The sequence below is a fragment of the Gopherus flavomarginatus genome, chromosome 1 (genome assembly GCF_025201925.1).
Source record: "Gopherus flavomarginatus isolate rGopFla2 chromosome 1, rGopFla2.mat.asm, whole genome shotgun sequence".
Taxonomy (NCBI): Eukaryota; Metazoa; Chordata; order Testudines; family Testudinidae; genus Gopherus; species Gopherus flavomarginatus.
Window position 1 is genome coordinate 5,851,535 of NC_066617.1, and position 139,812 is coordinate 5,991,346.

The following is a 139,812-nucleotide window of genomic DNA, read 5'->3' on the forward strand; positions in this document are numbered from 1 at the left end:
CTGTAATTGGCAAGCCATTCACAGTCTTTGTTTAATCCTGAGCTGATGGTGTCAAGTTTGCAGATGAACTGAAGCTCAGCAGTTTCTCTTTGAAGTCTGCTTTTACAGATCCAGACTAACACGGCTACCCTCTGATACTTGCTAATAGCTGTTAGCACAGAGAGCCCACCCCTTCAGCCAATGAATTCTGTTAAGCAAGAGGAATCAGGGTTTCATCCTTCAGGAGAAAAGAGAGAACTTCCTTTTGCAAAGGGAAGCCACAGGGTAACCCTAGAAGGCCCAAACCTCAATGGTATTGAGCCAAAGGTCTGGCATGACAAACATGACGGTAGATGGACACTTGCAATGGATTTGTTGTTATTGCTAATGGTGCTTTTTGTAACGAATGTGTTGCTAATACCAAGACGTATAAAAATGTACAATGTGCCTAATCGTTTGGAAAATCCCTTGAACATGTTAAGGGGAATACATGAGGACACTATGTGAAAAGGCCCTGTAATACTAATGTTGCACTGTTAGTGACTGCAAACAGTATTAGAACTTTCCACAGGAGAAAGGACATTCCAGACCTGATGTGCTGTATAAAAAGGGAGACTGAGGCACACTACCACATTGCTTTATGGCGAAATGCCAAGATTCCTGTACTATGGACAACATTAATATCTACATTGACTTGATGGTTAGTGGGTTCCAAACATTCGCCAGAGCTGGTATGGATAAAGTAGCTGTTTTCTTTAGCTCTTGACAAGATCACATGAAACATACAGGAACCAGGCTGCAAGAGCAGATCCAATCCACTATTGTTCTAAGTTTTACCTTGAGTTTGTAAAGAGATTCAATCATGTTATTGAACATGACTTTGATAAACCATTTCTGTTATACACCAATCCTTGCTGTTGTGAGACAGACCCAAGGGTGGGAAGCTTTTGGGATGCAGCCAGTGATGTCTGTGTTATCCCTTCCTGCATCAATTTTGCGTTGGGGGTGTGACTGTGGGGGAGTCTCCTCTCTGAGCAGACTGGCTCCAGGGCAGGAAGCTCCCACGGCTTCACCTTCCTGGGTCTGACCTTGGTGCATCCAGCCTCCTCTGCCCCTTCGCGCGCTTCCCCCAGCGAGTCTGCCCGGGCACGGTCCTGGGGCAGCCAGAGGGTCCTGCCTCCCAATTCCGCAGTCAGACGTGACTCTCAGCCCAGCTGGGAAAACAGGTTTAATAGAGAGGAACATGGTCTAACAGAGCTTGTAGGTACAGAGAACAGAACCCCACAGCTGGGTCCATTCTGAGGGGCACTGAGCCAGACCCCCACATCTGCCCTCACTTCCATCCCCAGCCAGCTCCAAACTGACTCCCCCTCCAGCCCCTCCTCCTTTACTTTGTCCCTTTCCCGGGCCAGGATGTCACCTGATTCCTTTGTCCTTCAGCACCTTCAGCTATCGCCTTGCAAGAGGGGAGGGCTCCGGCCAGTAATTGCCAGGAGACAGAGTGTCGGCCATTTATGTGCACTGACCCTTTGCTCTGCAACAATTACACTCCCTTATTCCACCACCTAGAGACTTAAGAAATGCTTGGAGAAACTGAGGCACCCACACGGTATTCAGAGGAAATATTACGAAGAGTCCCACTTCGTCACAAAGGGTCACGTCTAGGTCACCAACTGGGAGTGGGCTAGGCCCGAGGCCATGGCGGAGGTCACGGGTGTCCTGGGGGCTGCGGGAGGGAGGGTGGCCGGACCCGGGGCCAAGGCAGAGGGCACGGGGGTCCCGGGAGCACGGGCTTCGGGGGCTCAGAGGCTGCCGTAGACCACCCGGGGACAGGCCTCGGGCAGGATGCAGTGGGCCTCGTGCTCTACCCGCCCAGCAGGGCACTGGCACCCAGGCATGCAGGGTGTGAAGCAGTGTGACTCGATGGCCCCCAGTGGCGCGTCCTTGTTGTAACATGTCTTGGGGCAGGGAGGGCCGCACTCGTCGAACACGTAGCCCCGGTCCTGAGGGCAGCCGACGGCTGTGGGGAGATGGGTGGAGGGGTCAGTGCAGGGCTCGGGGGTGGGGAGGCAGACCTGGGACCCGCCTCCCCCCTCACCCCAGGCTCAGCCCCAAGGGTGAGAAGCCAGAACTCTCCCCACAGCCATGAGGCCAGCCTGAATTTCCTCAGGGGATGGGGCTGTGCTCACCACCTGCCCCTTTCTGCACCCCCCCCACCCTAAGCCAGCCCAGGGCCTGCCCCCCCTCAGGGGCTCCCCTCGCTCTGAGCCAGCCCCGGGCCTGCCCCCCCCAAGGGGCTCCTCCCGCTCTGAGCCAGCCCAGGGCCTGCCCCCCCAGGGGCTTCCCCTGCCCTGAACCAGCCCAGGGCATGTCCGCCCAAGGGGCTCCCCCCGCTCTGAGCCAGCTTGGGTCCTGCCCCCCGACTGGTGGGGGTCAGTGCTGGGCCGGGGCTGCAAGGGAAGCGCTGCTCTCCCCCTCACCGCAGAGCGTGGCCGAGCGCCAGCGCAGAGCCAGCCCGGCCCGGCGGCACAGGGCGGTGTAGGCCTCCAGCACGTCGCACAGGCACTGGTCGGCACCGGCCCCACAGGCACACAGGTCGTAGACGCAGGCGGCGAAGAAGGGCTCCGGGGGCACCAGGGGGTGGCAGGGCTCGAATGCCCCCGACTTCAGCACCTTACAGCGGGCGTTGGCCTCCTTTCGGGCGCGGTAGCCGGCCTCCTTGCAGGGATCCACATCTTGCCCGTCGGCACACGGCCTGCCCGTGCCGTTCCCGCTCTGAACCTGCCCAAGGGACGCCGTCAGCATGGGGGGGGCATCGCCCCCACCATCCACCCAGCCTGGGCATGGCAGCCGCCTGGGTCTCTGGGGGCTGCAGGGAGGGAGAGCAGGGGCTGGGGGGGCCAGTGCTCCATGGTGGCACTAGGGGGTGCAGTCCTGCAGGGAGTGGGGAGCTCAACAGGGGGTGCTCTCCCCTGGCAGTCAGTGCTGACTCCAATGCCCCTATGTGGCACTAGGGGGCGCGGTTCTGCAGGGAGTGGGGGGCTCAGCAGGGGGTGCTCTCCCCTGGCCGTGCTGACTCCAATGCCCTGGTGTGGCACTAGGGGGCGCTGCAGGGAGCAGGGTAAGCGGGGCTGTTAACCCGTGTCCTGACTGCCTCCTCCCCATGGGTGTCTCCCTTCTGCCTCAACTCCACCCCCCCCCCCAGTCAGGGGTCACAGCCCTCATTCCAGGGCACCTGGGGGTCATGACAGGAACGGTCCCCAATGCGGTGCCCGCTGGGGCGTCCAAGTGCGCCCGTGTACTGTCCGGCGGGCGAGCATCTGCTGAAATGCTGCCAACAAGCAGTGTCACTCAGAGGCGTCGCCGTTGAAATGCCGCTGATTTTCGATGGCATTTCAGCGGATGCTCATCCGCCGGCCATGGTCCTTGGTGGCTCGTCATCCAGCACCCGCCAGACGAAAAAGGTTGGGGACCACTGCCCCAGAGGGATGCTAAGAGCTTCCTCTGCCAGTTCAGTCCTGGGTGGCAATGTGGGGGTAAAGGGAGCTGGTCTGTGGGGTGATGGGGTGAAGGGAGCCAGGCCGGGGGGGCGCGTTGGGGGGGAAAGAGCTGGGCTGTGGGACGATGGGGGGTTAGGGAGCTGGGCTGGGGAGTGTTATGGGGGAAGGGAGCCAGGCTGGGGGGGGCGGGCAATGCAGGGTTAGGGAGCTGGGCTGGGGGCTGATGGGGGAAGGGAGCCAGGCTGGGGGCTGATGGGGGGAAGGGAGCCAGGCTGGGGGAGAATGACAGCGGGGAAGGGAGCCAGGCTGGGGGGGTTATTGGGGGAAGGGAGCCAGGCTGGGGGGGTTATGAGGGAAAGGGAGTCAGGCTGGGGGAGGTTATGGGAGGAAGGGAGCCTGGCCCCCGCTCACCCTCCAGCTGTTGCCGAAGGCGGCCTCGGCACGGGCCAGCTGCCCCGAGCGCAGGCGGGCGTCGTCCTGTGGGTGGCCGTTGAAGTTGCCGCACAGGCCGCACATGTGCCCCTTGTAAGTGCCAGGTACACTGACCTCCAGTTGTGAGTGCCCGCTCCACAGCACCTGGGCGAGAGGGGAGATGGGCAGCACCCCGCAATGCAGGGCACAGAGCCCAGCCAGGTGCTGGTCACATGCCGCTCTGCCTGCCAGGCCCAGGGCTGAATCGGGCACCGCCAGGAGGGGTCTGCAATGTCTGCGTGGCAGCACCCTCCCACTGGCACAGCCTGGATTCGGGGCCCGACGACATCACCCCAGCGGGCAGCAGGAGGCAGAGGACCCCCACGCCCAGCTGTTACCTTCACCCCGATGTTGGTGTTGAGCAGGACGGTGTTGGTTTGGCGCTCGACGTAGAGGTGGGGCTCCTTGAGGAAGGGCAGTGTCACCACCTGGCCGTCCACCTGGGAGGGGAGGGCCGGGGCTCAGTGGGCACCACAAGACACCGGGGTCCCACCTGTGCAGACTGGCTCCCTCCTGCCTCCAGGTGACCTCCCATAACCGCACCAGGGCCCTGCTCCGCGTGGGCTCCAGACGACCTCCCCGTAACCGACTCAGGGCCCCACCCTGCCAGGCACAGGCTCCAGGCAACCTCCCCATAACCGCACCAGGGCCCTGCCCAGCACGGGCTCCGGGAAACCTCCGTGTAACTGAATCAGGGTCCCACCCCGCCAGGCACAGGCTCTAGGCAACCTCCTCATAACCGCACCAGGGCCCTGCCCAGCACGGGCTCCAGGTGACCTCCTTGTAACCAAATCAGGGCCCTGCCCCGCCCAGCACAGGCTCCGGGAAGCCTCCGTGTAACCGAATCAGGGCCCCGCCCAGCACAGGCTCTGGGCGACCTCCCCATAACTGCACCAGGGCCCTGCCCCACCCAGCACAGGCTCCAGGCGACCTCCCCATAACTGCACCAGGGCCCCGCCCAGCACGGGCTCCAGGCAACCTCCTCATAACCGAATCAGGGCCCTGGCCAGCACAGGCTCCAGGAAACCTCTGTGTAACCGAATCAGGGCCCTGTCCCACTCAGCACGGGCTCCAGGCGACCTCCCTGTAACCGAATCAGGGCCCCGCCCCACCCAGCACGGGCTCCAGGCGACCTCCCCATAACCAAACCAGGGCCCTGCCCCGCCCAGCACAGGAGCCGGGTGACCTCCCTGTAACCACACCAGGGCCCCGCTGCACCCAGCATGGGCTCTGGGCAATTCCCTGTAACCGAACCAGAGCCCCAAGCTGCCCTGCCCAGCGTGGGCTTCAGCCTCGGCTCCACCCCGGGCGGTGGTGGGCAGAGGATCGGGGTGCAGTGGGTGTCCGGCCGGCAGCGTTGCCCGCCTCACCCTGACCAGCCAGTCCTGCAGCAGCTGCACCACGGCATCTCCGACTTGCACTGTCACCTCCTTGGTCCAGGCCACGCCCGGGCGCCCCCTGTCGTCATTGGTCACGTGGATGCTGTGGGCAGGAGACGGGCCCAGGGTCAGCAGACCGGGCTGCGAGTGGGGGGGCTTTCCTCGGTGGGCTAGGGTCAGAGCGGGGAACAGAATCCAGGAGTCCAGGCTCCAAAACTCCAACCACTAGGCCTCACTCCCCTCCCAGAGCCGGGGAGAGAACCCAGGGGTCCTGGCTCCCAGCCCCCTGCTCTAACCCCTCCCCTCCCAGAGCCAGGGAGACAACCCAGGAGTCCTGGCTCCCAGCCTTCTGCTCTAATCACTAGGCCCCACTCCCCTCCCAGAGCTGGGGATAGAACCCAGGAGTCCTGGCCCCTGCCCCCCAGCTCTCACCACTAGGCCCCACTTCTCTCCCCCCTGGCGCCTGTCCCTGGGGCTGTTGCCCATGTCAGCCACGCCCCTCTCACCTGAAGTCCCCTGCCTGGCAGTCCTGGGCCAGGACGTAGGTGCAGGTGCCCTGGAAGTGCAGCAGTCGCCCGTCGAAGGTGTGGTAGTGTGGGTCGCCGAAGACTAGGCAGGTGGCGGGGCGGGGCAGGCAGTGAGGGCAGCACATGCCTGGCGTTAGTGCGGGTGTCTCATCCTGGGCACACAGGGGCTGTTACGGGGCTGCGGGTGCCAGCCTCTGCCCCCTCCTGTCCCTGTAATGCCCACGGCTGGCTGCCCCTCTCCCATCCTCTTCCCGACCCCGTCACGCCTGCAGCTGGCTTCCACCCTGGATTCCCCCCTCCCTCCAGCATGGCTATGGGACCCCCCCCCCGGGGTAATGGGGTGGCACAATGACCCCGGCAATGGGACACCACTCCCACCACAATGGCCAAGGCCAGTCCTCTCTGGGGCCTCCGACGTGCCCCCCATGGGCTGGAGGGGAAGGCCAGCCAAGGAGCTCGACCAGCGGGGAAAGGGAGGGCAGGGTCTAGCCGGGCCCCTGCCCGAGCGCCCCACTCACCGCGGCGCAGGCGGCTGGGGGGCAGCGCTGGCTCCGGCAGTGCACCTCCCCGGAGACGCAGGTACAGGTGGTGCAGGTGTCCACCTGCCAGTGCTCGCTGGCCTGGTACCGCTGGCCCTGGTAGGAGCAGGAGCCGTCCGGGTCTGGGGGCAGAGGATGGGATTCCCCAAGTCCAGAAGACAGTGGCCTGGGGGCAGTGCTGGGTCCTGACAAGGTGGCAGGACTGGCACGGCGCAGGCAGGGGCACCAGGTCTGGCCCGCCCAGCGAGGGGCCGGTTTGCCGCCTGATAGTGTGAATGCAGAAGGCAGCATGGCTGGTGATTCGAGCAGAGCACATCCCAGTACTGGCCCCTTCCCTGCTCTAGGCCTCAGTCTCCCCATCCGGGGTGTAGGGTGGACACTGGTCAGCCTCATCGCAGAGGCTGTGAAGTTAACTCCGCTCAGACTGGCACCAACGCAGCTGAATGCGCCGTCTGTGCACAGCCCCTCAAACCTCTTCCGTGCTGCCCTCTGGGATCTGCCAAGGGGCTGGCACTGAAGTGGGCACCTCCCACCCCTAGGGAGCCTGGCATTGTGGAGTCACTGGTCTGGCACCCCTCCTCTCCTGGGACGTGGGCCCTGCACCTGGCCAGACCACCAGGAGCAGCTCCTACCTTGGCACTCGTAGCAGCAGGAGCCGGGCATCCGCACCCTCCGCAGGCCACCCTGGCACTCCACAGGCTCACACTCTGCGATGTGGCACTCCACGTGGCCCCGCTGCATGGCAGAGACACCAGAGAGGAGGGGGCACCCGGGCCCTTGGGCACAGCCCCTGGCAGTGCTCTGCCCCTCTCCCCCCCGGCCAAGCACCCCCACGGCGCAGAGGACACGGTAGCCAGTCTGCAGAGGGCACGCCTGCTGCAGGGGGGCTGCTCCATCCTTTCCACACGGAGAACCCTGCCCTCTGCCCCCCAAACACACCCCTTGGCCTCAAAGGCACACAGGCGGGCACGCCCCCTCCCAGTTCAGTACCGCGCACCCACTGGCCAGGAGGGGGCAGCCCAAGCAAGGTGCCACATGGCCTGTCTGGGGATCTCTGCCACAGAGCCAGGACTCCTGGGTTCCCCTCCCTGCCTGGCGCCTGGGGAATCGCTGGCTGGAGGAAGAGGGGTAGGGACACAGACACACCAGGCTGCGGGCAAGAAGGGAGTCCCCAGGGCACAGATGCATCAGGTGGGGGGGACGGGATGTCCCAGGGCACAGGTGCACTGGGATGGGGTGGGGGCTGCCCCTGCTGGGCCATGCCAGGGCTTACATTACAGATGCAGCTGACGCAGTCATCCTCGCTGTCTGTCCAGCTCTCACCATCCGACACCCGGCGCCCTCTAGTCTCTATCACGCATTCTGCAAGGGGGGGGGTGTCAGCCACTGCCCCCAGACCCATGGGAACGGGCACTGGGAACTGCGTGGGCAGAAAGCTGTCCTGTGATCAGCTGTACCAATGATAGAACAGGACGGTTCCCGGGGGGGCCACATGATGGGAAGGGGGGGATTCTCACACAGTCAGTCCTGTGCTGACTGGTACACAGCCATCACTAGGCTTCAGAGTTATCAGCCCTGGGATGGGCGGGGCTCAGAGCTAGTGCTGTGCTGTCTGTCCGCAGGGACGGGTGCCTGGACAGACAGACATGGGGGAAGCTAACCCAAGGTCACTGCTTGGGGTCCCCCTCGCCCGCTTGGCCTCTGCTGTCCCAGAAGGGGCAGCTGTCCTATGGCCAGCTCCAAGCACCTCAGCCACAGGGCTCCGTGCCTAGCTGAGAAGGGGGGGAGCTGCTGCCTGGAAGGCAGGGATCCCCAGATCCCAGCCCCTCGCTTCTTGGTGCCATGCTGTTCCCCCTCCCCTCCACAATGAAATGTGCGCTGAGGTGCCCATCGGTGAGGCCTCTGGGCACGAGTGGGCACTGGTCATACATCACCGTCGCAGACGGGGCAGCAGGCGCCCTGGGGGGTAAACTGCTCAGTGAGGGGGCAGCTGAGCTGTGGGCAGCCCTGGCGCACACACACCCAGGTGAGATCCTGCAATGAGAAAAGCATTCAGCCATGACACATGTGCCAGCCTGGGACGGGGCCGCGGCATGGGCACACACACCCGAGACGGGGCCCTGGCACCCCCTGCACACACACCCCGGGGGCGGCTGTGCATACGGAGGCCAGCGCCGAGAGCTGAGCACCCCGACACCATGCTCTCTCGGCCAGGCCTCCTGCGAATGGGGTGAGAGGGGAGGGGTGCGGCAGGGGAGCCATGGGGCAGATGGGCCGCACACAGCGTGCTTCCTATGGCTCCGAGGGTCACCGGAGGGAGGGCTGGAGCCTTCAAACTGCGGGGGGCCCCTGAAAATCAAGGGCCATGAACCCCCACTTCCCCCTGCTGGGCTCTGGCCCCATCTCACGACACGTGGGGTTGGGCCCGGTCACTCTTTGGATGGGAGACCTCCAAGGAAAGCTCAGGGTGCTGCAGGGAGCAAGGCAGGTGGCTCTGCAGGGGGCGCTCTCCCCTGGCAGTCAGTGCCGGTCCCAATGCCCTAGTGAAGCACTAGGGGGCGCTGTGCTGCAGGGAGCAGGGCAGGGGGCTCAGCAGGGGGCGCTCTCCCCTGGCAGTCAGTGCCGGTCCCCATGCCCTAGTGAAGCACTAGGGGGCGTTGTGCTGCAGGGGGCAGGGCAGGGGATTAAGCAGGGGGCGCTCTCCCCTGGCAGTCAGTGCTGGTCCCCATGCCCTAGTGAAGCACTAGGGGGCGCTGTGCTGCAGGGGGCAGGGCAGGGGACTCAGCAGGGGGCGCTCTCCCCTAGCAGTCAGTGCCGGTCCCAATGCCCTACTGAAGCACTAGGGAGCCGCTGCCAGGTGGAGGGACAGACCAACCCCAGGCCACGTACCTTGCACTGGCAGGTGTAACAGGGGTCGTCAGCCGCCTGGAGCTCGTTCCCGACCAGCTCGGCTGTGCAGTTACTCAAGGCCTCTGCAAGGCACAAAGGCAGCGGGGTGAGGGACCGGGCGAGGGGCCGGGGCACAAAAGCCAGCCCCACCCTGCCCTGCCCTGCTGGAAGGAGCTAGGGCCAAACACCCGTGTGACAGGAAACAGCCCAGCCCCAGCCTCATCCAGCAGGGGGTGCTGGGGGGAGGGGCGCTAGCAGTGAGGGGAGCTCGTGGCAACTCCAGCCCCAGTCTGGCCCAGCAGGGGGTGCTGGGGGGAGTGAGCTGGGGGCACTGGCTGTGGGAGAAGTTCCTGGGACTCCAGCCTGTCCTTGCCCAGCAGGGGGCACTGTGGGGCGTGTGGGGTAGGCACGGGGCGTTCCAGAGCAATGCCTGCCCTGTGCCATGCCCTAGCACGTGCCCACAGGATACTCACGGGCACAGGTGGGGCAGCAGTGGTGCGGCCCAGGCGGCTGGATCTGGCTCCTGGGGCAGCCCACCAGGCTGGGGCACTGTCTGCGGTAGCAGCGCACGTGCGGCCCCCTGGCTGCCAGCAGCTGGAACGAAAGGCAGAGGCCGGGCTGGTTACCGCCCCCTCACAGCACAGACCCTGCCAGTCCCGTTGGAATGACCCCCTCCCTGATGAGTCTCCCAAAAGACTCCCGACGGGAGAGCAGACCCCCAAAGCTGCAGCACCCCCAGGGTGAGTGTACAGTGCGGGAGGCTTGGGGGAACGGTGTTTGCTCCCTGTTCCCTTACCTCACAGGTGCAGATCTCGCAGGGGTCCAGCGATGGCTGGAAGCTCTCCCCAGGGCTGTATGGCCGGCCCTCGAACATGCAGTCTGGGGAGAAAACCCACTCAGGGCAGTCCCCATTCCTCTCCCAGGGCTGGGGGCAGAAGCCAGGAGTCCTGGCTCCCAACCCTGCCCCACTAACCACTAAACCCCACTCCTCTCTCAGAGTCGGGGGCAGAAGCCAGGAGTCCTGGCTCCCCACCCTGCCCCACTAACCACTAAACCCCACTCCCCTCCCAGAGCCGAGGACAGAACCCAGGAGTCTGGGCTCCCCGATCAGCCACTAGTCAAAGAAACAGTAGATGTAGAATCACTGTTGATAATGCCTGTGGCTGATGCAAAGCCTGGGGGCAGGGAAGTTAATATTGCTGAGGAGGGGCCACCGGCCGTGAGGACGTCCCTGGGGCCTAACGAGTGCACAGCCAGACGCCCATCAGAGCTCCGACCCCTGGGGCCTGTCTGGGTCAGACAGTCCCGTCCAGCCTTTGACTCTACGACTTCACGGCTCCAGCCCCCGTGCTCTCTTCTGCAGCAGCTGTCCACCTCTGAGCCCCTGTGCCCCCTCCCCTCCCTGCCCCTGTGTGGGCCTGAAAGAGCCGCGCCCGCCCTCGCACCTGCACACAGTGGGCAGCATTCCCCGGGCACCTCGACGGGGCGGAGGCAGGAGCTGAGGCAGCGGATCTGGGCGCAGGTGGCGATGCCGTGGATGCACAGGCAGGACACGCAAGGAGAGGAGAACCAGCTGGTGCCATTGGCATGCTCCTGCCCATCGTACATGCAGCCTGCGGGCACCGGGAGAGCAGCGGGTCAGACTCACACCAATGTCAAGCCTGTGCCCTCTGCACGGTCCATCACACAGGAGCATCAGGTCGATACGGACCAATGGGCACCCATTGCTCCACACCAGAGCCTGCAGCGGTCTGTCCGGGCAGGCACTATTGGCCCAATATGGACCAACAGAAGTCGCCGACCACCCATGCTAACGAGTCATTATTGACCGATACAGACCACTTGTTTCAGGTGGAGTTATGTAGATGAACCTGCTCTCTTAAAGGGATAGGCCCGATGCCACCTTGGGGACATTGGACGGGCAGCGGCCAGGACATGTGATACCTTTGCAGTGGGGGCAGCAGTCCCTGGGCTCTATCACCTGGTGGGTGCACGTCAGCAGGGGGCACGGGGCCATCACACAGAGTACGTCCCCACCCTGAGGGGGAAAAGGCAAAGCCGTCAGCATGGGGGGAGCCCCTGGCCTGGGATACGCCCCCTCCAACCGGAGCACGAACCAGGGCTGGAGATCTGGGCTGTGGAATGGGTAGATGGGGCTCTTGCCCCAGGTGCGGGTGCCGATGACCAGGGTTGAAGGTCGAACGCCCTTTGACTGGACCATGTCTTCGCTGACCAGCAGCGTTTGGGCGGAACATTTGCACCAAATCCCCAGTGGCAGCAACCTAGTGAAAAATATCCAGTGAACCCAGCCCAGCTGCAGGCCTGTCGCCGGGCCTGGGACAGCGCCGCTTTGGGGGCTTGGACAAACAACTGCAAAATGTGGCAAAACAATCAAAACCTGGGACCCCCATGCCCAGGCGGGGCCAGTACAGCCAGGTCCAACCTGCTGTGATGAAGTGGGACTGTTCTTAATGTTTCTCTGAATACTGTGTGGGTGCCTCAGTTTCCCCTATGCCTTTCTTAAGTCTCCAGCTTGCATAAACTGCCGACACTCTGTCTCCTGGCAACAAATGGCCGGGGCCCTTGCCCCTGCAAGGGGATGGCTAAAGGTGAACAAAGATCAGGTGACCTCCTGGCCCAGGAGAGACAAAGGCCAGAGAGGAGGGGCTGGAGGCGGTTTCAGCTGGGATCTTGCTGGGGACAGGAAGTGAGGGCAGAAAGGGTGGTCTGGCTCGCTGGGCCCCAGAATGGACCCGGCTGAGGGGTCCTGTTCGCTGTACCTACAAGCTCTGTTTTGGCCCGCGCTCCTGTCATCGAATAAACCTCTGTGTTACTGGCTGGCTGAGAGTCACGTCTGACTGTGAAGTGGGGGTGCAGGACCCTCTGGCTGCCCCAGGACCCCACCTGGGTGGACTTGCTGTGGGAAGCGCACAGAGGGGCACATGTTGACTGCTCCAAGGCCAGACCCAGGAGGGCGAAGCCGGGTGAGCTCCTGCCTGGCTTTGTGGGGAGCAGTTCCAGAGCATCGCCCGGGGACCCCGTGACACCTGCCTCTCCACGCACAGAGAGGAGGGGCACCAGGGCGCTGTAACCCACACACGCCCAGGCGGGGTCAGTACCCCCGGGGCACAGCAAAGGGGCCAGAGGGAAGAACTAGCCGGTGCTCATGGACATTGCACACACAGTCCCTGCCCCAGCGCCCCAGGAACCAGGTGGCCCCAGCCCACGTGGTGTTAGTGCCTGGCTCCCTGGTGCCCTGGCCCGGCTGGCTGGCCTTACCTCGTGGCTCTCGCTGCCCTCCCAGTCTGTGCCCCAGATGGGCGTGGCACTGGGGGGTCTGGCTGACGCCCGCCCTGACCTGGGCAATGAATGCCCAGCACTGAGCCAGCCAGGCACCAATGCCCCAAGCCAGCCTGCTGAGCTGGGTTCAGTTTTGGCCTGGGGGGGGTGACTGCCCCACTGCTCACTGTGGCACTGAGCCCCAGGGTGCCTGGCCTGGTCCTGCCAGGGAGTGAGCTCCCACCGCAGCCCGGGGAGATGTGCGGGGCCCGGACAGACGGGGGCTGGGGCTCTAGGGCCCCTTACCACACAGGAGCACAGCTGGCAGGGGTCCGTCTGGGACGGCCAGTGCGAGCCCTCAGGATACTCCCGCCCCCCGTGCCGGCACACTGAGACAGAGAGGGGAGTCAGTGCCCACCTGGCCTGCCGCCCCCGCCAGATGTGCTGAACTGAGCCACTGCAGGGGTTTGCCCATCCCCCCGGCGCTCCCCCAGCCCCCTGGCTCTCCCCCAACCTCCCGGCTGGGCCCTGCCTCTCCTCCCCCCAACCCTCTGCCCCTGGTCCCCCACCCCCAGCTCTCCCCCATCCCCCGGGCTATGCATTGCCAGCAGCGCTCCCTAGTGGAGGCAGCTCAGCTGGCACCTCTGTGGCTTCTGCTGCCCCTGAACCCGCCCAGCCGCCCACAGCAGCAGCTAGAAGGCAGGAGGAGGCAGCACCGTGTGCGGGGCCCCCTGAGAGGCAGTGGGCTCCTCACCTGGACACTCAGGGCAGCAGTGGCCCGGGTGCTGGACGGGGCTGGCGCAGGCGGCCTGGGGACACAGGATGGGGGTGCAGAGCACGTTGCCATGCAAGCAGCGGCAGCGCTGGCAGGGGTCCGAGGGTGGGGTGATGGCCTGGCGGCTGGCGAGCTCCTGGCCCTCGAAGAGGCAGCGGTCGCAGTCGGGGCAGCAGGAGGGGGCGGCAGGCGGCACGGGGTGGGTGCATTGCTGCAGGCAGGGCTCGCGCTGGCACGTCACTGCTTCGTCCTACGGGCACATGGGGCTGTTAGGCTGCGGGATGGGGCTTGCAAGGGAAGGTTGTAGAACTGATAAATGAAATTGTTTTTAATTGTTCACTTTATTAATATAACTTCTGTTCACCATTCACTGTAACTTCTGTTCACTGTTTGCCATATTGTAATTCAAACCCCATTTTAAAACAAACATTCATCCCATTTTGTAAAAGCTTCCTCCAACCTTCATTTTTGCAAACCCTGCTGTAATCTTATTAGTTTAGTTTAGATGTGTGAATGAGGCATTTATGGATGATGGAATCAACCTCCAGCCCCAGCCTGTCCTGATGAGATAAAGTTCAAAAACCAACGGCTGAAGACCTAGACAACACCCCTAAACAAAGGAAGAAGCATCCACCCTAAAAAGAAAAGGACAAAAGAACAACAGAAGGAAGATCAAAGCTAGGTCCAAGCCTGAAAGTCAGGCCTGCAATTGATGGGTGATCAGTTCAAACTCGGAGGCAGCCTGACACAGCAAGACCTATAGACTTTGAATCCAAACTAAAAGCCTGTGCATCTGAAGAAGTGAGCTGTAGCTCACAAAGCTCATGCTGAAATAAATTTGTTAGTCTCTACGGTGCCACAAGTACTCCTGTTCTTTTTATAAAACAGAAGGGTGAGATGAGAGACTCTGGGTAACATTCTGCTGCCAACATGGAAGGACATCGGCGCAGGCCCAGCAGAGACCCAGCTTGTCCTTGTGTCCGGCTTTCCTGGCCAGTTACCGCCACAAGCTACGAACCAAAGCTGCAAAATCAAGCCATGAACCTAAGCTATGTCCAGGACTGGTAAATATGCAGCAGCTGCAGAACATCCAATGGGTGTGTGTGTGTGTGTGTGTGTAGGTATTAGGTATAATGTGTGTGTAGAAGAATTAAGATATTAGTTATTGGTCATAAATCAGATTATCATAATAAATGTGGCATCTTTGTCTTGCCCCCTGAAAAGATCCTGTGTAGTTTTGTCTGTACAACAAGGTGGGGGAGGGGTACCTGAGACAGCAGAGGGTGTCTGAGAAGAACAGGGCTGGAGTGGGGGGGGGGGGGGGGTCTGGGAGGAGCTGGGCAGTGATCGGGGGAGGGATTGGGTCGATCTGGGTGGAGCACCAGTTGGGTGGGGGTCCGAGCAGGGGCAAGGAGGTGGAGGGAGGGAATCAGGTGAGGTTTGGAGAGGGATCCGGGCAGAGCAGGGGGAATCTGGGGGAATCCAGGAGGGGATCAGAAAGGGCAGATCTGGCTAGAGTGGGGCAGGGATCAGGGGGTGGACCCAGCAGAAGTCGAGGGATCAGGGTTGGGGGGGATCGAGGTGAGGGTCGGATGGGGGGGATCCAGGCAGAGTGGGACGGGAGTCGGAGGGGAGAACTGAGCAGGGGTCGGAGGGATCCGAGTGTATCAGGACAGGGGTCGGAGGGGAGAACTGAGCGGAGGTCAAGGGGATCCGGGTGTATAGGGACAGGGGTTGGAGGGAAGAACTGAGCGGGGCTCAGGGGGATCCAGGTGTATCAGGGCAGGTGTCGGAGGGGAGAACTGAGCGGGGGTCAGGGGGATCCGGGTGTATCAGGACAGGGGTCGGAGGGGAGAACTGAGCAGGGGTCAGGGGGATCCGGGTGTATAGGGACAGGGGTCGGAGGGGAGAACTGAGCAGGGGTCAGGGGGATCCGGGTGTATCAGGACAGGGGTCGGAGGGGAGAACTGAGCAGGGGTCAGGGGGATCCGGGTGTATAGGGACAGGGGTCGGAGGGAAGACATGAGCGGGGGTCAGGGGGATCCAGGTGTATCAGGGCAGGTGTCGGAGGGGAGAACTGAGTGGGGGTCAGGGGGATCCGGGTGTATCAGGACAGGGGTCAGAGGGGAGAACTGAGCAGGGGTCAGGGGGATCCAGGGCATCAGGGCAGGGGTCGGAGGGGAGAACTGAGCGGGGATCAGGGGGGATCCAGGTATCAGGGCAGGGGTCGGAGGGGGAACTGGGTGGAGGCTGGGGGGCGTGGGGTGGAGCAGGTGGGCACTGTGGGCGGATCACTCACCAGGCAGGTGCAGGTGGAGCAGGGGTCCCCCCCCGGGGGGCGGAAGGTGGTCCCGCTCTCGTAGAGGTGGCCCTGGTAGCGGCAGGCGCCGGAGCACTGGGGGCAGCACTGGTCGGGCAGGGTGACAGGGTTCCGGCAGGGGGCGGAGGAGCATGGCCCGGGCACACACGTCACACTGCCATCCTGCGGGACAAGAGCCGCCGGCATCACGTCTGGCTGGGTTTCCGGCCTGGCATGCAAGGGACTGAAAGCCCCCCCTCCCGCCCCCCCCGAGCCAGCAGCCCATCCCTGGGGCCTCAAGCCCCCATGGTGCCCACAGGCAGGGCAGGGCCAGGCCAGTGCTGGGAAACCCGTGCAGAGGGGCACCTCTCCTGGCACTCAGTGTTGGCTCCAGGGTGGCACTAGTGGGCACTGTGCTGTTGGAGAAACTGCCTTAGCTGAGTCCAAGGCCCTGCCTGTATGTGGCTATTACCGGCCCACCGTCTTGGCCCAGGCCCCAGGGTGACTCTAGCACCCCCAGCAGAGGTGGTTGGTGCCAGGACTGCGACCCCCATCCCCAGCAGCGGGTGGCGTTGTTTGCTGCTTGGCCCCTCCCCAGCGCTGGCTGCATTCTGGGGGTGGACACGGGGCACTCACCAGGCAGGAACAGAGGCGGCAGGCGTCATGGGGGTCGGGGAAGCGCTCTCCGTTGCTGCACGCTCGCCCGTGGAAGCTGCAGCCGTCACACACGGGGCAGTCGCAGGGGCCCACGGCTGGGTGGGGGCACGTCACCCCAGGGCAGGGCAGGGGCCCGCAGGACACCTCTCCCCGCTGCAAGAGGGCAGGGCATGGCAGTGAGGGGGGCAGGTCCCCTGCCATGCTGAGCCCCCCCAGTGCCCCCGCTCCCCTCGGGCTCCATCCCCCTGGCACAACCCCAGCCCTGTGCCAGGCTCCCTCTGCCCCCAGGGCCTGCCACGTACCAGGCAGCGACATCGCTCGCAGCGCCCGCCGGGGGCCGGGAAGGTCTCTCCATCGGCGAGGTCCTGGCCCTGGAAGTGGCAGCCTGGCACCGCAGGGGAGGAAAGACATTGGGGGAGAACCAGCCCCCCACACTGTGACCCCCACATCCCACGTCCCCTTCACACACCCGCCAATCCCAAGCCCCCCCAGCCCTTGGGAGATCTGGCCCTGATCCTGCACCCCGCCCCAGGCCCAGCACCTTCCCGCCGTAGAGCCAGCAACACCCCCAGACCCGGCCTGTGCCTGCCCTCGCCTCAGGCTCCGCTCGGCGGGGGGGGGGGGCAGGGGGCTGGTGTCACCTCAGGCTCCGCTCGGGGGGGGCAGGGGGCTGGTGTCACCTGAGGCTCCGCTTGGGGGGGGGCAGGGGGCCGGGGTCACCTCAGGCTCCGCTCGGGGGGGGGCAGGGGGCCGGGGGCCGGTGTCACCTCAGGCTCCACGCGGGGGGGGGGGGGCAGGGGGCCGGGGTCACCTCAGGCTCCGCTCGGGGGGGGGCAGGGGGCCGGGGTCACCTCAGGCTCCACGCGGGGGGGGGCAGGGGGCCGGTGTCGCCTCAGGCTCCACTCGCGGGGGGGGGCAGGGGGCCGGTGTCGCCTCAGGCTCCACTCGCGGGGGGGGCAGGGGGCCGGTGTCGCCTCAGGCTCCGTTCGGGGGGGGCAGGGGGCTGGTGTCACCTCAGGCTCCGCTCGGGGGGGGCAGGGGGCCGGTGTCACCTCAGGCTCCGTTCGGGGGGGGGGCAGGGGGCCGGTGTCGCTTCAGGCTCCGCCTGGGGAGGGAGGGGGGAGGCCGGCCGGGCATTGCGACGCCCAGGCCGGAGATTGAGGCCCAGAACCTGCCCAGGGTCAAGCAAGGCATCGGCAGCAGGGCAGGAGTAAAACCCGCCTCCTCCACCCCACACGAGCCCTAACCACTGGGCCACCCTCCCCTGCCCTCCCCGGCTCCTGCCACGTCACTGGGAATGGCCGAACCAGCTCTGCCCAGTACCGGCCCAGGCCTGCCTGTGGTGCCCGTGAGGAACGGAAACGCTGGAGCCATCGATTGGCTCCACCCTGCCCCATGGCTCTGCCCAGGGCTGGTCAGGCAGGAGGGGCACCAAAGGGGCTGGGGAGGAGCAGAGCTGGGTTGGCTGGTAGGGGGCTGCGAGTCGGGAGTGAGGGGCACCAGTGGGGCTGGGAGGGGGCAGAGCTCGGACAGCAGGGGGCTGCAGGTTGAGATTGAGGAGTACCAGGGGAGCCCAGGGCTGGCTAGCATGGGGCTGAGGGTCAGGAGTGAGGGGCACCAGTACGACTGGGGGGCACTGGCCGTACCCCATCACTTAAACAAGGACTGAGGTTCCCCAGTCATGCCCGGTGCTGGTGGAGAGTGGCCTTGCCATGTGCTGCCCACCCTCCCCCGAGCCCCACTCACCCTGGCACACAGGGCAGCACTGGCCGGGGGGACTGGTGGGGTGGCGACAGCCTGGCGGGTCGCAGGACGTCTTGGTGCAGGTGACGAAGCCATGGAGGCAGGTGCAGTGGCTGCAGGCATCCTGGGGGTCTGGGAACTCCTGGCCATCAAGGTAACCCTTGCCCAGGTACTCGCAGCCTGTGGGGGGCCGGACAGAGTGAGCCCGATGCCAGGCGCTGCTGGGGGGTGAGAGCCCAAGACACTCTCCAGGGACTGACCCACCCCCCAGCCCTGGCACCCCAGCTGGTGGAGCCCAGCTCCCCCCCCCAGGCTAGCCCAGCCTGGCCTCCGCCCACACCCCACGCTCAACCCACCTTCGCAGACCTGGCAGCACGGCCCCCGGGCAGGGAAGGGGCACTGGAGCAGCGGGCAGGCCCTGGGCTGGCAGGAGATGCTGCCCTCCCAGCAGGTGCACACATGGCATGGCTCCGTGGGGTCCGGGAACTGCTCCCCATTGGGCAGCTCCTTCCCCTGGTACAGGCAGCCTAGGGGCAGAGTGGGTGATGGCACCGGGCACGAGAGCAGGGCAGGAGCAGAGACGTGGGGCAGGGGCTGTGGGGAGGTGTTCCTGTTGTAGGAGGCAGCTGTCCTGCTGCAGGGTGGAGCAGAGCATGGGGCTGTAGGGAGCTTGGGGGGGCCCAACAGGAGACTCGGGGGGGTACCATCACAGGAGCGGCAGCAGTCCTGCCACAGGGGGTGGGTGCAGAGGGCCGAGGCTGGGGGCCCCCACAGGGGGACTTGGGGAGCCCAGCTGGGAGTTCAGGGGGCCCAGTGGGGGGCTCAGGAGGCCCAGCAGGGGACTCAGGGGGTACTGTCACAGGAGTGGCAGCAGTCCCGCTGCAGGGGGTGTCAGCAGGGGATCCAGGGGGCCAGGGAAGCTCAGCAGGGGCTCAGCGGGACCAGGGGGCCCGTGGGGGGCCCAGCAGGGCGGGGGTCAGGGGGGTACCATCACAGGAACGGCAACAGTCCTGCTGCAGGGGGTGGGTGCAGAGAACGGGGGCGCAAGGCTGGCGCTGGCAGGTGATGGTCCCGTTGGCACAGATGCAGTGGCGGCAGGAGTCCGAGGGGTCGTAGAATTGCTGTGTGTGCTGGTAGGAGACGCCCGCATAAAGGCAGCCAGACGGGGGCTCTGGGAGGAGAAAGGGGCGGTTGGGGGTGGGTGCTGGGGATAGAGCTCCCGACACCCACAGGTGCAGCCCAGTGCAGGAGGGAAGGGAACTCCCAAGTCTCAGTCCAATCAATGACCCAGGGCTGAGACAGCAGGAGGCTGCGAACTGGGAGTGAGGAGCATGGGGGAGTGACATTATTAATAAGGAAAGCTCAGTGATTTGTGCATTGGCCTTGATACCAGACACCTCTGTGTTCTTGGGGAACCAGGGTGCAGTATCCAGTCTGACTCATGAAAGACACCCTCCCCCTAAACAGCCTCTGCTTAAACCAAAACCCATCAGAGGAAAAAACTTTGCAGAGAGCAGTGAAGGGCGTTAGGAGACACACCTAGACCCCTCCTGACAAGAGTGACAAGATTAAGACATCCCCATTAGCATACAGAATGGAGAGCAGAGACGACTCCCCTAGCCTCATCTGCATGAAAGATGGGACAGGAAGACATCTCAATTTGCATACAGAATGGAGAACCAAGAACCACACTGAATTCTGGGACCAGAAAAAGCACGGAAGCACTGCATCATGGGAATCTCTGCTCCAGATACTAATGAACCTATGTGTGCACAGACCCAGCTCAGCAATTATCAGACCAATTCTAGTAATGAATCCTTAATTGATATCCATATAGTGAAGCCGCCTAGTTGCATTGTGAGCTCCCTGGAAGAAAACATCACCCATAGCCAAGAGTGATCAGCTCCTTTTGTCTAGCCTAAAGAAAACCCTCAGCCTTACCTATAAACAAATCTATTGTTCTCCCCTGAACAATTGTACTTTCTCTACAAAAATCCCTACTCACCCTCCAGTTAGTGTTCTGATGCTTAGATCCAAACTAGGCATCAGTTCCACTGGAACTCCATTTTCTCCAGGCTGATCATGCTGGGGACTCTGCCTGTCTCCAGCCCTCAGGACCCTCAGTTACCACCATCACCTGGGACCCTGTCACGGAGTGTGGGGAGTCCAGTCCTGCACCCCTCTTCCTGGGACCCACAGTGACTCTTAGCCAGCCAGTAAAACAGAAGGTTTATTGGACAACAGGAACACAGGTTACAGCAGAGCTTGCAGGCACAGTCAGGACCCCTCCATTGAGTCCTTCTGGGCTTTCAGGGTGCTTGGATCCTAGCTAGGATACCCTGAATTCTGCCCACACAGCCCCAAGCCCAAACTCAAACTGCTTCCCTCCTGCCACTCCCTTCCTTTGTCCCCCTTCCCGGGCAAAGGTGTTGACCTTTCCCCTCCCTTACCTAGCTCAGGTTACAGGCCCTGGCATCGTCCATCCCCTAAAGTCCTCTCCTGCTCTCCCATTCCCCACACAGACAGCCCCTACTCCATCACATCTCGCCCCCCTTCGAGACTGAACTGAGCGAGGTCACTCTGCCCAATGACCTGGGGAAGTTCAGGGCCCCCTCTTCGGGACAACACATCCTCTATCAGGTTGGCACTTCCCTTCACATGGACCACGTCCATGTCATAGTCCTGCAGGAGCAGGCTCCACCTCAGGAGCTTGGCATTGGCTCCTTTCATCTGGTGCAGCCAGGTCAGGGGAGAGTGGTCGGTGTACACGGTGAAGTGTCGCCCAAAGAGATATGGCTCCAGTTTCTTAAGGGCCCACACCATGGCCAGGAATTCCTTCTTGATAGCCGCGTAGTTTTGCTCCCGGCGTAGCAGCTTCTTACTCAGGTACCTGATGGGGTGTCTCTCCCCCTTTTCATTCTCCTGCATTAACACCGCCCTCAGTCTCGTGTCTGAGGCATCGGTGAACACCATAAAGGGTTTGTCAAAATCTGAGTTTGTCAGAACTGGGCCACTAACCAGAGCCTCCTTCAGCGCCCGGAGAGCCTCCTGGCACTGCTCAGTCCAGATCACCTTGTCTGGCTTCCCCTTTTTGCACAGTTCGGTGATGGGGCCGGCTATGGCACTAAAGTGGGGCACGAACCTTCGATAGTACCCCGCCATCCCAATAAAGGCCTGGACCTGCTTTTTGGTTTGGGGAGCAGGCCAGTCTCTCATCACCTCCACCTTGGCTGGTTCCGGCTTCAGGCAGCCACTCCCCACCCGATGGCCCAGGTAAGATACTTCAGCCATCCCCACCTTGCACTTCTCAGCCTTTACGGTTAACCCAGCCTTTCGGAGTCAGTCCAGGACTTGTTTAACCTGGGACACGTGGTCCTCCCAGGTCCGGCTGAAGACGCAGATGTCGTCAATATACGCCACGGCAAAACTCTCCATCCCCCTCAGTAGCTGATCCACCAGGCGCTGGAAGGTGGCCGGCGCTCCCTTGAGGCCGAAGGGCAGGGTCAGAAACTCGTAGAGCCCCAGAGGGGTGATAAAGGCCGATTTCAGCCTGGCATCTGCGTCCAGCGGCACTTGCCAGTAGCCTTTGGTAAGATCCATAGTGGTGAGGTACCGAGCACCTCCCAGCTTGTCTAGCAGCTCGTTAGGCCTGGGCATGGGGTAGACATCAGATACGGTAATGGCATTCAGCTTTCGATAGTCCACACAGAACCGGATTGACCCATCCTTCTTGGGGACCAGCACCACAGTTGAGGCCCAAGGGCTGGAAGACGGCTGGATCACCCCCAAAGCCAGCATGTCCCTGACCTCTCTTTCAAGATCCTGGGCAGTTTTACCAGTGACCCGAAAAGGGGAGCATCTTATAGGGGGTGTGTCCCGGTCTCCACCCGGTGGACAGTCAAATTAGTGCATCCAGGCTGGCTGGAAAACAGCTGTCGGTACAGATGCAGCACCCCCCTGATCTCAGCGTGCTGGCCCGGGGTCAGCTGATCAGAGAGGGGAATCACCTCCAGGGGGGAACCAGCTTTTGTCCCAGGGAATAGATCCACTAAAGGGTCATCTCCCTGCCCCTCCCAATGTCCACACACGGCCAACACCACATTCCCCCTGTCATAGTATGGTTTCATCATGTTCACATGGTACACCCGACGGTGATGTGCCCGGTTTGACAGCTCCACCACACAGTTTACCTCATTCAGTTGCTTGATAACCTTGAAGGGCCCTTCCCAGGCTGCCTGGAGTTTGTTTCTCCTCACGGGGATGAGAACCATCACCTGATCCCTGGTGGTGAAGGCACGGGCCCGTGCCGTGCGGTCATACCAGACCTTCTGCCTCCTCTGGGCTCGGGCCAGATTCTCCCTGGCCAGGCCCATGAGCTCGGCCAGTCTTTCCCGGAAGGTCAGGACATACTCCACCACCGACTCTCCATCGGGAGTGGCCTTCCCCTTCCATTCATCCCTCATCAGGTCTAAGGGCCCTCTTACCTGCCTTCCACACAACAGTTCGAAAGGTGAAAACCCAGTAGATTCCTGGGGCACCTCCCTGTACGCGAACAGCAAGTAAGGTAAGTACTTGACCCAATCCTGGGGGTGCTGGTTCATAAATGTTTTTAGCATCATCTTCAGCGTCCCGTTGAACCTTTCCACCAGCCCGTTGGATTGGGGGTGATACGCTGAGGCCCAGTTGTGCTGGACCCCACATTTCTGCCATAAGGACCGGAGCAGGGCCGACATGAAGTTGGACCCCTGATCCGTTAAGACCTCCTTGGGAAACCCCACTCGGCTGAAAATTGTTAGCAGCGCATCTGCCACTGTGTCTGCTTCGATAGACGACAAGGCCACCGCCTCAGGGTAGCGAGTGGCAAAATCCACCACCACCAGGATGTATTTCTTCCCTGACCGGGTCGTCTTGCTGAGGGGTCCCACTATGTCCATGGCCACCTTCTGGAAAGGTTCTTCTATGATGGGTAAAGGCCTCAAAGCCGCTTTCCCCTTCTCCCGGGCCTTCCCCACCCTCTAGCAGGGGTCACAGGATTGGCAGTACTGTCGGACATGGGTAAAGACCCCAGGCCAGTAAAAGTTCTGTAGCAGCCTCTGCCTGATGCGCCGGATTCCCTGGTGCCCTGCGAGAGGGATGTCATGGGCCAGGTACAACAGCTTGTGACGAAACTTCTGGGGAACCACCAGCTGCCTCCTGATCCCCCATGACTCTACTTCCCCTGGGGGAGCCCATTCTCCCACAGGAACCTCTCCTTGCAACCTCTCCTCATGGTCTAAGGTCAGCCCGGTCCCTGGGCTTCCACAAGGAGGGATCTTTCTGCAACTCGGCCTGGAACTCAGCAGCTGGGACAGGGATGGGGACCGCCTCTCTCTTGCTGGCTGGGTTTGAAGCCGCAGCCTCTGTGAACCATGCCCCTGGGTGTTCCCCGCCCCCGGGTTAGGGTCCTGCACCTCGGGTCGAGTACCTTCCCCGTTGTCGGGGTGCAGTGCCCTTTGCCGACTCTGACTACGAGTCACGACCAGGGCACTCTGGGTGTTACTAGGCCAGTCCTCGAGGTCCCCTCCCATTAACACATCCATGGGCAAATATGGGTGTACCCCCACATCGTTGGGGCCCTCCTTGGCCACCCACTTCAGGTGTACCCTCGCCACGGGCACCTTGAATGGGGTCCCGCCCATGCCCATCAGGGTCAGGTAGGTGTCGGGCACCATCCGATCTGAGGCCACCACCTCGGGCCGGGTCAGCGTCACCTCTGCGCCCGTGTCCCAGTACCCAGTGACCTTCCTCCCATCTATCTCCAGGGAAACAATGCACTCTTTCCGGAGGGGCAGCCCCGCGCCCAAACGGTAAACCAAAAACCCGGAGCCTGGAGCATCCAGCCCCCCAGAGGAGCTGACCTGGGGACCTCCTCCCTCCTTCACAGGTGGTATGTTGCCAGCCCCCCTTTTCTGGGAATGTAGCCCCTCCTCCGATTGCGTTTTTACCCAGTCCACCCTCTGCGGCTTGGGTCTGCTTGGTCTGTCCCTGAGCTTGGGGCACTGGGCCCGTATGTGGCCTCGTTGGCCACAGTGATAGCAGCCCATGTCTCGTGGGTCCCCTTGAGTGGGTCGGAGGGACCTGACGCTGGATGTTCCCCTTTTGGGGGGGGTCTCCATTGGCCCCCTTTGGGAGGTCCCATGATGACTCTCTCTCTGCGTTGAGGCAGGCCTGCTCCTTCGAGACTCCTCCCTGCCATCCCCTGCCCGACTGTCCACAAATTGGTCGGCCAGCTGGCCTGCGTGCTATGGGTTCTCCGGCTTCTGGTCCATCAACCACAGCCTCAGGTCGGACGGGCACTGCTCGTACAGGTGCTCCAGTATGAATAGGTCAAGCAGGTCCTCTTTAGTTTGGGCCCCAGCTGTCCACTTGCGGGCATACCCCTGCGCCCGGTTGACCAGTTGTAGGTATGTGACCTCACGGGTTTTACGCTGGCTCTGGAACTTTTTCTGGTACATCTCAGGAGTCAGCCCAAACTTGCGGAGTTCATAGTCCCCTGCCTCCGCCCCTTTCATTTTCCAGCCGCATCCGCTCCACGGATGCCGAGCTTCGCTGCCAGGATCCCCTGCTGGCCAGGGGGGTCACGGTGCCCTCGGTATTCACTGGGCTCCTCCCCGCCCTTCCCCTAGGCCTAGGAAGGTGGGGGGTCTTGGGAAGCCCTTGTCCGCCGGCTGACCACTCCCAGTGGGGACAGACACTGGTGCCTGCGCTGCATCTGCCCGGCTGCTTCCCTCAGAGACAGGGCTCCGTTCATTCATGCGGTCTCCCTGCTCCAGCTGGGCAATCAGCTGGTCCTTGTGAGCCTCCCCGAGCGCAGCCCCCTCTGCTTGCACAGCTCCAGCAGGTCGCACTTGCGCCGGTTGACATACATCTTCCTGCTGGCCACTTACAGGTCGGGGTGCTCGCCGCTCCCCACGGTTTCCAGGGGGACCCCTAGTGCACCAGCCCTTCTTGAGGTCACCACCTCTCTGCCAGGGTCGAGCTGCAGACTCCTCCGCCCCTGGGACCGCTCGCTGCAATCCCCCGGGGGACCCTGTTACTGCAAAGTCCTTCTCACTGGGCACACACGCCCAGGGGTTAACCACCCCTTCGTTTTACTGCTCCCCAGTCACTTACTGCAGGAAGCGCCGTCCACGGGGTGCAGTATCTCCCGCCGCTGCCACCAGTTGTCACGGAGTGTGGGGGAGTCCGGCCCTGCACCCCTCTTCCTGGGACCCACAGTGACTCTCAGCCAGCCAATAAAACAGAAGGTTTATTGGACAAGAGGAACACAGGTTACAGCAGAGCTTGCAGGCACAGTCAGGACCCCTCCATCGAGTCCTGCTGGGCTTTCAGGGTGCTTGGATCCTAGCTAGGATACCCTGAATTCCGCCCACACAGCCCCAAGCCCAAACTCAAACTGCTTCCCTCCTGCCACTCCCTCCCTTTGTCCCCTTCCCGGGCAAAGGTGTTGACCTTTCCCCTCCCTTGCCTAGCTCAGGTTACAGCTCCGGTATCGTCCATCCCCCCAAGTCCTCCCCTGCTCTCCCATTCCCCACACAGACAGCCCCTACTGCATCACAGACCCCCGACCAGTTCAAGCCTCATGGAGTGGGTGACACTCCTCTCCCCCCTTTGTTTTCCTTTCTACTCTAGGTATTAACCTTAATAATGTAGGTTATGTTGGTCTAGGTTCCTTGTGTAGTTATCACCAGTATTCAATAAATAACTTGCATGGTTAAGCTGGTCGCTTCTCTCTCTCTAGCTGAACCTTACCCTTTTGTGTTTTTAGCTTCCCCCATTCACTCTGCAGCAACGCTTCTTTTACCTAAGCTAAAGATCCCTGCAGAGCCCAGACTACTGTGGGGTTTGCTCATCAAGCAGTTTACTGCCAGTACAATTGTGTTGTGAGAGTGAGGATAGGGATGTGCTGAGTCTGGGACACAAGGGTAACAGCTTGAAAGTGCTGCTTGACCCAGTCCATGGAGCCCAGGGGCATATAAGGAGAGTCAGCGTGAAAGTGCTGCTTCCTCCAGCCCAGTGAGTCCAGGGACATACAAGGGATCAGCTTGACAGTGCTGATTGACCAGGTCTGCTCAGACTTGCTCTGTTGATGAATGGGTGGGTGGGTGTGTTCATTCGGCTCTGGGGCTGGAAAAACCCAGCCCTGGGGAACCTAGGTCCTGCAGGATCGCTCCGTTGGGAGGGGACTTGCAGAAGGGAGAAGTAGAGCTCCATATGAAAACACACGTGACACAAGCAGTACATTGATGGAATTACAGAATCCCCTTCCCCAGAAAAGTGACCCAAATTAATGGGCATTCCCCAAAGCAATGGGCAAATCTGGTACCAGCCTGCTAAACCCAAGGCTGTGAGTTCAATCCTTGAGGGGCCATTTAGGGATCTGGGGTAAAAATCTGTCTGACAATTGGTCCTGCTTTGAGCAGGGGGTTGGACTAGATACCTGCTGAGGGCCCTTCCAGCCCTGAGGTTCTAGGATTCTAATATGACCTGTGACCATATAGATCATTGTTGCAACCAAGGTCCTGTAGTGGCACCAAATCTCATATGAAGGGGGTCAAATAAGGTGCCTAAGACAAGCTTATGGTTGGCTGGTTCTGACTGTGCTATCTGGGGGCAGGTATCATTTTTGTATTTAGAGTTAGGAATATTGGCTCTATCCTGTCTGTATTTCAAACTTGTGCCATGCTTCTGGGAGACACCGCAGACAGTTTGGCCTCAGCACTGCCTAGCCTGCTTGGTGGCCCATTAAGGACCATCAGCTACACAATTGCCCCACTGAGAGAAGGCAGATACGCCTTGTCACTCAGCAAGGCAGGCAGGACCCTGCCTATGGACAGAACTAAGGTTTTTTCTTGCCACGTGCTGGATGAATGTCTAGGGAACAAAGAAAGAGAGGCCACATGACAAGAGACCATAAAAAAACGCTGCAGCGCCTCCATTTTGTCTTCAATCCTGTTTCTTACCTCTGGAGGGAATTTGCTACAAACTGAAGCTCTGAACAAAGGACTGACTGACACATCCCAGCGGGGGATGTTCTCCAGAGACTTGATCTGAACCTGCAGTTTACTCCATCACTGCTATAAGCCTGAACCAAGAACTTTGCTGTTACTGGATGGAATTGATTCCATTTAACCAATTCTAGCTCTCATCTCTATCTTTTTCCTTTTATGAATAAACCTTTAGATTTTAGATTCTAAAGGATTGGCAACAGCATGACTTGTGGGTAAGATCTGACTTGTATATTGACGTGGGTGTGGGGCTTGGTCCTTTGGGATCGAGAGAACCATTTTCTTTTACTGGGGTGTTGGTTTCCATAACCATTCGTCCCCATAACGAGCGGCCCTGGTGGTGATACTGGGAAACTGGAGTGTCTGAGGGAATTGCTGGTGTGACTTGTGGTTAGCCATTGGGGTGAGACCAAAGTCCTTTCTGGCCGGCTGGTTTGGTTTGCCTGGGTGTGCAGAGAAACCCCAGCCGGGGGCTGTGACTGCCCTGCTCTGAGCAATTTGTCCTGAATTGACACTCTCAGTTGCATCCCACCAGAGGCAGCGTCGTTACATGGGAGACTGGGTCGGACACCAGGGGTGGGGGCCAGGGCTGAGGTAGCAGGGTGTGATGCAGTAGGGACTGTCTGTGTGGGGAGTGGGAGAGCAGGGGAGGACTTTAGGGGATGGACGATGCCAGGGCCTGTAACCTGAGCTAGGTAAGGGAGGGGAAAGGTCAACACCCTTGCCCGGGAAGGGGACAAAGGGAGGGAGTGGCAGGAGGGAAGCAGTTTGAGTTTGGGCTTGGGGCTGTGTGGGCGGAATTCAGGGTATCCTAGCTAGGATCCAAGCACCCTGAAAGCCCAGCAGGACTCGATGGAGGGGTCCTGACTGTGCCTGCAAGCTCTGCTGTAACCTGTGTTCCTCTTGTCCAATAAACCTTCTGTTTTACTGGCTGGCTAAGAGTCACTGTGGGTCCCAGGAAGAGGGGTGCAGGGCCGGACTCCCCCACACTCCGTGACAACTGGTGGCAGCGGCGGGAGATACTGCACCCCGTGGACGGCGCTTCCTGCAGTAAGTGACTGGGGAGCAGTAAAACGAAGGGGTGGTTAACCCCTGGGCGTGTGTGCCCAGTGAGAAGGACTTTGCAGTAACAGGGTCCCCCGGGGGATTGCAGCGAGCGGTCCCAGGGGCGGAGGAGTCTGCAGCTCGACCCTGGCAGAGAGGTGGTGACCTCAAGAAGGGCTGGTGCACTAGGGGTCCCCCTGGAAACCGTGGGGAGCGGCGAGCACCCTGCCCTGTGAGTGGCCAGCAGGAAGATGTATGCCAAGCGGCACAAGTGTGACCTGCTGGAGCTGTGCAAGCAGAGGGGGCTGCGCCCGGGGAGGCTCACAAGGACCAGCTGATTGCCCAGCTGGAGCAGGGAGACCACATGAATGAACGGAGCCCTGTCTCTGAGGGAAGCAGCCGGGCAGATGCAGCGCAGGCACCAGTGTCTGTCCCCGCTGGGAGTGGTCAGCCGGCGGACGAGGGCTTCCCGAGACCCCCCCTTCCTAGGCCTAGGGGAAGGGCAGGGAGGAGCCCAGTGTATACCGAGGGCACCGTGACACCCTCGGCCAGCAGGGGATCCTCCCGGCAACACTCGGCATCCGTGGAGCGGATGCAGCTGGAATATGAAAGGGAGCTGAGACGGGAGGAGCTCAAGTTAAAGAGGCGAGAGCTGGAGGAGAAGGCGAAACAGCGTAAACATGAGGAGAACCAGCGCCAGCGTGAGTGGGAGGAGAAGGAGAAACAGCGTAAACATGAGCTGGACCTGGCCCGGCTGAGGAGCAGTGAGGCTCCGGCTGCGGTGAGTGAGGGGGGACCCAAGCCTACAAAGAGCTTTGATAAGCACTTGCTGTCCCGGCGTAAGGAGCGGGAGGACATAGATACCTTCCTGACGGCCTTTGAGAATGCCTGCGAGCTGCACAGGGTTGACCCTGCAGACAGGATCGCAGTTCTCACCCCCTTACTGGATTCCACAGCCGTGGAGGTGTACAGCCGACTGAAAGGGGCGGAGGCAGGGGACTACGAACTGTTCAAACAGGCCCTGCTCCACGAGTTTGGGCTGACTCCTGAGATGTACCGGAAAAAGTTCCAGAGCCAGCGTAAAACCCGTGAGGTCACATACCTACAACTGGTCAACCGGGCGCAGGGGTATGCCCGCAAGTGGACAGCTGGGGCCCAAACTAAAGAGGACCTGCTTGACCTATTCAAACTGGAGCACCTGTACGAGCAGTGCCCGTCCGACTTGAGGCTGTGGTTGATGGACCAGAAGCCAGAGAACCCACAGCACGCAGGCCAGCTGGCCGACCAATTTGTGGACAGTCGGGCAGGGGATGGCAAGGAGGAGTCTCGAAGGAGCAGGCCTGCCTCAACGCAGAGAGAGAGTCATCATGGGACCTCCCAAAGGGGGCCTATGGAGAACCCCCCCAAAAGGGGAACATCCAGCGTCAGGTCCCTCCGACCCACTCAAGGGGACCCACGAGATATGGGCTGCTATCGCTGTGGCCAACGAGGTCACATACGGGCCCAGTGCCCCAAGCTCAGGGACAGACCAAGCAGACCCAAGCCGCAGAGGGTGGACTGGGTAAAAGTCCAATCAGAGGAGGGGCTACATTCCCAGGAAAGGGGGGCTGGCAACATACCACCTGTGGATTCTCCAGGCTCCGGGTTTTTGGTTTACTGGGTGGGTGCGGGGCTGCCCCTCCGGAAAGAGTGCATTGTTTCCCTGGAGGTAGATGGGAGGAAGGTCACTGGGTACTGGGACACGGGCGCAGAGGTGACGCTGGCCCGGCCCGAGGTGGTGGCCTCAGATCGGATGGTGCCCGACACCTACCTGACCCTGATGGGCGTGGGCGGGACCCCATTCAAGGTGCCCGTGGCAAGGGTACACCTGAAATGGGGGGCCAAGGAGGGCCCCAAGGATGTGGGGGTACACCAATATTTGCCCATGGACATGTTAATGGGAGGGGACCTCGAGGACTGGCCTAGTAACACCCAGAGTGCCCTGGTCATGACTCGTAGTCAGAGTCGGCAAAGGGCACTGCACCCAGACAACGGGGAAGGTACTCGACCCGAGGTGCAGGACCCTAACCCAGGGAGCGGGAAACGCCCAGGGGCACGGTTCAGAGAGGCTGCAGCCTCAGACCCAGCCAGCAAGAGAGAGCCGGTCCCCATCCCTGTCCCAGCTGCTGAGTTCCAGGCTAAGTTGCAGAAAAATCCCTCCTTGCGGAAGCACAGGGACCGGGCTGACCTTAGTGCGGTACACACCATGAGGAGAGGTTGCAAGGAGAGGTTCCTGTGGGAGAAGGGGTTCCTGTACCGAGAATGGGCTCCCCCAGGGGAAGTAGAGTCATGGGGGATCAGGAGGCAGCTGGTGGTTCCCCAGAAGTTTCGTCACAAGCTGTTGTACCTGGCCCATGACATCCCTCTCGCAGGGCACCAGGGAATCCGGCGCACCAGGCAGAGGCTGCTACAGAACTTTTACTGGCCTGGGGTCTTTACCCATATCCGACAGTACTGCCAATCCTGTGACCCCTGCCAGAGGGTGGGGAAGGCCAGGGACAAGGGGAAAGCGGCTTTGAGGCCTTTACCCATCATAGAAGAACCTTTCCAGAAGGTGGCCAGGGACATAGTGGGACCCCTCAACAAGACGACCCGGTCAGGGAAGAAATACATCCTGGTGGTGGTGGATTTTGCCACTCGCTACCCCGAGGCAGTGACCTTGTCCTCTATTGAAGAAGACACAGTGGCAGATGCACTGCTGACAATTTTCAGACGGGTGGGGTTCCCCAAGGAGGTCTTAACGGACCAGGGGTCCAACTTGATGTCGGCCCTGCTACGGTCCTTATGGCAGAAATGTGGGGTCCAGCACAAATGGGCCTCAGCGTATCACCCACAGTCCAACGGGCTGGTGGAAAGGTTCAACGGGACGCTGACGATGATGCTAAAAACATTTATGAACCAGCACCCGCAGGATTGGGACAAGTACTTACCTCACCTGCTGTTCGTGTACAGGGAGGTACCCCAGGAATCTACCGGGTTTTCACCTTTCGAACTGCTGTATGGAAGGTGGGTAAGGGGGCCCCTATGCTTGATGAGGGACGAATGGGAGGGGAAGGCCGCTCCCGAGGGAGAGTCAGTGGTGGAGTATGCCCTGACCTTCCGGGAAAGATTGGCCGAGCTCATGGGCCTGGCCAGGGAGAATCTGGCCCGAGCCCACAGGAGGCAGAAGGTCTGGTATGACCGCACGGCACGGGCCCGTGCCTTCGCCACCGGGGATCAGGTGATGGTTCTCATCCCCGTGAGGAGAAACAAACTCCAGGTAGCCTGGGAAGGGCCCTTCAAGGTTATCAAGCAACTGAATGAGGTAAACTATGTGGTGGAGCTGTCAAACCGGGCACATCACCGTCGGGTGTACCATGTGAACATGATGAAACCATACTATGACAGGGGGAATGTGGTGTTGGCTGTGTGTGGACATTGGGAGGGGCAGGGAGATGACCCCTTAGTAGCTCTATTCCCTGGGACAAAAGCTGGTTCCCCCCTGGAGGCGATTCCCCTCTCTGATCAACTGACCCCGGGCCAGCACACTGAGATCAGGGGGGTGCTGCATCTATACCGACAGCTGTTTTCCAACCAGCCTGGACGCACTAATTTGACTGTCCACCGGGTGGAGACCGGGTCACATCCCCCTCCAAGATGCTCCCCTTTTCGGGTCACTGGGAAAACCGGCCAGGACCTAGAAAGAGAGGTCAGGGACATGCTGGCTTTGGGGGTGATCCAGCCGTCTTCCAGCCCTTGGGCCTCAACTGTGGTGCTGGTCCCCAAGAAGGATGGGTCAATCCGGTTCTGTGTGGACTATCGAAAGCTCAGTGCCATCACCGTATCAGATGCCTACCCCGTGCCCAGGCCGAACGAGCTCCTAGACAAGCTAGGAGGTGCTCGGTACCTCACCACTATGGATCTTACCAAAGGCTACTGGCAAGTGCCGCTGGACGCAGATGCCAGGCTGAAATCGGCCTTTATCACCCCTCTGGGGCTCTATGAGTTTCTGACCCTGCCCTTCGGCCTCAAGGGAGCGCCGGCCACCATCCAGTGCCTGGTGGATCAGCTACTGAGGGGGATGGAGAGTTTTGCCGTGGCGTATATTGACGACATCTGTGTCTTCAGACGGACCTGGGAGGACCACATGTCCCAGGTTAAACAAGTCCTGGACCGACTCCGAAAGGTTGGGTTAACAGTGAAGGCTGAGAAGTGCAAGGTGGGGATGGCTGAAGTATCTTACCTGGGCCATCGGGAGCGGCTGCCTGAAGCCGGAACCAGCCAAGGTGGAGGTGATGAGAGACTGGCCTGCTCCCCAAACCAAAAAGCAGGTCCAGGCCTTTATTGAGATGGCAGGGTACTATCGAAGGTTCGTGCCCCACTTTAGTGCCATAGCCGGCCCCATCACTGAACTGTGCAAAAAGGGGAAGCCAGACAAGGTGATCTGGACTGAGCAGTGCCGGGAGGCTTTCCGGGCGCTGAAGGAGGCTCTGGTTAGTGGCCCAGTTCTGGCAATCCCAGATTTTGACAAGCCCTTTATGGTGTTCACTGATGCCTCAGACACGGGACTGGGGGCAGTGTTAATGCAGGAGGATGAAAAGGGGGAGAGACACCCCATCGGGAACCTGAGTAAGAAGCTGCTACCCCAGGAACAAAGCTACGCGGCCATCGAGAAGGAATGCCTGGCCATGGTGTGGGCCCTTAAGAAGCTAGAGCCATATCTCTTTGGGCGACACTTCACCGTGTACGCCGACCACTCTCCCCTGACCTGGCTGCACCAGATGAAAGGAGCCAACGCCAAGCTCCTGAGGTGGAGCCTGCTCCTGCAGGACTATGACATGGACGTGGTCCATGTGAAGGGAAGTGCCAACCTGACAGCGGATGCGTTGTCCCGGAGTGGGGGCCCTGAACTTCCCCAGGTCACTGGGCAGAGTGACCCCGCTCAGTTCAGTCTCGAAGGGGGGAGAGATGTGATGCAGTAGGGACTGTCTGTGTGGGGAGTGGGAGAGCAGGGGAGGACTTTAGGGGATGGACGATGCCAGGGCCTGTAACCTGAGCTAGGTAAGGGAGGGGAAAGGTCAACACCTTTACCCGGGAAGGGGGACAAAGGAAGGGAGTGGCAGGAGGGGGGCAGTTTGAGTTTGGGCTTGGGGCTGTGTGGGCAGAATTCAGGGTATCCTAGCTAGGATCCAAGCACCCTGAAAGCCCAGAAGGACTCGATGGAGGGGTCCTGACTGTGCCTGCAAGCCCTGCTGTAACCTGTGTTCCTGTTGTCCAATAAACCTTCTGTTTTACTGGCTGGCTGAGAGTTACTGTGGGTCCCAGGAAGAGGGGTGCAGGGCCGGACCCCCCCACACTCCGTGACACAGGGGGCTGTGGGTCAGGAGGGGCACCAGGAGAGCTTAGAGCTGGGCAGGCAGGAGGCCACAGGGATGGGCTCTCTCTGACCTTGGCCATGGCGGGGGCGGGTTTCAAGGCAGAAGAGAGTTTAGCCAGTGGGGTCAGTGCTCGGGGGGACCTCCCAGAAGCTCAGATGGGCCAGGCTCAGCTTGGCTCTGCCAGTGAACAGCCCCTCAGAACCTCCCAGGCCCCCCTCCCTCAGACAGATGGGGGGCTGCTGCGAAGGGCCATGACGTCCCCCAGACCACTCCCCCGCAGAGGAGGAAACAACAGCGATCGGGCTCCTGCCTACCTGGGCACTGAGGGCAGCACCCATCGGGCACCAGGATGGGCTCCGTGCAGAGCAGGGGGGGGCAGCGCCGTGACAGACACTGAACATTGCCGTTCTGCAGGGGAGAGATGCAGGTCAGAGCCAGCCAGGCACCGCCGGGGAGAGAACCCAGGAGTCCTGCCTCCCAGTCCCCATCCCACCCCCCACACTATGCCCCAGCACAGCATCCCACCCATCCCGTGCCCCCAGCCCCCAACTGTGCCCCTAGCACCGGGCCTCCGCCCACCAACCCAGCCCTCAACCCCACCCCACACCCCCTACCTGCTCAGCACAGCGTGAAAACCACCGTCCGCTGTGACGCCCCGGCCCCCAGTGTGGCAGGGAGGGGTTAAATGGGCCCCTCCCTTGGGGGCCGTGGATCAGCCACTGGACTGGGGACCAGGACGCCTGGGTTCTATTCTCAGCTCTGCCATGCTCACCTGCTCTGTGCCTCAGTTTCCCCACCTGTAACGCGGGGAGCGGGGCTGGCCAGGGTGCTGGCTACCCGATTGGTCCCCATGAAGCGACCAGGCCAGCCTCCCCCAGTAAGGCAAAAGCAGAGCCCAGGCTGGGCCCCAGGTGTCCGATGGGTCACGCTGAGCCATCCTTGGGCCAGGCCCCCCACTCACCCCCGGGCACTTACGAGGCAATGGCATTGCTTGCAGCGGTCCGTGGGGTGCGGGAACTCAGCGCCGTTGGGGTACTCCTTCCCCCCGTAGCTGCAGCCTAGGGCAGAGCGAGCGGAGACACTGGAGGTTAACGGGGGGCACCCTGCCTCTGCAATGCATGCTGGGAGGATGGGGCAGAGGGCGAGGGCCCTAAGGTGCCAGCCCAGACTCCATCCAGTGGGTCTGTGTCCAGTGCAGCGATGCCCGATCTGCCCCTAGCCCAGGCAGAGCCGTGTCCACTGGGGCTGGAGAAACTGGCCTGGTGGGGTCCTCCATGCTCGGGGTGAGGAGGGAATGGCCCAGTGGCCCACACATGCAGGGGATCGGAGGGGACTGGCCCGTGGTCCCCGTGGGCATGGGGTCACGGTGTGGGGAGAGACTGGCCCGTGGGCTCCACAGCCAGGGGATGGGGTGGGGACTGGCCTGTGGCCCCGTGGGCAGAGGATCAGGGTGTGTAGGGGGGACTGGCCCATGGCCCCCATGGGCAGAGGGTCAGGGTGTGCAGGGCAGAGTGGCCCATGGCCCCTGCAGGCAGAGGATCAGGGTGGTGGGGGACTGGCCCATGGCCACCGTGACCAGAGGATCGGGCTATGTGTGGGGCACTGGCCCTTGGCCCCCGTGGGCAAGGGATTGGGGTGGGGATTGGCCCGAGGCCTCCGCGGGCAGAGGACTGGGGTGGGGGCCCTGGCCCATGGCTGCTGCGGGCAGAGGATCAGGTGGGGGGGGGGGGGGGGACTGGCCCGTGGACCCCACGGGCAGAGGATTGGGGTGGGGGAGGGGACTGGCCCGTGGCCCTCACGGGCAGGGGATCAGGTTGGGTACTGGCCCATGGCCCCTGCGGGCAGAGGATTGGGGTGGGGGGCCCTGGCCTGTGGTCCCTGCAGGCAGAGGATCGGGGTGTGCTGGGGGGACTGGCCTGTGGCCCCCGTGGGCAGAGGATCAGGGTGTGCTGGGGAGACTGGCCCGTGACCCCCGCGGGCAGAAGATTGGGGTGTGCTGGAGGGACTGGCCCATGGCCCCCGTAGGCAGGGGTCAGGGTACAGGACCCTCTCACCATTGCAGTTGTTCTGGCAGCAGGAGCTGGGCAGGGGGCGGGCGCACAGGGCACCGGGGCAGTCGCAGGCAGGGGGTCGGGTTGTGTGTGAGTGGACTGGCCCATGGCCCCCGCGGCAGAAGATTGGGATGTGCTGGGGGGACTGGCCCGTGGCCCCTATGGGCAGGGGGCTGGGGTTCGGGACCCTCTCACCATTGCAGTTCTGGCAGCAGGAGCTGGGCAGGGCACCGTGGCAGTCGCTGGCAGAGGATCGGAGTGAGGGGCCCTGGCCCGTGGCCCCAGCGGGCAGGGGGTCGGCGTGCTGGACCCTCTCACCGTTGCAATTGTTCTGGCAGCAGGATCCGGGCAGAGGGCGGGTACACAGGGCACCGGGGCAGTCGCGGTCAGGGAGTTGGGGGGGGACTGATCCGTGGCCCCCGTGGGCAGGGGGCTGGGGTGTAGGGGGGACTGGCCTGTGGCAGGGGGTCGGGGTGCGGGACCCTCTCACCGTTGCAGTTGTTCTGGCAGCAGGAGCCGGGCAGGGGGCGGGCGCACAGGGCACCGGGGCAGTCACGGGCAGAGCAGCTGACGTCTCCGGCGGTGCAGACACACAGCTGGCAGGGGTCCTGCGGGCTGGGGAACCGCTCGCCTGCTGCCACCGTGGCCCCCTCCACGCTGCAGCCTGGGGAGGGGGCAGATGTCAGGAACCAACAACCCGCACCCTCTCCTGTCCCGCCTCCATCCTGCCCCCCTCCCCGGCTGGGATTCACCAGCTCTTTGGTGTGACGGGGCCTCAGGCCCAGCCCCCCAGGGTTGGCTCCCTCACCCCAGCCCCACCGTTTGCAGCCCCTGCAGAGGTGCTGGTGCCTCCTGTGCCCCCCAGGGAGCTCCGAGGGGGCTGCCAGCCCCGTGCCCTTCCCCCCAGCCCTGCACATCTGCACTAGGGCAGTGCTCGGGGTCACCGTGCCCTCTGGGGGCTACTCGCTGCCTCTGCAAGGGGTCCCCTGGGAACCAGCCTCTCTGGGGGCGTGTGGGGGGAGCTCAGCACCATCTCCCCGTTTGGGGCAGAGATGGGTAGGGAACCCAGGAGTGCCCAGCCCCTCAGCGGCCCACTCACCTGGGCACGTGGGGCAGCACTGGCCGGGCTGCCTCTCCGGGTGGGGGCAGCTGGGCGGGGGGCAGGCGACGGGCGAGCACTGCACGGTCCCGTCCTGCGGGCAGGGGGCCAGGTCACGGCAGCTCCCAAGAGCCCCCCCGACCCACCCCGCAGGGCCCCCAAGGCCCCCCTCCCCTGCTCTGCCCCCGACCCCAGATCCCCCTAGGGCCTGGGTTCCCAGCCTCCCCTGACCCACCCCGTGGGGCCCCCAAGGCCCCCCTACCCTGCTCTGCCCCTGGCCCCAGATGCCCCTGGGGCTGCGCTCCCCGCCTCCCCCAACCCACCCCGTGGGGCCCCCAGCCCTTCCTGCTCTGCCTCCGACCCTAGATCCCCCCAGGGCCTGGGTTCCCAGCCTCCCCCAACCCACCCTGTGGGGCCCCCAGAGCCCCCCCATTCTGTTCTGCCCCCGACCCCGGATCCCCCCAGGGCCTGTGCTCCTTGCCTCCTCCAACCCACCCCACAGAGCCCCCAGGGCTCCCCCTGCTCTGCCTCCGACCCTGGATCCCCCCAGGGCCTGAGCTCCCCGCCTCCCCCAACCCACCCCACAGAGCCCCCAGGGCCCCCCCTGCTCGGCCCCTGACCCCAGATCCCCCCAGGGCCTGAGCTCCCCGCCTCCCCCAACCCACCCCACAGAGCCCTCAGGGACCCCCCTGCTCGGCCCCTGACCCCAGATCCCCCCGGGGCCTGAGCTCCCCGCCGCCCTAACCCACCCCGTGGGGCTCCCCACTCTGCTCTGCCCCCGACCCCGGATCCTCCCAGGGCCTGAGCTCCCCACCGCCCTAACCCACCCCGTGGGGCTCCCCACTCTACTTTGCCCCCGACCTCGGATCCCCCCAGGGCCTGAGCTCTCCGCCTCCGCCAACCCACTCTGCGGGCCTCTCCCACTCTGCTCTGTCCCCTGAATCCATTTCCTCCAGGGCCGCGCTCCCCGCCACCCCGACCCACCCCACAGGGCCCCAGGCTGAGCATGGCTCAGACCCCCCTCATTCGTTCCAGCCCCCTGCTGGGCTCCGTACCCTATGCACAGGTACTCTTGGGGGGAGCACCAGCGCAACACCACATGGGGGCAGGGGGCTACAGCCTGGCACTGGGGGGCTGCCTGCGGTGGGGGAGGGGCTGCTTGGGGGGCCGCCCCCTCACCGTGCACTGGCAGCGCTGGCAGGGGCTGTGGGGGTCGACGAAGGGCTGCCCGTTGGCGTAGACGTGCTGGTGGTAGGAGCACTGGGCACAGGTCGGGCAGCAGTCGCCTGGCCGAGGAGAGAGAGGCGTTAGCACAGCGGGGTGCCCTGATCCCACCCGCCCCACGGCTGGCCCCAGGGCAGGCGGGGGCTGGGCCAGCAGGAGGCGCTGAGGGGTGAGTGCCCCCGCTGGCTGGACCCACAGCGCCCAGTGTGCCACAGGCCCAGTGCCACGCAGACCCCCGGAGCTCAGGGGTGCGGAGCCAGGCCGGGGGTGGGGGCATGGACGGTACCAGGCACTGAGCAGCACCTCTGCGTTGGGGGGACCAGAGAACTAAGGGGGTGGGGCCAGGTGGGCACCCACCACTGAGCTGGGTGGAGTAGGGGGCAGTGGAGGAAGGGACAGTGCGGGGAGGGCAGTGGGGGGACGGGCACTCACCGCTCAGCCAGGCGGGAGTGGGGGGGTTCAGTGGGGGAGAGGAGAGCAGGAGGCCGTTGGGGGGCACTCACCGCTCAGCCGGGCGGGAGCGGGGGGTTCAGTGGGGAAGGGGGCAGCAGGAGGCAGTTGGGGGGCACTCACCGCTCAGCCGGGCGGGAGCGGGTGGTTCAGTGGGGGAGGGGGCAGCAGGAGGTAGTTGGGGGGCACTCACTGCTCAGCTGGGCGGGAGCAAGGGGTTCAGTGGGGGAGGGGGCAGCAGGAGGCAGTTGGGGGGCACTCACCGCTCAGCCGGGCGGGAGCGGGGGGTTCAGTGGGGAAGGGGGCAGCGCAGGAGGCAGTTGGGGGGCACTCACCGCTCAGCCGGGCGGGGTGCTGGCAGGTGACGGGCGGGCACGGCAGAGCCCCGCAGACGGGCTCTCCAGCGAGGCAGGTACAGGTGGTGCAGGGGTCCCCGTCTGGCTCCCACTGCACCCCCTCCTCGAACTCCTCCCCGGCCAGCACGCACACTGGGGGAGGCAGGCTGTGAGGGGAGGCTCCCTGCCGCAGACCCCGGGGACCTAGCCGGCTCACCCCTCCCTGGCCCCTCCTTCCCCCCCAGCCCTTCCAGTCCCAGCGCCCCAGGGCCCTGTGCTCCCGGCCCCCCCCAGGGCCCTACCCTCCCCTCCCGCCCCCTAGGGCCCTGTGCTCCCGGCCCCCCCAGGGCCCTGTGCTCCCAGCCCCCACACGGCCCTGCCCCCTGGTTCCTATGCTACTGGCTCCCCGCTCCGGGCCCTGCCCTCCCGGCCCCCTGCCCCATGGGGCCCAGCTCTCGGGGAGCGAGGAGCCTTCCCCGCCAGGCCCTGGGCTCTGCAGCAGTTGGGGGCTGCCCCAGGGCTGGTGAGCCCAGGCAATGCCCGCGGGCTGGCAGCTCCCAGTGTCCCGCCTTGGCGATGTCCCCCGGCCCACGCAGGGGGCAGTGGTGCTGCACGGTGGGTGCCGTCAGGCTGGGGCTGGCCCAGAACTGGGCGTTACTCAACCTTTGCAGACGGGGCAGCAGCGCTGGGGGTCCTGGATGGGCTGGGCGCAGGCCACGGGAGGGCACCCCTCTTTCTGGCACCGCACGTGCCCAGCCTGCATGAGAGAGCCGGGGTCAGTGGTGCATGGGCACAGACCCGGGCATGCCAGTGTACCCCGACAGCCCAGCCATGGTGCCCCTGGGCGGGTCTGCCCCTGTCCCAGGGCTGCCCAGCCCCACCTCAGCCCCAGAGCCGCCCTCCCCTAGCCCAGCACCTCCCAGGCCTCCATTGCTCTGCCCTAGCTCGGTGCCAGGGACCCTCGTCCCCTGCTCTCTGTGCCCATGTGGCTGGGCACCCCCGGCACAGGGGGGGCTGGTTACGTGGAGGTGATGCCCCACCCCCCAATCCCATGTGCGACCATCCCAGGAATCCCCAAGGTCACTCACCGAGCAGGTGCACCGCATGCAGGGCCCGTGGCCTGGGGGTGTGAAGGTCTCTCCGTGCCGGTACGGGCGCCCCTCGTACTCACACGCTGCCCACGGAGAGAGACGGGTGAACAGCCCCACATGGGGTCAGCCTGCCAGCCCCAGCTGAGCCTCCGGAGACCCCCAGGCTGGCTCAGAGACCCCAGTGCTCCCTGCAACTCTGATACCCCAGAGCCCTCAGAGGGCCCCCTCTGCCTCCACCCCCTGCTTAGAGACCCCAGCATCCTCAGAGACCCCCCTGCCTGCTCAATGACCCCTGTGCCTGCTCAGAGACCCCAGTGACACCCCCACTCTGAGACCCCAGCACCCCTAGAGACCCCCCTGCCTGCTCAGAGGTCCCTGTGCCTGCTCAGAGACCCCCGTGCTCCCCCAGACACCCAGCACCCCCAGAGACCCCCCTGCCTGCTCAGAGACCCCAGCGACACCCCCCACTCTGAGACCCCAGAACCCCCAGAGACCCCCCTGCCCCATCAGAGACTCCGACACCCCCCTGCTCAGAGACCCCAGCTCCTCCGAGCCCCCCACCAACATCTTGGCGACCCCAGTGCCCTCAGACCCCACCCCCCAGCTCAGAGACCTGGCCCAGGCGGGTCTGGCGGGGGTCTGGACGGGCTGGGCCCTGTGAGCCGGGCGGGATGGGCACGGAGAAGTGCCAGCCCTGCCCAGAACTGAGCAGGAGGGATGCTCCACACACCCTGCCCTGCCCCACCAGCTACTCACTGTGGCAGGCCGGGCAGCACTGGCCCGGGGCAGTGCCAGGGTGGCTGCAGGACGCGGGCGGGCAGCTCTGCTCCAGTCGTTCACACGACACCTCCCCGGCCTGCGGGTACGAGCCAGAGCTCAGCCAGGCACTGGCGAGAGGCCCCTGCAGCCACCCCCCAGCACAGAGCCTCTGCCAGCGTGGCACTGCCCCATGTCCAGGTGCCCAGCCCCCCTGCAGCCAGTGCCCCCACCCTCACAGCCAGTATCCCGCCCCCCCCACAGCCAGTGCCCCCACCCTCACAGCCAGTATCCCGCCCCCCCCGCAGCCAGTGCCCCCACCCTCACAGCCAGTATCCCGCCCCCCCGCAGCCAGTGCCCCCACCCTCGTAGCCAGTGCCCCCCGCAGCCAGTGCCCCCACCCCTGCAGCCAGTGCCCCCGCCCTCACAACCAGTATCCCCGCCCCCCCAGCCAGTCCCGTGATGCCCCACAAGCTGCCGGCCCTGGCCAGGGCAGGCCTGGCACTGCCAGGCCTCCGGTGCTCTCCAGCGGCTGTGGGGAGCCGAGCAGGAGCACGGGGTCACCCAGGGTGAGGCTGCCAGGCCAGCGGCCCACCTGGGGCACTGGCATCCCTTGGGGAGGGGCTGTGCCATCACGGGGCGGTGTGGCCTGGGGGGTCAGGAACTGGCCCAGGCTTCGCGGGGTCGGGGGGTGGCCCATGGAGAGGGCTCCTGGGGGCGCTAACCACGCGAGCCCCTGGGCTGGGGGCGCCTGCCCTGTGCCCAGCTCACCTGGCAGCGGCAGCTGAGGCAGGGCTCCCGCGGGGGGGTGAAGATGGCACCGTCCGGGATGGGCTGGGCGTCGGAGAGGCAGTCCCGGCACCTAGGGCGAGGCGGGTGGTGGCAGAGCAGCCAGGGCCCCCGGCCCCCCCATTCCCCACTGCAAACAGCACCCCCGGCCTTCCCAGCCCTCCCCTCACCCTGGCAACCTGCCCCCAGCCCCACATTCACTCCAGCCCATGGTCCCCCTTACCAGCCCCCCAGCCCCACTCGCCCATGGGCAGCGGCCCTCCCCCAGCCCCACTCACCTGTGGGCAGCGTCCCTCCCCCAGCCCCACTCACCTGTGGGCAGCGCCCCTCCCCCAGCCCCACTCGCCCACAGGCAGTGCCCCACCCCCAGCCTCACTCACCAGGGGCGACGCCCCTCCCCCAGCCCCACTCACTAAGGGCAGCGCCTCGGGCGCCCCCCCCACCCCCAGCCCCACTGCCCACGGGCAGCGCCCCTCCCCCAGCCCCACTCACCATGGCTGACGCCCTCCCCCAGCCCCACTCACTGAGGGCAGTGCCTCGGGCGGCCCCCCCTCCCCCAGTCCCACTACCCGCAGGCAGCGCCCCTCCCCTAGCCCCACTCACCTGTGGGCAGCGTCCCTCCCCCAGCCCCACTCACCTGAGGGCAGCGTCCCTCCCCCAGCCCCACTCACCTGTGGGCAGCGCCCCTCCCCCAGCCCCACTCGTCCACAGGCAGTGCCCCACCCCCAGCCCCACTCACCATGGGTGACGCCCCTCCCCCAGCCCCACTCACTAAGGGCAGCGCCTCGGGCGGCCCCCCCCACCCCCAGCCCCACTCGCCCACAGGCAGTGCCCCACCCCCAGCCCCACTCACCATGGGCGACGCCCCTCCCCCAGCCCCACTCACTAAGGGCAGCGCCTCGGGCGCCCCCCCCACCCCCAGCCCCACTACCCGCAGGCAGCGCCCCTCCCCTAGCCCCACTCACCTGAGGGCAGCGCCCCTCCCCCAGCCCCACTCACCTGTGGGCAGCGCCCCTCCCCCAGCCCCACTCGCCCACAGGCAGTGCCCCACCCCCAGCCCCACTCACCATGGGCGACGCCCCTCCCCCAGCCCCACTCACTGAGGGCAGTGCCTCGGGCGGCCCCCCCTCCCCCAGTCCCACTACCCGCAGGCAGCGCCCCTCCCCCAGCCCCACTCACTGCGGGCGGCGCCCGTCCCCCAGCCCCACTCACCGTGGGCAGCACTCGCCAGGTCTCCGGACAGGCTCTGGGCAGGGGGCAGCTGGGCAGGTGGTGGGTTTGCACAACACGTTCCCGCTCTGCATGACACATGCACCCCCCAGTTTACTAGACGCTGCCCCAGCCTGCCCCCCACAACCCTGGTCTAGGGGAGCCCCAGGGCCCAGCCCCACATGCTGCCTTGACCTCTCCCATCCCTGCCAGCCTGGGCCCTTCCCCCCACCCGCTGGGGCACCCGCCCACCCCCCTGGTGAGCAGACAGGCAGGGCCAGGCGCCCCCGCCCAAGCACTCACCAGGCAGGCGCAGTGGGTGCAGGGCTCCCTGCTGGGCACCGGCTCCCCGCTGGCAAACTCCCGGCCGTCCAGCGAGCAGCCTGCAGGGAGACAGAGCAGTGCAGGCTGAGGGTGGCCCCCCAGTCCCCTGTCCCCCCCCAGGGACAGCCACAGCCCTCAGCACCGCCCCTCTGGCAGGGTGGGATGGGCACCCAGGGGCCTCCTCCTCTGGGCACTGGGCCGGCCCCGCGGCCAGGGCACGCAGCAAGTTTGCTGGGCCTCAGCCCAGTGCTCACCTCACCGCCCGGCCCCGCTTGGCACCAACCAGGTCCCCACACAGGGACCACGGAGCCCGCATGCCTCGGGGGGCCCCCAGGGCTGGGAGAGGGGCACTGGCCCTGGCACTACCAGGGACCCCCAATGGCCCCATGGGACCGACCCACTTCCCTATCGACCCTGCCCTGCCCCCCACAGCAAGCCCCTCCCCTCGCTCACCGTCGCAGATGGGGCAGCAGGTGCCCGGCCGGGGGCTGGCAGGGTGACGGCACAGCCTGGCGCATTGCCTCTTTCTGCACAAGGCGCGGCCATCCTGTGCAGGGCGAGGGGGGGTCAGGACTTCCGGGGGCTGCTCGCGGGGCAGCAGCTCCCAGCCCAGGGCGTTCCCGCCCCACCCAGACCCCCAGACAGACCCAGGGCCCCCTGGAAAGGGTCCAGCCAAATAATGGGAGGAGTGGAGCCTGTGCCAGGCTGGGGGCGGACAATCGGGATAGAGCTCTGCCCTGAGGAGCAGGGGGCGCAGGCAGGGGGGGCCCTGAGGGGATGGGGACCCCCAGACCCTGCCCAGCGACACAGGGGGGACATGGTCTTACCAAGCACCGGCAGCTCTGGCAGGGGTCTGCACGTGGTGTCCACTCCTCGCCATGCTCCCGCCGGGCGGCTCCGTCCACACAGCCTGGGCGGGAGAGAACTGGCATCAACCGGGCCCCTAGACCCAGACCATGGCTAGCGGGGGCTGAGAGAGTGGGGCTGCGGGTAGAGAGTGAGGGGCACCAGCAGGGTGGGGCGCGGGGGGGGGAGCCCAGGACAGGGCTAGCAGGGGCTGCGGGTCCAGAGTAAGGGGCACCAGCAGGACTGGGGCATCTCCCTGCACTGGAAGGTTCTCATCTTCTGTTAAAAGGGCCTGACTCTGCCCCCTCCAGCACCCACCTCCCCTACTACACCATTCCCCCCCCCAACTCACCCTGCAGTGCCCCCTGCTCCCCCCACTGCCTCCCCCTGGGCTCACCCTGGCAGCGGGGGCAGCAGGCCCCGGGCACCTCCTCCTGGATGGCGCAATGGAGCTGTGGGCAGACGAGTCCGAAGCACTGGACATTCCCGTCCTGGGCAGGAGAGACACAGCCAGTGTCCTGACCCCACCCCGTCCTCTGGGGGGTCCCATCCCCAAGGGGGTCCCATCCGGATCCCGTTCCCTGGGGGATCCAGCCCCACTCCGTCCCCTGGGGGGTCCCATCCGGATCCCATTCCCTGGGGGATCCAGCCCCACTCCGTCCCCTGGGGGGTCCCATCCGGATCCCGTTCCCTGGGGAGATCCAGCCCCACTCCGTTCCCTGGGGGGTCCCATCCCAATCCCAGCCCCTGGGGGGATCCAGCCCTATCCCATTCCCTGGGGGGATGCCGTCCCCTGGGGGATCCAGCCTCACCCCGTTCCCTGGGGGGATCCCATCCCCTTGGGGGATCCAGCCCCACTCTGTTCCCTGGGGGGATCCCATCCCCTTGGGGGATCCAGCCCCACTCTGTTCCCTGGGGGGATCCCATCCCCTTGGGGGATCCAGCCCCACCCCATTCCCTGGTGGGTCCCATCCCCTGGGGGGATCCTGGCCCTATGCGACTCTCTTGGGGGCTAAGGACGCGAGACACAGGGCTCCACCCTGGGGGTCCCTGTGGCCTGGCTGCAGCCCTGGAGGATCAGGATACAGGGTGGCGAGGCTGCATGGCTGCCCTGGCGGGAGTGCAGGACCCCTGGGGGCCTGGCCCACTGAGGGGCCCCTCCGAGGGGCTGTTCTGGAGCTGGGGGCAGGGAGCCTCAACGCTGGGGACCCTCGCTCTGCCGGTGACCCTCACTCCCAACCCTTAGCTCCGTTAGCCCTGTCCCGGGCTCCCCTCACCCAGCTCTGCCGGTGCCCCTCAGGCCTGACCCACAGCCCTTGTGACTCCCGCCCTGGGCCCACTTCCTCTGCCCTCCCACCCGCCCCTCCCCGGAGCGCAGGATCTCACCAGGCAGGAGCAGTTCATGCAGGGGTTGGATGTGGCCAGGAAGGCGTCTCCGTCCTGGTACCGCTGCCCATCGTACTCACAGCCTGGGCACAGGAGAGCGGTCGGGTGACATGGACACCCCCCTCCCCCGGGCCGCCAGGCATTCAGCAGGGGGCGCTGTGCTGTGGGGAGGCAGCTATGTAGGGGGCAATGGCCTAGGGGGGAGCTGAGCAGAGGCTTGGCCAGGGGGCCCTGGGGTGGGGGCTCGGTGAAGGGTGCTAGGCAGGAGGGGGGGCGGGGCTCAGCAGGGGGCACTGGGCTGGGAGGAGCCGGGCGGGGGTTTGATGGGTGGCGCTGGGCTTGGGGGAGCCGGGCAGGGGTTTGGTGGGGGGCACTCGGTGGAGGAGAGAGGGCGGGGGCTTGGCAGGGGGCAGAGGTGTGGCCAGGTAACAGCAGCCAACAGACTGCAAGCGAGGGGGCCATGAGCCCAGCTGGGGAGGGCAAGCGGGACACCAGGAGAACACACGTGCGACACATATTCCCTCCCTGCGGCTCCAGGTCAAAGCCCCGGGCCCGACCCACTCCCTGAGGCTTCGGGTCAGAGCCCCGGGCCCACCCCCCCACGTGACCCTCCCTGGACAGCCCCGCCCCTTCTTCCCCACGTGACCCGCCCTGGGCGGCCCCTCGCCCACTCCCCCCAGCATGACCCGACCCAGGTGGCCAATCCCCCACTCTCCCATGCGACTCACCTCGGGGCAGCCCGCCCCTTCCTCCCCGTGTGACCCATCCCAGGTGGCCCTGCACCCACCTCCCCGTGTGACCCGCCCCAGGCGGCCCTGCGCCCTCCCCCCATGTGACCCACCCCAGGTGGCCCTGCACCCACATCCCCGTGTGACCCGCCCCAGGCAGCCCTGCGCCCTCCTCGTGTGACCCGCCCCAGGCGGCCCCGCCCGGGGCAGCCCCACGTCCGCCCGCTCCCTGTGTGACCCGCCCCTGCCTGGACTGGCACCCACCAGAAACCCCTGCCTCCCCTGAGACCTGCTCCCCTCTGGGCACATGGAGGGATTTCCAGCTTGTCAGCCACACAGGTCGGTAGCAGCGGCGCTGAAGGGGGAACTCCCCCCAGCAGCAGTACTAGAGCTGTTACCCTCATGGCAGTCACTCAGCCAGAGGCATGAGAGCTGCAGGAAGCTGAGCGGTCCAATGGCGGCAGAGGGGCAAAGCTCGGTGCCAGCCAGGTGCCGGGGTGCGAGCTCAGCGCATGGCACAGCCACACCCAGTCCAACTCTGCGCAGCACCGGGCATGCTGGGCATGGTGCCCCAGAGCACCGGCAGCCGGGCCAGTCATCGCTGAATGGCACAGCGCCCCCGACTGGAGCGCGGGTTGGGCAGGCACCCGGCTCTCTCTGCACAGCAGGGCCCTGGCCCCCTGCTCACCGCGGCACTGAGGCCGGTCCTGGCGCGCCGAGCACCGCGCCGCCCCTTGCAGGCAGATGCAGGTGGTGCAGTCGTCCTTGTCCCAGGTGGCTCCGTCCTCGTGCTGCGTCCCCTCCCACACGCACACCGGCCTCCGGCACTCGCAGCTTTCCAGGGACTTCACGCGGGCCAGCAGCTCCGAGTTCTGCAGGAGACAGCAGGTGAGGCATGAGCATGGGCTGGGGTCTAGTGGGCAGTTGGGGGAAGTGGTGTCCTGGGAGCCTGGACTCCTGGGTTCTATCCCAGCTCTGGGAGGGGAGTGAGATCTCGTAGCGGGCAGGACTCCGAGGCTCCATCCAGCTCTGTGAGGGCAGTAGGGTCTAGTGGTTGGAGCTGGGGGCCAGGACTCCTGGGTTCTATCTCAACTCTGGGAGGGGAGAGAGATCTCGTGGGTGACAGGACTCCTGGGTTCTATCCCAGCTCTGGGAGGGGAGTGAGATCTCGTGGGGGGTAGGACTCCGAGGCTCTATCCCAGCTCTGGGAGGGCAGTGGGTTCTAGTGGTTGGAGCAGGGGGCTGGAAGCCAGCACTCCTGGGTTCTATCTCAACTCTGGGAGGGCAGTGGGATCTGGTGGGTAGGTGGGCAGGACTCCTGGGTTCTATCCCAGCTCTGGGAGGGGAGTGAGATCTCGTGGGGGCAGGACTCCTGGGTTCTATCCCAGCTCTGGGAAGGGAGAGAGGTCCAGTGGTTAGAGCAGGGGGGCTGGGAACCTGGACTAGTCCTGAGTGGGGCCAGGAAGGGAGTGAGTCTCATAGAATCAGGGCTAGATGGGACCTTGAGCTGTCACATCCAGACCCCTGTGCTAAGGCAGGATTGTACAGGCCTGGACCAGCCCTGCCAGAACCCCCCGTGTCAGGGATCCCAGGACCCCCACCCCAGAAGCCTGGTCCAGAGCTGAACAACCCCGAGAGCAAGAACGTATTTCCTCCTACCCAACCCAAACCTGTCCTGCCTTGAGCGGAGAACTGACCCCCATTCTCTGCAGACAGGCTGGTCTCAGGTCCCCCTCAGTCGGCTTCTCTGCAGAGTAACCAGGCCCCGTGTTCTAATCTCTCCCCCGAGGTCGGGCTTTCTAAACGCGCCCAGAACGTATTAGCCTTGGCCACACCTGCCTCTCGCTGCTGACTCATATTCAACAGACGCTACGCTGTAGCCCCCGGCTCCGTTTCACCAGGGCTCCCACTGAGCCGGCTGCTCCCCGATTTCACCTTCGCTTTTCATTTCTCTTTGCACTCGTCTGTACTGAATCTCAGCTTGTTAAATTCAGACCAATTCTCCCATTTGCCAGTTCTGCCCCTGCCCCCACCCAAGTGCTTGCAACCCCTCCCAGTCGGGCATCACCTGCAATCTTCATCTGCGTATTTGCCACTCTGTGAACCAGGTCAGTAATGAAAATATTGACCAGTCCCGGACCCAGCACTGACCCCTGCGGAACCCCACCCAATACGGCCTCCCCGCTGGCCAGTGAGCCCCGGTACCGACTCTTGGAGGACGAGTTTCACATTCGTCTTATAGCAATTTCATCGCGACCCCATTTCTCTAGAGAATGTCACACGGGACTGTGTCAAAAGCCTTACTGAAAATCAAGCTACATCACAGCTACAGCTCCCTTCCCGCCCGCCCCCCGTCCAAGAAGGCAATGAGGTTGCTTTGTTCCAGGCAATCCCTGCTGGCTGCTCCTGCTATCCCCTAGGCCGGGAGGTCTCAAACTGGGGGTCGGGACCCCTCAGGGGGTCGTAACGTTATTACATGGGGGGTTGTGAGCTGTCAGCCTCCACCCCAAACCCAGCTTTGCCTCCAGCATTTAGAATGGTGAATAGATATATTGAGAAGTGTTTGTAATGTACAAGAGGGGTCGCACTCAGCTAGGCAGAAGGGGTCCCCAGTACGAAAGTTTGAGAACCCCTCATCTAGTGCTCACAAGCAGATCCTTCCCGAGCTTCCAGGCACCAAAGCCAGGCTGCCGCGTCTCTAACTCCCCAGTTCCTGTTTGTTCCCCTTTCTCAGGGCAGGTGCCACGTTTTCCTCTCTCCAGCCCCCGGGGCCCTCAGCCGGTGGCCAGGTCTCAGTTCTGGGATTGCTTCGGGAGGGGGGAATTTCACCAGGCCCTGCCGACCTGAATCCAGCTCACCTCTCCAGCCATGCTTCACGCTGGGCCTTGCCTGGTGTGGCCTGGGGGTAATACAACCCATGTGAAGTATCCGCTTGCCATTTACTGCCTTAGTGAAACCCGCCAGCTCTCCTGCCCGGCTCCTTCGCGGGGGCAGTCTGCAGCGGCACCTGTCCTATCGTCCAGGAGGAGCTGCCCGCTCTCCAGAACACCTTTTCCCCGAGCACTTCCTCCCACTGGCCGCGCCCCAGGGTCCTACCTGTGCTTTGATCTTGTCCAGCACGGCCCCGAATCCATCCACCAGCTCCTCCAGCTGCTGCACCCTCTCCTCCAGGGCGCCCGGGTGGGGCCGTGCCACCCCCAGGGGGAACTCAGGCTCGCCGGGCTGCTGCTGGTAGTTACGGATGTCGGCGAGGGCCGGCGGCTCAGGGGCCAGGGGGGATCCTTGATCAAAGGGGGGCTCAACCAGGTCCCCCTCCTCCACCAGGGTGTACGGCATGGGGAAGGGGTCTGCAAGGCACCGCAGGCAGGGTGTGAATGGGGGAGATGGTGCCACAGAATTGGGTCTAATCCTGCCACCCCCCCCCCCCCTCACATGGCCTGGCTCGCCCATCCCCGTGGAAACCCATGGCTGCCTGGGCCCCGGATATGAGGGTTACCGGGAGCTGTGGGGAGGGGGGAAGAGATAAATGGGGGATCCGTGTGCCCCAGCCCTCGCTGCTCCCCTGGGGAACCCCTCCCACACTCGCCGCCTCCCAGACAGCTCAAATCCGGTTCCCAGCAGTGCCAGGGCACCTGTTAGATGGCTGGCGCACAGCCCAGCCCTCTGCTGGACGGATGCAGAGCTGCCCTGATGCGTGTCATGGGCTCTAGACTGCTAGGAGTTAGGGGGGATTTCCCTTCCAAAGGAGGCCTGCTGCCTGGGAGCCGGGGACCTGCACCTGTACCCACCAGGAGGCTGGGCAAGGCCCAGGCCAGGGCTGGCAACATCCACAGGGGCTTTGGTGACTGCAGCGGGGACAGGCCGGGTGACGAGACGGAGACCTTCCCCAGAGACCTCAGCAGCCGAGCCCACATCACCTCCATGCTGCAGGAGTAGGGGGCTGATCCCCGGGGGCCCCTCTCCCAGTACACCCCATCCATGCTCAGCTCACACGCCCATCTCCCTAGGGCACCAAATCCTGCCCTGCACCCAGCACCCACCAGCCGAGCCAAGGGTGGGCCCAGCACCCAGAGCACAGCCAACAGTTGGTTCCCCCTTGCCCAGCAGCCAGTGCCAAGGGCAGCCTGTTGGCCAGCCCCGTCCTGGCACCGGCCATGGTAAGCGGCCGGCAGCCGGTTCCAGGCTGGGCTCAGACGGGAGAGGGGGAATGTGCTGCAGATCAGAGGGGCAGGGGAGGATGGGGGGCTGCCCAAGGTTCCCCGGTGCCTAGCCTTGGTGTGGAGGGGCAGCTGGAGCAGTACACGGCTGCCTGGCCCGGGGACAGGAGCACGTGGGCAGCGTTCAGAGCCGGGCCCTGCCCGTCTGTGCCACATCCAGCCAGGCCCTGAACTCTCCACTCCTCGCCCCCCAGCTCCTCCTTGTCCTCTGGCCCCGGCTCTGGGGGGGTGGCCTCTGGGCACCCAATTCCCTCCCAGACTGACTGCCCAGGGAGCGGGGGCAGGCTGAGGCGCTCAGGAGGGAGGTTAATCCACAGGCGGTGGCCGGGAGCCTGCACTCGGCACAGCTGAGGGTCCACCCCCCTGGCCTCAATGGGGGCAGTGGAGTGGAGCTGGTCCCAGCAATTAGCGCTGGAGGCTGCCCAGGGCCCTGCTCACTCGTTAGCAATGAGGCCGGGGGCAGTCGCGGGGGCAGCTGTTGTTACGCTGCCAGGGCTGGAATTGAGGCCAGCGGGGAGAGATGGGGGGGAGGGGGGAGGAGAGAGAAGCCAAGGGAGGGCGGTTGGTGGGGGGAGAACGGGCTGGGGGACAGGGCCCAGAGAGATTGTAGCCGCACCGCTGAGAACAGAGACCTGGATCTATCTCAGCTGTGGGAGGGGAGTGAGCTCTAGTGATTAGAGGGGGGGGGCGCTCATCCAAGGGCCTGGAGCAGCCAGGCCCCTGGGGAAGGGCGGGGGGGGCATCACATGGCCAGGGCTGGCTAGACGCCTGGCCAGGCCCCAGCCCCAGTGACCAGCCGATCCCAGATCTCCAGAGAGGATGGCCTGGGCTGCCCAGGTCTGTCCCAGCCCAGGGGCAAGCCCCGTTCCTTGCCCTAATCGCCCCCCGTTCTCAGCTTCCCCACGAGTCCCCCCAAGAACGGCCAAGCACTCCGCGGGGGGAGGAGGGGGAGGCAGGATTCTGCGGTGTCCTGCACTCTGCTAAGCAGGGGCAATGCTGATTTATGCAGATCTCTCCCCCGTGGGACCCCATCCTGCCCTGGAGATGCACCCCACCCCAGCAGCCTTGGCCGGCTCCTACCTGCCAGGTTCTCGCAGTGCCACGGCCGGCGTGGGAACCCGCTGGGGGAGATCTCAGCTGTCTGCCAATATCCCTGCAGCGAGAGCGAAGCCCGTCAGGGGCGAGAGAGAACAGGTGCTGCCCTCTGCCAAACGTCACCGCGCCCATGAAACTGGGGTGTGCGGGAGGATCTGGATGGCTGTGTGGGGTGCCCAGGTCTGGGGTAGCAGGGGGCCACAGGTCGGGACTGAGGGGCACCGGCAGAGCTGTGTATGGGGGGAGCCCAGGCTTGGGGTAGCAGGAGGCGGTGGGTTGGGACTGAGGGGCACCGGCAGAGCTGTGTATGGGGGAGCCCAGGCCTGGAATAGCAGGGGACCGCGGGTCAGGACTGAGGGGCACCGGCAGAGCTGTGTATGGGGGAGCCCAGGCCTGGAATAGCAGGGGACCGCGGGTCAGGACTGAGGGGCACCAGCAGAGCTGTGTATGGGGGGAGCCCAGGCTTGGGGTAGCAGGGGACCGCAGGTCAGAACTGAGGGGCATTGGCAGAGCTGTGTATGGGGGGAGCCCAGGCTTGGGGTAGCAGGGGGCGGTGGGTTGGGACTAAGGGGCACCGGCAGAGCTGTGTATGGGAGGAGCCCAGGCCTGGAATAGCAGGGGACCGCGGGTCAGGACTGAGGGGCACCAGCAGAGCTGTGTATGAGGGGAGCCCAGGCCTGGAATATCAGGGGACCGCGGGTCAGGACTGAGGGGCACCGGCAGAGCTGTGTACAGGAGGAGCCCAGGCCTGGAGTAGCAGGAGGCCGCAGGTCAGGACTGAGGGGCACCAGCAGAGCTGTGTATGGGGGGAGCCCAGGCCTGGAGTAGCAGGGGGCCGCAGGTCAGGATTGATGGGCACCAGCAGAGCTGTGTATGGGGGGAGCCCAGGCCTGGAGTAGCGGGGGGCTGCAGGTCAGGATTGATGGGCACCAGCAGAGCTGTGTATGGGAGCAGCCCAGGCCTGGAATATCAGGGGACCGCGGGTCAGGACTGAGGGGCACCGGCAGAGCTGTGTACAGGAGGAGCCCAGGCCTGGAGTAGCAGGGGGCCGCAGGTCAGGACTGAGGGGCACCGGCAGAGCTGGAGAGGGAGACAATTCTGAGCTTAGGGGGCAGAAGGCAGTGGTGGGGAGCCTCCCGCTGCTGCCAGGCTCTAGCTCAGGGAGGACACTAGCAGAGCGCCCGAGAGGGCAGCCCGGGTGCCGGAGCCGGGGCAGGCAGGGCCAGCTCCCTGCGGGGGCAGAGCTCACCAGGAACTTGCTGGCCGCGTCCCCGGGCAGGCTGGCTAAGGTGATTTGCAGGTCAAGGGGCAAGAGCAGGCTGAGCGCGTCCCGCGGGCCGCCCCTCTCCAGGAGCACAGCCGGGCGGCAGTCCACAAAGAGCACCAGGCGGTGGGGCTGCAGGTCGAGGGCCAGCCGGGCCCAGCGGCCCCGGGCCAAGGGGCTGCCTCCGGGGAAGAGCAACGAGGCGGGCTCCATGCTGGGCCCGGCGCGGTAGTCCAGACGCAGCTGGTTGGCGCGAGCGCTGGATACCAGCTGCAGCAGCGGGCGCCTGTCCCGCGCGGTGGCAGCCGGCGACACCAGGGAGATGAGGGTGCCCACCGAGCCCCGGCTCTGCCTGGCCACGAAGTGGAAGCCCAGGGCGCCCTGCGAGCTGGCCAGCAGGTAGATGGCGTAGTCCCAGGGCAGCGTCAAGTGGGGCACCCGCTGGCGGAACTTCCAGGCCGACGTGCCCGGCTCGGGGCCTGCGGCCCTGCTGACGCCCCGGACGGAGCGGGTGACGTTCAGCGCCTCCAGCAGGTCAATGACTGCGAAGCAAGCAGGGGTGGGGGGGTTAGCAATGTGGATCTCCCCTGCCCCCTGCTTTCTCCCCAGCTCCCGCTCTCCCTCTGTCTGCAGAGCCGTCGGCCCAGATGGGACTTTGGGGGTCTCTGCTGGGACCTCCCGGTCCCCACTTTCACGCTGAGTCCCTGGCTGGACCAATGCCAAATCCCAAGGGGCCTGGAGCCTACCCTTAGCAAAGGGGAGCTGGGGACCCTCATGAAACCTGCCCCCAGCCAGCCCTGGGCCGCTGGCCCTGTGCACGGTGACCCAATGGGAGCCGAGAGGCGGAAGAAATGGGAAGGAAGAGCTGCCCGCCCCATCCCCTCACCCCTATGCGGGACTGTGGCTGGGGCTGGACACCGGTGCCCCGGCACAGACCCGACTGGGCTGGGGGGTGGATAGCGGGAGGTGGGGGGGCAGTCGCCTGAGGAGTCTCCCAGGCTGGTCCTGACAGCTCTGTGCAGCTGTGCTGGGGATGGTGCCAGGGGCTGTGTACACATGCAGCCTGCAGGAGCCCTGTGCCTGGGAGCCCGGCTAAGGAAGGTGGAGGGGGTGGAGGGCTGTCTGGGGGGCACTGGCAGGAGAGGCAGAGAGAGAGACACCTTGGATCTCACTGGGATTCACTCTGCCTCCCAGCCCAGCAGGGTCTGTGCCTGGGGACACCGGCACCAGGATCCCCCACTCCCAGCCCAGTGGGATCCATGCCCCAGGGCACTGGCAGCAGGATTTGGCCCTCGTGTCTTAGTGTCCCCACATCTATGAGATGCCAGAGGTAGGAACATCTGGAGATGGCCCGGGGGAGGGGCGTGGGAGGCCAGCTGCACAGAGTGTCCGCGTTCTCAGCCACACGTCACTGGGGGCACCCGGATGCCTGGGTCCCAGCCGGCAGGCCCTCTGGAGTGAACAGGCCCCAGGGGAATCCAGCCCGTAGGCCCTGGGCCTCTGGCCACGGTTCATGTCCCCAGGCTGAAGCAGCACGTGTATCGGGTGGGAATGAAGGGGACCAGCCTGACCCCCCCACCGGGGAAGAAGAAACGTGACTAGGTCCAAAGTGCAGCCTGGCGCCCCAGGGAAACGCCCTGAGCCCAGCAGGGGCTCACCCCTTCCAGAGTCAGCGCCAGGCCCTCCAGCAGGGAACCCCCCGGTGCCACCAAGCCAGCCCCGAGCCCCCCAACCGAGAACCCGCCAGACAAGTCCAGCAACCCGCGCTCCAGCAGGCGAAGCCCGAGCCCAGCGGGGCCCCGTGGGGCAGCGGATTCCCGACGCCCGGGAGGAGCCGGGCGGGGCACGTGGGTCCCCTCGGCCGGGCCGTCGGAGCGGGGCTCACTCACCGTTCTCGCCGTAGTGGAGTTCGGGGCCCGGCTCGCCGCCCGCCGGGGCCTGCAGGGAAAGCGCCGCCAGCCCGAGCCAAAGGGCCAGGGGCAGCCGCGCCATGGGCCGAGCGGCCGGGGCCAGGCGCACGGAGCGCGGGGGAAGAGCGGCCGGATCGGGGCCGGGGGCCGGCCCGGAGCGGGTCCCGGGGTCCCGCCCCGTAACGTTTAGCTGGGGGGAGGGAGCCCCCGGGGCAGAGCCAGGCGGCAGCGCGGGGCAGAGCGCACGGGAAGGGGGCGCCGGGCGCACGGGGAGTGGGGGCCGCGCCACCCCCAGCAGCCCAGCCGGGCTCTGCCTTGGCCGGAGCGGGAGCGGCCGGGAGCGCGCCCGTCCCTCTGGGGGCACAGCCGGGGCGGCCCGGGGGGAGCGGAGCTGGGGGGGCGGCGGCGCGGGAAGCAGCAGGCGGGCGCGCTCCGGTCTCCGTGCGCCCCTCGGTGCTAATGCAGCGGCGGGAGCGGGACCCCCCGGCGGGGAAGGGGCCGGAGCGAAAACCCGGAGCGGAGCCGGGCGAGAGGCTGCGCGGAAGGGACCCGCTCAGAGCTGGGCAAAGGCGGCGTCTCCCCTCCACCAGGGGCCGGGGACGGCTCGGCCCGGAGAGCGACAGAGCCAAGCCCCGGGCCAAGGGCCCGAACCTGCCCGGGCAGGGTCCAGAACCCTGCGGGCCACGCCCCGGCTCTTGTGAAAACCTGACCCCTGGTTTCCCTGCTTCGGTTCTGGCTGTGAAATGGGGGGTCACGGATCCCCAGCCCGCTGCCATGGGCGCCCGCAGGGTCACACGCTCACCTGGCTTCCCCATATCCTGGGACCCAATCCTGGCGCCCCCAGTCCCCCTGCATCAGGCCGGGAGCTTCCTTCAGCGAGTCCTCCTGGCTTGGACCCCCGGGGGAGACCCGCACCCCCAAAGGGAGCAGCCCCCGCCCCTGCCAGGACTCAGCCAGCAGGGCCAGGGAGTCGGGTTATCAGATGTCTGGACTGTCATGGGGTCCCCGGGCGATGCTCTGGAACTGCTCCCCACAAAGCCAGGCAGGACTTTGGGGAGCCTCCTCTCCCTTGGACAAGTGGGACTGGTGGTGATGCTGGGATACTCATCCAGACTGTCTTCAGTGCAAGAAGCTCCCATGGCTTCACCTCCTGGGTCTCTCCTTGGAGCATTCAGCATCCTCTGCCCGTCCAGGTGCTTCCCCCAGCGAGCCCACCCCAGTGGGGTCCTGGGGCAGCCAGAGGGTCCTGCACCCCCACTTCGCAGTCAGACATGACTCTCAGCCAGCCAGTAACACAGAGGTTTATTAGATGACAGGAATACGGGCTAAAACAGAGGTTGTAGGTACAGAGAACAGGACCCCTCAGCCGGGGCCATTCTGGGGGGCAGTGAGCCAGACCCACATGTCTGCACTTCACTCCTCGTCCCCAGCCAGCTCCAGACTGAAACCCCCTCCAATCCCTCCTCTCTGCTCAGCTCCTTTCCCGGGCCAGGAGGTCACCTGACCTCTTTGTCTCCAACACCTTCAGCTGGCACCTTTGCAGAGGAGGGGCCCAGGCCATCAGCTGCCAGGAGACAGAGTGCCAGGCATTTAGGTGCACTGGCCGTTTGCTCTGCCAGATACTTAAGAACTGCCCAGGGGACACTGAGGCACCATCACAGTATTCAGAGCAAACATTAAGAACATTCTTAGTTCATCACATCTCTCCCCCCTTCGAGACCGAACTGAGCGAGGTCACTTCAGCCAGTGACCTGGGGAAGTTCGAACCCACCACTGTTCCCATGGATGCCCCAGCATCTCTCCCATTCCTTGGTGTGAGTTACACCAGGACAGTCCAGTCTCACGCCCTCCCTTAGGTCGGTTGTGCTTGATGGCACTCGCAGGCTGCATGTGGGAAGGTTTATGCGGCTTGAACCCTTTTGCTACCTCAATACCCCTGGGGTTCAAACTGGGACGGGGTCTTCTCCCAGCACTCTGGGCTGCGATTCAGGATCTCTTGGTTAAGAGCCCCCATCTTGGCCTTAGCCAGCTCTGGGCTTGGGCAGCCGCTCCCCACCTTGTGGCCCAGATACAACACCTCTGCCGCCCCCCTTGCACTTACCAGCTTTTACCGTCAGTCCCACCTCCTTGAGGCAGCCCAGCCCCCTCTTCACCTGGGACAACTGTTCCTCCCAGGTCTGGCTAAAGATGCACATGTTATCAGTGTCTGCCAGGGCCAAGTTCTCCATCCCCCTCAGCTTGTCTAGAATCTCCCCAGGCCTAGGCATGGGGTCAGCATCGGACACCGTTGTGAAAGTAGAATGAATTTTATAGTAAGAATAGAAAGGATTAAAGAAATGCTGTCTGTATCTTTAAGCAAAATTGTTGGAATGTTGCAACCAGGTGTCAGGAATGCAGTCATTAACATAGAACAATTGCACCATTTAAGGGCAACTGGTGAAGCATTAGCCTTAGATCGATAACAGCTAGTAAGGAAATAGGATATGCATGCTGTGCCCCAGGTGAATTTTACTGTTTTGATTTCTTTGTCCCTTTGTCTAATTCCCGCTCTTTTATCTGTATAAATAAGACTGTTTGGGCCTTGCATGGCCACTCACATATTCTGAATGTCATTGGCGGAGCACTGCGCTAATAAACAGAGTGGTCTGACAAATTGTGAGTCCTGATTCTAACTTTGACAATTTGGAGGTTCCACCAAGATGGCAACCGTCTTCACTGGGGCTGTGTGATTCCTGAACCATTTTTGTAGGATGACCGTGGCAGCCGGCACCTGGGCATTTGGCCCAAGCGGTCCCCCACTAGAGCGGAAAGGCGCACAGCCACAGTGAGGTCTACGCCATCGAACCTGTTGGTTCCCACTCTGTTCTGGTAGGGATCCTGGGATCTGACATCAGGAATCTGGTCAGGTAATTATTTCTGTGTTTTGTCCGGACTGAGGACTGTCCTGTCTCTGTGTCTATCTGTCCTCCCTGTGGAGTGTTTGAGTCTGGGTGCCGTCTCCGTCTGGGGATCGGCCGACCAAGGGGTTCCTGTCCCCGCGGTCTGAGTGAGTGAAATCTGCACAATTGCAGCCGCGCCGCACCTTGGGTAAAACCCTTAGTGTGAAAGCAAGGGTGACTGAGGCAGTAGCCTGTGGGCTCCTTTTGTGTGTTGCACTGGGCATTGCTCTGACGAACCCAAATTTCCTTCTTGTGTGATTGGTGTGTGGAGTCCTCCTGTATGGGTAACCAGATGTCTAAGCCGGGGTAGTTCCCTAAAGGAACTCCGGCTCATTTTGTGTATTTTAGGAAGGGTCTGGACTCCTGTAAGTTTCTGGAAAAATGGTCTAGGCTAACTCAGGGAGATCCCAAAACTCAGTGGCCACTGTTAGGATCTTGGGATAAGGATTGAGTAGATGTCTTAAAAGACAAACTCTGCCAATCTAAAACTAAATTGGCAAAAGGAGAGGTCGATTGTTTCATGCAATGGTGGGAAGAGGCAAATCATAGATGGACAGAATCGAAACTCGCCTCTCTCAAAGATTCAAATGATAAGTTAAAATCTTTATTGGAAACCTCCTCTCCCACCACTAGACAGAGCGCTCCCCTTTACCCTGTTCTCCAAGCAGACCCCCCTTCATACTCCTGTCTCCGGGTGGGAAAAGACAAAGAAAACCCCTTGCTAGATTCCGGGGACGAGGATGAAGAAGACACATTAATTGGCCTGGCAGCCTTGCGTCGAAGCAATAGATGGCCACCCACACCCCCAGCTCAGGAACAACTGTCACCAGATCTCCCAGATCAGGAACAATTCCCAGAGATCTCCAGTTTGGACCCGTCCGGATCATCCGGTACTGCCGAGGCCCATTCCTCTGGACTCACTCTGCCTCGTAAAAGCTCACGCTTGGGCCTTAAAAATATCCAGGCTCCCCTCCGAATCCTGCATACTGGGGGCCAGGACGGGGTTCCCACTTGGAGCTATAAACCCTGAACTCGCACTGAGCTCCTTTCAATTATAAAAGGCTTTCCAAATCCCCGAGAACATCCTACCAAATTTGCAGAGGAATTTTTGTTAGTGTGTGATACCTATGAACCCTCTGAGGCAGACCTCCTGCAGCTGTGCAAGCTACTTGTAACAGCCCCTAGTGAGCATGAAAAATGGCTCACAGCAGCAGATTGGCTCGCTGCTGACCACCACTCTACTTTGCCAGACACTGGTCCTACTGCTGAATACCGAAAAAAGTGTAAGGAACGAGCTAAAAATCTATTTGAAGCCATCCCTCGGGTATGGACTCCTAAAACCAACTGGACGGCCATAAATAGCTGTAAGCAACGACAGGGAGAAAACCCGGGCGACTATCACACCCGGCTAACTGACATTTTTCTGCAACATTCTGGTATACAGCAACCAGATACAAATGGACAGGGCGCCCTGGCTAGTGCATTTGTTAATGGCCTCCTGCCTGCTATTGGCAATCTGCTAAAACGAATAAGTGTTGGATGGGAGACCGAAACCATGGACAATTCGCAAACAGTGGCAGAGCACTGCCAATGTACTTTAAAAGGAAAAGAAGAGCAATCAGCTCAGCAGTTAATGGCCTTGCAAATACAGCATTATTCAGGGCAGGGCAAACAGTACCGGGGACGGGACGGGGAAAATACCAGGGACGGGGACGTGGTCGTGGGAGGGGACAGGGAACTGGATTTTCGGGTTATGGGGATGTTTGTAATTACTGTAAACAGCCGGGACATTGGAAGAATGAGTGTCCAAGCCGGCCTGGTAACTCTGTGAACAACCAGTTAAACTCCCTGCCAGCACAGCCAGTCAGCCCCCAGCCTTACTTTGCCCCACAACAATGACGGGACACCGGGGAACCTCAGGAAATTTTAGCCCCTTTACTGCCTCTCACTCCCACGGGTGAGTGTGTGTTAACTATCAATGATCTTTCTCTCCCTTTCCTTGTTGATACGGGAGCTTCACTCTCTGCAGTTCGTACTACCGACCTGCCTGAGGTTCCCCGCTCCAGAAAAACCGTGTCTGCTGTGGGCATTACGGGAGTCCCAGCCCCTTATCCCCTTTCAAAACCTCTACCAGTCCAGGTTGGTCCCCTTTCTGTGGATCATGCCTTCCTTCTCTCTGATTCCACTCCGGTAAACCTTTTGGGTTGGGATCTGTTATGTAAGCTTGGCTGCACCATATACTGTTCCCCGGATGGGGTCTATTTACAAATTCCCCAGTCTTCCCTGAGTGATTCTGTAGCCTCCCTGCTGTCTGAAACGTCCTTTTCTACTCCGGTCCCTTGTTGCCCACTGGTCCCGTCTCTTGAGCACCTAATTTCACAGGTCCCATCCTCTCTGTGGCCAACCCATCCCTCTGAGGTGGGCCGCTTAAATACTGATCCTGTCTGCATTACTGTTGACTCTTCCAAACCCCTGCCTTGCCTATCCCAGTACCCTTTAAACCCTGCGGCAGAGGCTGGCATTGCTCCAGTCATAACTGCCCTGCAGGAGCAAGGCATTATTGTTCCCTGTTCCAGTCCCTGTAACACCCCTATCCTCCCAGTCTGAAAAGCTGATGGCAAATCATGGCGATTTGTTCAGGACCTTCGAGCCATTAATCGTATTGTCATACCCGTTTTTCCTGTTGTCCCAAACCCAGCAACGATCCTGGCTTCTATCCCACCAGCTGCAACTCATTTTACTGTTGTTGATTTGTGTTCTGCTTTCTTTTCTGTTCCGGTTCACCCTGATTCCCAGTACCTCTTTGCCTTTTCCTACAGGGGACAGCAATATACATGGACCACGCTCCCTCAGGGGTATACGGAAAGTCCATCTTATTTCTCCCAGGCATTAGCCCGAGACCTAGCTGACCTTGTTTTCCCATCTGGGTCCACTCTAGTCCAATATGTAGATGATCTGCTCCTCTGTTCCCCCTCATTATCTGCCTCAGAAACTGATTCTTTAGTGCTCCTTACTGCCCTAGCAAACAAAGGTCACAAGGCTTCTCGCTCTAAACTACAGCTCTGTCAAACCTCTGTCACATACCTTGGTTTTCTCCTCTCCCAGGGTTCCCGTATGCTTTCTCCCACCTGCGTCCAGGCTATCTTTAGCTTTCCCTGACCCTGCTCCCCACGATATCCTGGAGAACCCCAACTACCAGCCAGCCCGACCCCTCCTGGGTCTGCACAGGGTTCTGGGCCATAGGCAGGGCGAGGGGCTTCACTCCGGGGACCTTCACCCAGGTCCCACAGCCCCTCAGCATCTGCGGCTGCACCATCACAGTTCTCTCTGTCCCAGGGTCTCGTCACCCCAGGCGTGTTTCCCCACTGACCCCTGGGAAGCCCCCTATGTTTCTCCGCTCCACCATCGCCAGTCCACGCTGCTGCTGCTTCTCCTGCAGCTTTTCCTCGGGCTCTTGCTCTCTCTCACAGTCCTCTCGCTCTCTCAGACTCTGCTCCCATCCCATCCGTCTCCAACCCCCGATGGGGAACCCGAGCGTGAAGACCCTCATCTGGTTGGGGACCAGACTCTTGGGGATGCCTGGCTGCTGCTCCAGCTGCTCCCAGATTCTCTTGTAGCCCCATCTGGGTCAGGAATCTGCTCCTCAGAGCGGTGCTTCTCCTCCAACTGCACGATTAACTGTGCCTTGGTGAACGTCCCCATGCGAAACCCTCTCTTTGTGCACAGGATCACAATGTCCTTCTCAAGGAGATGGTGATAGGCCATCACTTCACCGCTCCCAAGTGGCTCTGGACTCACAGGCCTGTGTGCTCTTGACTCCCCCATGGTTTCCAGGAAGAACCCCGGGTGCGCCAGCCCTTCTCGTGATCACAACCTCTTTGCCAGGGTCGAGCTGCAGACTCCTCCGCCCCTGGGACTGCTCCTGCAATCCCCAGGGGAACCCTGCTACTGCAAAAATCCTTCTCTCTCCCAGGGTCGAGCGGCAAGATCCTCCGCCCCTGAGACTGCTTGCTGCAGTCCTCAGGGGGACCCCGTTACTCCAACAGTCCTTCTCGCTGGTCACACACTCCCAGAGGTTAACTGCCCCCTGAAACCGTCCCTTTCTGAGCCTTCAGCACGCCTGGTCCTCATTATCCCTCCTTTGTTTTACTGCTCCCCAGTCACTTACTGCAAGCAGCGCCATTCACGGGGTGCAGTACATCCCACTTCTGCCACCAGTTGTCACAGAGTCCCCAGGCGATGCTCTGGAACTGCTCCCCACAAAGCCAGTCAGGACTTTGAGGAGCCTCCTCTTCCTCGGAGCAGACTGGCTCCAGGGCAAGAAAGTCACACGGCTTCACCTCCTGGGTCTCTCCTTGGAGCATTCAGCCTCCTCTGCCCCTCCGTGTGCTTCCCACAGTGAGCCTGTCCCAGCAGGGTCCTGGGGCAGCCACAGGGTCCTGCACCCCCACTTTGCAGTCAGACGTGACTCTCAGCCAGCCAGTAACACAGAGGTTTATTCAATGACAGGAACACGGGCTAAAACAGAGCTTGTAGGTACTGTGAACCGGACCCCTCGGCCGGGTCCATTCTGGGGGGCAGTGAGCCAGACCCCCACTTCTGCACTTCACTCCTCATCCCCAGCCAGCTCCAGACTAACAACCCCCTCCAGCCCCTCCTCCTCTGCTCCACCCCTTTCCTGGGCCAGGAGGTCACCTGATCCCTTTGTCTCCAACACCTTCAGTTGGCACCTTTGCAGAGGGGGGCCCAGGCCAGCACTTACCAGGAGACAGAGGGTCAGGAATTTAGGTGCACTGGCCCTTTGCTCTGCCAGATACTTAAGAACTGCCATGGGGACACTGAGGCACCAACACAGTATTCAAAGAAAACATTAAGAACATTCCTAGGCTTGGACACCAGGGGGAGACGTGCACCCCCAAAGGGAGCAGCCCCCCCCCCGGCACCTGCCAGGACTCAGCCAGCGGGGCCAGGGAGTCGGGTTATCAGATGTCTGGACACAGCCTGGAAAGTCCTTGGTTAGCCCAGAGAAGGGGAAGTTACAGCCTGGCTCGGCCCCCAGCCCCCTGAGGACCGTCTCCTCCGTCCAGCAGACCCCATCTGGCCCCTTTTCTGTTCTCTGTGGGCATCCTCCCCTGACCTCTTCCCAGCCCCTGGGTCCCCAGCTGGTTACCCGGCCGGCTTCCTGCTGGGGGCTCCATGGACTTAGTTGCCAGGGGCCAAATGTTCCCTTCGAATGGCCGTTGTCTTCTCCGACTCTCCATGAGGGCCCAGGTCCCAGGCAGGTGGGGTCAGTCACACCTCGGTCTCTGCAGAGTCAACAACCTTTTCCCACCAGCTACCTACCTACCATACAGCATGTGAGGTTCTGAGTGTAATGTCACATCTCATTGAAAGGTGACAGGGCCACAAAGAGTTAATAACTCACAGACGGACCTGACCCAGGGCCCAGCTTTAGAGCCTGGTTAGGCAGATCTGTAAATGAACAGAGCTTTGAAATGCAGCCTGCAGTGTCAGAGGCAGAAGGGTGGGTGTGTGCTCAGGGCTTGGGATGTAACAAACAAGTCTTGTCTATTGCTATGGCTTTGATTCAAAGATCAGAAAAAGGAGCATTAACATGTAGGAAGACACTGGAGGGAACTAGTGTTATTGTCTCTGTGTCTCCGGGAAGGTTGTGGTAACCTGTATCCGAACTGTTTAATGGATAAATTACCCTGTGCTAATTGCCAGGATGTTTGGAAGGAGGGTTAAGCCTATTGTTTTCTCAGGCCAAAAGGCTGCTGGGAATGTATAAAAACCGTGGGACACAATCCTGCTTCATCTCAGATCTGCTCTGGGTTTCAAGAGAGGGAAACCTTGAGCCACAAGGATTGACTGGAGCCATCCTGAATATGGACATCAGACTATAACCTCTGGACTATTTCTGAAAGGACTTTTGACAACTACAAACTCACCATCTCTGCTAGGTAACTGGCCCTCAAGAAATTGAACTCAAGTCTGTCTGTATATTGATCCTTCAACCAACTCTCTCTCTCTCTCTCTTTTCTTTTTTAATAAATGTTAGTTTTGTTAATAAGAATTGGCTCTAAGTGTGTATTTGGGTAAGTTCTAAATTATCATTTGACCTGGGTCTGGGGCTTGGTGATTGGGGATCGGGGGAACCTTTTTTCTTTTACTGAGGTGTTGGTTTTCATAACCATTCGTCCCCATGACAAGTGGCACTGGTGGTGATCCTGGGGAACTGGAGTGTCTGAGAGAATTACTTGTGTGACTTGTGGTTAGCCAGTGGGGTGAGACTGAAGTCCCCTCTGGCTGGTTTGGTGCTTTAGAGGTGGAGAACCACCACCTGGGGCTGTAACTGCCCTGCTCTGAGCGATTTGTCCTGAACTGACACTCTCAGTTGTGTCCCACCAAAGACAGCATCATTACACAGCACATGGGGAAACTGAGGCACATACAATATTACATAAGAACATAAGAACTGCCATACTGGGTCCATCTAGCCCAGTATCTGTCTACTGCCAGTGGCCAATGCCAGGTGCCCCAAAGGGAGTGACCCTAACAGGCAATGATCAAGTGATCTGTCTCTCCTGCCATCCATCTCCACCCTCTGACAAACAGAGGCTAGGGACACCATTCCTTACCCATCCTGGCTAATAGCCATTTAGGGACTTAGCCACCATGAATTTATCCAGTTCTCTTTTAAACGCTGTTATAGTCCTAGCCTTCACAACCTCCTCTGGCAAGGAGTTCCACAAGTTGACTGTGCACTGGGTGAAGAACTTCCTTTGATTTGTTTTAAATCTACTGCCCATTAATTTCATTTGGTGGCCCCTAGTTCTTGTATTATGGGAATAAGTAAATAACTTTTCCTTAGCTACTTTCTCCACATCACTCATGATTTTATACACCTCTATCAAATCTCTCCATAGTCTCCACTTTCCCAAGCTGAAGAGTCCTAGTCTCTTTAATCTCTCCTCATATGGGACCCTCTCCAAACCCCTTATCATTTTAGTTGCCCTTCTCTGAACCTTTTCTAGTGCCAGTATATCTTTTTTGAGATGAGGAGACCACATCTGTACGCAGTATTTGTGATGTGGGCGTACCATGGATTTATATAAGGGCAATAATATATTCTCAATCTTATTTTCTATCCCCTTTTTAATGATTCCTAACATCCTGTTTGCTTTTTTGACGGCCTCTGAGCACTGTGTGGACATCTTCAGAGAACTATCCATGATGACTCCAAGATCTGTTTCCTGATTTGTTGTAGCTAATTTAGCCCCCATCATATTGTATGTATAGTTGGGGTTATTTTTTCCAATGTGCATTACTTTACATTTATCCACATTAAATTTCATTTGCCATTTTGTAGCCCAATCACTTAGTTTTGTGAGATCTTTTTGAAGTTCTTCACAATCTGCTTTGGTCTTAACTATCTTGAGCAGTTTAGTATCATCTGCAACCTTTGCCACCTCACTGTTTACCCCTTTCTCCAGATCACTTATGAATAAGTTGAACAGGATTGGTCCCAGGACTGACCCTTGGGGAACACCACTAGTTACCCCTCTCCAGTCTGAGAATTTACCATTAATTCCTACCCTTTGTTCCCTGTCTTTTAACCAGTTCTCAATCCATGAAAGGACCTTCCCTTTTATCCCATGACAGCTTAATTTACGCAAGAGCCTTTGGCGAGGGACCTTATCAAAGGTTTTCTGGAAATCCAAGTGTACTATGTCCACTGGATCCATCTTGTCCACATGTTTCTTGACCCCATCAAAGAACTCTAATAGATTAGTAAGACAATTTCCCTTTGCAGAAACCATGCTGTCTTTTGCCCAACAATTTACGTTCTTCCATGTGTCTGACAATTTTAATTCTTTACTATTGTTTCCATTAATTTGCCCAGAACCAACGTTAGACTTACCGGTCTGTAATTGCAAGGATCACATCTAGAGCCCTTTTTAAATATTGGCATTACATTAGCTATCTTCCAGTCATTGGTTACAAACCGTAGTTAGTAGATCCGCAATTTCACATTTGAGTTCTTTCAGAACTCTTGGGTGAATGCCATCTGGTCCCGGTGACTTGTTAATGTTCAGTTTATCAATTAATTCCAAAACCTCCTCTAGTGATACTTCAATCTGTGACAGTTCCTCAGATTTGTCACCTACAAAAGTCGGCTCAGGTTTGGGAATCTCCCTAACATCCTCAGCCGTGAAGCCTGAAGCAAAGAATCCATTTAGTTTCCCTGCAATGACTTGATCATCTTTAACTGCTCCTTTTGTATCTCGATCATCCAGGGGCCCCGCTGGTTGTTTAGCAGGCTTCCTGCTTCTGAAGTACTTAAACATTGTTATTACCTTTTGAGTTTTTGGCTAGCCATTCTTCAAACTCCTCTTTGGTTTTTCTTATTACACTCTTGCACTTAATTTGGCAGTGTTTATGCTCCTTTCTATTTACCTCACTAAGATTTGACTTCCACTTTTTATAAGATGCCTTTTTATCTCTCACTGCTTCTTTTACATGGTTGTTAAGCCACGGTGGCAATTTTTTAGCTCTTTTCCTGTGTTTTTTAATTTGGAGTATACATTGAAGTTGGGCCTCTACTATTCATACAGACATTACGGAAAACTCCCACTCTGTCCCAAGGGGTAAGGAAACTCCATTCTTGTCTGTTGAGAGTGTGAGTGATCAGGTCTTGTCTCTCACTGTGCATCTGCAGTGTCCAGCATGATGGGGCCCTGATCTCAGCTGTGTCTGTGCAGCACCCGGCACAATGGGGCCCTGATCTCTGGGCAGGGGCTGTCTCTCGCCCTGTGTCTGTGCACAGGGCCCTGATCTCTGGGGCGAGGCCTGTCTCTCGCCGTGTGTCTGTGCAGCACCCGGCACAACAGGGCCCTGATCTCTGGGGCAGGAGTTGTCTCTCGCTGTGTGTCTGTGCAGCGCCTGGCACAATGTGGCCCTGATCTCAGCTGTGTCTGTGCAGCACCTGGCACAACCGGGCCCTGATCTCTGGGGCGGGGCCTGTCTCGCCATGTGTCTGTGCAGCACCTGGCACAACAGGGCCCTGATCTCTGGGGCAGGAGTTGTCTCTCGCTGTGTGTCTGTGCAGTGCCTGGCACAATATGGCCCTGATCGCAGCTGTGTCTGTGCAGCACCTGGCACAACGGGGCCCTGATCTCTGAGGCAGGGGCTGTCTCTCACTGTGTGTCTGTGCAGCACCCAGCACAACGGGGCTCTGATCTCAGATCCATCAGTCACAGGCTTTGGGGCTCTTCCCTCCTCCCATCCCATCCCTCCAATCGTCCTCGTGGGTGAAAATGTAAGTCAACAAAAACTGAGCAAAACCCTGGCCACTCTCCTGCCCTGCCCGCCTGGCACAAGCCCAGCCTGAGCTGTGTCCTGCTCCCTGGGCAGGGGTGGGCCATGAAGACCCGAACACCCTCCATAGTAGAGAGGGGGGAATTTCTCCACTGGCTGGGCACACACTGCCTTGAGATCCCACCAGCTTCAGCCATGGGATAGAGATATAGATGGAGGGGGGTCAGTAGTCACTGCACCCCACTGGTCAGTTCTCTGTGGATAATCCCCTCCTCCCCCAGCCCTCTATAGTCACTCCAGCAGTGCAAAAGATACTCTGGTCCCATGGTGAGAACAGGGGGCTGGAGACGGGTGCTGAGCTGGTCTGTGACTCAGTTTCCCCACCTAGACAATGGGGCTAGCGATGCTGTAACAAAGCAAGGGCGGTCACTGTACTTGGCCTCGCAGAGCTGCACGAGCAGGGCTGGCTCAACCATTTTTACCCCCCCAAACAAGCAAAAAACAAAAAAAAAGGCTGCCCCAAGAATGGCCAGGGTGCCGCCCCTTAGCATGTACCACCCCAGGCATGTGCTTCCTCTGCTGGTGCCTGGAGCCAGCCCTGGGCATGAGGACAGTGCGGGTACAGCTCAATGTTCTCCCGTCCCAGGGCCCCTGCTGCTGAGCTAAAGGAGAATCTCCATGAGCGGTACAGGGCTTTGGACACAGCTGAGATGTTTTGCTTGCAGCCACTCGAGGGCACATGCACGCCAGCCGGTTGGCAGCAATCCTTGGCTGCAGCCCAGCAGGGCGGGACGGTGAATGAAACTGTGCCAAGCGGATGGAGCTCTCAGGGCCTCGCTACAGGACAGACGGCTCCGTATCTTCTTCGCTGAACCAAGAAAAGGGGCAGGGTGACCTGATCCCGGTCTGGAAGTATCTACCCGGGGAACAAATATTCACTAACGGGCTCTTCAGCCAGCAGAGGAAGGTCTAAGACCACCTAACGGCTGGACGCTGAAGCTAGACACGTTCAGACAGGAAATAGGGTGTAAATTGCTAGCAGTGAGCGTACGTTGGGAAAACATATCAGAGTCGGCACCTCTGCTCTAGCCACTAGGCCCCAATTCCCTCCCAGAGCTGGATATAAATTCCTCACGGCCCCACTGCTCTAACCCACTCGACTCCCCTCCCTAAGGCAGAACCCAGGTGTCCCTGCCCCACTAACTCTTCCTGCCTGGCTCTGTGCCCCCGAGCGGCCGCAAAGGCCCCAGGGCTGCGCCCTCCACCCAAACATAACACAAAACCACAGCTCGTAGCAGCGCAAGGCCAAGCTGCCCTACGGAGGATGGAGGGCCTGCCCGAACCTCTTGTCTCTGATGTAACCCTCCGGGAATGCAGGCGGCCTCTGGCTCTGGCTAGGTGTCTCCTGGTGTGTGTGTGGGGGGGCAGGATCTGGAGGAGACAGGCTGGGGTTTGCTCGCAGGGTCAGTCTGGGGCAGCGATCAGGGTGTATTTGCTACCAGATGGGACTAGTTCTGGTGGATGGATCTCACTGGCCCCGTAACAGCAGGATCGAGGGGTCCCTCCCGGCACATCCCTGCTCTGTCCCCCTTTCTTGAGAATCTTGCCCCCAGACGTGATTCGGTGCCTCTTCTGATGGGTTTAGTGTTGATCTTCCTTGTGCTAGAGCCTCGGGTGGTCAGATCCCCCAGGTCTAGCTGGGAAGGGACAGCAGGGGTAGTGGCCTGGACACCCTTCCCACCAACAGACTTGGAGCCGATGTCTCCTGGCAGGTGGGACAGCTCCGAGCCAGCAGGGCCAGAGGAGAATCTGAAGGGGTTTGGTTGACTTCTCCGCATGTTTTGCTTCACCCTTACAGGGGGGAACAGGGCGCTGGCTGGGATGTGAGTGACGCCACAGGTATCTGCAAACCTCCTGAAGGTCTCAGGGGAAACTGAGGCCCGTTGCGGGAGCCGATTTGCTCTGGAGGGTGGGCTTCCCTCCGCAGCTGCGCTCGACGTGACTCCTGAGAAACCATCAGATCTTGGACGATGGGGTGTCGAGGTGCCCTGACTCCCTGCCCCGGCCTGGCCGGTGAAGTGGAGAACCGGGACGGAGCCAGTCTCTCGTGGGACGCGAACGCCACCTTTCTCTGCCCAGCCCAGCCCACTGATGGCCCGCTCAGCTCTGGCCCTGCGTGATGTATCAGCACGGTGCCCCGCGGGCGGCTTGCAAGGCGTCCCTGTTGCACTGATAGCGGGGTAGCCCACCAGGACCCCGTCAGTGACAGACCTTGGTGGGAGCCCCAGAAAGCACCCAGCATGGTATCATAGAAGCCTTCTGAGCTGACTGCGTTGCACAGAGTCGTGTCCTGAGCTGGGCACATGGGAACAGACAGGACTCAGGTTCCCCCCACTCTGCCCAGGCCTGAACGGCTGTGAGTGGAGCTGGGGAGGAGAACTGGCATCAGGATCATGCTGCTCTTGGTCTGGGGCCTGGGATCACTGTGTGTGGGGCATGCCGGGGGCTGGGATTGCTGTGCATGGGGCCGAGGGTGTGGCGGAGGCTGGGATCGCCGTGCGTGGGGGCAGGGGCTGGTATCGCCGTGCGTGATTGCCGTGCGTGGGGCTGGGATCGCTGTGTATGGGGGCAGGGGCTGGGATCGCCGTGCATGGGGCTGGGGGCATGGCAGGGGCTGGGATTGCAATACCTGGGGCTGGGGGGTGTGGCGAGGGCTGGGATTGCCGTGCATGGGGCTGGTATCGCCGTGCGTGGGGCTGGGGGTGTGGCGGGGGCTGGGATTGCTGTGCATGGGGCCGAGTGTGTGGCGGAGGTTGGGATCGCCGTGCGTGGGGGCAGGGGCTGGTATCGCCGTGCGTGGGGCTGGGGGCGTGGCAAGGGCTGGTATCGCCTTGCGTGGGGCTGGGGGCTGGAATCAAGGGGGCAGTCAGAGATGTGACAATCAGGATCTCTTGGCACTCACTGGGGACATTTCTCTCCCTCCGGCCCCATGTTGCCCCCAGGCTGCAGAGCAGGGCAGGGTGAGGCGCTGGGAGCACAGCTCAGGGGGTTGAGGGGTGGCAGGGGGCCACTTGGCAGCAGAGGAGCCCGATGCCCCTCCTGGGGCCACTCTCTGCGCCCAGCAGTTCCACAGAGCATGTCCCCATCTCTAGGGAATCAGGGGCACAGTGGGATCCCAACTTGATCCCTTCAGGGCATTGCCTGGAACATCTGGGGCAGCTGGTCGGATACAGACCACTCTGGCTGTGTGTCATAGGCCCCATCCTGCTAGCGGAGATTCTCCTGCAGCTCAAGGGAGAGGGGGCTGAGGGGTCCTACCCGCACCGCCATGGCCAGGGGCGCAGGGGTGCTGGTGACGGGCTGCAGTGAGCTCGGTTCGGCCCCAGATCAGTCGCTGTCGGGCAAAGAAGGGGCCAGTGAACCAGACTGAGTCAGGCCCACCTCCGTCTCCCACCCAGCCCAGGGGAGCCGGGCCGAGGCAGCAGGGCCAGGGCAAGCCATGGGCGAAGCAGGTTGGAAGGAGGGGTCTGGAAGAAACAGGGGGCGCGGCTGGTCCCAGGGCAGGGAGGATGGAGTGGGGGAAGGGGTGGCCCCAGTGCATACTGGGATCCACTCTCCCCACGGGGCCCATCCCTGTGCGGACGGTAGCAGAGCCCCCTTGGGTCTGTGCGGGGTCACCCCTCTGTGTCCAGACACTGCAGCTCTCCCCACTAGCCCCCCCTCCCAAGGACCCCTGCCAGGCGCCGTCCCCCTGGCTCCGTGCCTCTCACCGGCCGAGTGGAGCCAGGCGAGCGTTCACCTGTTCACCTCCCCGCCGGGCTCGCCCACTAACCCCCCGCTGGCCCCCTTTATCCCAGGGCCCATCCCACCCCACCGGCCCTGCAGCTGCTGCAGCCCTAATCCTCTTTGTCCTCAAAGCTCATTAGCGAGAGATCAGGCTAGTCAGAAGGGACACACCTACTAATGTTCCCCCCCCACCCACCCCCCGAGGGTCAAGCTGGCTGCGCCCCCCACCGCCAGCTACAAACACAATCCACCAGCAGCAGGGAGCCGAGCCATGAAACCCAGGTGTGCGCGTGGGGAGCTTGGAACGACACCGACACCCTGTGCCCCGGCGCCGATCCTGGCCTGCGCCCTGGTAGCTCTGGGGCCCGGGAGAGCTCATTTCCGAGACACTCGGGAGCCGGGGGGCTGGGGTGCTCCAGACCGGAGGGAGGATACGTGTCTGCCCCCCTCGGTGATGACTCAGCTGGACGGGGTTATGCTAGTGGGGACAGTGAACCCGGCCCTGCACCGACAGCTGCACGGGGACGATCCCAGCTCGCCCGGCTCCTGCCTCTCCCTGCCCACCCTGGAGCCAGCTGGTGCCTCTCCTAAATGCTTAGGGCCCCCAAGATGGAATCGGGATCTTCTCGGGCATAGCAACTTGTTCTCCAGCCCCACAGCCCCTCCCCCCCACTACCCAGCGCCCCCCGAGGCAGCTCGGCCTCCTGTCCCTAAGGGTCGGGAAGGAGCAGCTGACTCTGAGGGAAGCACTAAGGGGAGGCACGGGGAGGTTGATGGGGGAGAAACGGAGGGGTACCGGTTATACCTTCCCTCCTTTCCCTAACCCACTGAACAGGATCGGGGGACGGTGAGGGGGGACAGGCTGTACCCTCCTGGTGCCACCCTCAGAGGAAAGAAACCCTCACGGGGAGATGGCAGAGAAAGGCCCTATCCGCCCTGCCTTCACCACATGTCCCTGGCACCCGCTGCACCTTGTCTTTGGGACAGGCCGGGCCCCTGTTGTGTGTGTGGACAGGGCCTAGCACCCCGGGGGGTCCACCCATCTGAGTCCCCAGGTGCTAAAGCACCAGAGCTGGGGAATCTCCCCGGGCATGTGGGGGTCTCGGCTGGTGGCCCAAAGGGGTCAGGGAGGAACGTCGCCTGCCTGGCCAAACCCAGCAGGTCTGGGCCACTCCTCTGGGTGGGACATGGGACTCCACAGACCTCCTGGGCCAGGGTCCTGGAGTCGGGGATGAGGGGCTGGATGGTGGGGCCTAGCCTAGGGGGCCGGAGTTCCAAAATGCCCCTCCTCCTGCCCGTTGGAAGCTGAGCTCATCTGCCCCTAACTGAACCGAGGGTTCGAGCCCGTCTGGCAGGAGGCAGGATAACAGGCCAGATACGTGGTGAGGGGGCCGGCAGAAGCAGGGCGAGACAGCCAGCATCCTGGGGGTGGGAAAAGTCAAAGACTCTGGGAACAGGACACACCTCTGTGCTGTCAGCAGAGCCCGGACCCCGGATCAGCTGGGCTGGGGGGCACTTGTGCCCGGGACCCCGGAGCCAGCTCTGCTTTGCTACAGGGTAACAGCTCTGGGCACCTGGCAGGAGATTCAGACCTGAGACACACAAAAACTGTTGGGCTGATGGGCGCTGCTCCCCCAGAGTGCCAGGGAGGTACCCACGGCTGGCAGTGCCCTGGCAGGAGATTGGGGATTATTCAGCATTGGGCTTGTCCCCTGTGTCGCTCCCACTGTGCAGTGTAACCAGCAGCAGTCCAGCAACTCCCGTGCTGCCCCTCCACAGGGGACTCCCCTTCCGGTGTTGGGGGGAGTTACTGAACGGGACCCACTGTGTACACAATAAACCGTCCCAGACACAGACCAGCTGCAGTGCTAGGGCTCCCCTGGGGCCAACTTCCCGAAGCTCTAGGCTCATCGGGCCAAACTCATCCGTGCTGTAACTCCACCGGCCCTCATTAAGTCACCGTGGCATGGAGCTGTGAAGGTTGGTTGTGTGCTCGCCGCATTGCCATGCGGTGCTGAGGGTCAGGTGGTCGGCCCCGGGGCCAGGCGAGGGTACCGCGTTGGGGGGCTGCGGGAACAGTCGCCGAGGGTGATGCAGACGGCCCCGTGGCTGGGGGAGGGTACCGTGCTGGGGGCTGCGGGAACAGGTGCCGAGGGTGATGCAGACGGCCCCGTGGCCGGGCGAGGGTACCGCACTGGGGGGCTGCGGGCACAGGCGCCGAGGGCAAGGCAGACGGCCCCGTGGCTGGGCGAGGGTACTGCACGGGGGGGGGGGGCTGCAGGAACAGGTGCCGAGGGTGATGCAGACAGCCCCGTGGCCGGGCGAGGGTACCGTGCTGGGGGGCTGCGGGAACAGTCGCCGAGGGTGATGCAGACGGCCCTGTGGCTGGGCGGGGATACTGCACGAGGGGGCTGCAGGAACGGGTGCTGAGGGCAAGGAGGACGTCCCTGTAGCCGGGCGAGGGTACCGCACTAGGGGGCTGCAGGAACAGGTGCCGAGGGCGAGGCAGACGGCCCCATGGCTGGGCGAGGGTACCGCACTGGGGGGCTGCAGGAACAGGTGCCGAGGGCGAGGCAGACGGCCCCATGGCTGGGCGAGGGTACCGCACTGGGGGGCTGCAGGAACAGATGCTGAGGGCGAGGCAGATGGCCCCGTGGCCGGGCAAGGATACCGCACTGGGGGGCTGCAGGAACGGGCACTGAGGGTGATGCGGACGGCCCCACAGCTGGGCGAGGGCAGCACGCTTGGGGGCTGCAGGAACGAGCGCTGAGGGCCATGTGGACGGCCCCGTGGCTGGGCGAAGGTACTGTGCTGGGGAGCTGTGGGAATGGGCACTGAGGACGAGGCGGACGTCCCTGTGGCTGGGCGAGGGTACCGCGCTGGGGGGCTGCAGGAACAGGTGCCGAGGGCGAGGCAGACGACCCCCTGGCCGGGCGAGGGCACCTTGCTGGGGGGCTGCAGGAACGGTCCCGCCAGGGGGCCATCAGCCTGCAGGAGTTTCTGCTAAGGGCCTGGTGCCCCAGAGCAGGGCGTGTCCTGGCGTCCGGCTGCTGCAGCCTGGCTCTGTCCAGGGATCCCAGACCAGGCCGAGCTGCCCTGCAGGCTGGGCAGCTGGAGCTGGTCGTGCACAGCTGTTGTTTTTCTCACTTGTCTCTGGCTTCTCCGGCCCCATGGGCTGGGTCCTGGGGGGGGGAGGAGGGAGTGGGCCCAGCCCCCGCAGGCTGCAGGGGGACAGAAGGGCTGAACCTCACCCCGGGGAGACCAAGGGAAGCTGAAGTCGGGTTGTCTGTCTCCTGCCGACTACGTCTCCGGCTGAGGGACGAGCCCGGCGAAGGCAGCTGCTGTGTAGAATGGCTCCCAGCTTGGCTCATGTAACCCCAGTGTGAGTCTGATCCCGCTGCCGGGGCGTGTGCCCCCATCCCCTGCCAATATCTGGTGAGGTGGCTGGACACGGACCCTTCCTGGGGCTCTCCAGGCTCACCAAGCCCAGGCTGCCCCGTGGCACCGAGGGGGGGGGGTCTCTCAGTGCCTGCACCGAGTCCCTTATTCTGGGCCTGCGCTGCTCTTTCCCCGACCCCAGCTCCGTGTCCAGGGGGCACAGAGGGGGGGAGCCTGGGGGAGTGTGCCCTCTCCTGGGGGCAGGTTTCCTGGTGCTCATGGATGCCCGGACAGCGAGGGCCACTCTGAGCACGACTGCTTGGGGAGCCTGATCGACGGGGCTTTGCTTCAAAACGTGCCCTGACCGTAGCAGAATTTGCTCAGGCTCCAGAATGGCCTGGGGCTACCGCAGGAGGCTCCTCGGCCAGCGGGACTCACCGGCCTTTGGGGGCCCACAGTGGGTGGCTATGAACGGTGCTGGCAGGCCAGCTAAGGACAAGGCAGCTGAAGCCAAGCGGTAGATTTGGGCCGTTGGGGTTGCCGTCCCAGCCTGGAGTCCACGCTGTGGGGAGGGGACCACCTGTCACCATTTGCCCCAGGGGGCCCAGCGGGACTGTGCCTGGGGAGAGTGGCCCAGGAGACGCCAGGCAGGGCAGCCCCAGGGGACTGCAGCTGTTGCCGACATTTCGAGCAGCAGCAGGAAATGTGCAAGATTTGAGTAAAACCAGCCATTTGCAAACACGGCGCAGGCCCCGGGCCCCTCGCCCGCCCCCTAGAACTACCAGTGGGGAGGGGAGAGAAACACCACACAGTTCCCATGGAAGTTTCCTTAGATCGTTTGGGGGGGCAGGGCTAGTAGGAGTTACAGTCCCGAGACCTGCGGCTGGTTGGTCCCAGAGGCTCCTGCTCCCTGGGAACCGCTCCTTTAAGGGGCCAGGCCCTGCACAGGCGGGTCCCAAGGCTGAGGAAACCTGCCGGGACGCTGCTGGGGTCAGTCCCGGCTCTTCAGCTGCACCTGTGGGGCAGCATCTGCCACGCCAGTGCCCTTGGGGGCAGGGGAGGGTTGGTAGGACCTACGCAAACCATTGCCAGTTCTTTCCTTCTGTGTCTCTCTCAGCGGAGGGGTGGAAGTTTCAGGCTTTAAAAAGCAGGAGCAAAGTCAGGTCTGGGGCTGCCCCTTGGCCCGTCTGTACCATCTTCCAGGGGAAGATCCTGAAGTGCTTTACTAACCTGAACGAAGCCTGAAGCCCCTCTCTGGGGGCGGGACCTTTCATCACCCCCATTTTACAGAGGGCGACTGAGGCATGTGGGGCAGGGAGAGATTTGCCTGCGTGGGTGTCACAGGGTCCCCGGGCGATGCTCTGGAACTGCTCCCCACAAAGCCAGGCAGGACTCTGGGGAGCCTCCTCTCCCTCGGAGCAGACTTGTTCAGGGCAAGAAGCTCACACGTCTTCACCTCCTGGGTCTCTCCTTGGAGCATTCAGCATCCTCTGCCCCTCCATGCGCTTCCCACAGTAAGCCTGTCCCAGCGGGGTCCTGGGGCAGCCACAGGGTCCTGCACCCCCACTTTGCAGTCAGACATGACTCTCAGCCAGCCAGTAGCATAGAGGTTTATTAGATGACAGGAACAAGGGCTAAAACAGGTCTTGCTGGTACAGACAACAAGACCCCCCTTTAGTTAGGTCCATCTGGGGCCCCCAGGGAGGCCACAGCCCTGTTGGGAAGCCCAAGCCCTGTCGGGCTCCCCTCCATTTCCCAGCCAGCTTCAAAACTGAAACTCCCCCCAGCCCCTCACTCAGCCTCCCCCTGCCTTTGTGTCCTTTGTTCAATGTCCTGGGCTGAGGTGTCACCTGGCTTCCAATCCCCCTCCTGGTTCTCAGGTGTCCTCCCTTCTCCAAGGCAGCCAGTCCTAACTCCTCTGCCACCTTCCCAGTCAATAGTCCCCACTCAGCATTCACATAACACAGCCAGAACACCCCCACTTCCTCCCAGTGTGTCAGTAGTGGAACCTGGAATAGAACCCAGAAGTCCTGGCTCCTAGCCCCCTGCTCTCACCACTAGACCCCACTCCCCTCCACCTGAAGATAGAACCCAGGAGTCCTGGCTCCCAGCCCCCTGCTCTCACCACTAGAACCCACTGCCTCTTGGTCCCACCAAGCTCCGGGCCCTGCAGAAAGGCAGCTGGGTGTTGTGCCCTGTCCCCACAGCCCCGCAGTGGCCTGAAGCTGAAGGCGGCTGCGCCGGGGGAGGGGGCGGGTCGGCACATGACGGAAAAGGGATCAATCCATTAGTGTCAGGAGAAGCTGAATCCAATTAGGGGCCTGCAGGAAGGGCATTAGTTGGCCGCCCACCCGCCCACCCGCCCAGGCCTCACAGGGTTAACGCTGAGCCTCTGAGCAGCAGCAGCTGGTACCCGTGAGCCTGTCTCTGCCCAGCGCCCGCTGGTGTGGAGCGCCCGGTGTGCCGTGGGGCAGCAGCACCCGGAGCTATGCTGGGGCAGGCGATGGGACCATGAGGCCGAGTGGCTGGCGGGGGTGGCTGGCTCCTTGGCGTGGATCAGTGTGCTAGGCAGCAGGTGGCACGTGGGACCCTCGCCTGCAGGTAAGGCATTGGGGCTGGGTGGCAGCCTGCAGGGAGGAGTACGAGGGGGCCTGGCCCCTCTCCCCCTGGCTCCCCCACTGCCCCACACCACCAGCCGGGGCTCCTGCACCCAACAACCCTTCCCAGCCCTGGATCACTGGCACCGTGACCCCGGCATGGGCATCCGGGGGGGACATGCAGCTCCTTGCCCACTCCCCACCCTTCTCTGGAAGCGGGCTGTGTGTGTGTCCGGCTGCTAGATCACGGATGTGGGGGGGGGGACCAGGGGCCAGGACACCTGGGTTCTATTCCCCTGACTGGGACGCTGCCCTCCCCCGTTCTGTGCATGTTCTGTTGCTATGGGCATGGCAGCCCCAGTCCCTCCCAGGGGACAGAGGGGCATTACCCCCTAGCCTGGGCAGAGCCTGCTGTGAAGGCAGCCCTGGGGCCAGCCCTGCCCTGGGAGGTGGACAGGGGTGTGTGTGTGCAGATGGAGCCGCTCCCCGTGGATGGCTGGGTGCCCCCCAGCTGTTGCGTTAGGGGAACAGAGGAAGCTGGTCTCCAGTGGATCTGCCCTGGCTGGTGTGGAAAACTACCCGCTGCTTCTCTAGGGGCGGACCCGTCCCGGAGCCCTGAGGGCAGGGAGGGGGCCCATCTGGGGTGCAGCCTGATGCTATACGGGCAGCGTGTGGGGCGCTGGTGAATGGGGGTGGGGGAGCCCTGCTCTGAGCAGCTGGAGGATGGGGTCAGGCCCGAGAGGCCAGGGACGTGTCCACGGCCCAAGCCCTACCCCCTTTGGGGGAACAGCCTGAATACAGAGCCCCCCGGCAGAAGTTTAGGGGTCTCCCCACCCGCTGAGGCATGCTGGGAAAGTGACAAGAGAAGGGCCCAGCCCCACCTCTCACTTAGAGAGAGTCTAGAGGGGTTTAGTGGTCAGAGCAGGGGTAGTGTCGTCCAGTGGTTAGAGTGGAGTGGGAGTCAGGACTCCTGGGTCCTCTTCCCAGCTCTGTTAGGGGCTCCATGTGTGAGCTGAGGCCTGCATCTTCCCCCCCCTGCACCCCGTTTCCCCCTCTGGCCCACATGCAGCCGGCAGGGGTAGCCTGGGCGTAATCAGTGCTGGGAGATGTCGTCCTGGTTCCCCCCAGTGCTGCCCCTCTGGGTGGGCACCCTAGGGCCCAGGGTCTGAGGGGGCCTTGCAGCACCCATGGTGCCTAGCATGCTGCAGAGGGATCGTGCAGAGGGGAAATCTTGCTGACCCCGCTGGGGCCCCCACCCTCTCTGAAGCAGGGGGTGCCCTGTGCCATCTCCTGGGCAGTGGGGCCAGCACCTCTAGGGGTGGTGAGCGGCTGCAGCTTGTTGCTCTGGGGAGAGGTGGACACAGAGGCGACTGGCCTGCATGTCTTCCTCCCACCACACAGGGATCAAACTGGGGACCTTCTGCACCAGGGCACACACAGACTGCTGCCCCTTGGGCTAGAGAAGCCAGTCCCTGAGCTGGTACCAGTAGTGGGCTCTTATTCTCTTATGGATCCTACGGCTGTGCCAAGTCCTGGCACTATTAGCCCAAGGGGGTTTTGCCTCAGGATCTGCCCAGCATGGACGTTGTTCCAGGCTGTTTGTTGTCAGGGTCATATTTCCCCAGGGGAAAGGCAATACCCCCCCACCATTAACTCGAGGAACTCAGCGCTGCAGGATGGGACAGAGGCGAGTGGGTTCAGTGTATGGGGCCAGTCATTCATATGACTCCGAATATCAGCTCCACTGAGACTGGGAGGAAAGTGAGAAGGGCTCTGGCTCTGGGAGCGCTAAGCTGAGGGCCAGATGGAGTGGAGGAGAATTCCCCCTCCCCACAATTAACATGGCTAAACCCCACCAGCCGGGGGAGGGGAAGGCAGCTGGCGTTGGCTGCTGTCAGAGCCAGGCCCCAGGCTTGGGGGGCCCCGTGGCCATATGGCCTCTCCTAGGCCAGCGGAGGAAGCTGCTGACATGCAAACAGGCCGTGGGGATTTCGGATCTCGGCAGGAGTGGCCTAGCTGAGCCTAGCTCGGACGCCTCGCACAGCAGAGTGAGCACAGGGACCCCAGGCTGCCTTTCCTCCAGCTCCCTGGGCCATAGATGTGTGAGGCCTTGGGCTCCTTCCCCCTTTGATCTCCTTGCTCTCTGACTGCCCGGCCGGCACTGAGCCCCCCGGTTCAGATCCACCACGTCCCAGAGCCTTCCTCTGCTCACGCTTCTGATCGTTGACCCTTTAATTCCTGGGGGAGACAGCTGGGGGGGGGGATGTCGGGGTGTGAGCACTGCTGGGTGGGAGTCCCACCATTCCAGCTGGCATCCGGGGGCTGTCTCGTCCAAGCGGCACAGTGTCCCCCTGCCTGGCGCCATCCCCTGCTGCCATAGCCCAGGGCTGCCAGCCTGGTCCCAGTGACGCAGTGCCCAGGCAGCCTCAGGTGGCTAAGCCATCTGCCACCTCCCTGTAGCGTGGGCAATGCCAGGCACTGGCAGGACAGAGCCTCCCACCTACAAGCCGCTTTTCCTGGTCACCGGGCAGTTGTGGTCTGGGGTGTGAGGGTGGAGCTGGGCGTCAGGACTCCTGGGTTCTTCTCCTAGCTCTCTGCCAGCGCTGTGTCCAGTGACCTTCAGCACGTCACTGAGGCGGCATTTTCCAACTGCAACTACATTAGGGGGCTGATTTCCACAGGTGCGTAACATCTCTGTGCCTCAGTTTCCCCATCGATCTCCAACTAGCCGGGCTGCAGTGATGCCTAGAATTGGGACCTCAGCATGTTGGGCGCTGCACAAACACACCAAACAGAAGATGGACCTTTGTTCCTGTCCTTTCCCAGGCCAGCCTCGTCCGTGCCTTGCCCCTCATGCTGGTGTTTGCACCTGTGCAATGGGAGTGTGAAACACCCCCAGATCACCAGGGCAGCACCGTGCTGGTGCAGATAACTGCATTTGGCCACCTTGCTGATGCTGGAGCCTGACTCTCCTGTGCCACGATGCTGCGTCGCAAACCATACAGGAGGGCTTGATTCCTTTCCAGAGCAGCTGGCTCCTTGGAAAATGGGCCAGTCGAGATAGGATCAGATTGTGAACTATTTGGAGCAGGGACTGGCTTTGTACAGTGCCTGGCACCGCAAGGGCCTGATCCAGTTTCAGGGGTGTAAACAGAACAGAGCAAATTTGAGAGATCCACCCGTTCCCCCACTTCTGGTGGTCAGAGGTTCTGGCTCACCCCAAGCATGGGGCTGTGTCCCTAACCATCTTGGCTAACAGCCATTGATGGACCTGTCCTGGTGTCTAATTCTGTTCTGAATCTAGCACAACATCCCCTGGCAATGAGTTCCACAGGTTAACTGTGCCTAGTGCAAAGAAGTATTTCCTCTGCTTTATATTAAACCGGCCGCCTGTGAATTTCCTGGGGTGAGCCCAGGTTTTTGTACTGGAGTGTGGGGGGAAGGGCAACTAACGCATCTTCGCTATGCAAAGAATAATGATTGTGCTGGGCACTGTTCAAATGTGAGGCCCTGGAGAGTTTTCAGATCAGGGGATCATCAGAAGTTTGAGCTGGTTTCTCGTCTAGCCGCTGGCCTGGGTTTGGGTCAAGGCGGCTCTCGTTACAGGCCTGTGATGAGCAGAGAAGAGTCTTCCTGCTTCTTGGTTCTGCTGCAGGAAACAAAGATGCTGCGCCAGGGTCACGGGCGTTAGAGTTGGGCAGCCGGGCGGGCTTTATAGGGCTGCTGCTTTTGCCGGTGGCCAGGTGGGTGAGGGGGCCATGTGGCAGACCAGCCTCCTGGACCTGCCCTCTGTGTCAGGAATGCGGCGGGAGTGGGGCTGGGCCCCTCCTCGGGACTGGGGCAGAGAAGACATGGAGCATGCTGGGAAAGGTGCCCAGGAGAGAGTGAACCCAGGCGGAGGTCGGTGGTGATCTCGTGCACCCAGTGGTTCTGCACTGAGGGACTCAGACCCCAAGGCACCAAATAGGGCCAGGGCCTCCCCTGGGCACAGTGCCCAGCTCTGGCACCGGCAGCTGCCAAGCTAAAGCAGGGGGTTCTCTAGGGACGGTCCTGGCAGGGACTGGGCTTCACTAGCTGGCTGGGAAGCGCTCGTGCCCGCTGGGCACTGTGTGAGCCAATGCTAAGTGAGTGACCACAGCAGAGATTGTTCTGCCCTGGGCCCGGAGGGCAGCTCCTGGGCTGTCAGGCCCGTGGCTCATCCCCTCTTGCACAAGGACCCGGGGGCATTGTGTGTTGGTCTGTGCATGAGGTGCGGCTCGGGGGCATTGGCTGGGGACCCAAGCAAACCCTTCACTGCAGACCCCCGGGGTTTTCTCCCTGCCCCATTGCACCCGCTATCCACAGGTACCGTGGGGCAGGCCACCACCAGCTCCTGTGCCCCCTGCCAGGTGACGGGCACTTGTCTGGGTGAGAGGGGGAGCTGCTGCATGGGACAGCAGCCCCCGTGCCCCGTTTGCTTGCCCAGCCCAGCTCCAGTGTTGAATGTGTCCAGTGAGCGGGTGAGGGGCACATTCTCCTTGGCCATCTTTCCCCTCAGCATACCCCGACGCAGGCTGCTGGAGTGGGTGCTGCATCCCCTGCGCGTAGCTGGAGCGCAGCGAGGATAATGGTCTACTACTGCTGCCGCTTTCTGGAGCTCCCCCTGTGCTGAAGGGCCCCAGCTCAAAGCCTGTTCGGTTCCCTTCTTCACCGCAGGCCTGCTCTGCATGGGGATGGGGGGAGGGAGAACAGAGCGGAGCCATGGTGAATGGAAAGGACTCCTCCCTCCCAGCCCAGCCAGCTGGGTCCCTTCCTTCTCCCTCCTGATCTGATTGGCTTTCGGCCCATTCCTGGGTGCAGCTCCCCGGGGCCCAGTGAGGAGTGGGGGCTGAGGGAGTGAGGTGCCTCATCCTTAGCACGTCCCCAGCAGAGCCTGGGCCTGGCCCGTGCAGACTCTACCTGCCCAGGGTGCTTGGCCCCTCAGGGATGCTCAGGAATTCGGGCTATAGATGAGGCCGGTTGCTCCGTTCATTCTCTCCCTGGTCCCTCCTCCTGCTCGCTAATCCCTCGAGGTCCCATCTGGGCCATTTCCTGCTTCCCTGAGCTCTGCAGCTCCCAGAGAGATTCCAGAGAAGGGCACTGGCATGGAGGGGCCGGGGGGGGAGCGGGTCCAGCCAGTGCCTCTGGTACTGGCCAGTTAAGAGGGAGGGGCAGCACCGATAAAGAGCCAGGCTGTCCATAGAGAGAGGGCGTGGGACCATGGGGGGCCCCTGTGAGAGGAAGACAGTGGGGACCTGTAGGGAAGGAATGAAGGACTCCCCAGGTGCCAGGAGCTCGTCTCTCTCTCTCTCTGCCACTATGGATTTGCTGCATGCACACAGCGAGATCGCAGTGAGGACGTTCCCCGTCGCACTCTGTGTCACTTCACCTCCCCAGCGCCAACCCAGTGGGGCCGGACCCTTGGAAAGCAATGCGTCCCCCGGTGCTGGCATTTGGGATACTGGTTGAGGTCTCTGCGAGGTTTCTGTTTGGAAAGTGTTCGGTTCCCAGCCTGAGACTAGAGGTCAGCACAAGAGTGGCCTGGCAGTCTGCAGTGGAGGGGGGGGGGGAGAGGGGTCTGCTATCCCCACCTGGGATGTGGTTAACCCACAGAACTCACTGCCACATGATTTTATGGAGGCAAGATGTGACAAAGAGACTTAGACACGGACCTGAACCGGGAGACCACGCACCATTAAAGCCTGTGGAATACAGGTGACAAGGGCCATCAATCCTCATGTTCCAGGGCACAAACTGCCCCGCAGCAGGGGGTCAGGAAGAAATCTCCACCCCTGGGGAATCACAGGGGTTTGGGGAGCTGTCACACCTTCATCTGCTGCAATCAGTGCTGGCCGCTGCTGGGGACAGTTAACAGCCCCAACCCCAGGGTCGCCAATGGGTCTTAAATCGTTTAGCTCCACCATGCAGAGCTCGCTACTTCATGTAACGGAACCACTTCCTCAGCTGGCGGCAGCAGCAGCAGGCTGTTATCCTCTGTATCGACCAGCCACCAGAGGAAGGATGTGACCTACGCTAGGTAGCTGTGTAACAACAGGACGCTGGGCTAGACGGACCCCAGGTCTTTGCTGCTGCGGCAAATTCTTGTGTCTCTGCTAAGCTTCGGTGCTGGAAGTGGGGTTGGTTGATCTGTCGCTGTGTACATCTGCCCTGCGCTGACAATCCTGCTGTTACAGGCAGCGCTGACGGGGGGGGGGGGGGAAGAGTGCCCCCTACTGAGCCCCCCCGCTTCCTGCAGCACAGCGCCCCCTAGTGCCATCTCAGGGCATTGGAGTCAGCACCGACTGAGAGGGGAGAGCGCCCCCTGCTGAGTGCCCCCCCGCTTCCTGCAGCACAGCGCCCCCTAGTGCCACCTCTGGGCATTGGAGTCAGCACCGACTGAGAGGGGAGAGCACCCCATTGAGTCCCCTGCCCCACTCCCTGCAGTACAGCGCCCCCTAGTGCCAGTCTGGGACACCGAGGGCAGCACTGATTTAGGGAACGCCAGGGGTCACCGAGTCTCCCATACTACATCTTGCAGCCCCCAGCTCTGGCTTGCAGGTCTCCAGTCTCTGGACTAGCCAGGCCCATCCTGGCTTAGCCGGTCCCTGAGCGGTGTGACAAGCTGACAGCTCAGGGCACAGTGGCAGCCGGCCAAGAGCTCCGGTGCTCTGCGTTTAACAGCTTTCTGCTGTATCTATGCATCAGCCCCTCCGCTAATCCAGCCAGTCAAACACCACACCGGGCCGGCTCCTGGGGGCAACCATCAGGCAGTCAGCCAGGGTGCCCCAATGGTGAGTGTGTCCGAGAAACCCGGGGCCCACCGCCACGGTGCACCCCCTGACGCAGGCACTTCCCAGGGTGCACCAAGCTCTCCCTGAAAGCAGGGCTGGAGTGGGCTGAGTATGGAGGGAAGGTGGGGGCCCGGATTGGAGATATTCCCTGTGTAATTCCTAGCTTCCTTCTCCCCCACAGAGGGTTTTATCACCGCAGTGCCTGAGCATCTCCTAGGCGTGTGTGGAGTGGCTTGTTTGCGTAGGGTTGTTGTTGTTAAATAGACCTGTTGCTGGGTTGTTAGATTAGCGAAGGCTGGTCAAGGGAATGCACCTGGCACTTGGAGCAGGAGTGGTGGAAGCACCCTAAAAGTGTGGGAGGGGACATGCCCCCCCCGGTGCTGCACCGCCCCCCCGACCCGTACCCTTGCACTGCCTCTTCCCTTAAGACCCCCCCGCCCCGCCGCTCAGTTCTCTCTGACCTCTCCCCCCATGGCTCATCCTTGTGGACTGTAAAAAGGCCCCTTGGTCCCCCCTCTTCCGGCGCCCTTGACTTGGAGCAGAAAGTAGTGACATTTGTGGCAGTCCCTATTTCCCCAGGGAGTTCATACCACAGCCTCAAACCACCCTCAGGGAAGGTTCTGTCTCCTGCAGACTAGCTTTGCTTCTGTTGTTGAGAGTTCATTGGGTCATAGGAGTGAAGATTCCCACCACAGTCTTCAGTCCAGAGCTTGAAATGGTCCTCTTGATACCCCTGGCCCAGCCCGTGGAGTGCGTTGAAGATAAAGACTGACGGCTTGGCTACACTGGAGAGTTGCAGCGCTGGTGGTGGCTTTACAGCGCTGCAACTCGCTCACCATCCACACTTGCAAGGCACATAAAGAACTGTATCTCCCTGGCTACGGCGCTGGCTGTACTCCACCTCGACCTGGGGAATAACGACTGCAGTGCTGCTCTGCCAGTTGGCCACCAAAAGCACTGTTACTGGCCTCCAGAGGTATTCGGAGGTATCCCAGAATGCCTGTTCAGCCACTCTGCTCATCAGTTCTAACTCTACTGTTCTGGCCTCAGGTGACCCGCCCTTTAAATTCCCCGGGAATTTTAAAAATCCCCTTCCTGTTTGCTCAGCCAGGTGTGGAGTGCAATCAGTGAATCTTTCCAGGTGACCATGCCTCCACGCGCCAAACGAGCCCCAGCATGGAGCAGTGGCGAGTTGCTGGACCTCATCAGTGTTTGGGGTGAGGAAGCTGTGCAGTCCCAGCTGCGCTCCAGCAGTAGGAATTATGATACCTATGGGCAGATCTCAAGGGCCATGCTGGAAAGGGGCCATGGTCGGGACGTGCTGCAGTGCAGGGTTAAAGTGAAGGAGCTGCAGAGTGCCTACTGCAAAGCCCATGAGGGAAACCGCCGCTCCAGCGCTGCCCCCATGACCTGCCATTTTTACAAAGAGCTGGACGCGATACTTGGGGGTGACCCCACCGCCAATCCAAGGACCACGATGGACACTTCAGAGCGGGATGGGGGGAGGAAAGTGGGGGAGGAGGAAACCGAGCGTGAGGGTACTGGGGTGGGGGGAGACACCCCAGAGTTCCAGGAGGCATGCAACCAGGAGCTCTTCTCAAGCCAGGAGGAAGGCAGCCAGTCGCAGCAGCCGGTACTTGGTGGAGGCAATGCACTTGCACAAGTTTATTGGGAGATCCACCGTGGTCCTTGTCCCAGTTAGGCTAACGCATCCGTGCCACTGTGCCGCGAGGGGTGGGGGGACCATTGCTGCACACTGGCAAGCTGCATAGGGGCCAGGGCGGAATCCGCATTGCTGTAGAAGACCCTCCCACTCTTCCCAGGTGACCCGCAGCAGCGAGATATCTTCCAGGATCAACTCCTGTGGAAAATGTTGGGAGACTGTTCAGTGTAGGTGCCCCCTGCAGCTGTTTGCTTTCCCCAGCGCACAGAAACACCGAGGACAGTACAGCCCTGAAGCAATCAGTCCCCCTTACTCACCATTTCGGGGCTTCTGTGGGTTATGTGCGCTCTCTTTGGGATGGGAAAATTATGCTATTGTGAAGACTGCAAACTCCTTCACCGTGTGGGAATAACTGTCCGATATAAACAATGCTGCCTCTGTGAAGTGTTGCCTTTTTTGCCTTTCCACAAGCAACCTTGAGTTCTCAGCTGCCTGTGTTATCAACAGCTCAAAGACTCCAAAACCTCCAGAAGAAGCTGCGAAAAAGCAAAGATGACCTTCTGCAAACAGTTATGGATCACTCTGCCATAGACCATCAAAAACTGCAGGACTGGAGGGAAAGGGAAAGCAGGATCCGCCAGAAAAATGCAGCTTCCAGGAAGAAAAGCACAAAGCAGCTGATAAGCATCCTGGTGCGCCAAGCAGACTCTATCCAGGCGCTCGTAGCCATGCAGGCAGAGCACTACTGCGCTGGCCCCCCCGCCCGTCCCAAAGCTCTTTCCCTTGTGCCCCAATGTCAGCTCCAAACCCCCTTCCCCACCACCAGCTACCTCCAACACCTGTACGTTCACCAACCAGCCCTGAGAACTACGACCCTTACCCTCTGCACTCAACCCCCATCACCATGCAGCATTTTCATCCTGAAGTGCAGCAGTCATTGCACAGCACTCCAGACAAGATATATTCAAACCTGTGTCTGTACAGTTCCCCCCCCCCAACCCCCGTGCCCTTTTAGGTTCCCAGAAAGTTGTGTGTCTGTCAAGAAAGTTATTTTCTTTTCAATAAATGAATTCTTGGCTTTGAAAACAGTCCTTATTATTGCAGAAAGTCAAAGATACTTTAGCCCAGGAAAGAAACAGGCACTGCAAATCAGCTTAGGAACACAGATTCCTACTAACATTGTAACCACTGCACTTCACTCCCGTGCAAGGCATCAAACATTACTGTCGGTTTTCAGCCTCAAATTCCTCCCTCAAGGCATCTCTAATCGTTGAAGCCCTGTGCTGGGCCTCTCTAGTAGTCCTGCTCTCTGGCTGTGCAAATTCAGTCTCCAGGCGTTGAACCTCGGAGGTCCATGCCTGACTGAATCTTTCAACCTTCCTTCACAAATATTATGGAGGGTACAGCACACGGATATAACCGCGGGGATGCTGCTTTCCCCTAAGTCTAGCTTCCCATACAGAGATCTCCAGTGCCCTTTTAAACAGCCAAAAGCACACTCCACAGTCATTCGGCACCGGCTCAGCCTGTAGTTGAACCGGTCCTTGCTCCTGTCAAGCTTCCCTGTATACGGTTTCATGAGCCAAGGCATTAACGGGTAAGCGGGGTCTCCAAGGATCACAATGGGCATTTCGACGTCCCCTACTGTGATCTTCCAGTCTGGGAAAAAAGTCCCTGCCTGCAGCTTCCTGAACACGCCAGTGCTCCGAAAGATGCGTGCATCATACACCTTTCCAGGCCAGCCTGTGTTAATGTCAATGAAACGCCCACGGTGATCCACAAGCGCCTGGAGAACCATAGAGAAATACCTCTTCCGATTAATGTACTCGGATGCTAGGTGGGGTGATGCCAGAATAGGAATATGCATTCCATCTATCACCCCTCCACAGTTAGGGAAACCCATTTGTGCAAAGCCATCCACAATGTCCTGCACGTTCCCCGGAGTCACGGTTCTTCTTAGCAGGATGCGATTAATGGCCCTGCAAACTTGCATCAAAACAATTCCAATGGTCGACTTTCCCACTCCAAACTGGTTCCCAACCGATCGGTAGCTGTCTGGAGTTGCCAGTTTCCAGATTGCAATAGCCACCCGCTTCTCCACCGGCAGGGCAGCTCTCAATCTCGTGTCCTTGCGCCGAAGGGTGGGGGCGAGCTCAGCACACAGTTCCATGAAAGTAGCTTTTCTCATCCGAAAGTTCTGCAGCCACTGCTCGTCATCCCAGACTTCCATGACGATGTGATCCCACCACTCAGTGCTTGTTTCCCGAGCCCAAAAGCGGTGTTCCATGGTGCTGAGCATTTCCGTGAATGCCACAAGCAATTTAATGTCATACGCATCAGGCGACTCACTATCATTGTTGGATTCCTCATCACTTTGGAGCTTAAGGAATAGCTCAACTGCCAAACATGATGTGCTGGCGAGACTCGTCAGCATACTCCTCAGCAGTTCGGGCTCCATTTCCCACAGAAATCGCGCTGCACAGAAACCGTCGAGAGAGTCAAGATGGCGCCAAACATGGACAGAAAAACAGGGATTGCTGGGATGTGAAGCGATGCATCACGGGGCGTTGGGACAGGAAGCAGAATGACCCGCCCCCTCCGCCCCCTTCCCACAACCCACGGCACCAAAATGGGACGAGGTGCTCTGTGGGATAGCTGCCCATAATGCACCACTCCCAGCACCGCTGCAAATGTGACCACACTGCAGCGCTGGTAGCTGTCAGTGTGGCCACACTGCGGCGCTTTCCCTACACAGCTGTACGAAGACAGCTGTAACTCCCAGCGCTGCACAACTGCAAGTGTGGCCAAACCCTGAGGCCTTGAACTTTAAGTGACTGTTCTCTGGGATGCCAGTGTGGGGAGTGGAAGATCGGTGGGATGTGCTCATCTATGCGGGAGTTGCTGAGGAGATGCATGGCAGCATTCTGTACTGCTTGGAGTGTCCGACATGCTGATGTTTTCGTGCCTGGGTAAATCGCATTGCTGTCGTGCAGCGGAGAGGTGACAAAGGCAGGAATAATTGAGGCCAGGTCTTCGTCTGCCGGAGTGGGACAGTCTCCCAGCCAAGCGGCGAGAGCAGAAAGCATTACTTGTGGCCATTGCGATGGGAGAGCTCAGCATCAGCGAGGAATCCAAGAGTTATCTGACCAATTGTGGATGGGAACCTTCAGTCGAAGGAGACTTCACTGTGGCTGCAAATTCCTCCAAATACCTTCCCTGTCCACCAGCAGCAGCTCTCTTGTGCTCAGGTTCAGATTCAGCCGGCTACTCTTCACCCAAGAGCTGATCTCATCCAAGCACTGGGCCGTCCTGGTGGCAGTGGTGTGGTCAGATGCCGTGAAGCACAGGCAGGGCTGTGTGTCCTCGGCATGTTGCTGGCATTTGAGTCCATGTCATCTGGCCCATTCGCCCGGTGGTGAATGATAGAGTTGGTAGATGTTGAAAAGGGCCGGAGCAGGAAATGATCCTGGTGGAGCCCCATGAGCAAGGGGTCTGGGAGGGAGGGGCAGTTTCCCATCACAGCTCTTTGGAGGCATCCCTCCCAGAAGGACTCAAACCATTTCAGTGCCTTCCCCCAGCCCCTGCCACCTCTTGGGGGAGCCAGTGGAAGCTCCTGGCCTGCGGTGTGAAAAGCTGCAGAGAGGCCCAGGGGGCTGAGCCCGGACGGCTGCCTCTCTACCCACTGACAGGAGGAGCTCAGCCATCAGGGCCATGAAACCAGCTCCAGTTCCGTGTCCTGGCCTGAAGCCAGGTGGTGCCGGGTCTCGCTGCAGTGAGAAAAGCCTGGAGCTGGCCTTTGGCTGGCTTCTCTCTGAGCGTGCCCATGAACGGGAGGTCTGACACTGGGCGAGAGCTGGCCAGGCCTGACGTGCCCAGGGTGGGTTTCTCCAGCGTGGGTCGCACCAGTGCATGTGTGAAGGATGAGGAGCTGGCTGGTTCACTCAGGGACGGTGCCGGGTATCCCTCTATTCCCACCTCCCAGTACTATCCCCTGTAACCTTCCCAAGCGATGGGGTTCCCAGCCCTTCCCCGGGGGAGAGGATCTGCCAGAGCTGGAGCTGTGCCCTCCAGTCCGCCTCTGCTCCGATGCAGCTCGGTTGCCCCTCCCCAGCCCTAGAGCCAGGCAGCAAGCGCTGTTATATTTAAACACCAACCTAAAGCCAGCAGCAGCGGGGGGGGGGGGGGTGCTCCAGGGGGGTGGGGCAGGGCTGGGCTAGCAGAGAAGGGGTTAATACGAGCTTTCCGTGTGGCTGGTGTAGGAGGTGGCAGTGTGGAGTGTGCCCAGCCCGGGGACGTCTCTCCTGGAACGCAGCCAAATACTCACTGGAGCTGCCCACATGCCAGCCAGACCCACAAGCTGGGGTGTCCCAGGCAGCATTTTCCCTGGGAATTGAAATTAGGGGGGGTGTTTGAATGTACAGGGGGGTGAGGCCAAGGGGTGAGACTGTGAGGGGGAAGGTGGGCCATACGGTCCCATAGGGAAAACTGAAAAATATTTCACAACCATTTGATTAGATTTAACTCATGTTTTAAAATCATCACCCAAATTAAAGTTGGCTACTCAAGCCTTCTGTGAAGCACGAGATCGACATCCTTCTTGGTTCCTTGTTGTAATTTTGCACAACTACTAATGAACTGCTCGAATGCGGTGCGTTCATCTCTGGTGGCTTCTTGTGTGTCCAGCACTTCCAACCCTTCATTAGTTCATTCACATGATCAGGCCGAAGGTGACTTCGTCCAGAACACACAATTCTATTCAATGACCAAAAAGAACACTCAGCTGCAGCTGTTGGGAGTAGCAAGAGATGAATTCCTACTTTCATTCCAGGAAACAGAGCACAAAGATGGGGTCGAGCCTCTAGTGATGATAAAAAAAAGTTGAAGTCAAATCTTCTGCCTTCGTCATTGACATTCCACTCTGTGTTCAAATTTTCTATACTGTCTAATCTGCCCCATTGCTGGTAGTGCCTGACTCCACCCAACTGCCGGTGTTTTAGAAGTCAGACATATGTAAAAGCTAGGTGGACATTGAGTAGAATCCAGCAGTTGCTGTTGTAGATTTGTAAGAATCAAGTCATGTACCTTTTCAGTGGGCTTAACACACACTTCTGGTCCTCTTCACTTAAGGAGTCGATATAAATGCCTTCATTAGTCAACTTCTGGACTGAAGTCTTTGCTTCTTCCAGTACGTTTTCAATGGATCTCTCTCTGGTTGATCCAGGTGTAGCTTCTATTGCTGGACAGAACAAGGAGTAATGGTCTTAGGTTGCAGTGGGGGAGGTTTAGATTGGATATTAGGAAACACTATTTCACTAGGAGGCTGGTGAAGCACTGGAATGGGTTACCTAGGGAGGTGGTGGAATCTCCTTCCTTAGAGGTTTTTAAGGTCAGGCTTGACAAAGCCCTGGCTGGGATGATTTAGTTGGTGTTGGTCCTGCTTTGAGCAGGGGATTGGACTAGATGACCTCCTGAGGTCCCTTCCAATTCTAATATTCTATGATTCTATCTACCATTGTTGTAGCAGATGCCTGGAAGACATTGTTTAATGACCCAAGTGGTTTCAAAAGTAGACATACAAGAATGGCAATAGTCTTCTCTGAACTTAGTAGCAAGAGCAGTTCCATCAGCCTCACTGCTTAGATCTGTCCCATCTTGGTAGATACTTTCCAAAGCCAGTAATAACAGTTGCAGTAATTTTCAAACAGCCACGGATCGCTCATGAGAAAGCCAGAGGGTTTTCCCAGCTTGGACTAATTAGAACTTCAATCCCAGCGTATCTTCTGTTTTTTCCAAGACATACAGGGTTTTTTTTAGACTCTTGTTGAAAAAAAGAGTATAATGAAGACATTACATTTGTGGCTTTTTGAAGATTCTGCAGCTTGTACTAGGGCTAGTTGAGTAGATTGTAGAATCATAGAAGTGTAATAACAATCATAATTGGAAATATACCTATCTCCTAGAACTGAAAGATCATTGAGTCCAGCCTCCTGCCTTCACTAGCAGGACCAAACACTGATCTTTGCTCCAGGTCCCTAAGTGGCCCCCTCAAGGAGTAAACTCACAACCCTAGGCTTAGCAGGCCAATACTCCAATCAATGAGCTATCCCTCCCCCTGGAAGGGACCTTATCTAGTCTGGTCTTCTACACTCAAGGCAGGACTAAGTATTATCTAGACCAGGGGTAGGCAACCTATGGCACCGTGACAATGCGGTTCTGGTGGGACTCAACTGAGAGTGCCAATTCAGGACAAATTGCTTAAACAGGGCAGTTACAGCCCAAGGCTGGGGTTTTTCCACCTCTAAGGCAAACCAAATGACCCAGACAAAGAGGACTTTGGTTTCACCTCACTGGCTAACTGCAAGTCACACAAGCAATTTCCTTAGACACTCCAGTCTCCCAGTGTCACCACCAGTGCCACCCGTCCTGGGGATGAATGGTTATGAAAACCAACACCCCAGGAAAAGAAAAGGGTTCTCTCGATCCCAAAGGACCAAGCCCCAGACCCAGGTCAATATACACATCAGATCTTACCCACAAATCACGCTGTTGCCAATCCTTTAGAATCTAAAATCTAAAGGTTTATTCATAAAAGGAAAATGGTAGAGATGAGAACTAGAATTGGTTAAATGGAATCAATTCCATGCACTAATGGCAAAGATCTTGGTTCAGGCTTGTAGGAGTGGTAGAGTAAACTGCAGGTTCAAATCAAGTCTCTTTGGAACATCCCCAGCTGGGATGGGTCAATCAGTCCTTTGTTCAGAGCTTCAGTTCATAGCAAAGTTCCTCCAGAGGTAAGAAGCAGGATTGAAGACAAAATGGAGATGAGGCTGTGACGGTGCTGCCCGTGGGGTGGGAGCCAGCTGAGGTCACTCAGTCAGGGTGAACTGCAAACAGAACGGGGCAGACAAACCCCAGAAGCAGGTTGTGACATTGCGGTTCTGGCGGGACCCAACTGAGAGTGCCAATTCAGGACCAATTGCTCAAACAGGGCAGTCACAGCCCAAGGCTGGGGTTTTTCCACCTCTAAGGCAAACCCAACCAGCCAGACAAAAAGGACTTCAGTTTTACCCCACTGGCTAACCACAAGTCACACAAGCAATTTCCTTAGACACACCAGTCTCCCAGTATCACCACCAGTGCCACCCGTCCTGGGATGAATGGTTATGAAAACCAACACCCCAGTAAAAGAAAAAGGTTCTCTCGATCCCAAAGGACCAAGCCCCAGACCCAGGTCAATATACACATTAGATCTTACCCACAAATCACGCTGTTGCCAATCCTTTAGAATCTAAAATCTAAAGGTTTATTCATAAAAGGAAAAAGATAGAGATGAGAGCTAGAATTGGTTAAATGGAATCAATTCCATACAGTAATGGCAAAGGTCTTAGTTCAGGCTTGTAGCAGTGATGGAGTAAACTGCAGGTTCAAATCAAGTCTCTGGAGAACATCCCCCGCTGGGATGGGTCCTCGGTCCCTTGTGTAGAGCTTCAGCTTGTAGCAAAATCCCTCCAGAGGTAAGAAGCAGGATTGAAGACAAAATGGAGATGAGGCCTCCGCCTTATATAGGCTTTTCCAAGTGTAAGAACACTCCTTTGTTCCTGCTGTGGAAAGTTACAGCAAAATGGAGTTTGCAGTCACATGGGCCAGTTGCTGCACACCCTGTTGAGTCACAGGGCGTAACTGCCTTCTCTCGATGGGACAATTGTGTAGGTGATGGTCCTTAATGGGCCATCAAGCAGGCTAAACAGAGCTGACACCAACTTGTCTGGGATCTTTCCCAGTAACACAACACAAGTTTGCAATACAGACAGCATACAGCCAATATTCATAACTTCAACTACCAAAATGCTACAGACATACAGACAGCATAATCATAACCAGTAATCCATAACCTGGTCTTAGACACCTTATATGACCCCCTTTCCTTAGGATTTGGTGCCACTACAGGACCTTGGTTGCAACCCATGTTCTATATGGTCCCAGTTTATATCAATAACGTCACACCCCCAACGCAAAATTGATGCAGGAAGGGATGACACAGACATCACTGACTGCATCCCAAGAGCTCCCCATCCCTGGATCTGTCTCACTACAGCTAGTGTTGGGTTAGAAGCCATAACAGTGTATAACAGAAATGGTTTATCAAAGTCATGTTCAATAACATGATTGAATCTCTTTACAAACTTAAGGCCAAACTTGGTTAGAACAATAGTGGATTGGATCTGCTCTTGCAGCAGGATTCCTGTATGTCTCATATGATTTTTCCAAGAGCTAAAGAAACTAGCTATTTTATCTTTACAAGCTCTGGCAAATGTTTGGAACCAAATTAACATTAAACCAATGTAGATATTAATGTTGTTCATAGTCCAGGATTCCTGGCATTTAGCCATGAAAGCCATATGGTGGTGTGCCTAAGTTTCCCCTTTCCTTGTGTACATCAGGTCTGGAATGTCTTTTCCCCTGTGAAAAGTTTCAATACTGTTTACAGGCACTAGCAGTGAAACATCAGTATAACAAGGCCTTTTAACATAAAGTGTGTTCTCATGTACTGCTTTCAACACGTTCAAGGGACTTTCCAAAGGATTGGGCACATTGTACATTCTTACAATTCTCGGTAATAGCAACACATTAGTTACAAAAATCACCATTAGCAATAACAACAAATTCATTGCTGGTGTCCATTTACACTTATGTTGGTTATGCCACACCTTTGGCTCAATACCATTGGAGTTTGGGCATTTTAGGGTTAACTTTTGGCTTCCCTTTGCAAAATTCAGTTTTCTCTTTCCTCCTTGTCCTGCAGGATCAAACCCTGATGTCTCTTGCTTAACCAAATTCACTGGCTGATGGGGTGGGCTTCCTTTGCTAACAGCTATTAGCAAGTCTTTCTTCTCCCTGCCAGTCAGGTAATTTGCATCAACACAGACACTAGCTTTTAACTTCTTAGCTGCCACCAATTCCAAGGCTGGACTCTGTCTTACAGAGATACCACACAAATCCAAAGTGAGAGTTTGTTTGCTCTCCCCTGCATCCTCAAGCCTTTATCCATAAAACCATTCTGCTTTGAAACACCAGTAACCCAATCTGTTCTCAGATCCTGAAGCACAGACTGCTCACTCACAGAATCAGCATGGAGACAGTCCTGTTCCAACACCACTGTCTTCCCAACTAGCTGGTCATACCCAGGCACTTGGCTATATGGCTGCGCAGCTTTCCTAACAGCTTCTACTTCATCTGAGATTCCTTCAAAGCTGCCCCCACTGGATCTTTCAAAAGGAAAGTCAGTGGATCTATTCACAACAGAAAATTTCTGGCTATTAGGAACTGAAACTTCATTGATTAAATTACTTTTACACCCTTCCGTTGCAGCAAACTGCTTGCACAGGCTACCATGAGGATTTCTTTCCTTAGCAGCTTCTCTAAGCAACAATTCACCCCTTACAGACATTCTGCTCTTACCTTCTTCACCTAGGGCTTGCTCTAAAGGAACACTTCTCTGAGCCCCCACAGATTCTTTCTGGGTCTCACTTACATCCAGAATTACCTCTGGTTCATCAGGCAGATTCCTACACAATCCCCTTTCAGGCAAACCTATAGACTCACTAGATAAAAGGTGAGAGGTACTCTCCTTCCCTCTGCAACTTTCCTTATAGTCACTAGCAACTTGCAAGTTGTCAGGCTCAACACACCCAAGTTTAGGAATCATTTCCTCCTTGTTACCAGTTGTTAAACTGTCAGTAGGTATCACAATTAAATCACCTTTCTGCTCTCCTTGTGCCCTGGCTAGGGTATTACCCTGATCAGACAGAGTTGCTACACCCTTTTCCAGCCACACATTAGCAACTGGCAAATTACAAGCACCAGAATTGTCTGGTCTCTGGGATTTTGCTATGACACTAACTGGATACAACCTAGTCACAGTGCCATTCTCCCCAGCAGACACAAACTTAGGACCATTCCCTTCCTGGGCTTTAGCTGTATTTACAACCAATTCTGAGACAACTGAATCACCCTCAACCATCACAGGCTGAAAGGCACCTTCTGTCTGCTGCACAGACACAGAAGAGCCGGAGACACATTCTCCTTTACCAGGCACACAGCTTGGGATTTCATTTCCCTTGTCCCAGCACACAGGGCTGTTCACAGACAACTGCTTGAAGACTGGGGTAGCTTCCTCCGTAGGCAAGTCAATACCCCTGACAGACACAGGCACGTTCCCTTCTCTGTTACATTTCTCCACACAGGAAACAGGTAAGGGATAGGGACACTCATCTTCCACTATCCTTGTTTTCCCACACTGCTGACTAGACAAAGCCATCAGCTCACAAGGCTGCCTAGGCTCCTCCAAACTTTCCCTGCCAGGCACATTGCCACTTCCAACAGATAAGCTGCTGCTTTTTTCACTACACTGAGCTACTTCCAGCAAATCACAGTTACCCATTTCAGGTTCACTTTTACAAGCTGCACTAGCCACCAATCCATCACCCATCACAAATCTCCCCTCTCCTCCCTCAGTTAGGGCTTCCACCTGACCATCTACTTTAATCTGCTCCTGAGAAACATTTTCCTCCCCAATGAGATCTTTTTGCTGTTGATCTAACTCCAGATTCACTTCTGAGACATTAGACAGACATTCACAAACTCCACTCACAGACACTCTGCTTTCTTGCACAGACAAACCTTTGGAGCAACCCTCCTTAAGCAAACCATTGCCCACAATAGACACAGGTGTAAGAGCATTCCTGCCCTGTGACTGGCTACCTGAACTGAACAAAGCTTTAACATTTTCCCCAGTTAAAAGATCTTTAGGCAATAACTTCCTTACCCCAGCTATAACTTCATGCTTAGCCCCATTCCATTCGAGGTGGATTCTGGCTAAAGGCACACGGACAGTAAACTCATAGAGGATCACAACATTCACACTCTGATTTGGTAAATAATCTTCCTCTTTGACTAGATCTGCTTTAACAAGAGTGATGTTAGATGCCATAATTTGCTCTAAACAGTTTTTACCATTGACTTTTACACTCTCTATGAATTTTTCATTACCACTCCCGTACATAGCACTGGCACAATTTATGGAGCCACCTTCTACTGAACACACAGTAACAGCATTGACATAAAAGGTGGCCGTGTTAGGGTACATTTGGTTACATCCAGACAACTGCTTAGAGTTATACAACATACTAACATTGTTATAAACTGGACTTTCAAGAGGATACAGTTTCTGCTGTTCTTCCCTTGCTTTTTGACTTGGAGCTGAAGTCTGGCAGTTTCTTGTTGCATCTTCTGTTGCCTCTGTCGAGCTTTTTCCTCAGCAGCCAGCAGCTCCAGACGCCCCTTCCGAGCTCTCTCTTTTCTCTCAGCGGCCTCTTCCTCCAGCTGGGCCAAGGCTTGCTTCTCTTTCATTCGAATTTCTGCCAGTTTTTGCTCATATTCAAGCTGCAGGCAGTCCATCAGGGCTTGCAGTTTCATTGCTTTTGCTGATGCCTTCTGGGTCATGGTCACTGATCTTTAACCAACCAAATTCTCAATCCCAAATTCAAATTTGGATAGCGTGGGATTCTGACCCAAAGCTTAATTGACCTGGTTCTGTGGATCCTGCCGACTACGCCACTGTGACGATGCGGTTCTGGCGGGACCCAACTGAGAGTGCCAATTCAGGACCAATTGCTCAGACAGGGCAGTCACAGCCCAAGGCTGGGGTTTTTCCACCTCTAAGGCAAACCAAACCAGCCAGACAAAAAGGACTTCGGTTTCACCCCACTGGCTAACCACAAGTCCCACAAGCAATTTCCTTAGATACACCAGTCTCCCAGTATCACCACCAGTGCCACACGTCCTGGGATGAATGGTTATGAAAACCAACACCCCAGCAAAAGAAAAAGGTTCTCTCGATCCCAAAGGACCAAGCCCCAGACCCAGGTCAATATACACATTAGATCTTACCCACAAATCACGCTGTTGCCAATCCTTTAGAATCTAAATCTGAAGGTTTATTCATAAAAGGAAAAAGATAGAGATGAGAGCTAGAATTGGTTAAATGGAATCAATTACATACAGTAATGGCAAAGTTCTTAGTTCAGGCTTGTGGCAGTGATGGAGTAAACTGCAGGTTCAAATCAAGTCTCTGGAGAACATCCCCTGCTGGGATGGGTCCTCAGTCCCTTGTGTAGAGCTTCAGCTTGTAGCAAAATCCCTCCAGAGGTAAGAAGCAGGATTGAAGACAAAATGGAGATGAGGCCTCCGCCTTATATAGGCTTTTCCAAGTGTAAGAACACTCCTTTGTTCCTGCTGTGGAAAGTTACAGCAAAATGGAGTTTGCAGTCACATGGGCCAGTTTCTGCACACCCTGTTGAGTCACAGGGCGTAACTGCCTTCTCTCGATGGGACAATTGTGTAGGTGATGGTCCTTAATGGGCCATCAAGCAGGCTAAACAGAGCTGACACCAACTTGTCTGGGATCTTTCCCAGTAACACAACACAAGTTTGCAATACAGACAGCATACAGCCAATATTCATAACTTCAACTACCAAAATGCTACAGACATACAGACAGCATAATCATAACCAGTAATCCGTAACCTGGTCTTAGACACCTTATATGACCCCCTTTACTTAGGATTTGGTGCCACTACAGGACCTTGGTTGCAACCCATGTTCTATATGGTCCCAGTTTATATCAATAACGTCACACAGGTGGTTATTCCAATACTTAGATTTACCAATCAGTACAAAACAGCTTTTCTAGTACCTCACTGGTTATTCAGAAGTTCAAACACCACAGTTCCCTTCAAGTGCCCAGCCTCAGGCCTTCATCCAGACACACCTGACAGATATTATGATGATTCCTGAAGATCTTACTTCATCATATAAAAGGAAAGGTTCTTCCAACCCCAAAGGATCAGCCACACACCCAGGTCCAATTATAACTTAGAACTTACCCTAAATACACGCCACAGCCAATTCTTATTAACTCAGCTAAAAATTATTTAAAAAGAAATGAGAGAGAGTGTTGGTTAAAAGATCAATATACAGACAGACTTGAAATCAATTCTTGAGGTTCAGATACATAGTAGAGATGAGCTTATAGTTGCCAAAAGTCCTCATAGAAATAGTCCATAGCTTACAGTCCAATGTCCTTATTCAGGGTGACTCCAGTCAGTGACTGGGGATCTCAATCCTTATGGCTCAAGGTTTCCCCTTCTTGAAACCCAAAGCAAATCTGAGATGAAGCAGGATCATGTTCCAGGGTTCTTATACATTTCCAGCAGCCTTTCAGCCTGAGAAAACAATAGGCTTAATTCTTCTTCCAAACATCCTGGCAATTAGCACAGAGTAATTTTATCCAGTTTAGATACAGGTTACCACAACCCTCCCAGAGACACAGAGACAATAATACTATTTCCCTCAAGTATCATAAATGTTAATATTCCTTTTTTGAACTTTGAATTAAAACTATAGCAATAGACAAGACTTGTTTGCTTACATCACAAGACCTGAGCAAACATCTACTCTTGAGATCTCTAACAATGCAGACTTGCATTTCAAAGCTCTGTTTATTTATATATCTTTCTAACCAGTCCTTAAGGTTCACCCATGGGTCAGGTCAGTCTGTGAGTTGATTAACTCTGTGACCCTGCCACCTTTCAATGAAATATTATATTACACTTATAACGTCACAGAGGCATCAGCCTTTTATAGTATTTTCCAGGTGTAAGAACTAATTTGTTCTTACTGTGGAAAATTACAGCAAAATGGAGTTTGGAGTCACATGGTCAAGTCCCTGCATACTTTGCTGAGTTACAAGGCGAATCTGCCTTATCTCAATGGGTCATTTGTGTAGCTGATGGTCCTTAATAGGCCATCAAGCAGGCTAGGCAGAGCTAACACCAACTTGTTTGGGATGTTTCCCAGAAGCACAGCATAAGTTTAAAATACAGTCAGTATAGAGCCAATACTCATAACTTCAACTACAAAATGATACATACATATAGACAGCATAATCATAACCAGCAACCCATAACCCGATCTTAGACACCCTATATGACCCCCTTTACACAAGATTGGGTGCCAGTACAGGACCTTGGTTGCAACCATGTTCTATATGGTCCCAGATTATATCAATAACGTCACAGGCACACATACCGAAGCTGGCACACAAGCTGATTTTCGGTAACACACTGCCCAGGTCCCAGCCACTCACTGGTTTAGGGGGCTCTGCATTTTAATTTAATTTTAAATGAAGCTTCTTAAGCATTTTAAAAACCTTATTTACTTTACTTACAACAATAGTTTAGTTCTATATTATAGACTTATAGAAAGAGACCTTCTAAAACGTTCAAATGTATTACTGGTACGCGGAACCTTAAATTAGAGTGAATAAATGAAGACTCAGCACAGCACTTCTGAAAGGTTGCCAACCCCTGCCTAGACTATCCCTGAGAGATATTTATCTAACCTGCTCTTTAAAAATCTCCAGTGACAGGGATTCCACAACCTCCCTAGGCAATTTATTCCAGTGCTTAACTACCCTGACAATTAGGAAGTTTTTCTTAATGTCCAACCTAAACCTCCCTGGCAATTTAAGTTCATTGCTTCCTGTCCTGTCCTCAGAGGTTAACAAGAACAATTTTTCTTCCTCCTTCTGTAACAGTTTTTATATACTTGAAGACTGTTGTGTCCCATCTGAGTTTTCTCTTCTCCAGACTAAACAAACCCTCCTAGCTCATTTTCTAGGCCTTTAATCATTTTTGTTGCACTTCTCTGGACTCTCTCCAATTTGTCCACATTCTTCCTGAAATGTGGTGCCCAGAACTGGACACAAACTCCAGCTGAGGCCTATTCCGCGCAGAGTAGAGCTGAAGAATGATTTCTCATGTCTTGCTTACAACACTCCTGCGAATACATCGCAGAATTATATTTTCTTTTTTTGTAACAGTGTTACACTGTTAACTCATATTTCATTTGTGATCCACTATGACCCCCAGATCCCTTTCCACAGTGCTCCTTCCTAAGTAGTCATTTCCTAGTTTGTATGTGTGCAACTGATTGTTCCTTCCTAAATGGAGTCCTTTGAATTTGCCCTTATTGAATTTCATCCTATTTTCTTCAGACCATTTCTCCAGTTTGCCCAAATCATTTTTAATTTTAATTCTATCCTCCAAAGCAGCTGCAACCCCTCCCAGCTTGGTGTTGTCTGTACTCTCAATGCCATTATCTAAATCATTGATGAAGATATTGAACAGAACCGGACTCAGAACAGATCTGTGCAGGACCCCACTTGATATGTCCTTCCAGGTTCACTATGAACCACTGATAACTACTCTCTGGGAACAGTTTTCCAACAAGTTCTGCACCCACCTTATAGGAGCTCCATCTAGGTTGTATTTCCCTAGTTGTGCATGAGAAGGTCACGTGAGAGAGTTTCAAAAGCCTTTCTAAAGTCAAGATATACCACATCTACCACTTCCCCCCCCATCCACAAGGCTTGTTACTCTGTCAAAGAAAGTTATCAGGTTCATTTAACACAATTTTTTCCTGGCAATACCATGTTGTTACTTATCACCTTATTATCTTCTAGGTGTTTGTAAATTCATTGCTTAATTCTTTGCTCCATTATCTTTCTGGGTACTGACGTTAAGATGCCCTCTGTGGTGCGTACAGGAGTGATTAGGGTTACACTTTTCTCTGCGCAAAGCTTGTATTCCACCAGGTCTTCCAGAGAAGTCTGCAGCTTCATCAGATACACTAGCAGCCAGCTGTTTGGGATCCAACTGATAAGCATGTAACTCTTCTAAGATGTGGGTTGTCACAGATGCAGCTGAGGTGTCTTCTATAAGCTGCACATCTAGAAATGCATCTACTGGTCTATCACTGACATCAAGATAATGTATGCAATGACTTAATACTTGACGCTCATTTGCATGGGTGTATTCATCAGCCATGTATCAGTTGAGTTACTTGCAGAAAGACAGTGAGGATTTGTTGGTCTTCTCAGAACCAGTGCCAACTTCAGGGTTAACAAGTGACAATGCACTTAACATTGGCCTCCAGCTTGCAGTGTGCAGTATCTCTTGCTTAAATAGAAAGTCTGACGCAACAGCCATGTTTGTGCTCATAAACTGTGTTGTGTCTCCAGCATTCTTAACAGCCTCATTAAGTACTTCTAAAATGGGCCTTGACAGTGACTGGCTTATAGGGCATTCTACACGTCGATGCCGTCCAGCTGCCTGGTGTTCTGCAGCCTTTTCACATAGTTTGCCCCCATTGGCTTTGCTGACTGGTCTGGCAAACCAGGCTTCTCCACTTTTACCAGCGCGAAGCTTTCCTTCGTCCTAAGCCTTTTGGCCAGAGGTGCACCAGTAGCCACCTTTTGTAACGTCCATAAATGGGAAAAGTTTGACCGACAAACACTGGGAACTGCCTTTAGGTTATGGGGGCCCTGTTTCGTCAGTGGGTAGCTGTATTTGTGCTTTGGGCAGTTTGGGTGTAAATACACCACGTGAACCTTGAGATGACAGGTTGGTATATTCTTGGTTCTTGGTATGTTCTCCACCTTGCTTAGAGGGGTGAGGGTGGAGTTCAAGGGGGGTGTAGGGTGTTATCCTAGTGGACCAATTAAACAAGGGGGTGAGGCTGCTTGCTCACCGATGCTTACATGATCCCCAGTGCAGGAGCTGAGCCAGGCTGGGAAGAGGCGTCGGGATGGGTGTCTCCTGTGGCACAGGGCAGGGGTCACAGGCTGGCCAGGCCTGGGGGAGCAAAGAGACTGCTGGTCTGAACACAAGGGACAGCGTATCCGAGCCAGCAGCTGGGGGGGCCGGGGCTGGGACTGAGGAGCCTCTCTCCTTCCCCTCATGACACAGCCCCGGCCCGGTCACCCCCAGCCTCCTCCTGCTGAGGCTGTGTGTGTGATAACTCTCCTCAGCGCTTGACTGGGGAACCATCAGCACCCCGGCCTGGACTGAGCTGAGGGTGGAACTCCATTAGCTGGCAGCAGTAGTGAGCTCTTATCCTCCCGTGGCCTGGCCGCTAGGGGAGGAGATGGTGCACCCAGGGCTACTGAGGGTTCCACGTGAAGACAGCTAGTGCGGCAAGGGCCCCTGGTGTAATAACGGACAGGAGCAGCCAGGGCAGCCAGGGGCGGCTCTAGGGATTTTGCCGCCCCAAGCAAGGCAGTCAGGTTGCCTCCGGCGGTTTGCCTGCAGAGGGTCCACTGGTCCCGTGGCTTCGGCGGACCTGCTGCAGGCACGCCCGCGGGAGGTCCACCGAAGCCGCAGGACCAGCGGACCCTCCGCAGGCAAACCTCCGGAGGCAGCCTGCCTGCCGCCCTCGTGGCATCAGCAGAGCACCCCCCACGGCTTGCCGCCCCAAGCATGCGCTTGGCATGCTGGGGCCTGAAGCTGCCCCTGGGAGCAGCAGGAGGCGCTGGAGCTAGCAGCATGAGCCTGAGCAGCTCCTGCCCCTGTGCCCCTTCTCCGACGTCCTGCAGGGAGTGTCCTGCCTTGGGGGGTGAATGCCACTGCCTGGTGGCGGCACCCCCCACAGCATGGCAGCCAGGTCCTAGGGCAGGGTACGGTGGGGAGCAGATTCCTGGGCTGCCGGGGACCCAGCCGGCCTGGCCAAGCAGCTGGCAAGGACGTGTGGTGTGTCAACAGCAGCCAGGCTGGGGGCCATGGGCCTGCCCTCCCCCTCCACCCCCGCACGTGGCTTGCTAATCACAGCTCCGCTCAGCCAGCACCTCGGCTTCAGCCACCTCGCAAAGCACAGGATGATCCCAATTAGAAAGCGCCCAGGGCGCAGGGCCAATTGGATCATTCAATTGGCTGAACGGTCTCATGCCTCGATTTAGAGTGGAGAGACGTTGTCTGGTGGGCACGGGAAGGATCCTGCAGGTGCTTCCAGGGGGGCAGGATCCTGTGGGGGCAGGTTCCCATGGACAGGCTCATGGGGGACATGTTCCCACAGGCTGTTCCGGGGGGTAGGTTCCGGGGGCGGGGAAGGTTCCCATGGGCAGGTTCTGGGGATAGTTTCCTGTGAGTGTTTCCAGGGGGCAGGTTCCCCTGGGCGTTTCTAGGGGGGCAGGTTCCCGGGGGGGCAGTTCCCATAGGCATTCCATTGCCTCTGCTCTGGCAGGAGAGGGAAGGATTGTTCCTTTGTACTCTGCAGAGCAGGTGCAGTGACGGAAGCTGCGACACCCACTTGTGACCAGGGGCGGGGGGGGGGGGGCGCGAAAGGTGACCTGCGTGCTATCTGGTCTAATCCCAGTGCATTATGGGATGAATAAATTATGGACACAGCTGACAGCACAACCACGCCTGTATTGTGCATTGTCTGCCACGGCCAGCCCTGCCCTCCGTGCTGAGCTGCCCCAGTGCACCCCGGTGCCAGACACGGCACAGTGGCTGTTGAAGCTGGAGAGCCCATGTCTGGGAGAGAGCCGTGCCGGGGTCTGAAGTGCCCACCTGGGAGGCAGGGAGTCAGGCTGCATTCATATAAACATACGAATGGCCAGACTGGGTCAGACCAAAGGTCCATCTAGCCCAGTGTCCTGTCTTCTGATGGTAGCCAAAGCCAGGTGCCCCAAAGGGAATGAACAGAACAAGGAATCATCAAGTGATCCATCTACTGTGGCTCATTCCCAGCTTCTGGCAAACAGAGGCTAGGGACACCATCCTTGTCCACTCTGGCTAATAGCCATTGATGGACCTGTCCTCCAGGAATTTATCTAGTTCTTTTTTGAACCCTGTTATAGTCTTGGCCTTCACACTATCCTCTGGCAAAGAGTTCCACAGGTTGACTGCGCGTTGTGTGAAGAAATGCTTCCTTTGTTTGTTTTAAACCTGCTGCCTATTATTTTCATTGGTGGCTCCCTGGTTCTTGTGTTATGAGAAGGAGTAAATAACACTTCCTTATTCACTTTCTCCACACCAGTCATCATTTTATAGACCTCAATCATATCATCCCTGTTCCAAGCTGAAAAGTCCCAGTCTTGTTAATCTCTCCTCATACGGAAGCCGTTCCAGACCCCTAATCATTTTTGTTACCCTCTTTTGAACCTTTTCCAATTCCAATATATCTTTTCTGAGATGGGGCGACCACATCTGCACCCAGTATTCAAGGTGTGGGTGCACCGTGGATTTACACAGAGGCAATGTGATATTTTCTGTCTTATTATCTATCCCTTTCTTAATGATTCCCAACATTCTGTTCGCTGTTTGGCTGCTGCTGCACTTTGAGTGGATGATTTCAGAGAACTATCCACAATGACTCCAAGATCTTCCTTGAGTGGTAACAGCTAATTTAGACCCCATCGTTTTATATGCATAGTTGGGATTATGTTTTCCAATGTGCAGCACTTTGCATTTACCAACATTGAATTTCATCTGCCATTTTGTTGCCCAGTCTAGTGAGGTCCCTTTGTAGCTCTTTGCAGTTTGCTTTGGACTTTACTATCTTTAGTAATTTTGTATCATCTGCAAACTTTGCCACCTCTCTGTTTACCCCTTTTACCAGATCATTGATGAATATATTGAACAGTTCCTGGCTCTGCCGATGGCTCACTGGGTGACCTCAGGCAAGTCAATTCCCCCCGCCCTGCCTCAGTTTCCCCAGAAGGGGCCCAGTGCCAGGCTGGCAAGTCAGGCCAATGGGAACTTTGCAGGAGGCTTTTCATGGCACAGAATGCCAGGCCTGGCAAACGCGCCCACGCAAATGAGGCTTCAGCAACTGAACATCTGGGGGGTCTCCGTGTGCACAGAGGTCGGGAAATCCAGAGCTGCGTTCCTGCAGCTACTTTCCTCCCCCCGCCCCCTCTCCGTCCTCACCCAGATGATGTGCATTGGTTTGCATGGAGCTCACTGGGGGGCTGGGAGCCCAAATCCTGCCCACGGTGCCCCTAGCAAACAGAGATCTGGGCAGGGCCTGCAGCCCTCTGGGATGGGTGTGGCTGGGGTGAGCTGCAGCTTGGACAGTCACTTAGAAACTTGTGGCCTGTGGGCACGTCAAAGTGCCCTGACCTCCTCTTCCTGCTGCGGGGGCTAGATCCCAGGACCCAGATTCAAGCGCCTCTCCCTTGAGCTGCAGAAGCGAGATCAATTGCGGAGACCAAGCAGCAGGCTGTTACCCGAGATGCCCACCGGTACCTGCCAGGCCCCTATGGGGTGCATGGCCCCCCGGCATGCACCGGGGAAACCTGCCAACCTGAAGCATATTCTCACCAGTAACTGCACACTGTGCCATGGTAACTCTAACTCAGGAACCGATCCATGCAACAAACCTCGATGCCAACTCTGCCCACATATCTACACCAGCGACACCATCACAGGACCTAACCAGATCAGCCACACCATCACTGGTTCATTCACCTGCACATCCACCAATGTAATATACGCTATCATATGCCAGCAATGCCCCTCTGCTATGTACATCGGCCAAACTGGACAGTCGCTACGGAAAAGGATAAATGAACACAAATCAGATATTAGGAATGGCAATATACAAAAACCTGTAGGAGAGCACTTCAACCTCCCTGGACACACAATAACAGATTTAAAGGTAGCAAAGAATCCTGCCCCTGGAAATTTCCACTGCATGCATCCGACGAAGTGGGTATTCACCCACGAAAGCTCATGCTCCAAAATGTCTGTTAATCTATAAGGTGCCACAGGATTCTTTGCTGCTTTTACAGGGGAACATAGTGGGTTAGGTTTATCCTGGGGTAAGCGGGTGCAGATCTCCTCCTCCCCCAGCTCTGCATGGGGCCTTGTGTGTTCAAACAGATCCGCTGCAGGGGGGTGTGGTGAGTAGCGGGTGCAGGGAAGGGCTGGTTAGGGCAGGGTGGGGCGGGTGATCAGGGGAGAAGGGATGGGCATTCCCCAGATGGAGCGGGGGCTAAGAGCGACCAGGGCTCTGGGGTAGGGGGGAGAGGGCTGGTGAGTGTGTGGCTGGTGCCACTGCTCTGACACACACGTGTGTGTAACTGGCAGGGGCACAAGATGCATGCATAAGAGACAGGTGGTGGGCCAGATACTTGGAGGGGTGACCCGGCGTTCCTGGCACGTGACCCTGTCTGAGACGGTGACAGGAAAATGCTGAAAGAGGAGAATAAATCCACCCACTCCAGCCTAGCACACGAACGGCCTTTGGGTCCAGCAGGGCCAGTAGAGGCTGCTGTGGGTGCTAGGGGCTGGCAGAGCGAGTATGACTCCCTGCTCCTGGAAGACCACCAGGGCCAGCCCCCCTGGCCGCTCGGCTGCCTGAGAACAGCACCACGGGGGGGATCAAGGGAGGGGAGCCCTTTGATCCACATCAGTCTGCAGGAGCCAGGAGCAGGTGGGGCTGGCTCTGGGAGTAGGGGTCCGTGAGCCCCCGTCATTGGTAGCGAGCAGAGATGTGGGGAGTGCAGGTGGGACACCGTGGGGCTTCCAGACCATGCTAGGCTGGGATCATGTCAGTTCTCCAGAGCACGGGGTCCTTCTCTGGATGGCCACTAAGTGAAGCAAGCCCCATGCTGGGTGACTCACTAGGGGTCACGCCAGTCCCGAATCAGCAGGGGGCGCTCTGCTGCAGGGAGATGCCCTCTTTTCTCTGCACCATATCCCGGGTCCCGGGCACCCCTGGGTATAAAGATTTGGGGCATTTTGGGGGCAAGAGTTGGGAGGAAACCGCAGCATCCTGGCCAGATGCCAACTGGCTAATTAAATTCCACCTAAATAAAATCCTGGTGATTTAAACTGGGGCTGGTCCCTGGCAGAAAGAGATTGAAGTGATGCTGTCCACTGCCAGGCAGCTGCCTCTCCCTCTCCAGAGGTGGCTGCATGGCTATGATGAGGGAACTGACTTTATCCCAATGTGACAATGAACATGTCTGCATTTCTCTAGCCCCGAAGGATCTCGAAACGTGTCACAAACACCGAGACATAAGACTCGCAGAACTCCTGACAGGTGGGTCAGTAGTGCTATCCCCATGCATACAGGTGGGGAAACTGAGGCACAGCGAGGGGGAAGGGGCTTGCTCAAGTGAGTCAGTGGCAGAGACAAGAATAGAGCCTGGGGCCCAGACTCCCCATCCTGCACGGAGCTAGATGTATGATGGGCTTGTGCAGACGTGTTCACCCTGTGACCCAGTTGGAGGACCTGCAGGGTCTGTCCGTGTCCAGCAGCCTCAGTGCAGAATCTCCCTGTGGTGGCATCCCAGCCCTCCTGTGCCGTGCAGGTGCCCCTGGCTAAGGGTCCAGGGGTGAGCCGGGTGCTGGAGCCGGGAGTTTGAATCTGCCTGGACACCAGTTAGCCGGCATAGGGTACAGCAGAGCACACGGTGTGGACTAGCTGGTTCCTGACCAGGGTTTGAGGTATGTTAGTTGGTGCCCAGTTGCTGGAGGGGCAGCTTGGGTCAGTGGGATCACTGGAGCATCAGCCAGGCCTGGGCCTGTGGGGCTGGGGATGTCCACATACTGATGGGGTCTCTTCTCTTTTACCTCTCCAGGGGCCTGGCCCCCAGCCACTTCCCTGCCCAGGCTCCGTGCATCAGGACAGAGCTCCTGGGCACGGGGGCAGTGAGCTATGCCTATGCCCACCTGTGGCGTTCTCCTCCTGGCCATCAGCATGTCCTTCCACCTCACCACAGGTAGGCTGGGCTTCGGAGCAGGGCTGAGAAGCCAGGAGAGGGAGCCCTCTGCCTCCCACCCTGTCCATGATAAGCCATGCTGTAGTGCCGATCTGCTGCCAAGGAATCCACAGCTTTCTACAACGCCCGCCTCCTTGCTCGCCTGCATGTGGGCAGCTCGCTTGTACCCGGCACATGCCACCTCCCCATCACCCCTCGTCTCCTCTCGGGTGCCTGCCAGCTACCAGGTGTTCGTGGCGAGAAGTCCCTGTCCCCTAGGGAGGGAAGGGCACTGGCCCCCAGAAAGGGGACTCGGGCAGAGGGTGGTACCATTTAGCCAGAGACAGTTGGCACACCAGCACGGGGCCAAGTCCTTGCCAGAGAAGGCGATGAGCTTTCTGCTGCCTTCCAGTGAATCTGGCCCGCGCCAGGTTCTGTCGGCTGAGCCAGGCTGCTGGCTGCTGGCTGGCGTGACATGGACTGGCACCATATCAACGTTCTGGGGACTCTGGGATGGGCTGAGGGCCAATTGCTCTTTGCTGGGGATGCCGGCAGCGCCACACCACAGATATCAGGTGGGCTGCAGACCCCTCCCTGGGGCCTGACCCGTCTGCCCTCGCCGAGGCCCTGCGTGGCTGGAATTTGCCATCAGAACCAGCCAGTCCCTGCAGAGGGCAATTCGGGCCAGCCAGGCCTGTGGCACCAGGAGTCTGAGCCACTTCCCCTGCAGGCTGCCCCTTCCTCCGTGGACCTTCATGCCCTTCCCTGCATTAAAGCCTGCCCCACCGCCAGGCAGGGAGCTGCGGCCCCTTCCCCACAGCTAGGAGCTGGACCAGGATCCCCCTCCTGCCCCTCTGCCTGGCTGGGCCGAGCGCCCCAGGCTCTGACCCACTCTCCTGCACACCCAGCTGTGGCTGACCAGTGCAGCGGAGGCAGCAACATCTTCACAGAGCTGCAGGAGAACAGCCCCCACGGCACCTTTGTGGCCAATCTGACGGTCTTTGGGGAGCCCGAGAGCAGCAGCCTCCGGCTGGGACTAACCGGCGCCGACGCTGGGTGGTTCTACCTGGAGGGGAAAACCGTGCGGCTGAGCGTCTCACCAGGGGCGTCGCTGGACAGAGAGGTAGGGACTGCTGCTGCTGCTCCTTCCATAGCTGCTTCCTCCAGGAGAGACCCCCAAACCCCTGCAGGAGCCTCCCATGGCATCTGCCCCTCCAGGGAGGGCTATCCCGGGGGAGGGCACTGCCGGTCCCGCTGGACTCATTGTGGCCACGTGCCCTTTCGGCTTCCCTAGTGGAGCTGCTGGTACCTCCAACCCATGGGGGTGCCAGTTCCAAGAGAGGCACCGTGTTGGGCTGTGAGCTGTTGAACCCCAGCGATTGCCCGAGCCCAGGTGCCACATGGCCCCTTACCCCGGCTCAGGATGGCTCTCCGCCAGCGCTCCCCCTCCTGGTGTGATGGTGCAACCGCCCCCAGGCTGCCCTGTGGGGTGACAGGAGCTGGGCTGAGCTGGCACGTGCCAGCACCAATCCTCCCCCAAGACCAAAGTGGTCACCCCTCCTGGCTTGGGGAGCCCCAGCCTCAGTGCTCCTGCCACCATGGCCCTGGCAAGATGCCCTCAGGCTGATCCTCCCCTGAGGCAGGTGTCACAGGGTCCCCGGGCGATGCTCTGGAACTGCTCCCCACAAAGCCAGGCAGGACTTTGGGGAGCCTCCTCTCCCTTGGAGCAGACTGTTTTCAGGGCAAGAAGCTCACATGGCTTCACCTCCTGGGTCTCTCCTTGGAGCATTCAGCATCCTCTGCCCCTCCATGCGCTTCCCACAGTGAGTCCGCCCCGGCAGGGTCCTGGGGCAACCAGAGGGTCCTGCACCCCCATTTTGCAGTCAGACGTGACTCTCAGCCAGCCAGTAACACAGAGGTTTATTCGATGACAGGAACACGGTTTAATACAGAGCTTGTAGGTACAGAGAACGGGACCTCTCAGCCGGGTCCATTCTGGGGGGCAGTGAACCAGACCACCCTGTCTGCCCTCACTTCCTGTCCCCAGCCAGCTCCCAACTGCAACCCCCTCCAGCCCCTCCTCTCTGGCCTTTGTCTCTCCTGGGCCAGAAGGTCACCTGATCTTTGTTCACCTTTAGCCATCCCCTTGCAGGGGGAAGGGCCCCGGCCATTTGTTGCCAGGAGACAGAGTGTCGGCCATTTATGCAAGCTGGAGACTTAAGAAAGGCATAGGGGAAACTGAGGCACCCACACAGTATTCAGAGGAAACACTGAGAACAGTCTCACTTCGTCACAGCAGGTCCCTGTTTGGCCTGGGCCTGCCAAGCAGGTGGCTGCCCGGGCGGTGCCCAGGTCAGAAGCTTTTCCCAAAGGGCTCCAGAGGAGCACAGCGATATCTAACTGCTGGGCAAGCCCCCTAAGCACCGGCCTCACCATGGGGACTCCGGGTTCATGTCCCAGCCCAGCAACATACTGGGGAGGGTGTCCCTGCAGCTCACCCGGGCATGGGAACGTAACCTCTCAGCCTCAGGAATGGGGCAGGGCTGGGGTGGCACCATCCCCGCCAAGGTGTCCTGCCACCTGTGCCCAGGGTGTCCTGCTGCCTGTGCCTAGGGTGTCCCACCACCTGTGTCCGGGGTGTCCTGCTGCCTGTGCCCGGAGTGTCCCACCGCCTGTGCCTGGGGTGTCCTGCTGCCTGTGCCCGGGGTGTCCTGCCGCCTGTGCCCGGGGTGTCCTGCTGCCTGTGCCCAGGGTGTCCAGCCGCCTGTGCCCAGGGTGGTGATGCCCCTACCAGATTGTCCCTCTGCCTGTGCCTAGAGCAGCTGCAGTTCTGAGGGGCTGGGCCCCAGCTGCCCACTCCGTCCCTGCACCCCTGTGGGCAGGCGGCTGGCTAGTGCCCTCTGGGCCTGTGCAGAGCTGTGGCTGATGCCAGGGCCTTGTGGGTGCCCCCGGCTCGACAGGGTGGTCTCCGGCCGTGGGGTGGCCACGGGCAGCTGGTGCATTGTTTCTAAGGACTCTGCACCTCCTGTGTCTTGCAGGCGCTGGAGTCACCCGTCCTGATGGTGGCGCTCACCTGCTCAGAGGACGGTTTCTCTCCGGTACGGACTCCCCGCGGCGGGGGCGAGGGGCAGCACAGGGGACACTCAGCCTGTCTGTGCCTCAGTTCCCATCTGCCCTGCCTGCCAGGGGCGTGTGAGGCTCACGGGTTATGGGAACAGGGTCAGATCAACAGGCCAGCGGTGCTGCCAGTGGGGTCCTCCAGCCCAGCCTCTTCCAGCAAGGGGTGCTGTGGGGAGGGGGAGGGGCGCTGGCTGTGGGGGGAGATCCCAGCTCCTCCAGCCCAGCCTCTCCCAGCAGGGGGCGCTGTGGGGAGGGGGAGGGGCGCTGGCTGTGGGGGGAGATCCCAGCTCCTCCAGCCCAGCCTCTTCCAGCAGGGGGCGCTGTGAGGAGGGGGAGGGGCGCTGGCTGTGGGGGGAGATCCCAGCTACTCCAGTCCAGCCTCTCCCAGCAGGGGGCGCTGTGAGGAGGGGGAGGGGCATTGGCTGTGGGGGGAGATCCCAGCTACTCCAGCCCAGCCTCTCCCAGCAGGGGGCGCTGTGAGGAGGGGGAGGGGCGCTGGCTGTGGGGGGAGATCCCAGCTCCTCCAGCCCAGCCTCTCCCAGCAGGGGGCGCTGTGAGGAGGGGGAGGGGCGCTGGCTGTGGGGGGAGATCCCAGCTACTCCAGTCCCAGCCTCTCCCAGCAGGGGGCGCTGTGAGGAGGGGGAGGGGCATTGGCTGTGGGGGGAGATCCCAGCTACTCCAGCCCAGCGTCTCCCAGCAGGGGGCCCTGTGGGCAGGGGGAGGGGCCCTGACTGTGGGGGGAGATCCCAGCTCCTCCAGTCCAGCCTCTCCCAGCAGGGGGTGCTGTGAGGAGGGGGAGGGGCGCTGGCTGTGGGGGAGATCCCAGCTACTCCAGTCCCAGCTTCTCCCAGCAGGGGGTGCTGTGAGGAGGGGGAGGGGCGCTGGCTGTGGGGGAGATCCCAGCTCCTCCAGTCCCAGCCTCTCCCAGCAGGAGGCGCTGTGGAAAGCGGGGCAGGAGCGCAGGCTGGGGTTCCCCGATGGCACATGCAAGGTTCTGGCTATGGGGCTTTACCCTCTGAGGTGTGTCAGTCTCTCGGCCCCTTGGAAGCCATCTGTCCCCTGGGGGGCCCCAGCACCCATCTCCCGTGGGGGCCCCAGCACCCATTGCCCGGGCCCTGGGCCCTCTCCCCCCAGGTTGAGTACAGGATCATCATCCAGGTGCTGAATGAGAACGACAACAAACCCCGGTTCCTGGAGGACTCCGTCCTGACCCAGAACATCAGTGAGGTGCGGGGGGGGGGTGCTGCGTGGGGCAGATCCAGTCCCTGAGCACTGGGGCCAGGGCAGGGGCGTGGGGAGGGATGGAGCCGCTGAGGCTAGGGGCCCAGAGCCCAGGGGGATGGGCTGGTGTGGGGGGCGCTCACAACAGTGGTGACCGGGTGGTGTGAACTTGCCCGCGGGGGGGTTGGGCAGGTGTGGGGTGCAGCCAGGAGGGCAGGCTGGCCAAGCCCAGCCCCTCCAGCATGGTGCCCCATTGAGCTGGTGCTCTGGGGCCCCCGGCACAGGGGGCAGGCCCCTAACCCAGCGCTGCCCCTTCTGCAGCTGGCGGCGGTGCACTCCGTGGTGTTCACCACCCGGGCGGAGGACAAGGACGGAGACACCCTCATGTATGTGATTGACAGCACCTCGGTAAGTCCCGCCCCCTGGCCCTGCACGGCACCTCCCGGCACGGGGAAGAGGGGTGTCATGGCAGCCAAGCCGGCAATGAGCGGCGTGCACAGAGATGCAGTACCCATTGCTCGGCACTAGGGGGAGCTGGGCAGGGCAGTGGGGCAGCTCTGGCTTCGCCGGGGGCAGCAGGGGTCCCCTACAGAGCAATGGCATCTCTATGCACCAGGCAGCCCCTTTTGCCCCCCAAGGTGGGGCAGGCATCTGGCCCTCCTGCCGCGTCCCCAGCTGGGGCTGGATCAGCCAAGCCAGCGCCCCTCCCTGGCCAGCACTGGCCCCCTGGGAGGCTGCACTGGCCTTCCACAGCCCCTAGCCTCTGGGCTGAGCCGGCTGTGTGCACAGCGGGGACTGGCCCTTCCTGAAGGTCACCCGGCGGCTCTGCCCCCACCCCGTGGCCAGGCCAGGGGAGTTGGATTGAGCCGGCCTGAGCGGCCCCTGGAGTAGGCGTGGATTATCCAGCGGCGCAAGGACACCAGGCTGGGGGCGTAGGCGGGCAGGGATCAGGGCTGCATGTGTCATGCGGGGGGAGGATGTGCATGCGGGGGTCAGGGGGAGGTTTGGGGTGGGCAGGGATCCCTGCAAGATCCTGTGTGGTTGTCTGACCTTGTCTGCTGGCCAAGAGGCGGGCAGCACGGTGCCAACCTGACTCAGGGGCTCCGTTCCTCCGGCTGGACACACAGCATCTTCCCTGCTTTGCCACCCAGGCCGATGGCAAATACTTCCGGATCGACCTGCCCAACAGCGGGAAGATCGTGCTGGCCAAAGCACTGGATTTCGAGACCAAGTGCCACCTGGAGTTCGTGGTCCACGCTGTGGTAAGGGGGTGCCGTGGGGAAGGGTGGGCGGCTCTAGGTCCCTGAAGCTTCACTCTTGCCCATCCCCCTGGCCAGAGTCCCTGCTCCCGCTGCCCATGTGGGCTGGCATGGTATCTGGGGGCACCTCATTTGTTCTCCCCTCTCTCAGTTAAGAGCCAGAGGGGGCCAGCCCAGGAGCAGCCTGCCAAGGGGCTATACCCAGGTGACCCTGGCCAAAGACATGGGGCTCGGCCTAGAGGTGCGAAGGCCCAGGCTCAACACTGGCTTTTCCATAGTCAGTGCTGTGGGACTCACCTGTGGAACTCCTTGGTGCAGTGAATTGTTGGGTTGTACCGAGGGCTGAGTAAGCCCATGTCCAAAGCATTCTAGATGTGCTTGTGAAACCAGGGCAATCAGCTAGTAAACGTGCCCCTTTCAGTGGGATTGCTCTTGTATTACCACGAGCGGATCAGTAGCAGTGCCCCGTCTCCCTGGTCTGCCCCATTCCTTGTGAGCCCCTCCGTCCCATCAAAGGTAACGGTGCCAGTCTCTTTGCGCTCTCCTCCTGCGACCCCTCTCGGTGCAGCTCTCCAGGGATGGGGCCTCTGCATATCGCTCTGGGGTGCCAGCCGGAGAGGGTGGAAAGCAAGGAGGCTGGGTCGAAGGGAAGGAAAATGAAGGACGCGTCTCTGGAAATCTTGCTGCCACTGAGATCTGGGCTGGGGGCGCGTGGCCACGAGCCGCCACACTCGGGACCTTTCCGAGTCTGGGCCAAGCCCCGGGGAATAGGCTGTAGGGGACACTCCTGCCCTGTCCCGCTGGGCAGAGGACAGATAAGCCGGAGCTCTGTCATCGCACACGCCTTGAGCGGCCCCTGGCGGCACTGTGAGCCAAGCAGTGAAAGAAAACGTAAAATCTGTTTGATTGGGGTGATGTGAGAGAGAGAGAGACTGGCCACCCCCAGGGTGTGTGTGAGAGAGAGACCCCCAGGATGTGTGTGACAGAGAGACCGGGCCAGGGGTGTGTGTGAGAGAGACCCCCCCCAGGGTGTGTGTGAGAGAGACACCCCCAGGGTGTGTGTGACAGAGAGACCGGGCCGGGGGTGTGTGTGAGAGAGACCCCCCCCCGGGTGTGTGTGAGAGAGACACCCCCAGGGTGTGTGTGACAGAGAGACCGGGCCAGGGGTGTGTGTGAGAGAGACCCCCCCCCGGGTGTGTGTGAGAGAGACACCCCCAGGGTGTGTGTGACAGAGAGACCGGTCCGGGGGGGTGTGTGAGAGAGAGACCGGGCCGGGTGTGTGTGACAGAGAGACCCCCCCCAGGGTGTGTGTGAGAGAGAGAGACCCCTAGGGTGTGTGTGTGAGAGAGAGACTGGGCTGGGGGTGTGTGTGAGAGAGATACCACCAGGGTGTGTGTGAGAGAGAGACTGGCCACCTCCAAGGTGTGTATGAGAGAGAGACCGGGCCGGGGGTGTGTGTGAGAGAGACCCCCCCCCAGGGTGTGTGTGAGAGAGAGAGACCCCTAGGGTGTGTGTGTGAGAGAGAGACTGGGCTGGGGGTGTGTGTGAGAGAGATACCACCAGGGTGTGTGTGAGAGAGAGACTGGCCACCTCCAAGGTGTGTATGAGAGAGAGACCGGGCCAGGGGTGTGTGAGAGAGAGACACCCCCAGGGTGTGTGTGAGAGAGAGAGAGACCGGGCTGGGAGTGTGTGAGAGAGACACCTCCAGGGTGTGTGTGAGAGAGAGACCGGGCCAGGGGTGTGTGAGAGAGAGACACCCCCAGGGTGTGTGTGAGAGAGAGACCGGGCCAGGGGTGTGTGAGAGAGAGACACCCCCAGGGTGTGTGTGAGTGAGAGACTGGGCCAGGGGTGTGTGTGAGAGAGACACCGGGCCGGGGGTGTGTGTAAGAGAGACACCCCCAGGGTGTGTGTGAGAGAGAGACCAGGCCAGGGGTGTGTGAGGGAAAGACACCCCCAGGGTGTGTGTGAGTGAAAGACTGGGCCAGGGGTGTGTGTGAGAGAGAGACCGGGCCGGGGGTGTGTGAGAGAGACACCCCCCAGGGTGTGTGTGTGTGAGAGAGAGACAGGGCCAGGGGTGTGTGTGAGAGAGACACCCCCCAGGGTGTGTGTGTGTGAGAGAGAGACCGGGCCAAGGGTGTGTGTGAGCGAGAGAGACCCCTAGAGTGTGTGTGAGAGAGAGACTGGGCCAGGGGTGTGTGAGAGAGAGACACCCCCAGGGTGTGTGTGTGAGAGAGAGACCGGGCTGGGGGTGTGTGTGAGAGAGACACCCCTCAGGGTGTGTGTGAGAGAGAGAGACCGGGCCGGGGGTGTGTTTGTGAGAGAGAGACCGGGTCAGGGGTGTGTGTGAGAGAGACCCCCCCCCCAAGGTGTGTGTGTGAGAGAGAGACCGGGACAGAGGTGTGTGTGAGAGAGACACCCCCAGGGTGTGTGTGAGAGAGAGAGACTGGGCCAGGGGTGTGTGTGTGAGAGAGAGACACCCCCAGGGTGTGTGTGTGAGAGAGAGACCAGGCCAGGGGTGTGTGTGTGAGAGAGCGAGCGACTGGGCCAGGGTGTGTGTGTGAGAGAGACACCCCCAGGGTGTGTGTGTGTGCGACAGAGAGACCAGGCCAGGAGTGTGAGAGAGAGAGAGAGACCCCCAGGGTGTGTGTGTGAGAGAGAGACCCCCCCCAGGGTGTGTGTGTGAGAGAGAGACCGGGCCGGGGCTGTGTGTGAGAGAGAAACCCCCCCAGGGTGTGTGTGTGAGAGAGAGACCCCCCCCAGGGTGTGTGTGTGAGAGAGAGACCGGGCCGGGGGGTGTGTGAGAGAGAGACCCCCCCAGGGTGTGTCTGCACAGTGCTGTCCCGGGGCCCGCTCCCTCGCCCTGGATTTCACCACGCCGGCACTCTTACTCGGGGTCTCTCTGGCCTACAACCCTATTGCCTTCGCTTTCGTCCACTTTCTCTGTCCCGTAGGTTCTCCTGTCCCCATTTCCTTTCTCTCTACCTCGGGGCTCTCCTCCGGGGCTTTGGGGTCTGCCCCATTTCTTCCTTCTCCAGTCCTTCACTCTCCAGCCATTTGGTTCCCCAGCGTTTCTCCCCTTCCTTAAAGGAAAAGGTGCCAAACTCTGGCAATTAACGCAGATCGGGGCGATGTCCTGGCCACCCCAACCCCTGCCACCCAAACGGGCCCCACATTTCTAGAGGCACTTGAGCCACTGGACGGATTTCCCCTTCTCCGGATACGGGTTAGCTTCACTTCCCGCCCCCCCCAGCCCCAGGCACTGTCCATCAGGGTTTCATCCAGTCTCTGCTAAGTGATGAGCGCCCTGCGGCAGGGGCCAGTAGCCTCCTTTGTCTCCACCCGGCTCTCATGGGGACTAGTGGCTTTTGTTTGAACTGCTTCCCAAAGGTTTCCCCCATGCGCTGAATTCGGCAAGAGTCCAGTCCATCTGGGGCAGCACCCTCAGGTGACCTGCACCCTCACACTGATCGCAAACCATAGGACGGCCCACGGGCAGGGTCTCCTTCCCTCCCCTCTCTCCTGCCCTCTTATAACCGGCACTTCCCCGCCTTTCCTCCCCGGGCCGTATCCTGGAAACGGCCATGTCATTATACCAGGGTCACTGGCCTCCAGGAACTCCTGTGGGAGTTTAATGGCTGCTTCCAGGTAAGCGCTTCCACACCCGGGCCCTAGTGACGTCGGGGAGATCCTGCAACAGATGATCCATGATCGCCCCAACTTCTGGGTCCTCTGGCCTCAGCTATCCAGTGGCCCAATCTGGTAATTTTTGTGCCTGGGCCCTTGGTCGCGTCTCTTCCAACCACCTTGCTGCTGGAAACGCCTGCCTGGATCGTTCTGCCGCCAGACCCAGCCTGCCCAAACCAGCTGCTGTTAGAGTCTCCTCATCCATGACCGCGGCTTGTTCGTCTCTCAGTGCCAGAAGAGCTGCTTGAGTTCTCCGGAGAGGCAGGGAGCCGCACGGAGGGCCCAGCCCGCTCCCGAAGTCGCTGTCACGGAGTATGGGGGAGTCAGGCCCTCCACCCCTCTTCCTGGGACTCACAGTGACTCTCAGCCAGCTGCCCTCTCAAACGTTCACCCCAAAGCTCCGGGGTCATCCGCTTGGCCCATTGTCACAGCCCCATGCTCACCGCCTGGTCATCGTTCCCAGGTGAGGGACCTACCGGCTTCTCAGAGCGCTGTTGCAGCACCTGCCAGAGCTGGTTGCAGACTCCCTTGTGGTCCTGCTGGCCTGGTGGAAGAGGACTGTCTCTCCACACATTGAAACTCCTGGAGGTCTTTCTGTAACTCCCTTTGCTGCTCCACCACCCTCTACGCTGCCCAGGTCACTGTACCTCCTTGTTGGCTCCCCGCTCCGGGCCTTCCCCTTTGCTGGAAATCCCAGCCAAGCCCCCCAAGGTCCCGGCGCACTCCCCACCCTGGGTATCTCTGTGCAAGCAGCCCTCATGCGCTCTTACGGAAGTTCACCGCCCTGTGGACTCTGCAATGTCTTATGCAGCTGTGAGTCCTAGCACCATCCGGCTTTTCCCAAGCTTCAGGAGAGGTTGCAGGGAGAGGGGTCTCTGCTCTCAGAGATCCTGGGCTTCTTTATTGGTCTTCCTTCCAGCTCCCCTTTCCTGTCTGCCATGTAACCATCTCCTCATGAGCTGTCTAACCACCCAGTCCTAATCAATTATCTCCCAGTTTGGCCAGTGCTTCTGAAGTGCAGAGCAGTGAGCCAACCCTCGGCTACAGGCGCTCCCTGCGACACAGCTGGCCTGCTATAAAAGCTACCTAGTGCTGCTTGAAACGGGACACCAAGATCAGTGTGTAGGAGGGTGTGAGACAGAGGGATCATGGTGTTTGCGTGTGAGTGAGAGAGAGAGGTTGGTATGAGTGAGTGTGATAGACTCATAGATCAGTGAGACACACACACAGATCAGTGTGTTTGTGTGTGAGAGAGGCATAGAGAAATCAGTGTGAAGTGTGTGTGAGAGACACAGAGATCAGTGTGTGATGTGTGTGGGTGTGAAAAAGAGACAAGTGTGTGAGTGCGATAAAGAGATCAGTGTGTGACAGAGATCTGTGGGGTGTGTGACAGAGATCAGCATGTGACAGATCTGGGGTGGGTGTGACTGATAGTGTGTGACAGAGATCAGTGTGTGACAGAGATCAGCATGTGACAGACATCTGGGGTGTGTGACAGAGATCAGCATGTGACAGATCTGGGGTGGGTGTGACTGATATCAGTGTGTGACAGAGATCAATGTGTGACAGATCTGGGGTGTGTGACAGAGATCAGCATGTGACAGATCTGTGGGATGTGTAACAAAGATCAGCATGTGATGGAGATCAGTGTGCGAGTGTGAGACACAGATCAGTGGGTGTGTGGTTTCCATTCCCCGTTGTTGCCAGTTTCCCCACTCGCCCTGCCTGGCTCTGTCCCTGCCCGATTCAAGCTCTCTGTTTCTCCTGCCTCTTTAGCAGATCCTGGGCCTCGCTAAGCCGGTCTTCCCCTGGCTAATTGGGGGCGACGTGATCTTGTCAGCTCCCCTTTCAACGTGAATGTCCTAAATCCTTGTTTTTAATTTTCCTAATAGGGCTAACGCTAAGCAGCACCTTGCTGCTGGCCTGCCCCCTTCCAGCGCTGCCCCTGCTCTGCGCCACCAGCCCCTTCCATTGACGATTGTTTGGGGGGCAGGCTGGGGATTTAGGGACTTGCGGCTCCCTTTTCTGGTCGCTGCCCTGTGTGTGCCCCTGCCCTGGGGCTGTGCCTACCTCCAGAGCATCCCCCACTTCACACCCTGCTCCAGGCTGGGGATTTCTAGCTGCTCTCCAGATGGCAGGAAACGCAGCAGTGCCTGCTTAGGCTACTGGGGCTCACATCCCATCCCTTGGTTAGTTTCATCAGCAGGCCTCGCTTCCAGCCATGCAGCCCCCATTGACTTTGGGGCAAGCAGCAAAAGGAAACCCCCCTGGGGTTGGGGCTTTCTTTTGCTCCTTCATGACGGAGGCTGCATGGGCCCCCCCTCACTTGCATTTCACCCTCGCTACACCAGGAGCAGGAAGTCGTGTCTGCCTGGTCTTGGAGGGAGGGTATCAGCTCTTTAACAAAGAGAGGTTTTCGCCTGACTGTTTGTTGGGCGTTTGAGTTAAACCGGTGCTCAAGAGAACAACATCGTTAAATAGGATGCATGAAAAAAGGTCTTTCCCTTCATTCGTCAGGTGTCTCCTCTGTCAGAAACCTGCCAGATCCCCAGTCACCCACAGAGTCTCCCAGGGGCTGGATGCTGCAGTGTGAAAAACCAAGCAGCATGCCCCGAGCAGAAAGAAACAAAACAGAGGGCACGGCCGAGCTGCTCTTTCCTTTGGCAGGGAGGCCTCAGAGTGCACCGGGGCACACCATGGCTCCCCAGTGCATCAGAAAAGTCAGGCAGCCTGGGTGAAGGGCCAGTGGCTTATTCCGAGTATCGAGCCGCCGATGGCCTGGCTAATCCACCAAGCAGGCTCTTAGGGCCATCCCGGAAGGCAATAGGCAGTGCAGAGATCTCAGGATATTATCCCACCAGTGTCCCCTGCCTGAGCCACACTCGCCCTGTCCTGCCACTGCGTCCACGCAGATGATTTCCCGATGCACCGCATGAGGGGTACGGTGCTGACTGCCCCAGTGTGGACTGGGAGAGGGTTTGGGGGCGTCCTGGGGCCTCTGCTGCCTGAGCCATATGGTCTGAGGGTTTGGACAAGGCTCCTCCATAGCTGAACTCTTTGGGCTCTACAAACGCCTGGTCTTTTGTGGGGCACAGTGCCATGCACCCCACATGGCTCGGGAATCTCCATGCGCTTCCTGCAGGAGAGCAGGCTGGGACAGTTTAATGATGTCCCCAGAGTCGGTGTTGGTCACGCCCATGATTTTATGGTGGGTCTTTGAGTGTTCTGGGCATTTCTTAAAGCCCCAGCTCCTGGAGTCCTGTGAAGTCCAGAGCATCGTACCTCCCACGGAACAGAAAAAGGGAGTTTCTACCCTGGACAGTTACCAATGGAAGATTAGAACACATGACCCTGGAAGTCTTGGAAGCCAGAGAAACGGGCCCAGAATTGACGATTTCTAAAATCTCCTGATTTTGAATGCTCGCCGTCGTGGTAACTCTGTGGTGGGCTGGGATGGAAAGGCAGCTAGGGGCAGGCCAGGATCCCCACATTCATGCAGCATCAGCAACGACCATCCTACCAGCATCCCTGTGACTATGTGGAGCCAGGACCGGCGCTAGGGGTTTGAGCACCCTAGGCGCACGGCAGTTTCGCCGTCCCGCGCACTGGTCCCGCGGCTCCGGTGCAGCTGCCGCAGTCATGCCTGTGGGAGGTCCACCGGAGCCGCGCGAGGAGCCGACCGTCCGCAGGCACGACTGCGGCAGCTCCACTGGAGCCGCGGACCAGCAGACCCTCCGCAGGCACCACTGTGGCAGGTCCACCGGAGTCGACTGCCGCCCCCTCCAGCAAAATGCCTCCCACTAATAATCCTGGCGCCCTAGGCGATTGCCTAGGCCGCCTAAATGGAAGCACCGGCCCTGTGTGGAGCTGGCCGTCGCTGGTTCTGTTCTTCCCCTGCAGGAGGCACCCTGCTCCCTGACACCAGTCGCTCTGGTGCTGTATCACAGCACAGCCTCCGCTCGTGTCCATGAGATGGGACTTTCATTGGGGCTATTGAGTCTGCAGGTTGTGTATATGGGCTCGAGGGACAGACGGGCTGACTGGGTAGATGGAGAGACACTGTGGATGGCCAGACAGACAAATATTAAAGCTAGATCCGGCCAAGGGATGGGTAGAGAGAAGCTGTAGAGGGAGATTTGGGGCTAGGATGGGCCAATGGAGCAGGCAATACCCTGGACCGGGCCAGGTTTTGTCCCCCTGGCAGCCAGGTGCCCCACTGATAGCCAGGCAGGTCAGATGGCTCCGAGAGGCAGCCACCGCGTTGATCAGCCCTTGTGGTTTTCTCCCCTCCTAGGAGATGAACACCAAGGAGAGGTACAACTCCTCCGCCAGGATCCATGTCAACGTGCTGGATGGGGATGACCAGTACCCCCGGTTCCTGCCGTGCAACTTCCTGGCACACGACGGGGTCAGCGTGTGCGTCAGCCCCATCTACACAGCAAACGTCACCGAGCGGGAGGTCACGGTAGGCAGCAGGGAACCAGCCCAGGGCAGTGTGGGGCAGGGGATGGAGCCTCCGGTGCTACTGGGCAGAACCTTTGCTACGGCCCCTGCCACCAGGTTTGCTGAGGCCAGCTGTGCCCCTTGAAAACGGGACTAGGACTTGCCAGCATCGGAACAAGGTGGATGCTCCAGGCTGTCTCCAGGGGGAGTGGGGCCTGCTGGGAGGACAGCTGCCCATGGCTGGAGTGGGGTGTCTGTTTCACTCCCGGCCTGGGGAACAGCCTCACCTGCCTTTCCGGGTCTCCTCCAGGTGGGCCCTTTGCACTTCGTCCCCAGCTCGGTCTATGCGGAAGATGGGGACAGGGAGCTGAAGGCTGCCATTACCTACGCCATCCTCGCAGGTACAGGGACCTGGGGCAGCTGTGGGGACACTGGGACGGACGCCTGTGTTGCCAGCAACAGATGCGCCCCTGGTGGGGAGCTGGGGCTTGAACCTGGGACCTGTGGCTCCAGGCTGACTGAACGCAGCCCTTTTCTGCGAGTAGAGCCTCAGGGTGGGGCGAGCCACTGGAGCACCGTGCCCACATACAGGGACACGAAGACACACACGCACAGACAGGCACACGCATGCTCTTTGTGACACAATCCAGACCAAGGAGTAGCTGTGTCACCCCTGCTCTCTAACCTGGGGTGCTCTTTACATGGCTTTGGCCTCCAGTCCTGCACTGCTCCCAAACAGCCTCCCGCATGCAAGTCACTCCCAGCGATGTCTGTGTGTGAGCTGCAGGCAGCCACAGCCCGGCTCTTCCCAGCCTGGGTTATCCTGCAGGGTGACCCAACACCCCCCAAGTCCTCAGATTTCCCCCAGAAATGTACGTTCTGCATGGCCAGCCCTCGCCTGGACAGTCCATCTTTATATAAAGTTCGTCATTGAATTAAGAAAAATGACATGCACGTGTCCCATTCCCCCAAGATCTTCAGTTCAAACACACTAGATGAGATCAAACAAGTTTATTAGCTACAAAGAGAGATTTTCAGGGAGAACATAAAAATAAGGCATGAGGCATAAAAGCCAGAAATGATTCCAAGAAAAATAAAGATAAAACGCAACTGGAGCCTGGCTTAACAAACTCTGTTAAATTCAAAGCAATTCTCCCCGCATGCGTTAGCAGATTACTACCTGATCTCTTCAGTCAGGACCCCTCCCCTCGTCTACGACTGCTCCTGCTGCCCTTCAGGTGATGTGGATTCAGCAGGCACAGGGAAAGAGAGGGGTGCTCTTGGGGTGTCTCCCCCTTTATAGTCCCCCCCTTTGAGCAGCATCTCCAGCTGGAGCCTGGTGACAGTCTGTCTGGGTGGACAGGACCCCCCAGCTGTTTGTTTGCTAAGACGTATATTTTCTGCAAAAGGAATGGCCCCTCAGCCTTGTTTACATCTGCTGAGGCGTGAGCTTGCCCTTTGTCTCTGAGGAACTGGTTTGGTCACTCCCCAGATATGGCAGAGATGTTAGTAACACTACACAGTGGAACCTTATAACGTCAGTATTGCCATACACATTTTACCGGGACAATAATGATCAGAAGCTTATGAGTTTTCAAATGATACTGCAAAAGATGTACGTTGTACCAAGCTGTGTGCAAGGGGTGAGTTCAGGGGTACAGTCTGACACACAGTATATCACAGACATGCACACACGAATGTGAACAGACATGCACACACACAGGCTCAGGCAGATATGCTGGATGCTGAGTTAGTGTCTGTGTCATGCCAGGATCCCAGAGCACAACAGAAACCTGAGCACCAGCTTCAGCCAGTGGCAGTGAAAATGCCCCTGAGTCTTGGTAAGCCGGGGAGGCCAAGATGCTGGCTGATCGGTGCACTAGAGAGGGATGGATGGGCTAGAGGTTCCCAGGATGCACTGCAGCCCCACAGCCCACTCTCCACTCCCGCATTAAGCTGCCTGGCTGAGGGTGACACCCAGTGGCACTGGGCAGCATCTGTGTCCGGTGGCTCTGGGTGGCACCGATGTCCTGCGGCTCTAGGTGGCACCCCGTGGCTCTGGGCAGCACCCACGTCCCATGGTTCTGCATGGCAGCCTGTGGCTCTGGGTGGCACCTGTAGCTCTGGGTGGCACCCATGTCCTGTGGCTCTAGGTGGCACCCTGTGGCTCTGGGCAGCACCCATGTCCCATAGTTCTGTGTGGCACCTGTGGCTCTACGTGGCAGCCTGTGGCTATGGGTGGCAGCCTGTGGCTCTGGGTGGCACCCATGTCCTGTAGCTCTGGGCAGCCCCTGTGGCTCTAGGAAGCCAGGGTGCCTGGCACGCAGTGCCCCTCTGGGGGGAAGGCCACGATCCAGAGCTGCCCCCTTCCTTGACCTCGTCTTCTCCCCCCTCAGGGACGGACCACGGTAGGTTCCATATCGACAACATGACAGGCGCCATCACCATGCTGCTGCCCGTGGAGAGCCGGAGCCACACGCCCACCTTCAGCCTCAGCATCATGGTAGGTCGGGCTGAGGCCGGGCTCCGGGCTCGGGCACCCACAGGAACCTGGGTGGGACAATCTGGTCCCGAGTCTCAGCCTGGCGCCCCCCCACCCCACCTCTGTGTCCTCTCTAGGCTGCGCAGGTGAACGATGCCAACAAGTACGTGGTGACGGAGGTGCAGGTGAGGGTCCTGGCCGTCAATGTGCACTCGCCTCGCTTCAGCCAGCCCCAGTACCAGGCCTTTGTGCGGGAGGAGCCTGGCCTGGCCGCACTGGTGCTGACATACAGCGGCCGGGTGCTGACACTGCAGGCCACCGACGCCGACTTCCCCGACGTGAGTGACTCCAAGGCAAACGCATCTACCTGCCCCCCCTGCCCTGCCCAGGGCCCCTGCCTCTGGCCGCCGACCCCCCCACCCACAGCCTGTGTCCTCTGCCCCCCCCCACCCAGGGCCCGTGCCTCCTGTGCCTCTCCCCCACGGCCCATGCCCCCTGCCCCCCAACCCTGCTCAGGGCCCGTGCCTCCTTCCCCTCCCGCCCAGGGCCCGTGCGCCCTGCCCCCCCCACCCTGCCCAGGGCCTGTGTCCTCTGCCCCCTCTGCCCTGCCCAGGGCCCGTGCCCCCTGCCCCCCCGCCAACTGCCCATGCCCCCCGCACCCCTGCCCTGCCCACAGCCCGTGCCCTCTGCACCCCCTCTGCCAAGGGCCTGTGCCCCCTGCCCCCCACAGCCCTAACCAGGGCCCATGCCCCCTGCCCCTCTGCCCAGGGTCCATGCCCTCTGCCCCTCGTCCATGGCCCATGCCCCCTGCCCCCTCCCTACCCCGTGTCTGTGCCCAATGACCCCACCCTCGGCCCTGGGTGGGGAAGGGGCAGGGGGCCCAGGCCCTCTGCCTCCTACCAACCTTGCCCAGGGCCCGTGCCCTCTGCTCCCCCCTCTGCCAGCCAGGCGGTGATGCCCACTCGTGCACATACTCTAAGGGAGAACACCCGGCCAGGCGTCCCCCTACGGCTGCCTGTGCCTGACCCTTCGACCAGGTCCCCGGCTGGTTCCCGTCCGCTCCATGGCGATCAGTGGCGCTGGGTCACATTTCACAGTCAAGGAGCCGACCCAGTCAGGGCCCCTGAGTGTCCTGCAGGCGGCTGCAGCCTGGTGCTGGCTGGTTGGGCACGGGCAGCACTTAGCGAGCAGCCCTTCCGCCGGGCATCATGCAGTGCCGGGAGGGCAGCAGAGCCAGTGCGTCTCCGCCCAGCGTGGGGCTGGGGAACTCCCTGATCCTCCGGGCATCTGGCCTCCTGCTAAACCCGGGGGTCCACAGGGCTGGGGGGCTGTTCAATGGGTAGGGAGGGGAAAGACTTGGTCCCCGCGAGGGAAGGAATGGGGAGAGGTGAGACTGGCCCCATGGTTCCCGCCAGGGACGAGAAGCAGGGTCTGTTTCACAGTCCCGTCCCCCCTCATGAATCTGTGCCTGCTCGGCCGCCCCACCCCCGTGAGATTCCGGCGCTGGGGCCTGCCCCTGCAGAGTTCCCAGGGATGCCCCTCACCCAGCCCTGGGCCCTCCCCCCACCCAGCTGTTGGGGCCGCCTGTCGTCCCTCCCGCCGCATTCACCCTGCCATCCCGTGTGCTGCTCCAGGGCTTCAACCCAAAGGTCCGGTACAGCCTGACGCCCCAGTCCAACCACACCCAGCTCTTCCAGATCACACCGAGCGGGCTCCTCGTGGCCCGGGCCGACCGGCTCCGGGCCCTCCAGCAGTACTTCCTGCAGGTAAGAGCTGCGCCCACCCTTCCCAGACACCCCAGGAGCCAATGGACCGTCCCAGGCGTCTTTGCTTGGGGAGGGGCCCCGTCCTGCCAGCAGATCCCCCACTGCCCCCGCAGCAGCAGGGAGCCCTGGGTGCAGGGCCTGGGGACTTCTCCAGACGCTGACTGGCTCCGGCCAAGGCTGCGTTCGCAGGGCTCCTCGTGGATTCCTTGAGGCCCTGCAGGGCCCACAGGCTCCTTGCTCTGCCTGGGCGATGTGAGGCTGCTGCTGAGGTCCTGAGCTGCTTGTGATATCGCTGTCCTTGTGGCGGCGAGTGGCGTGACGTCACAAGCGGTAACTGCAGGCAGAGATCTCCAGAGCGAAACCAGGTCCTGGGAGCTCTGCCTGAGGACGGGCTGCAGAATGCATCCCAGGGACCGTTCCCACGTGACGCTCCTCACGCACCGTGCCAACGTGCGGCTTTGTTACGGGATCAGAGAATGGTGGGTTGGAAGGGATCCCCTGCTCTGAGACAGGATCGAGTCAGCCTAGACCAGCCCTGACAGGTGTTTGTCCAACCTGTTTGTGAAATCCTCAAGTGATGGGGGTTCCACAACCTCCCTTAGAAGCCGATTCCCTACCCTTCCAGTAAGGAACGTTTTCCTAATATCGAACCTAAATCTCCCTTGCTGCAGATTAAGCCCATTACTGCTTGTCTTACCTTTAGCGGACATGGAGAACACCTGATCCCCATCCTCTTTATAATGCTCTGACTCCTGGGGGAATTCTGCATCGAAAAGTTTAAAATTCTGCGTCAAAAAGTTTAAAATTCTGCGCCAAAAAGTTTAGAATTCTGCAGAATTCTGCATATTTTATGTGTCAAAATACCACAATATAATCACGCCAGTTTCAATTATTTTGGAAATTAGGTAATTTATTTCAAAATACCTGTTGGCAAGTATGTCTGTAACGATACAGACAACGAAAAAGATTCAGGAAATGTTTTTTTTTTGACAAAGAGATTCCTTACTGGGCATACAGAACTCGGAGGAATTCACTTAATCTGCAATACAGAACCATATTTCCCCCACCCTCAGAAGCAGTGCAAAGGCTTGGGGGAGTCAGGGGTAATGGAGGACCTGAGGGAGAGGGAAAGAATTGCTGGGAACCTGGAGGTGAAGCTGAAGGATTGTTGGTTGGGGGAGGGGAGAAGTATGGAACTATTTGCGGGGGTGTGACGATGTGGTTCTGGCGGGACCCAAATGAGAGTGCCAATTCAGGACCAATTGCTCAAACAGGGCAGTCACAGCCCAAGGCTGGGGTTTTTCCACCTCTAAGGCAAACCAAACCAGCCAGACAAAAATGACTTTGGTTTCACCCCACTGGCTAACCACAAGTCACACAAGCAATTTCCTTAGACACTCCAGTCTCCCAGTGTCACCACCAGTGCCACCCGTCCTGGGGATGAATGGTTATGAAAACCAACACCCCAGTAAAAGAAAAAGGTTCTCTCGATCCCAAAGGACCAAGCCCCAGACCCAGGTCAATATACACATCAGATCTTACCCACAAATCATGCTGTTGCCAATCCTTCACAATCTAAAATCTAAAGATTTATTCATAAAAGGAAAAAGATAGAGATGAGAGCTAGAATTGGTTAAATGGAATCAATTCCATACAGTAATGGCAAAGTTCTTAGTTCATGCTTGTAGCAGTGATGGAGTAAACTGCAGGTTCAAATCAAGTCTCTGGAGAACATCCCCCGCTGGGATGGGTCATTCAGTCCTTTGTTCAGAGCTTCAGTTTGTAGCAAAATCCCTCCAGAGGTAGGAAGCAGGATTGAAGACAAGATGGAGATGAGGCATCCGCCTTATATAGGCACTTCCAGGTGTAAGAACACTTCTTTGTTCTTACTGTGGAAAATTACAGCAAAATGGAGTCTGCAGTCACATGGGCCAGTTTCTGCACACCCTGCTGAGTCACAAGGCGTATCTGCCTCCTCTTAATGGGTCAATTGTGTAGCTGATGGTCCTTAATGGGCCATCAAGCAGGCTAAGCAGAGCTAACACCCACTTGTCTGGGATTTTTCCCAGTAACACAGCACAAGTTTGAAATATAGACAGTACAGAGCCAATACTTATAACTTCAACTACAAAATGATACAGACATACAGACAGCATAATCATAACCAGTAACCCATAACCTGGTCTTAGACACCTTATATGACCCCCTTTACATAGGATTTGGTGCCACTACAGGACCTTGGTTGCAAACCATGTTCTATATGGTCCCAGTTTATATCAATAACGTCACGGGGGGGAGAGCAGAGGGATTGTTAGGGAGTTGGAAAGCCTCCCCCATGCAGACCCTGGTTGACCCCAGCCTTTCACATTCAGTCAGGCACATCTGCCTCTGTCCCCATGTGTCCATGCACTCGCAGTCAGCCACAGGGCTGCCCGAGGATTCAGGGGCCCTGGGACAAAGCAATTTCGGGGGCCCCTTCTACAAAAGAAAGTTGCAATATTATAGAATACTATATTCTCATGGGGGCCCCTGCAGGGCCCGGGGTCTGGGGCAAATCACCCCACTTGCCCCCCCCCAGCAGCCCTGCTCAGCCACCCCCGGTTTCCATGTGGCCCTGCACCCCTACTCAGCCACCCCCTGTCCCTGTTCCCATGTGGCCCTGCACCCCCACTCTGCCACCCCCTGTCCCTGTTCCCATGTGGCCCTGCACCCCCACTCCCATTCAGCCCCTGGCTCAATGTTGTTACCCCATTAGCTCTGTGCCCCTGCCCCATTCCATCCCCCACTAGTCCTTCTGAACCCCAATCTGTGTGATCCCTCCAGCAGCCCTGTGTGCCCCGTGCTGTCTGTCTCTCCTCCATATCCTGTGCCTCGTCTCCTGGCCCCACGGGGAAGGCAGCCTCCCCCTCTCTCTGGCTGGCTGCTCCAGCCCTGAGCCAGGTGCCCTCCCCTCTGGTGCCACAGCGGCCCCTGGTGGATGAATGGTATAATTGAAGTGCCTCTCTGGCAGAATCTGTTTTCTGGACAGGGCATTTAGCTGGATCTCAGCAGTGCAGAGTAAAGAGAGACAATTACAGCCCGTGTCTTACACACAATACTCCTGTAACACCCCCCAAAATGAATTAGCCTTTTTTTGCAGCTGCATCACATGTTTGGCTCATATTCAGAGTGTGATCCACTGTCACCCCCTGCTCCTTTTCAGCAGCGCTACTCCATAGCCAGTTATTCCCGTTCGTAGTTGTGCTTTGCTCTTGTCTTTATTGAATTTCATCTTGTTGAATTCAGACCAATTCTGCAATTTGTCAAGCTCATTTTGAATTCTAATCCCGTCCTCCAAAGTGCTGGCAACCCCTCCCAGCTGGGTGTCGTCTGCAAATTTTATAAGCAAACTCTTCACTCCATTATCCAAGTCATTAATGAAAATATTGGACCCAGGACAGCCCCCTGAAGAATCCCACTAGTTACATCTGCCCATTCTGAGCAAACCATTGATAACTGCTCTCTGAGTACAATTTTTCAACCAGTTGTGTACCCACCTTATAGTAATTTCATCTACACCACGTTTCCCTGCAAAGGACAGTGTCAAAAGCCTTACTACAATCAAGATACATCATGTCTACTCCTTCCCCCACGTCCACACAGGGAGAAGTGGTAGATATGATAAATTGTCCTCGTTTTAGAGATGGGAAACTGAGGCACAAACTGCCTAGGGTTATACAGTGAGTCAGTAGCAGAGGTGAGAACAGAACCCAGGAGTCCTGACTCTTTCCCCCAACCCGCTCTAACCCCCACAGATCCTACTCCCTTCTCAGAGATGGGAACAAACAAGGAGTCCTGGCTCCCAGCCCCCTGCTCTTACCACTAGACCCTGCCGCCGCCTTTGTTGTATAAACCCAAGGTACGATTACCTGGAGCAGAGGTGTTAAGTCTCCAAGGAGCCCTGTAGAGGCCTCGCTCCCAGGCATGCGGCTGTGAGGGTCTGTTCCCAGGTGCCTGGCCCCCTGGGGCACTCTCTCAGCACCGGGGATACTGAGTGTTGCTTCCCGGCCTAGGTCATCGCACGAGATGAGGAATCAGGGGAGACCACCAACATGACGGTCAATGTGGAGGTGCTGAGGCCGGGCCAGGCAGGTACGGAGCCGGCAGGATGCCCCGTGGGCCGGGCTGTCTCCAGGGATGCGGCCAGCTGAGGCCAGGCAGCCGAAGCTCTGGGGGTGCAATCTGGTCCCCAGGCGGCAGGGAGAAGAGGCCAGGGCCTCCCCAAACAGCTGGCCTGCCACCTTTGAGGACACTCCATCCCGAGGCCCTGCTCCCACTTGTCCTCTTTCCCCCGAGGCCTCACCCTCCCTCTGCCTGTCCCCGTCCCTGCTCTGCCCGCATGGGGGCCTTGTGGGAGAGGGTGGGGCCTGGGGGAGGGGGCAAAGAGGCACTAGCAGCGGGTGGGAGGAGCCTTGGGGAAAGGGGGGGTGAGTTGGGCTGGGGGTGGAGTTTGGGGGAGGAGTCTGAGCGGGGGTGGGCCTTGGGGCAGGGCCTTGGTCCAGATGCACCCAGCCTCCCCAAATGGAGGAGTCACACACCTCCCATGGCCTGGTCCATGGGGACCTGAGTGGCCCCATCAGCACTGACCCATGCATCCCCAGAGGAGGTCACTGGGGAGTTTCCCTCTCCCCCGAGGGCAGCTCTTCCAGCCCCGCTGCCAGGAAACCAAGGGGACGGTCGCCACAGCGGGCGGGGACCCAGAGCCCTCCCCATCCAGGCCAGGAGGTCGGCTGCAAGACACGAGAGCCAGGGCGCGGGCGAGCAGAGTCCCAGCTGTGACGGCTGCTGCGGGAGCCCCTCTCTGAACGGGTCCCTGCCCTTCCCCCCGCAGCCCCTGTGGACCCTTCCGAAGCCGGGCAGAGCCAGGGCCCGCTGGACGTGGGGATCCTCGCTGGCAGCCTGGGGGCCCTGCTGCTGCTCACCGCCGCCATCCTCCTCCTCCTCATGCACGCCATGAAGAAGAGGCAGCGCCATCAGCAGGCCCTGGAGAGGGCCTCCCTGGCCATCGAGAAGCACCCCAATGTGGTAAGAACCCCCGGAGCAAGGCCCCCTGCCCCCACCTCTGCTGGCTTTGCAGGCACTGGGGGCGGGGGGGGGGGGCGTTGGGCTGCCAGGGGCCCTGGCCCAGCCCTCCTGGGCGCTCTCCCCAGGGCAGGGGGTATGTTCACTTGGCTCTGGCTCCTCCCGGGAGCCCAGGCCGGCGTATGCCAGAGCTCACCCTGGCTGCCTTGCCTGCGTGGGACTAGGGGCTGCAAAGTCTTAGGGGTGTTCCCCGATGTGGCTGAGGGTGACTTTCAGAAGCCTGCCCCGTGGAGAGTGTTGTGTGGGGAGAAATTCCCCCTGGGTGTGGAGGGGCAGCGCCAGGGCAGGGCACCAGCTATCGTATGGAGGGGCCCTGTCACGGGGTCCCCGGGCGATGCTCTGGAACTGCTCCCCACAAAGCCAGGCAGGACTTTGGGGAGCCTTCTCTCCCTTGGACGAGTGGGACTGGTGGTCATACTGGGATACTCGTCCAGACTGTCTTCAGCGCAAGCTCCCACGGCTTCACCTCCTGGGTCTGACCTTGGAGAATTCAGCCTCCCCTGCCCCTCCGTGCGCTTCCCCCAGCGAGCCCACCCCAGCGGGGTCCTGGGGCAGCCACAGGGTCCTGCACCCCCACTTTGCAGTCAGACGTGACTCTCAGCCAGCCAGTAACACAGAGGTTTATTCGATGACAGGAACAGGGTCTAAAACAGAGCTTGTAGGTACAGAGAACAGGACCCCTCAGCCGGGTCCATTCTGGGGGGCAGTGAGCCTGACCCCCACGTCTGCACTTTATTCCTCGTCACCAGCCAGCTCCAGACTAACAACCCCCTCCAGCCCCTCCTCTCTGCTCAGTTCCTTTCCTGGGCCAGGAGGTCACCTGACCTCTTTGTTCTCCAACACCTTTAGCATCCCCTTGCAGGGGGAAAGGGCCGGGCCATAAGTTGCCACGGAGATAGATGGTCGGCCAGAAACTGAGCCCCCCCCACAGTATTCAGAGGAAACATTAAGAACAGCCCCACTTCATCACAGGCCCCATTGGCGGGACTGGAGGCAGCCCAGCCGTTCCCACAAGGGAGATCGTGGGGGCCCTTTCAGGGGTGGCCCCTTGGCTGTCCAGGGCACACGTCCACCAGCCAGATGTCCAGCACAACCCATATGTTGTTGCTTACATCAGGGCCCCCCGGATCCTGGGAGATCCTGCCCCGGTAGGCTGGGGCGTGTAGGAGGGCTGGTCGGTCCAGCAGAGGATGGTCCGTAACAGCTGGAGAACCCCTGGCCAGCAGGATGGGTGGGATCCAGTCGCCGTGGTTTCCCCACCCAGGTCTCCTCCTAAGGCCGGGCTAGGACGTTGCAGGAGTGGGCCTGGTGCTCTCCCAAACACCTCCTCCCCCAGGCTGGGCAGCAGGAGACCCCGGTCCTGGCAGGAGAAAGGGATGTGCCCCCCCCAGCTGGGTCCCTGTCTCCCACCCCCGGTGGCTGGGAGTTGGGAACCGGCTGGAGGAATGCCGTGGAGAGCAGGTACCCCATCTTGGGGGCATCACGCCCATGGCCAGTGACAGCCTGATGTGCTGCGTGCCCAGCCCAGGTGGGCACCAGGCCCAGTGTTGCGTCTCGCCCTCTGCCTCGAGGGCACTGGGGGTGATTAGCTGGAGAGCACACGCTGAGCGGCGCTCCGGGCAGGCGGTCTAACGGCGGGCACTTAAGGCTGAGCCCTGGTCTCCGTTAATCCCTCACTGTAGGAGTCCAGTGCCTGGCGCCCAGGGCCAGCCAGAGGCAGGAGAGGGAAGTGGGGGCTGGGTGTCCGGCCCTTGTTCAGGCTCTGTGTTGAACAGACATGCCCCTGGGACCTCCCCAGTACCGCTGGGCACAGGGCAGCGTGAGGAGGCGGCTGAGGGTGGGGGCACTCAGAGCTTCTTTACTTGAACACTTCGGGGACGTCGCCACCGCACTGTAAATCCAGGGCGGGGGGGCCGGGCTTGTGAACTCCCTGCGTCCAAGCCCGCGCTTCAGTTTCCACACTGCAGTGTGAACCTGGGGTGACAGCAGCTGCACCCGGGGCTCATAGCCGCGCCCACGCGCCTGCGCTGCAGTGTGAACCTGGGATAACGGCGGCTGCACCGGGGCTCAGAGCCGCGCCCACACGCCCACGCTGCAGCGTGAACTTGGGGTGACAGCGGCTGCACCCGGGCTCAGAGCCGCACCAATGCACCCGCGCCGCAGCGTGAACCTGGGGTGACAGCGGCTGCACCCAGGGCTCAGAGCCGCGCCCACACGCCCGCACTGCAGTGTGAACCTGGGATAACGGCGGCTGCACCCAGGGCTCAGAGCCACACCAACGTGCCTGCGCTGCAGCGTGAACCTGGGATAACGGCGGCTGCACCGTGGCTCAGAGCCGCACCAACATGCCTGCGCTGCAGTGTGAACCTGAGGTAACAGCAGTTGCAGAGTGTCACGGAGTCCCCGAGCGATGCTCTGGAACTGCTCCCCACCAAGCCAGGCAGGACTTTGGGGAGCCTCCTCTCCCTGGGAGCAGACTTGTTCAGGGCAAGAAGCTCACACGGCTTCACCTCCTGGGTCTCTCCTTGGAGCATTCAGCATCCTCTGCCCCTCCGTGCGCTTCCCACAGTGAGCCCACCCAGGCGGGGTCCTGGGGAATCCACCGGGTCCTGCACCACCACTTTGCAGTCAGACGTGACTCTCAGCCAGCCAGTAACACAGAGGTTTATTCGATGACAGGAACAGGGTCTAAAACAGAGCTTGTAGATACAGCGAACCGGACCCCTCGGCCAGGTCCATTCTGGGGGGCAGTGAGCCAGACCCCCCGCCCCGTCTGCACTTCACTCCTCGTCCCCAGCCAGCTCCTGACTGAAACCCCTCCAGCCTCTCCTCTCTGCTCAGCTCCTTTCCCGGGCCAGGAGGTCACCTGATCCCTGTGTCTCCAACACCTTCAGCTGGCACCTTTGCAGGGGAGGGGCCCAGGCCATCAGTTGCTAGGAGACAGAGTGCCAGGCATTTAGGTGCACTGGCCCTTGCTCTGCCAGATACTTAAGAACTGCCATGGGGACACTGAGGCACCAACACAGTATTCAAAGAAAACATTAAGAACATTCCTAGTGTAACCCTTCTGCCCCTCTGAGTTGGCAGCAACAAGGGCCGGGTTCAGTATCCAGGAGTTCCGTTTCAGTAACACAATGCATAACTGGCTCGAGCCCCCACCCAGTGACCTGGGACACTCACATACCACACCCCCCTGGGCGCCTCTAGGAGGCAATACTTCCCCTCTCGCAAGCATAGAGTCTGAGTGTAGAAAAATCTATTTAATAAAGGAAGGAATCAATGCGGCATCCCATTGGAGAAACAACACAAACAGGGTTATAACACAAACCATAAACAAAAACCCACCTCCAAGTATGTTTGGCACTGTCCGTTTTCCCCTTAGGGTTTTAAGTCCAATCACCCCAAAGTCCAACAACCCAAAAGTCTCTGGTCAATGCCACCCCAGAGTTTGAGAGTTTATCTGTAGAGGTCCCTCCCCCCAGCCTGGGTAGAAAGGGGCCCCTTACGTGGTCCGGGGCCAACTGCCCTGCCTCTCCGTGGGTCCTGCTTCCGCCTTCTCCACAAACTGCTCCGTTTTACCAGCCACTCCAGTCTGCTCCTCCAGCCGTCCTCACAAACTGCTCTGCTCCATGAGCTGCTCCAGTTCTCCCTGCAAACTGCTCGGCTCTGCTCGCTTTGTGGGCCGCTCCAGCCATCCCCACAAACTGCTCCACTCCGCCAGCTGCTCTGTTCCGCAGTATAGCTTCAGGCTCCCCCACTAGTTAGCACAGTACTCAGTGCTCTCAGCTCAGTAATTTCAGCTCTTTAGTGATCTCAGCTCTTAGTAGGGGAGCCCCAGTGCTAGTGCACCATTAGCCCAAGGTGAGTTCAGCTCAGTCACCTGTATCTAGATTCTTAAGGGAATAAAAAAATCAACTCTGACATTCCACAGGGGAGAGAGGAGGGGATGGAACTGGTGCTTCTGGCTCCACAAGGAGACTGCACCACCAGGCACAGATACCTGTCCCCAACCTCTCTCAATTCTCTGGATTTTGGAACCCATGTCCCTTGTCTAGCAAGTACCACCCTACTGAGGATGAGTCATTTGTCACCAAGCAGTCCCACAGCTCGGCAGTCTGGGATGGGGTAGGCGTGCCTATGCAAATACACACTCTGAAATTCTTCCCACCAGATGTCAGTGTAGAGCTCATCCTGACTCTGCTTACTCTAGTTCATCACACAGTGTGAACCTGGGGTGACAGCAGCTGAACCCAGGGCTCAGAGCTGCGCCAATGCACCTGTGCTGCAGTGTGAACCTGGGATAACGGCGGCTGCACCGGGGCTCAGAGCCGCACCGACGTGCCCGTGCTGCAGTGTGAACCTGGGGTACCAGCGGCTGCACCCGGGGCTGTGACGATGTGGTTCTGGCGGGACCCAACTGAGAGTGCCAATTCAGGACAAATTACAGTTACAGCCCTAGGCTGGGGTTTTTAAGGCAAACCAAAGCAGCCAGACAAAGAGGACTTTGGTTTCACCTCACTGGCTAACCATAAGTCACACAAGCAATTCCCTTAGACACTCCAGTCTCCCAGTATCACCACCAGTCCCACCCGTCCTGGGGATGACTGATTATGAAAACCAACACCTCAGTAAAAGAAAAAGGTTCTTTTGATCCCAAAGGACCAAGCCCCAGACCCAGGTCAATATACACATCAGATCTTACCCACAAATCACGCTGTTGCCAATCCTTTAGAATCTAAAATCTAAAGGTTTATTCATAAAAGGAAAAAGATAGAGATGAGAGCTAGAACTGGTTAAATGGAATCAATTCCATACAGTAATGGCAAAGTTCTTGGTTCAGGCTTGTAGGAGTGCTGGAGTAAACTGCAGCTATAGCTTAGTGATCTGAGCATTGGCGTGCTAGACCCAGGGTTGCAAGTTCAATCCTTGAGGGGGGCCATTTAGGGATTGGTCCTGCTTTGAGCAAGGGGTTGGACTAGATGACCTCCTGAGGTCTCTTCCAACCCTGAAACTCTATAAGTCTCTGGAGTACCTCCCCTGCTAGGATGGGTCATCAGAGCTTCAGTTTGTAGCAAAGTCCCTCCAGAGGGAAGAAGCAGGACTGAAGACAAGATGGAGATGAGGCATCAGCCTTGTATAGTTTTTTTCCAAGTGTAAGAACCAGTTTGTCCTTACTGTGGAAAATTACAGCACAATGGAGTCTGGAGTCACATACATAGGCAAGACCCTGCATACTTTCCTGAGTTACAAGGAGTTTCTGCCTTCTCTCAATGGATCAGTTCAGGGCCAGCGCTACCATTTAGGCAGCCTAGGCAATCGCCTAGGGTGCCAGAATAATTGGTGGGTGCCGTTTTGCCGGAGGGGGCGGCAGGCGGCTCCGGTGGAGCTGCCACAGTGGTGCCTGCGGAAGGTCCGGTGCTCCGCGGCTCCAGTGGAGCTGCCGCAGTGGTGCCTGCGGACGGTCAGCTGCTCGTGCGGCTCCGGTGGACCGCCCGCAGGCATCACTGCGGCAGCTCCACCGGAGCCACTGAGCACCGGACCCTCCGCAGGCACCACTGTGGCAGCTCCACCGGAGCCATGGAGCACCGGACCCTCCGCAGGCACCACTGCAGCAGCTCCAGTGGAGCCGCGGGACCAGCGTGTGGGGTGGCGAAATTGCTGTCCGCCTAGAGCACTCAAACCCCTAGTGCCGGTCCTGGGTCAGTTGTGTAGCTGATGGTCCTTAATGGGCCATCAAGCAGGCTAGGCAGAGCTAACACCAACGTGTCTGGGATGTCACTCAGAAGCACAGCATAAGTTTGAAATACAGACAGCATAGAGCCAATACTCATAACTTCAACTACAAAATGACACATGCAGACAGACAGCATAATCATAACCAGCAACCCATAACCGGGTCTTAGACACCTTATATGACCCCCTTTACATAGGATTTGGTGCCACTACAGGACTTTGGTTGCAACCATGTTCTATATGGTCCCAGATTATATCAATAACGTCACAGGGGCTCAGAGCCGCGCCAATGCGCCCGTGATGCAGTGTGAACCTGGGGTAACAGCAGCCGCACCCGGGGCTCAGAGCTGCGCCCGCGCTGCAGTGTGAACCTGGTCTCAGGGTCATCCTTAGGCATATGCAGCATACCTGGCTGTGTAGGGCACCCAAAAATTTGGGGCACCACCCTTGCTGGGTGCGGCGCGGACTCCTCTCCAGCCTCTCACCCGTGCTGGGCTGGCTGGCTTATCCCTCACGCAATCCCCTGGCCCTTCCCCACTGTGCACTCACTCCTCTGGGGCTGAGGGCTTGGGCTCAGTTGGGGCATAACGGGGCCAGGAGCAAAAGGTTTTGCCTGTGAGTGAGCAGGGGAGGTAAGCCGGGCCAGGCTGGGGTGCGGGGGATGGGGGAATACCTGGAGGCTGGGAAGAGAGGCGGGAGCTGAGCCGAGCCAGGCCAGGCCAGGAATAGAGCAGGGGCGGTGAGCGGGAATACCTGGAGGCTGGGAAGAGAGGGAGAAGCCGAGCTTGGGGCTCTGGGTAGAGCTGGGCATGGGACTTTGCGGGGGGCAGGGGAGGGGGATCTTTGTCTAGCACAGTGAGCAAGCAGCGAACGCACTGGGGCCTCCCAGGGAGCAGGCTGGTGGCCCTGGGGCAGAGCAGCTGTTCAAAGCAGCCCCCCCTGTACCTGCCCCTCTCCCCTCTTCTGCCCACATGCCTTGCCAGAGGGGTGGCAGGCAAGGGCCTGGATGGGGGCTGACCTCAGCCATTGGCATCAGCTATTCCTTTTTTGTCATTCATACAGATTTGGGGGCATGGCTGACATCCCGGCCCTCATGTAAAATGCTTCCTGTGGCCTTTTGATCTGCACACTGAAGTGTCTCACTGCCAATCCCTCTCCGGGGACGGGGGAGGCTGCAGGGTGATCTCCCACCTCCCTGCAGCCAGTGGCCTGTGCTCCCCACTGCCAGGCTGGATCCTCCACATTTATTTATTGACAAAATTTGCAGAATTTTGCAGAATTTTAAAATATTGTGTACAGAATTTAATTTTCTGGCACTGAATTCCCTCAGGAATAGTGGGGGCTGGGCAGTGGAGGCAGGCTGTGAAAGGGGTGCTGAGCAGTGCAGGGGTGTTTGTGGGTGGGAGATTGCTGGGCATAGGGATCTGTGGTGGAGATCTCTGGGTGAGGAGCCACTGGGCATGGGGGTTGCTGGGCATAAGGGGGTGGAGCGTTCTGGGCAGGGGGGCAGCGCAGGGCTGGGTTTGGGGGTGCAGATGGGAGGGAAGTGCAGGGGTTAGGGGTAAAGGTGGCACAATGAAACAGGGGTAACGGTTTCTGCACCCGGGGCTCAGAGCAGCGCCAACGTGCCCGTACTGCAGCATGAACCTGGGGTAACGGCAGCCACACCCGGGGCTCAGAGCCACGCCCAGGTGCCCACGCTGCAGCGTGAACCTGGGGTAACAGCGGCTGCGCCCTGGGCTTGGAGCCACACCCAGGCGCTCGCGCTACAGCGTGAACCTGAGGTAACAGCGGCTGCACCCAGTGCTCAGAGCCGTGCCCAGGCGCTCGCGCTGCAGCATGAACCGGGGGTAACAGCGGCTGCACCCGGGGCTCAGAACCGCACCCAGGCGCCCGCGCTGCAGCGTGAACCTGGGGTAACAGCGGCTGCACCCAGGGCTCAGAGCCGTGCCCAGGCGCTTGCGCTGCAGCGTGAACCTGGGGTAACGGCAGCCGCACCCGGGACTCAGAGCCGCGCCAACGCATCCACACTGCAGTGTGAATCTGGAGTAACGGCGGCCGCACCCGGGGCTCAGAGCCGTGCCCGCGCTGCAGCGTGAACCTGGGGTGACAGCGGCTGCACCCAGGGGTCAGAGCCGCGCCAATGTGCCCACACTGCAGCGCAAACCTGCGGTAACAGCCGTTGCACCCGCCGACGGGCCCACGCAGGAGTATGCAGCCCTCCCTGGTGGCTGTGGCTTGAGTCTGCTCCCCAAGCTGGGGTCCCTGGTCAGCTGTGTGGCGGCTCCCCGGATTAGCTGATGGGGGCTGCTGCCGGATTAGCTGTGGCTGGGGGTGCTGATCACTCCCATTTTTTCCCATGGGTGCACCAGACCTGGAGCACCCACAGAGTCAGCACCTCTGGCTTTCGTTCTCCCTCTGTCCTGTTCTCGTTTCATTCCACTCGTTCGCTGTAAAGCCTCGTCCATAATCATCCTTGGCACGGACTGGCTCCTCCCCCAGCTCTGGGGATACCCCTGCCCCTCTTGTCCTGACCCAGCTCTGAGGACCCCTCACCCCTGTCTCTCAGCTGCTCTCCATCTAGCAGGGACACCAGTTGTTAGGCATACCACGTCCTCCCCAAACCGTGCAGGCCAGCTCCTGCCCCACTGCAGGCAGGTCCGTTGGCCTGGATTGGAACAGGAGCAATCCTGAACTGGGTCAGCTTGTTAGAGCAGATGGGGCTGGGAGCCAGGATTCCTTGGTTCTATCCCCACTGCTCGGAGTGGGGTCAAATGGGTAAAGCAGGGAGTTGGAAGCCAGGACTCCTGGGTTCTATCTCGGCTCCTGGCATGGAGTGGGATACACTGCTTAGATCCCCGCTACTGACTTGCTGTATGTTCCACGGCCAAATCCCAGCATGGCTTCAGGCCTCAGTTTCTCCAGCTGTAAAATGGGTGTAATTGCCCCGGTTGTGCTGACCAGCCTTCTGCACAAGAGCAAATGAGTCAGTTCCTTTCCCCGGTGAAGCCGCCCCGGGACCCGGCACTGCAGTCAGAGGCCTTGGCATGTGACGGCCTGAGTGTGTTGCTGTTTCGCTGCGTTCTCATGCCTTGTGCTTCTCTCTTTCTCTCGCCCTCTGCTTGCCCTGCTGCCCGACAGAGCTTAAAGTGGTTCCAACCGGTGAGTGCACAGCGGGGAGCATGGGCAGCGGGTGAACCCCCCACTTCAGGGAGGCTAGTTCCCTGCCCCTTCCTCGTGAGGCCCCGCCCCCTAGCCCCCCTTGCCTGCCAGAGCCTCTCCCTGCAGTTGGAGCAGTCCCAGCCAAACCGCCCGAACCCGGGGACCAGCTGGCTGCCCCAAGCCACTCCGGGCTGCCCGCTGGCCTGGGCCCCAAGCTCCAGGCCGGCAACCTGAGCTGAGCCCCCAGCCAGGAGAGGGGGAGCAAGGGCAGGGCCATGGCCTATGATCCCCACCGCCCCTGTGGGGAGGGGGGTGCCCTGCGCCCGAGACGCTGCCCCGCAGTAGGGGGCTGGCCAGGGTCTGCCTTGGCGAGCGAGAGCCGGGGTCTGGAAACAGCCCTGCATCCTGGGGAGTCTGTGGC

At 59.7% G+C, this 139,812-nt stretch overlaps 1 protein-coding gene across 1 annotated transcript; it reads right to left on the bottom strand.

Annotated features, from left to right (window-relative positions):
- Positions 1 to 1,369: 1,369 nt before the first annotated feature.
- Positions 1,370 to 54,380, bottom strand: KCP (kielin cysteine rich BMP regulator). Its single transcript, XM_050933570.1, has 42 exons — positions 54,278 to 54,380; positions 52,374 to 52,930; positions 51,110 to 51,182; positions 48,909 to 49,159; positions 46,501 to 46,684; positions 45,085 to 45,167; positions 44,096 to 44,189; positions 43,680 to 43,762; positions 43,306 to 43,399; positions 42,832 to 42,911; positions 42,532 to 42,617; positions 41,302 to 41,392; positions 40,531 to 40,630; positions 39,772 to 39,857; positions 39,347 to 39,440; positions 38,684 to 38,836; positions 37,854 to 37,960; positions 36,675 to 36,768; positions 36,066 to 36,239; positions 34,500 to 34,582; positions 33,839 to 33,932; positions 19,026 to 19,208; positions 18,394 to 18,564; positions 18,041 to 18,217; positions 16,597 to 16,679; positions 16,274 to 16,447; positions 15,638 to 15,820; positions 13,318 to 13,588; positions 10,730 to 10,897; positions 10,081 to 10,163; positions 9,758 to 9,878; positions 9,285 to 9,367; positions 8,330 to 8,429; positions 7,669 to 7,757; positions 7,028 to 7,130; positions 6,375 to 6,517; positions 5,836 to 6,008; positions 5,321 to 5,432; positions 4,289 to 4,390; positions 3,891 to 4,055; positions 2,460 to 2,760; positions 1,370 to 1,999 (listed from the first exon to the last, which is right to left on the bottom strand). The coding sequence occupies exons 1-42, from the start codon at positions 54,378 to 54,380 to the stop codon at positions 1,782 to 1,784; spliced, it is 5,967 nt and encodes a 1,988-aa protein (XP_050789527.1). The 3' UTR covers positions 1,370 to 1,781.
- Positions 54,381 to 139,812: the final 85,432 nt, after the last annotated feature.

Excerpts from the sequence above, each read along its gene's own strand:
- KCP (XM_050933570.1), bottom strand. The coding sequence starts at position 54,380 with ATGGCGCGGCTGCCCCTGGCCCTTTGGCTCGGGCTGGCGGCGCTTTCC. Across the intron at positions 36,240-36,674 it reads GTGCTGCCCCACGTGCCCAG|GCTGCAGCGTGGAGGGGGCC; the intron begins GTGAGTGGGCCG and ends CCCCCTCCCCAG. Across the intron at positions 18,218-18,393 it reads GTGCTGCCAGGTCTGCGAAG|GCTGCGAGTACCTGGGCAAG; the intron begins GTGGGTTGAGCG and ends GGCCCCCCACAG.